General features: G+C 41.2%; 6 protein-coding genes across 7 annotated transcripts; all 6 read right to left on the bottom strand.

Annotated features, from left to right (window-relative positions):
- Positions 1-240: 240 nt before the first annotated feature.
- On the bottom strand, positions 241-20,207 carry LOC117525861 (sterile alpha motif domain-containing protein 9). Its single transcript, XM_034187794.1, has 4 exons — positions 20,203-20,207; positions 10,767-10,904; positions 7,010-7,064; positions 241-5,818 (listed from the first exon to the last, which is right to left on the bottom strand). The coding sequence occupies exons 2-4, from the start codon at positions 10,874-10,876 to the stop codon at positions 989-991; spliced, it is 4,995 nt and encodes a 1,664-aa protein (XP_034043685.1). The 5' UTR covers positions 10,877-10,904; positions 20,203-20,207; the 3' UTR covers positions 241-988.
- Positions 20,208-30,715: 10,508 nt separating this feature from the next.
- Positions 30,716-36,127, bottom strand: LOC117525894 (GTPase IMAP family member 9-like). Its single transcript, XM_034187838.1, has 2 exons — positions 36,061-36,127; positions 30,716-32,514 (listed from the first exon to the last, which is right to left on the bottom strand). Exons 1-2 carry the CDS (start codon positions 36,083-36,085, stop codon positions 31,526-31,528), a joined length of 1,014 nt encoding a protein of 337 aa, XP_034043729.1. The 5' UTR covers positions 36,086-36,127; the 3' UTR covers positions 30,716-31,525.
- Positions 36,128-48,436: 12,309 nt separating this feature from the next.
- Positions 48,437-57,965, bottom strand: LOC117526639 (GTPase IMAP family member 4-like). Its single transcript, XM_034188691.1, has 3 exons — positions 57,941-57,965; positions 50,355-51,060; positions 48,437-48,461 (listed from the first exon to the last, which is right to left on the bottom strand). The coding sequence occupies exons 1-3, from the start codon at positions 57,963-57,965 to the stop codon at positions 48,437-48,439; spliced, it is 756 nt and encodes a 251-aa protein (XP_034044582.1).
- Positions 57,966-59,760: 1,795 nt separating this feature from the next.
- LOC117525893 (GTPase IMAP family member 9-like) lies at positions 59,761-64,714 on the bottom strand. Of its 2 annotated transcripts, none has more exons than XM_034187837.1 (2): positions 64,672-64,714; positions 59,761-62,057 (listed from the first exon to the last, which is right to left on the bottom strand). In XM_034187837.1, the coding sequence occupies exons 1-2, from the start codon at positions 64,694-64,696 to the stop codon at positions 61,039-61,041; spliced, it is 1,044 nt and encodes a 347-aa protein (XP_034043728.1). In that variant the 5' UTR covers positions 64,697-64,714; the 3' UTR covers positions 59,761-61,038. The 2 variants fall into 2 exon arrangements, with proteins under 2 accessions (XP_034043728.1, XP_034043727.1); XM_034187836.1 differs by lacking the exon at positions 64,672-64,714 and adding an exon at positions 63,863-63,957.
- Positions 64,715-88,478: 23,764 nt separating this feature from the next.
- On the bottom strand, positions 88,479-103,397 carry LOC117526640 (GTPase IMAP family member 9-like). Its single transcript, XM_034188692.1, is given in 4 exon segments — positions 88,479-88,685; positions 88,688-89,343; positions 102,800-102,846; positions 102,933-103,397. Coding segments are annotated over 4 exon segments (1,356 nt in total). The 3' UTR covers positions 88,479-88,497.
- Positions 103,398-136,954: 33,557 nt separating this feature from the next.
- On the bottom strand, positions 136,955-138,138 carry LOC117526641 (GTPase IMAP family member 9-like; the record flags this gene model as incomplete). The annotated part of the gene is given in 2 exon segments (XM_034188696.1): positions 136,955-137,844; positions 137,847-138,138. Coding segments are annotated over 2 exon segments (1,026 nt in total), but the record flags the coding sequence as incomplete, so codon positions are not given.
- Positions 138,139-144,179: the final 6,041 nt, after the last annotated feature.

The following is a 144,179-nucleotide window of genomic DNA, read 5'->3' on the forward strand; positions in this document are numbered from 1 at the left end:
AGCAACAAACTCAATCAATCAACAGCAATAAAACTAGGGCAAAAAAACAGCGCAAAACAGATTAACTGGAAATGTGAAAAAAAAATGTAAAAGAGGATTAGCAATAGAATGACAAAAAATATAAACATCCATGACTAACATAAATGTTCAGATTTGTGTGTGTGTGTGTGTGTGTGTGTGTGTGTGTGTGTGTGTGTGTGTGTGTGTGTGTGTGTGTGTGCGCGCGCAGGCATGCGTGTGTATGCATGTGGAAAAGTACAAAAGATAGTGCAACATGCATATCATGAAAACATGTAAAAGGAACAATAATCTGTATCCAAATGTCTGATATATAAACTGCAAAAATAATATTCAAAATAAATTCAGTGATGCCCAACCAAACATTTAAACTCTTAAATGTAACAATGTACATAAAACATCAAATTTCACAGCACCGTAATTTCAGCAATAATTCCTAAATGAAACATACATTTTAAAAGTATGTAAATTGGTAAACCTTGAATATAAAGTTAGCATCTTAAGTATTTCAGGCATATAAATGTGTGTTCAAAAATAATGATGATGATAATAATAATAATAATAATAGTTTAATAAGCCAGACGTGGCTCAGAAATTGCTCCAAAGTTAAACATGGGAGTCTTAGATTTCCCTGTTTCAGTGAACATGACTTGCTCAACATAAACATTTCGTTGAGTGGTCTTACTTTCCATATATGATGTTTGGGAATTTCTATGTGTTTAAACAGATGGAAACATGCGTGACCATGGCACTCACATTGTCTGTGTTACCTTGAACACAGTGCAGACTTCAACACCAAGAGGCGCATTTTGAAGGATCTATGGTGAAAAATGTCTATGCCCCATAGATTCTTCTATGTCTTGGCCAATTACACTCATTTGCTTCTTAGAGCAATCACTCATATGGGAATTGTTTTAAAGACTAGTCACGGTCACCCAATTTGTTTTTTCTGTTGAACACTATTAAGTGTTCAGCAGACATTTTCATACTTAATATCATAGGCCACAGGACCTTCCATGGTGAAGCCAACGTAGAAGGATACAGCCTCTCTGCTGTACCCACTACGAATGTCACCCAAGTATGCTGGACGCAGCTGCAATTTAAGGTTGGCACCATAAATGACATAAATGTCACCATTTTCTGATGTCCCTTTAATTCGCAACAGCTTATTTTGAACCTCTGGCTTGTTCCATGCAGCACCACTCTGCCAGAGATGATGTGGCTTGCTTGGATGGCTGCTTTGGTCACTGCAATCAGCTTGCTGTTTTACAAGATCAAACAATATTTTATCAAGGGTCACTTTGGAAACAATTCGCTTCAGTCCATTGGATTTGCCAAGGTAGAAGTGGGTAATAGCTCTTCTAGCTGGAAACATATGAGAGAACCGTCGGTGAAAAGACTTTTTGGCTGATGTGATATTTGTACTGATGTTTTTGTACTTTGATAGGTTTTCCAGGCTTTGATCTTTTGTAGGCCACATGAGCAGCATGGAGAGGTAGTACAGCTCTGTTGAGTTTGACTGAGTTCCTTCCTTTTGAAGCGCCTCATTGAGAAGATGCAGCAACTCATCATATTTTTTCAGCAGTTTGGACGTGGGTTTGATGCTGTGAAGGACAATTTGTGCCAGGATGAAGTTGACTGTATCTGACACATGCCTGTTGGCTGAGTTGTTGAATATAAATTGCCATTTTTTGACAATGCGCTCCATTTCTACCTCACTTTTGTCACTCAAGCACTGCAGGAGCCCAGCAAATGAGTCTGCTTGTCTCATTTCCAGATAACATCTGTTATCCATTATTTCCTGATTGAGGCTAAGTTTGGGTTTGCTCACCTTTTCAGATGTTTTCTCCACCTCTGAAGTAATGAACATTTCTATGTACTTTTTGAAGTAATCAGACACCCTTCGTTTGTGTCTTTCATCCACTAGCTCCCTTTCCTGTGACCTAGGCCTTAGGTATGTGAAGTAGTTCTCAAAAAATACGAAAATTTCCTTCAACCTATGCTTGAAAGAGACAAGAAATCTCTCGTGGTCTTCCAGGACAGCAACCAACTGGTTGCTGAATGTGTCGTGGATGTCACGGAAACATTTCACTGAGCAGTGACCTTTGAGGAACTGCAGCATTTTATCCCTCTTATGTCTGTCACTTGAAAAAATGGGAAGGTCTTTAATGACATCAAGAAGGATCAACATGACTTCCATTTCTCCCACATATCCAGATGTATTGTAAGACTTATGTTTCTTTCGCTGGTGCAGATCAAATGAATCTGGATGTTCGTCTAATTTGGCTTGCTCTTGTGAAGTCTGAAATGCTTCCACAGCAAGGGATGCTAATCGTAGGCAGTTGCCAAGTGCTTCAGGACTGAGGCTCTTGGAATCTTCGATTTCCTGTTTGAGGTAGCTTTTATACACCTGTCCAACTGTATCTGCCATGTACGAATTTAAATGTTTGCTTTGTGCCTCTAAAGCCCACTTAAGGGCAGAGTCGAAGTCTTTCTCTTTCAAACAGTAATATCTTGCTAGTGCTTGTGGCAGTGTGGCGCTCTTGTCAAACCTCAATATTGCCTTTTCCAGGACTTTTTTCATTTTGTCAGGTCCCTCTTCATATACCGCTTCAATCAGTGGGGAAAACAAGGTGTCTTTATCGTCTCCTTGCTCTTTCCTTTGACGTGTGATCAGCATGCTTTGAATATTCTGAATCATGAAATCCTTTCCCATGGATGATTTGTAGAGTCTGTCGCAGTGCAAAAGGTTAATTGTTATCTCGGCCAGGGAGAGGTTGTGCTTCTGGGTAAGGACTTTAAGACAGTTAGTCGCAATCATTTGATGTAAGAATCGCACTGCCTGATAAGTCCCATGTTCGTCAACAGGGAAGGTGATCAGCAGCATGGAATATGGATTCATTTTGTCTTCAAGCCTTTCTTGCTTCCACAGAGGATTACAAATCCCCACTAACTCTTCACACAAAGACAGCGAGATGTAGGAGTCATTGACGTAGGTGTTTAGCAGAGCTAAGAAGGACAGTAGCCTTCCTTGTTGTGTGGTTGTGTCAAGATTTTTAATGTTGTTGTTCACCACGTTTGCGATGTACTCCTCGCTGAAATTGTTTGTCATGATCATGAAGGCATAAAAAGTCTCCGGCTTTTTGTGGTAATCCTTGAGGTTTTGAAGTTTCTCAGAGAACAGGTTCCTCTCTTTAGTTGACAGCTCATTGGTGATGAACACATTTGCAAAGTGACTATTTCTGGAGCTGTCTTTGGGGAACTGGGTTCTCTCACAATTCACGATGATTACCATCAGATTGCTGCCTCGCTTCCTATCACCGGCAACATTCAGAATGCGCTGCTTTAGATCCTCCACATCATCCCAGTTATCCACCAAGAGGAGGACGGGTGTGTAACCGGACTGCTCGTGTTTGCCAGTCATCAGCAGCTGTGTTACTTGGACAGCAAGGTCTGTATTGGTTGTCTGTTTATTCTTAACGACAGCACATCTAAATTTTCTCCTCAGGTTCCAAAGGACGTGCATCGCTAGAGCTGTTGCTCCACATCCTGGAAAATGGAAAAGATTGATAATCACACATGGAGATGTGTGACCTTCTACAGGAGTGATCAGGTCATATAGCTCATTGTATTTGTCTCGTTTGATGAACGGAAGGCAGCCTGGCATCTCAGAAAGGTAAAAGTTCCACCATGAAACTTGTCCACCTCTGTAAAAGTCCTCTTCTGTTTTAATCTTGAACTCCTTAAAAGCAGCCGTTGTTTCAATTTCTGTATTCTCACATTCATTTTCACACAAGATGTCCAAGTCAGGCATCAAGTCCTCAACTTTTTTTGTCAGGAGGACTGAGCTTGAGCCTGTGGATGGTAGGTATCGCTGAGACGACAGTGTTTGAGGCTGTTTCAGCTTTTTGATGGTGCTAGATATTTCACTGAAACTGAGTTCATAGATACATTTATTGGAGATGTCCTCTTTGCAGCGTGACTCGACGAGGTCCTTCCAGCACTTGAACACAGTGGAGTCTTTGCATATGCACAACATATTGTCTGTCCCTTCCAAAGTACGATAGATTGCACAGAAGGTCTCCAAAACTGGGCTTGAGATGTCACGAACTGTTGAGTGCAGGATAAAAACCACCAACAGTGTGTCACTAGAAAGAAAATCTGGGTTGCAAAGAAATGAAACCAAGCTGTTGATATCACCAGAGCGTTTCTTTAGCCATTCCCTCAGCATTAAGGGTTTGTCTTTTTCACTTTCCTCATTTGCGCTTCCATTGCAGAAAATCCAACTTGTTTGCTTAAATAAATTCAGCTTGTCAATGACAGCGCTCAAACTATCCTGTGTAGCATACATCCATGGGGAGTGCAGATTGGCTACACGATCCCGTCGGTAAAAACTGCACAATCCATCCACATCAGACTGTGGGTCGAAGTCCAGCACGGCAAGTAATGTCATCTCTTTCAGAAAATCCAAGTGCTCTAGTGTGCTTGGATGGCATTTGTCTGTAACAACAATGATTTTCAGAGAATTCTCAAGAGCATGTCTTCCACGAGTTATCAGTTGTTTGAGCCTTTGGCCTTGGTGGCCTTGAGAGGGCCTCTCCTCATTCCTTTCCTCTGCTGACTTGCGTGCTGATGCCAAACCCTTGATCTTGTCTGTCATTTGTTTAATTTTCTCCTGGGATACACGAGCATCAGGATCTGCTAAAATGTTGGTTGATCTCAGGCCATCCCTGACAAACAGACCTAGAGTTTTGCATTGTAGTTTGTTTTCTGTCGATGCATTTCTTGATACAGTATAGAAAAGATTCTCCTGTGTCTCTGCGTAGGTTGGAACCACATCAATCTCAATCACCCATTTGTCTGATGTTGTTCCATCTTGACAATAAACTTGGATGAATGTCGGGGGTCTGATGCACATTTTGGCAGTATTTATATGTGGTTCTTCAAAGTATTCAATCAGACCTGATTCAAATGCTTCATTATATTTACTGAAAGATGTGATCTTGTGTCCCATGACCTGACCATGTCCCTGTCCTGACTGTTCACTGACTCCAAAATGAAGAGTCCCATTGGTGCGTGAATTCATGCAGCTTGCAGCAAATCGAAATATTTCGTATGTGAATTCACAAAGGATTTCGCTTTCGCTACATTCCTCTGGGCTCCGCAAAAGTTGATATTCATGTATAGGTTCCAGGAGATTACTTGGACTAGCTACAGGTGGGAAAATGTCATTTATTTTGTAAAAGCTGCAGTGGTTGCGTTTGTCAAAAGGTCTGATCTCACATATTGGCCTCCTGAAGTGCAGAAATGTCTCATCACATGTGACATCTGTATTTAATTCCATGTCACTTGGTTCCTTTGGCTCTAATACAGATTTTATTTTGTCTCTTGCTGCTTGCAGTAGTACATTTGCAGAACTTAAACTTTGAATTCCAGAATCTGATGACACTGAGTCCACAGATTCATCCACATTTCCTGATATGTCTTGGGTTTCTCTACTTTTACACAGCTCACCGACTTTATTATAACCCTTTGGCATCCACAGGTTTGGATGAAATGTCTGTGAATGCGACTTGAGCTTCTGAACCTCACGTATTATTTGGATTGCCGGTGCTCGTGGCACCCCCAATTCTATCAGGTCTTCTTTGTCAAAGCTATTCAAACAAGCTCCTGTCAGATGTTCTTTACAGAGATTTTCTGCAATATTGGGTGAGACTTTAAGTCGAATGATCAGCCAGTCTCTCACTTGCTCTTTGGTCCAGTCTTCAATCCGCGGTGGCAAAGCAAGCTCATATTCTTCCTACAAACACAGAAGGAAATAAAAGAGTGAAATATGTTTTTACTTATGTATATTGTTAATACAATGACCACATTAATGCACACTAAAGGGGAACTCCGGGATGTTTACCAAAGAGGCCCTCGTCAACAACTGACCTGTATGGATTTAGTGGAAAGAGGTGTCACCAGACAGGAAGAAGTGAGTGAATCAAAACGACATGCACATCTAAAATATAAACGTGTGCTGGATCAAGGTGAGGCAAATATTAATATAGAGCAAAGATCCGCACAGCCTGAAAGCTCTCCTGCAAAAATCTTTATTGACACCAATTGTGATGTTTTGGCCTCAGCCCTTCTTCAGACATATTGTTGGTGCTACACACCTGTATATGTACTGAGACTGATTACAGTCATGTGACTTACAAACCATTAAAGGGTAAAAGGGTAAAGTGTAATGTTATACTAATGTTAACCATGAAAATTCAGTAAGGTATATCTTATACTGTATATTATATTCCATTTCTAAGGTGGAACTATGCTAGTATACTAAGGTATATTTAAATATCTAAAAAGGAAGAGTAAAACAGAAGAGTAGAAAAGAGTAGAGTAGAGCCACTTAGGTGCCTGGTCTTGAGAACCAGGGATGGTAGGTTTAAGTATGTATAAGTGTATCCTAGCCTACTTGGAGTAATGTGATAGGTGCCACAGCCAGAGATACCTACAAAGTCAAAAACACACAAGTGTAAAACTATAAATGTAAATATGAATATAAATATCTTCATTTAAACCTTTAGGGGAGAGTGTATTAAGTGTATAGATCCAAAAGGCTTCTCTTTTGAGAAGCAAATGATTGACATCACCACCTCGATTGTTAAGTTGAACATGTCCGATACCTAAATACCTGAGTGAACTAACATTATGTTGTTTAGCAGAAAACTGAACTACCACAGGGCTTCTCATGTCGTAGTTACGAATGTTTAGATTACTTCTTCTTATTCTTTCTATTGTACAGCTATTTAGTCCTTGGTGGGATTAGTATTCTAGCTCAAGACTGGGCCAGTTGATATCACTTTGTCTCAGAAGAAAATTTTAACCCAAAACCCTCTAAAAATAGGGTCCAGATGTAAAATCCTGGAGGGCCCCTTTGACAAGTTAGAGAATGTGTTGTCATGTGGACTGCCTGTAAAATGACAATGTAATCAAATTTTTATACCATTTTTGGTTGTGGTGCACCGACAGGTAGTTCTGCTGCATCTGACGTCACATTCCTGTACAAAGTAAGCATAAAATACATTTATTAATATGTTATTATGTAAAATTTTAAACATATTTATTCTACATTTTATATACAGATTTTTATGCTCCCTGTTTTACACACAAGTACTATAAAAGAGCAACTTTTCCAGGCTGCACCCAAAACCGGTGTGTAAAAGTCGAGTTGCATTATCTGTGTGGTTTTTTCTACCTCAACCAAGCAAGGTGATTTTGTTTGCCAAATTTTAAAGGATGATTCAAAAACACATGACCTCTCAAGTATTGAAACTTTACAAAGGACTGGAATAAAAATTATTGAAAAAGGAACTTAATATGCTCTCTCGTCTTATTACTTCACACCCACTGTATGTCACACTGTGAGCTCCTGCACAGCTTTAACGTGACAAATTTCCCATACTTGTAATCCCCGGCTCTGTTATCTACAGGTTGTAGTAATGAAAAATCTTAATGTCCTTGGCACAGAAAACCTACACAGTAAATTTTGCTGAGTAAAATATACTCTGCCAAGATAACATTTGGTCCCAGTCTAAATAGAGTAAAATACACTCTTTATATTTTATATTACTTTATGTATTTCTTTATATTATAAAGTGAAATCAGCTCTACCGTTGTCACAGACCGAACAGTCCCCCCTAAAAATTGGTCTGCCCTGCCTCCAATGCACATGTGTCATTTTTTGGAGCTCAGCAGCTCCAAACCTCTTAAATCATTCTAAAGCTTTTTTAAGCAGAAACAAGGCGATAATCTGTGACGCTTTAAAATGACCGACGCGCAGTGAATGCAGCAGCTAGCAGCTCGCCTGGCTGCTCCGCTCTGATCCATCAATTTATATTTAATCCACTCAATGGCAGATGCAGCCTGTGAGCTTTTGTCAGCAGCCACCATCTTGCTTGGCGTTATTCCGCATTGTAAGGCATTACATTAAATACAAATCTATGATTCGCAGACTTAAACTTGGGTTAAAGTGATGTGAAAATTCTGTTTTGTGCAATGTTCAGGTGCTGGAACATGCTGACAAAGGATTATGAGATGGTTAAATAAATAAAAAATAAATTGTGGAATGAGCTGTCATAAGTGTGTATTACATGTAATATACAGTGGTTTGCAAAAGTATTCAGCCCCTTGGAATTCACACATTTTAATTTGTTTATGACATTTCAAATACAAAAAGTAAACCAGGCTTCTCAGTATAAAAATTTCTAAAACTCTCTTCCTTAAACTCAAACTGAAAGTAAATCTCTACAACCTGACATAAATTAATTAAGAATATAAAAGCCAAGATGATGGGTTACATAAGTAATGGGCCCCTTTGGTATAATACCTGTAAATAATCAGTTTAATTGCCAGTTTTCTTCAGACAAGTCAGGGGATGGATACATGAACATTTCCAATTCAGTGAATATGTCTTGGACTTTATTTACATCAGTTATGAAGAAATACAAACAGTATGGCACTCTATGGTAAATCTGTGTGGAGGAGACAGTTCTGAAAAACTGAGTGACTGTGCAAGAAGGAGAAGAGTGAGGAAAGCCATCAAGACACCGAGACAACCCAGAAGAGGTTATAGGCTTCTGTGGCTGTGATTGAAGAAATTGTGCACAGTACAAGTTTTGGATTTTATATCCCCAGTTATACAGCTTCATGATGAAGTGGTATAGAGGAGGGCCCCACACCCCTATTAAATGTCACAGCACTCTCCTAACAAAACCAGACCTTCAGTGAAGACCAATATGTTTTTACTGCTACTACTGTGTTCTGTTTTCATTTTCGTTCGTTTTCTTCTAGCAAGTTTTATTTGTTTTGTTTTATTAACTTTTTTAGTGTTTCACTGATATGCACTGTAGATGTTTTCCATGATGCACTGTGGAATGAAGAATGCTTGCTGCTCTTAATCTACCAATGAAGAACTGCTTACACCATTTTTGCTACTGACGTAGATGGTGCTGCAAAGAAGTAATTGTTTAAACACCACCAGGGTGCAGGGTTGGGGGCTTAACTGAATGTGGGCCTTAGATCCTGTACAGATCCTGGTAATGATATGCATCTGATCCTCTCGCTGTTCAATTTTTCCTTTTAATTTTTATTTTATTATCATTGTTTATTTTCCAGCATTGATTGATCCAACAGATCTATTCTGAGATAAATTACGAGGGAGGTACTTCAATTCACTTTCAATGATCCTACAAAATGTAATGATCTGTGAAAATTTAAACTGTTTGGATACCTCAAATGGTTGCTGCCCCACCCCTTGGTACCCCTGCCCAGTTGGTATCCTGTCTCAGGCGAATTTGGAAGGCTGGATAGCTCATGACGGGTAAGATCCCATCTTATATCCCCCGGGACAACCTAAGGCAGGCAACAGTCACGATTACTCAACCTTGTCTCTGTGGGACTCTGACTCACTAAGACTTCCTATGAGGGTACGGTACAGGGGTACTGTGATGGGGTGAATTTATGCTTGCCCATATGCCTACATGTTTGGCAGTATATTGGTTTGATTGGAGTATTGGATCATTGTCGGAATTTAATTATCATATCAAATCAACCTGAATTGGAAACCATGCCTTAAAGTGTTGACCTCAGATAGTTGAGGTTAAAAGGGGGAATTGTTGCAGTCTTTATTGTTAGCATAATTAATGAATAATGTACTCATTGTATATTGATTTATTTCATAAAGAATTATTCATTCATTTTCTATAACCATTTACTCCAATCAAGGAGTAAATGGGTATTAAAGAGTGTCGGTTGAAGAAAAAGCAAAGAGTGTTTGTTGCATTGCTACTGTGTTGTGAGACACAGAGAGACGACGCAAACTGTTATTCCCCCTAATGCAGAGCTGCTGGATAAAACAGTGGACTAACAGCTCGCCACATCCAGTACTGATATACTGAAGATATGGGGATGGGATTAGCGGTATGCGTACAAACATCTGATCTGCTACAGACCCCTACTAGTTATCCATCTTCCAGTTTACAGGTTCTGGGTATGTGCGACAACTAGGTTACAGAGGTGATGAACAGGTCAGAACTAATCAACTCTCGACCTTCAGATTATGAAAATCATGATCTGATCGCCACCTCATCAAAGTCAACTGATGTGTGCTCTCAAACTGGCAAATACTCAAAGGTCCTCAGAATTTCCCATGAAGGGACGAGGAACTGCAGAGGTTTTAAAAATCCTTAATGGTTTTGGTGCCCAAGAACAAACAAAACAAGTTCTGTAACGTATATGAACCACCTATTCGTGTTAGTCTGGTCCAAGGCGTAGAACGAGGGGAAAGGTAAAAGTGCACGACGTGGTGCGATTCTGCTTCTCTTTTTATATTTATTGGTAAGGTTAGACCTTACTTGTGTGAAGTGCCTTGAGGCAATTTGGTTGTGATTTCGCGTTATATAAATGAAATAAAATGAAAAAATGTGTGAATCCAGACCCTGTTTTTTGAGGGCAGGGCTGGAAGCAGGGGCTCAGTGATTAAGACCATTTGTGGCTCAGCACCATAATTTCTTCAACATTACATTTTTGCCATAACTGTCAACAATGCTTCTGGCTTCATGTTTATGTTTAGTAATGGTTGTGAAGACAGCATCGCGACACCAACACGGAACAGTGCAGCACAATGAGCGCAAGGCTGCATTCATGTGAATACATCTTAAGAATGAAATATGATACACATGCAAACAAACAAAAGCTCTTGCCTCTCCTGTATATTTTCTGAACTGAAATCAGGTGGAAGGCTCTTTGACATATCGCTCTTCAGAGAAGGTGAAGTCGGGCATGGCGCATTCTCTTCGGGCAGTCCCTCCATTCTGTGCGTCTCACATGGGAAATTACCCCTAGAAGCAAAATATGAGAGGTGAGTCTGTTAAAAGGGTCAATAATGAATACAAGGACATAACTTAGAACATGCTGAAATTACTGACAATTAAATCAGCTCACTCTTTAAAATGTGCCATGGTGACTGAGCCACACTGAATAACTGCTCGACCGGTGCCTTAATTTTATTAATAATTACAGCACCTCTTTATATGCAGTTGAGTTGACAGGTTGTAACAGGTCATTACTGTTGTTGCTGCCAGATTGGGCAAGGAAAATTGTATTGGAAATCTGGGCTGTTATTTTCAACCTTAGGCAGGTTTTCTGATTGTACTTATCATATCAGTTAGTATCACTTCTTGGTACTTATTGATGTTTTAAGGAACACATTGCTCGACCAGTAGATGTGAACTGTGCACTGTTTATGATCGTGATCTTTAGCAGACACTGTCCTGCAAAGATACAAGTGTTTTTGCACAAACTTTTTAGTTAACTTTAATCAAAAAGTATGAAAACTTTTCTGCATTAGTTACATTTTTGATGTTATTTTTACTTCCTGTTTCTTGCTGACTCTGTCTTTCACTGGCAAGTAGAAACAAGCATGTCTGGAAAAAAAATGACAAATCTAAATAATGCAGAGGTGAAAAATCTGCAAGATTGAATATCGCACAGTCCTGGTCTCAACAAGTGACATTTAGTGAAGCAGATAACAGAATCACAATTCTTCAATTGACCCCTGCCCGAACGCCTGTTGAAAAGTCAAGCGGTCAATTGTTGTTGTTTTTTTCCAAAACAGTAATGTTTAAGGAGTATTTGTGCTGAATCTGGTGCTTGTATCACCTTTTGAAGGATTGTTTCAGTTATCTGCTGCACTAATTCATGTCTCTGAGTCCTCTGCCTTTATGATCGAGACACACCTGTGGAGAGGTTATGGAGTCATGATATTGGTGGACAGAGGTCTTTGGAGATGCTGATATCTTTGCTGGAGAACAAATTAGTGAATCCAGTGTTCCGTTTCTCTACCTTTGGAAACAACAAAAGCCTCTAAATGTTACTTGTGGTTATTGAGAAATTTCTTGCAACTGCCTGCCTGTTGTTTGTCTGACACTTCCACTGCTGTGTGTACAAGCTCCTTTAAAGGACATCTCGCATGGATTTTAACGTCCAGTTAGCAACACAGCATCAAAGTGCTTGTGATTGTAAGTCTCTCCGTGCACATGTGCTCATAATTAGTGGTCTCGGGTGTTTTTATTGCTCTCTCTGAGGGAGTTAATAGGTGCATTTCTGGACAACACCTCACTCAGCAAATTTCGGTGTGTGACGTACATATTAGCGAAACATAAACATCCCAATGGCCAACAGACAGAGCTAAACAAATGCAGTTATATCAGATAACGAAGTTTCAGAGCTTTCCTTTCAAAGCAACAGCTTGGATTTACAGAGGAGAGGACATACTTTGCCCCCAAACTCTTAACTTTTTCAGTCTGTCAGATATTGGAATCTAAAGTGTGGTGACGCACAATTAATGTCGAACAATGCTGTTTTACTGCCGCCGTGATCATGGACATGGACTGTCTCCACCATGCTGTTTTTACAGACTGCCTGGACACGCAGACAGATTTGCTACATTGGAAAAAGTGAGAAAATATTATTTTCAGGAGATAATGGACTTTCTATCTAATACTCCCATCACACATAGCTGGAATCACGCAGAATGGCTTCTGAATTATGAATCGGCACAAATCCGAAAAGTGTCGGATTTCAGTTCCAAAACGTTCTGACAGCCATCTGCAGAAGTCGACACAGTTGATCAAAATTGGCTGGCAGTCCCAAGTGTGATGCACATGTTCAAAACTCTCCGGGCGCAGTTGAGATGGGACACCTATCCGACAGTGGTCCATGTGTAGTCTGAGGACCATCTGACTGCAATTTACATATTCCGATGGTGGCAAAACGGGATCCAAAATGATTTGAGCACATACGACGGAACCTTGAGATGGATCTGGCATGGCAAAGCCTACCGGTATGACCTGCACGTGCCACGTATAATAATGTCCACCCTGTATCATAATGTCCAACTGTTGAAATGTATGTGGCATGCATACTTAATCACAATAATAATTATGAATTATTATCATGTACAGTGAATGTGAATAGCGGCTATCAAACCAAAAGCACCGTGCGCTACTGCGCGCACACCGCCGCCAATCTGAACAGGCTGTTATAGCCACAAGAGACCTTACAGTACAGATATTTGTCCATTCCTTCCCATGGGCGACGTAAATAATGTGAACTATCATAACACAGGCAGCTTACTCTCTGTGGTGCGCAGTAACCCGTCATTGCATGCATCAGGCTCAGTGCTGAACGGATCTCATGCTGTAATAAATGATCACCTTCTAACTCTGTAGGAGATATGACATGGAACTTGTGCCAGGCAGTTACACCATTAATAAATATGAATCTCACCTCCAACAGTGGTGCAGGAGTGTTTCACAGCGTGCACGTTGACGTGAAGCCGGGACAGCAGCCTGTGGTTAAAATCCTCTGACCCAAAACAAAAAATTAATCCCATGTGATAATCCAACCATCGCGGTGTCCAGAGTTGTGTTGCACTCCTGAAGTGGGCAAACAAGAAAAAAGAAAGTTCCCTGGAAAGGCTCCATCTGAGGGACTATATGGCCCAACTGCCAGCAAACTTTGGAGCAAAGCCATCCAGTGGCAGGCACGCGCATGTACGCCCTGCGCGCTTAGTGGCCTATGCAGCATTATGCAAATACACACACACACACACACACACACACACACACACACACACACACACACACACACTGAGTGATAATTGCAGCACCACGTGCATGGGCGGCATGCACACATGCAAGCTGCACATTCACGCACACATGCACATGAGGAACACAGCGCTCTGGTTCCGTGTTTGCCATCCAGACATTTGGAGATCGGGCAGTCTGCAGTGCGTTTTATGGCCGTCTGACAGCAGTCTATGTTGTTTACTTGCTCTGAATGCGATCTGACAGGTGTGGATGAGGCAGTCTGTCTGTGCTCCGACCATGCCTCTTTTCCTCCTGACTGCGTTGGATTATATCAATATTTGCCGTGTCGGGCCTGGTTCTGGCACATTCTTGCTATGTGTGACAGGGGGTTAACGTGCCACAATTGTGAGCGAACCTGAGCTGAAGGCAGCACTGCTGTGGGACATCTAGCCGGCTATCGTTCGCACGAATCATACCTGAGGACAAGTGGACCTGGACATTTTGCAGGTGCACTAAATCTTCTCACGACGGCTGCTCTTACCGTGACTGCATCAAAATGAACAGTTTTCACTTAAAAACGAGTCGTCATAATACATCACACTTATGTCAACTTTGTAATTAATCTGTGGCTCAGTTCTTAATGTTAGCAGATACATTCCATTCAAGTGCATGCTGGCATGCTTCTAATAGCTGCGACACCTCTCAGAAACACTGGAGTACTCACAGGTACTTTGTTTCCGGCAGTCTCCATAGCTGTTTGTTGCAAATGTTGTATACTTTGAAACCGGTCACAGAAGTGCACAAAGTAATCCCGGTGGATCATCAGATGATTTCAGTGCAATATGTCCTTTAGGTTTGAGGTGTCATTCATGTAACGGGAGGTTTCATATCTTGCCAAATGTTTGAATGGTATTTACCTCTGGCAATTTTAAAGGACATGTCTTGTATTGTTTGACGTGCCGAACTCAACATCAAAGTATTTGTGATTGTAAACCCATCTGTGCACATGTGATCACAATCAGTGGTCACTGATGGACTTTACAGCTACTTAAACATCTTGCTTGCTGAGTCAGGAAGTGTATTTCTGGGGAACATTGAATTTAGCATTCATCTGCATTTGTCAGCAGGTGACATCACTCTCAGCAAACACAAAAACAACACAATGGTGAACTGATGCTGCAACATCAGATCATGAAACTACTGGCCATTCAGTCAAAAGAGATGGCTCAGCATTCATTCAGATCAGCAGACCTTCTCAGAACATGTTTGGAAAAAATGGAGAATGTGTTGTTTTTTATTTTCTGGAGCTAAATCAAATCAGCTGTGCACATCGACACTTGGTTCAGTGAGCTCACTGAGAGCCGTACAGAGAAGAGACGATGGACATTTTACCCTCAACTCTCTTAATTTGAGCGAGTCTGTCAGATTTTGGATGCAAACGTGTTGAGTCTGCTGTCTGTAGCAGAGCATGATGCTGTTCTAACCCAGTTATAACTAGCACTGTAAACGTGCAGCTGGAACTCCCCACAAGGCTGTTTTTACAGGCTGCCTTAACACACAGATATATTTCTTAAATTCAACCTGTTACTGCATCAACAACAGACACTTTTACAGGTGCACCAAGCTGCCTCTCTAGCCATTTTTAAGAAGCTGCATTCTTGAATGATCATTGATCACGTACAGCAGCCCTTCTTCTCACTGTGAAGAGCTCTGTTACTGCAACTGCAGTGTAATTAACAGTTATTCCTTTTAAAAAATGAGTCATCATGACACAAAATCACACTTATGTAAACTTTACGATTAATCCACGGCTCCGTTACAATCATAATGGATAAGGGACAGTATATTATTATCAATATATAACATATAGCTCCTCTTTTGACAACATGGAATCACTGTAGCGACAATGCATCATTGTGTCATTAGAAATGTGTTTAAACTGATGTAAATGTTGGAAATGCACAACTGAAATTTTTGTTCATATGTTAGCAGTAGTTTGTCCACATTCCATTCGACAGCACATGCTGGAACATTTCCTCAAACTGACTAGAGATGGGTCACAGAAGGGCACAAATCAATGGCAGTTTATCGTCACATGGCATCTTTCATCTTTTCCTGTACAACCACATTTTGTGCTGTTGGGTGTGTGCTTTGAGGAATTGTCGTACTTAAAGACCTGCAACCTTCACCTCAAACCAAGTGTTCTAACACAGAGGAATGCATTTTGCTCTAAAATGCCTTGGTAATCTCATGATGACATCATTTCTTTGATACTTTGGATGCCTCCAATACTAGAGGAAGCAAACTGAGATAAACATGCACAGGTTTAGCTCAACGTTTAAAATTAGTTAATGAAACCGAGCACTTTTAGTTACGTTTAGTGGCAACAAGAAAACTTTTACTCTGAGTTCTTTTGGCCATTTTCTCTTTGTTAGCATGGTATTTCTATTCGAAATAAATAATTCAACTAATTTTTGTGCTGAGTGACAATATGACATCCAAATCATCTCAAAATAGTTCATTGGTTGCAATTTGTCCTTACGTCCCTGAGCCTTCTAAAGGGAACTGCTTGAATTTGTTTGTGGAAGTCAGGAAAAGACAAAGACATCACAATATTTGTTTACTGCATGCTAAATGGACTGCATTAGCTCTTTTCTATCTGCATCAGATGCTCAAAGCGCTAATACCTCAATACCTCACATTCACCCTGATGTGAGGGTGCTGCCATACAAGGCACTCACTACACACCGGGAACAACTATAGGGGATGAAGGACCTTGTCCAAGGGCCCTTAGTGATTTTCTGGTCAGGCTGGGATTTGAACCGAGGATCCTCTGGTCTCAAGCCCAACGCTTTAACCACTAAACCATCACTTCACCATGCTTCTACAGAGAACCTTTTTATTTAGTCATTAGTATTTCACCATGTATCTACGTTTGTTGGCATTTGTGGCCTTTCTGTGTGGAGTTTACATGTTCTCCCCGTGTTTGTGTGGGTTTCCTCCGGGTGCTCTGCTTTCCTCCCACATTTAAAGACATGAAGATTAGGTGAATTGGAAACTTTATAATTGTGCAGGTCTGCCTTGCAAAAACGGTTTTGATCTCAACGGGACTAACCTGGTTAAATAATGGTTAAATTTGTATTTATTTATTCATTAATTTATAGGGTGTCTCAAAAAATGTACACAAAAGTATTTTGACAGCATAGAAAAACTAATCAACGTTATCAGACATTTTCTGCTTGACCATGTGGTCAAAGCATGTAATTTTTCTCCCCAATGCACAGTTTTTAGTTCAGTCTTTCCTTTTTGATGTTTTAACCCTTTATCTTTTACACTACATGATCATTGTAACCTCCTCGTCTGATGTTTCCGAAGAAACAAATCATCCTTCTCCAGTTTTCTGGAAAAGCAAATTCAAGTCTCCTTGCCATTTGCTGGGGAGTTTGTTCACTCTGTGACTGAATTTTGTATGGCAAAAGATGCAAGTCAGCCCTTAGGATGTGTTGCACAGAACTTGAAGATTTTTGTTCTCTGAATTAGGGTCAACTGCGGCATTTTTCCTGGACTTTAATGTCTTGCAAACTTTAGGGTTCCTGAAATGAGAATGCCATTATTTCCCAGTAAACCCTTTCCTGGTATTCATATTTCAGAGTACTTTTGGGTACATTTTTTGAGACACCCTATATATATATATATATATATATATATATATATATATATATATATATATATATATATATATATATATATATATATATATATATATATATATATATATATATATATATATATATATATATATATATAGATGCAAAATGCAGTCAGTATTTTTTTTTTTTGAATGGAGAAAAATGCAATAGAAAATGGTGATTTAAAGAAAACCATATTGAGAAATGCACAGACTTTCATCAATAAAATGAAAACAGTTTGTTCAAATTCTTTCATATTTTGCACACTGATGGTCCCCTTGACAGCCAAGTACATGTTGGCCTCAACTAAAAATTTATGGTTTTGGAGATACTGGGTTTTCCATCTGAACTCATATATATATATATATATATATATATATATATACACGAGGGCTGTACGTAAAGTATAGGTCCTTTTTATTTTTTTCAAAAACTATATGGATTTCATTCATATGTTTTTACGTCAGACATGCTTGAACCCTTGTGCGCATGCGTGAGTTTTTCCACGCCTGTCGGTGACGTCATTCGCCTGTGAGCACTCCTTGTGGGAGGAGTCGTCCAGCCCCTCGTCGGAATTCCTTTGTCTGAGAAGTTGCTGAGAGACTGGTGCTTTGTTTGATCAAAATTTTTTCTAAACCTGTGAGACACATCGAAGTGGACATGGTTCGAAAAATTAAGCTGGTTTTCAGTGAAAATTTTAACAGCTGATGAGAGATTTTGAGGTGATTCTGTCGCTTTAAGGACTTTTCACAGTGCGAGACGTCGTGCAGCGCTCTCAGGCAGCGTCATCAGCCTGTTTCATGCTTAAAACCTCCACATTTCAGGCTCTATTGATCCAGGACGTCGTGAGAGAACAGAGAAGTTTCAGAAGAAGTCGGTTTCAGCATTTTATCCGGATATTCCACTGTTAAAGGAGATTTTTTTAATGAAAGACGTGCGGGCGGATTGTAGCGTCGGCTCGCAGCCGCCGCGATGCTCCGTCACAGGAAAAACACCTCTGCTGGAAGCCTTAAGGACAAGTTGGAACATCTCCAGCTGATAAACAATTTCTCATATACTCACTCCACTGAAAGCCATCAAAAGCCAACTGGATTTTAACAAATGGTTATCAACACGGAGGTGTTTTTCCTGTGCCGCCGCGCCGCATCGGCTGCGTCCCGACGCGCGGACCCGTCCGCACGTCTTTCATTAAAAAAAATCTCCTTTAACAGTGGAATATCCGGATAAAATGCTGAAACCGACTTCTTCTGAAACGTCTCTGTTCTCTCACGACGTCCTGGATCAATAGAGCCTGAAATGTGGAGGTTTTAAGCTTGAACAGGCTGATGACGCCGCCTGAGAGCGCTGCACGACGTCTCGCACCGTGAAAAGTCCTTAAAGCGACAGAATCACCTCAAAATCTCTCATCAGCTGTTAAAATTTTCACTGAAAACCAGCTTAATTTTTCGAACCATGTCCACTTCGATGTGTCTCACAGGTTTAGAAAAAATTTTGATCAAACAAAGCGCCAGTCTCTCAGCAACTTCTCAGACAAAGGAATTCCGACGAGGGGCTGGAGGACTCCTCCCACAAGGAGTGCTCACAGGCGAATGACGTCACCGACAGGCATGGAAAAACTCACGCATGCGCACAAGGGTTCAAGCATGTCTGACGTAAAAACATATGAATGAAATCCATATAGTTTTTGAAAAAAATAAAAAGGACCTATACTTTACGGACAGCCCTCGTATATCACCGGCCTCAGAGGATGTTCATTCAGTTGTTTAATTTTGAAGCAAAAAAGCAGATCACAGACATGACACAAAACTAAAGTCATTTCAAATGGCAACTTTCTGGCTTTAAGAAACACTATAAGAAATCAGTAAAAAAAATTGTGGCAGTCAGTAACGGTTACTTTTTTAGACCAAGCAGAGGAAAAAAATATGGAATCACTCAATTCTGAGGAAAAAATTATGGAATCATGAAAAACAAAAGAACGCTCCAACACATCACTAGTATTTTGTTGCACCACCTCTGGCTTTTATAACAGCTTGCAGTCTCTGAGGCATGGACTTAATGAGTGACAAACAGTACTCTTCATCAATCTGGCTCCAACTTTCTCTGATTGCTGTTGCCAGATCAGCTTTGCAGGTTGGAGCCTTGTCATGGACCATTTTCTTCAACTTCCACCAAAGATTTTCAATTGGATTAAGATCCGGACTATTTGCAGGCCATGACATTGACCCTATGTGTCTTTTTGCAAGGAATGTTTTCACAGTTTTCGCTCTATGGCAAGATGCATTATCATCTTGAAAAATGATTTCATCATCCCCAAACATCCTTTCAATTGATGGGATAAGAAAAGTGTCCAAAATATCAACGTAAACTTGTGCATTTATTGATGATGTAATGACAGCCATCTCCCCAGTGCCTGCCTGACATGCAGCCCCATATCATCAATGACTGTGGAAATTTACATGTTCTCTTCAGGCAGTCATCTTTATAAATCTCATTGGAACGGCACCAAACAAAAGTTCCAGCATCATCACCTTGCCCGATGCAGATTCGAGATTCATCACTGAATATGACTTTCATCCAGTCATCCACAGTCCACGACTGCTTTTCCTTAGCCCATTGTAACCTTGTTTTTTCTGTTTAGGTGTTAATGATGGCTTTCGTTTAGCTTTTCTGTATGTAAATCCCATTTCCTTTAGGCGGTTTCTTACAGTTCGGTCACAGACGTTGACTCCAGTTTCCTCCCATTCGTTCCTCATTTGTTTTGTTGTGCATTTTCGATTTTTGAGACATATTGCTTTAAGTTTTCTGTCTTGACGCTTTGATGTCTTCCTTGGTCTACCAGTATGTTTGCCTTTAACAACCTTCCCATGTTGTTTGTATGTGGTCCAGAGTTTAGACACAGCTGACTGAACAACCAACATCTTTTGCAACATTGCGTGATGATTTACCCTCTTTTAAGAGTTTGATAATCCTCTCCATTGTTTCAATTGACATCTCTCATGTTGGAGCCATGATTCATGTCAGTCCACTTGGTGCAACAGCTCTCCAAGGTGTGATCACTCCTTTTTAGATGCAGACTAACGAGCAGATCTGATTTGATGCAGGTGTTAGTTTTGGGGATGAAAATTTACAGGGTGATTCCATAATTTATTCCTCAGAATTGAGTGAGTCCATATTTGTTGTCCAAATCTATCTTTGTTAGTTGGCTATGTACCACAGGCTTTTAAGGTGGCAGTAATTAAACCATTACTTAAAAAGCCATCACTTGACCCAGCTATCTTAGCTAATTATAGGCCAATCTCCAACCTTCCTTTTCTCTCAAAGATTCTTGAAAGGGTAGTTGTAAAACAGCTAACTGATCATCTGCAGAGGAATGGTCTATTTGAAGAGTTTCAGTCAGGTTTTAGAATTCATCATAGTACAGAAACAGCATTAGTGAAGGTTACAAATGATCTTCTTATGACCTCGGACAGTGGACTCATCTCTGTGCTTGTTCTGTTAGACCTCAGTGCTGCTTTTGATACTGTTGACCATAAAATTTTATTACATCAATTAGAGCATGCCATAGGTATTAAAGGCACTGCGCTGCAGTGGTTTGAATCATATTTGTCTAATAGATTACAATTTGTTCATGTAAATGGGGAATCTTCTTCACAGACTAAAGTTAATTATGGAGTTCCACAAGGTTCTAGGACCAATTTTATTCACTTTATACATGCTTCCCTTAGGCAGTATTATTAGACGGTATTGCTTAAATTTTCATTGTTATGCAGATGATACCCAGCTTTATCTATCCATGAAGCCAGAGGACACACACCAATTAGCTAAACTGCAGGATTGTCTTACAGACATAAAGACATGGATGACCTCTAATTTCCTGCTTTTAAACTCAGATAAAACTGAAGTTATTGTACTTGGCCCCACAAATCTTAGAAACATGGTGTCTAACCAGATCCTTACTCTGGATGGCATTACCCTGACCTCTAGTAATACTGTGAGAAATCTTGGAGTCATTTTTGATCAGGATATGTCATTCAAAGCGCATATTAAACAAATATGTAGGACTGCTTTTTTGCATTTACACAATATCTCTAAAATCAGAAAGGTCTTGTCTCAGAGTGATGCTGAAAAACTAATTCATGCATTTATTTCCTCTAGGCTGGACTATTGTAATTCATTATTATCAGGTTGTCCTAAAAGTTCCCTAAAAAGCCTTCAGTTAATTCAAAATGCTGCAGCTAGAGTACTGACGGGGACTAGAAGGAGAGAGCATATCTCACCCATATTGGCCTCTCTTCATTGGCTTCCTGTTAATTCTAGAATAGAATTTAAAATTCTTCTTCTTACTTATAAGGTTTTGAATAATCAGGTCCCATCTTATCTTAGGGACCTCGTAGTACCATATCACCCCAATAGAGCGCTTCGCTCTCAGACTGCAGGCTTACTTGTAGTTCCTAGGGTTTGTAAGAGTAGAATGGGAGGCAGAGCCTTCAGCTTTCAGGCTCCTCTCCTGTGGAACCAGCTCCCAATTCAGATCAGGGAGACAGACACCCTCTCTACTTTTAAGATTAGGCTTAAAACTTTCCTTTTTGCTAAAGCTTATAGTTAGGGCTGGATCAGGTGACCCTGAACCATCCCTTAGTTATGCTGCTATAGACGTAGACTGCTGGGGGGTTCCCATGATGCATTGTTTCTTTCCTCTTTTTGCTCTGTATGCACCACTCTGCATTTAATCATTAGTGATCGATCTCTGCTCCCCTCCACAGCATGTCTTTTTCCTGGTTCTCTCCCTCAGCCCCAACCAGTCCCAGCAGAAGACTGCCCCTCCCTGAGCCTGGTTCTGCTGGAGGTTTCTTCCTGTTAAAAGGGAGTTTTTCCTTCCCACTGTAGCCAAGTGCTTGCTCACAGGGGGTCGTTTTGACCGTTGGGGTTTTACATAATTATTGTATGGCCTTGCCTTACAATATAAAGCGCCTTGGGGCAACTGTTTGTTGTGATTTGGCGCTATATAAAAAAATTGATTGATTGATTGATTGATATTTTTCCCTCTGCTTGGTCTAAAAAAGTAACCGTTACTGACTGCCACAATTTTTTTTTCCTGATTTCTTATAGTGTTTCTTTAAGCCAGAAAGTTGCCATTTGAAATGACTTTAGTTTTGTGTCATGTCTGTGATCTGCTTTTTTCTACAAAATTAAACAACTGAATGAACATCGTCCGAGGCCGGTGATTCCATAATTTTTGCCAGGGGTTGTATTAATAGCCATGTGGCCTTTGTGTGTGTGTGTGTATATGCATGCGTGTGTGTGTGTGTATGTGTATCCTCTGAGGCTGGTGATTCCATAATTATTGCCAGGGGTTGTATGTTCAAACTGCTTTTTTAGCAATCCTGTGAATCACTAAACTAGTATTTAGTTGTATAACCAGTTTTTCATGATTTCTTCACATCTGCAAGGCATTAATTTTGTTGGTTTGGAACCAAGATTTTGCTCATTTACTAGTGTGCTTGGGGTCATTGTCTTGTTGAAACACCCATTTCAAGAGCATGTCTTCTTCAGCATAAGGCAACATGACCCCTTTAAGTATTTTGACATATCCAAACTGATCCATGATACCTGGTATGCGATATATAGGCCCAACACCATAGTAGGAGAAACATGCCCATATCATGATGCTTGCACCACCATGCTTCACTGTGAACTGTGGCTTGAATTCAGAGTTTGAGGGTCGTCTCACAAACTGTCTGTGGCCTTTGGACCCAAACAGAACAATTTTACTCTCATCAGTCCACAAAATATTCCTCCATTTCTCTTTAGGCCAGTTGATGTGTTCTTTGGCAAATTGTAACCTCTACTACACATGTTTTTTATTTAACAGAGGGACTTTGTGGGGGATTCTTGCAAATAAATTAGCTTCACACAGGCGTCTTCTAATTGTCACAGCACTTACAGGTAACTCCAGACTGTCTTTGATCATCCCGGAGCTGATCAGTGGGTGAGCCTTTGCCATTCTGGTTATTCTTCTATCCATTTTGATGGTTGGTTTCCGTTTTCTTCTACGCGTCTCTGTTTTTTTTTGTCCATTTTAAAGCATTGGAGATCATTGTAGATGAACAGCCTATAATTTTTTGCACCTGCGTATAAGTTTTCCCCTCTCCAATCAACTTTTTAATCAAACTACGCTGTTCTTCTGAACAATGTCTTGAACGTCCCATTTTCCTCAGGCTTTCAAAGAGAAAAGCATGTTCAACAGGTGCTGGCTTCATCCTTACATAGGGGACACCTGATTCACACCTGTTTGTTCCACAAAATTGACAAACTCACTGACTGAATGCCACACTACTATTATTGTGAACACCCCCTTTTCTACTTTTTTTTACTAATAGCCCAATTTCATAGTCTTAAGAGTGTGCATATCATGAATGCTACTATAAAATTCGGCAGCGCATCCTCATCAAGCTGGCTGCTTTGGCTGCTGTTCACTGTCGTACTATCCATGAGAAAATCATCAACACACACTTCTCGCCTTTTTATCTTTTCCTCTGCGGACAGTTCTTGGGCTGTGCACGCTATGACGTCATTTGTTTGCGCAGACACTTTTTTGTTGTTGTTGTCCTATAACCTGCCTTATCGGTTGAGTTTTATTCCCTGTATGTTGTTAGGCGTGGCGTTTCTGAGCAACTCAGATCAAAATAGCAACTGCTACACAATGAACCAAAAAGCAAACTGAGACAGAGCAAAATAATTTTCATGCAGGAAACAAGCACAGTCGCTGAACATGACTGAAAACAAACCAGAGTCCAGTCACACGGGCCTGTACTACGAAGCGGGGTTAACTTACTCAGATGTAACCCAGGGTCAACCTCTTAAATCGGGGTTGACAAAACCTGGTTTTCTCAAGTGGTGTTAATCGGTACTATGACGCTGAATAAGATGTTGATTTGTTGAACCTGTGTTAACCTAAGTGGAATTTGTGCGCGTTCACATAAAAGGGGCAGGTTGCAGCGCACATCACCATTTTTCAATGATGGCGCGGTCACCTTACTTTACCTAAGAAGAATGCACGATTATTATGCGGAGCTACGAGGAATTTAAATTAATGTTAAGGGGGAAATCGAACACATCGTCTGCCAATAAAGCAAGACAGGCTTGTTGGCAACGTATTGCTGATCGGGTAAATGTGTACGTACAATTCAATTGTTCCCCAAATCTGTTACAGATGATTAACCTGTGGAATGTCTAATATGTGTAAAAAAAAATGACCTTCTTCCATTAATTACGCCCAGATGCAACACGATTCAGAAGTGGGCATAGGCCTACTAATAGATGTTAGGTTAATTTAATGTTTCCTAAATAGGCTACCTTGATTGTATGATTGCTGTTCCTAATCCTGTCAATATTTCAGATGCAATAGCAGTGCCAAACGCACCTGGCAGCAGGTGAAGATGAAATATAAAAACATCCTTCAGAACGGTAGGTTTATATTCATAGCTTGATAAGCCCCACACATGAATTCAAAGTCTCATTTGGGTACTTATATCCAATTATTATTAAATGCACTTATAGAGCACTTTTCCATCTGAATCAGAAGCTCAAAGCACTTTATAATGATGCCTCACATTTACCCACTCATAATAATAATAATAATAATAATATTAGGGGCAGCACGGTCGTTTACTGGTTAGTACTCTTGCCTCACAACAAGGAGGTCATGGGATCGCTTCCTGCTTGGGACTTTCTGTGGAGTATGCATGTTCTCCCTGTGCAGTGGCGGCGCCAAGGGGGGGGGCTTAAGCCCCCTCAATAATGAGCCAACCCCCCCCCCCCCCCCCCCAATAATTCTGCCAATAATGTGAATAGCAACTGACATATAAGGTTGGTAAGGTTAGTCCTTACTGGCGTAAAGTGCCTTGATTCGACTTTCTTATGATCTGGTACTATATAAATATAATTATAAGTGAATAGTATATTGATGTGTATGTCTGTGTGTCGACATGTAGTAGTAATAAAAAAACAAACACTTTCAGATTAATACAATAACATGCTTTTGGAGGGCGGTATGCATTTTCAGAGGCCCGACGTTCACGCCCAGTCGCTCAAAATGACAGCTATTATAGCTGTCATCTGTCAACTCCAGAGGTGTCAAGTAATGAAGTACAAATATTTCGTTACTGTACTTAAGTACACTTTTTAGGTATCTATACTTTACTCCATTACTTATTTTTCTGCCTACTTCTGACTTCTACTCATTACATTTTCACACAAGTATCTGTACTTTCTATTCCTTACATTTTTAAAACAAACAGCCTCGTTACTCTTGGCTTCAGTTTAATGTTTATATATATATTTCATGTCATGTGCGCCTGTAATCAACTTTTCTGCAGCACGGCTTTGCTTTGAACCGTGAACCAATCGAAGCAGTGGTTCGCAGATTGAAGCAATGTTTCGACCTATTGCTTCGTTTATTCTTTCTTTCGCTTAATTTTCCCCCGCTAAAACCCTAAAGAGCATACTTCTGTGAGTATTATTTACCTTTTCTATGTTAAACCGACCTGTTATGGTCTTCTGAAACAGTTGATAGATGTATTTTATAACTTAAAAACGGGAGCGACGCTAACGTGTTAGCATGTCTATGGCATTTTCAATGTTAAAACTTAGCATTAAGCAATTGCAGCTCTCATCACGTTCAGGTGCATTTGTTTTCAAATTGTAATATTTCTTAAATTTATTTTTGTTTATATATTAATAATGTAATGATTATTATATCCAATTTTAGAGAAGAGGCAAAAAGAACCTGAATAGAAACACAACAGAAAATATAAAAGCAACTAAGAATGAACATACATAAATAAATACATACATACATATACTCAACAAAAATATAAACGCAACACTTTTGGTTTTGCTCCCATTTTGTATGAGATGAACTCAAAGATCTAAAACTTTTTCCACATACACAATATCACCATCCTTCAAATATTGTTCACAAACCAGTCTAAATCTGTGATAGTGAGCACTTCTCCTTTGCTGAGATAATCCATCCCACCTCACAGGTGTGCCATATCAAGATGCTGATTAGACACCATGATTAGTGCACAGGTGTGCCTTAGACTGTCCACAATAAAAGGCCACTCTGAAAGGTGCAGTTTTATCACACAGCACAATGCCACAGATGTCGCAAGATTTGAGGGAGCGTGCAATTGGCATGTTGACAGCAGGAATGTCAACCAGAGCTGTTGCTCGTGTATTGAATGTTCATGTCTCTACCATAAGCCGTCTCCAAAGGCGTTTCAGAGAATTTGGCAGTACATCCAACCAGCCTCACAACCGCAGACCACGTGTAACCACACCAGCCCAGGACCTCCACATCCAGCATGTTCACCTCCAAGATCGTCTGAGACCAGCCACTCGGACAGCTGCTGAAACAATCGGTTTGCATAACCAAAGAATTTCTGCACAAACTGTCAGAAACCGTCTCAGGGAAGCTCATCTGCATGCTCGTCGTCCTCATCGGGGTCTCGACCTGACTCCAGTTTGTCGTCGTAACCAACTTGAGTGGGCAAATGCTCACATTCGCTGGTGTTTGGCACGTTGGAGAGGTGTTCTCTTCACGGATGATGCAAAGGAGATGTGTTGCACTGCATGAGGCAAATGGTGGTCACACCAGATACTGACTGGTATCCCCCCCCCCCATGAAACAAAACTGCACCTTTCAGAGTGGCCTTTTATTGTGGACAGTCTAAGGCACACCTGTGCACTAATCATGGTGTCTAATCAGCATCTTGATATGGCACACCTGTGAGGTGGGATGGATTATCTCAGCAAAGGAGAAGTTTAGACTGGTTTGTGAACAATATTTGAGGGAAATGGTGATATTGTGTATGTGGAAAAGGTTTTAGATCTTTGAGTTCATCTCATACAAAATGGGAGCAAAACCAAAAGTGTTGCGTTTATATTTTTGTTGAGTATACATAAGTGTTTCCTGTGAACACCTAGTGACTCTTACACCTCCACTTCATCCCTGTCTTATTTAATGACAGTTTGTTTCAGTCAAACCATATTTTCAGTTTGTTAATTTTTTCAGTGATTTCCTCCAGAACTATCTGCCAAACTAGAAAACTGCTGCATCCTAGTAAGTGCAGAATACTACTGGAATGAATTTGAATAAGGAAAGTTGTGTTTGTTTGTTTGTTTTCATTCACTAAATGGATGCTGCACTCACTGCAATTTATTGTCTGGAATAGTCCCAGATTGTATTTCAGACCTTCTACGTAGAATTGAAACATTTTCGTGCAGGTGGTGTTGGGGGGTAATTTTGGGTTTTGGGTCTTGGGCCACATGTAGAACGAATCAGTTTTTAAGTTAAGCTTTCCATTCATTTAGTGGCATCTACCCCTTTTTTTTTTAAAGGTTACTTTATACTTTTATACTTTAAGTAGGTTTTGGAGCACATACTTTTTCACTTTTACTTGAGTAAAGAGGTCAAGTTGATACTTCAACTTTTACCAGAGTGTTTTTAAACTGCAGTATCTATACTTCTACTTAAGTAACAAATGTGTGTACTTTTGACACCACTGGTCAACTCATTGATTTACAAATACAAGTGTTACTTCCATGGTGACATGAAAGTACACAACAGTATACACAGGACAACAGGGGTTTCCTCAACACCAGCTTATCCTGGAGTTATGACCTGAAATAACCATTGTGCATATATGTGTCAAGTGTTGATAGAAACTGCTGTGGGCAATCAGGGGGGCATGAGGCCATCTTGTTTTTCTTGTGGGCAATCAGGGGACGAGGTCAAGTTGTTTGCTGAGAGAAGCCACTGGCAGTCCATGCGGCTCGCTTGATCTTAACCTGAACACCGGACCTGCAGCCTCTTCTCACCCTCTTTGGATTACCTGGGACTCGTAGCAGCAACAGGTATTCTGGTTCTGCTATTATTCACAAGCGGTGGTGGAAATGCTTGTTTATAACTCTCCCAGTCACTGAAAAGACGTTCCATTGACTCTCTGAAAGAGAACCACGGTCATAGATCCGAACAGCATAGACACAGTCACTGAGCGCTAAGTCTGACATAACAACATAGGTTGTAATAAAAACTAGAAAAAGTCTGCATAGGTGCAGTCGAGCAGTGGCGAGGCCATACACAGGCGCCATTTTGAGATGTGGTGAATGTGCTTTGATTCAGAACCTCTTTGTAGTAGGTTGATTTAAAATAAACACTTTCATATTATAGTTTACCAAACCTTTATTTAAAGTTTTAATTGGCAATCATTTCTGTGGCGGCATTTGACAAATCATTTGATCTCCCCCGACGTCACGTGATACCGTCACAAAATGAACCAATAGATTCGTTAACTTTTTTGTGACGCTATCACCTAATGGCATGAGATTGGGTTGGCCATTCACACTCTGGTCAATTTAGCAGAAATCAAACAAACAAAGATTTAAAATAAACACTTTTATATCAGCGTATACCAAACCTTTATTTAAACTTTTAATTTTGACACATTTTCACATTTGCGTTTGTGAATTAAAATGTCAGAATAAAACAAAAATTAATTAGCAACAGCATGATAAGCTAAAATAATAATAAAAATCAAAAAAATTAAAAAATTCTAAAAATGTGGCACCATCAGCAGAAATATTAAAATCAGAAAATCCACAGTTTATGTGCTACAAAAGTGAGAAACCTTATGAATTGTGAATGCTCTCTATTCAAAAAAGCAATGTGACAAATACAATGTTCAAAACATGGACATGGCGACAAAATGAATGACAAACAAAAGTATTTTGAATGCAACCTGGGCAACAACGGGTTTTGCAAACCAAAACTTTATAAAGTGTGTTACTCCTAGATTTGTAATCATCTTACCAAGTGAATAACACAAAGCAATGAGGCAAATAAAATAAAATGTTTAACATATGTATAAATGTGAACAGTACATATATTTTTACATATAAATGCAAAATTAACTGTATGTACACTGAAAAAAGTGAAACAGTGCACTTCATTCAAAATACTTATTTGCATTGGTCTAATGGAAAATTGTGGTTTCCAGTTTAAATCTGCTGGAATCACTTTACAAAATCATAAATATACATTGTGAGAAACTAAAAAAAAAAAAAAAATAGCTGTAACAAATTACAATTTTTTTTAAGTTGATCTAAAGTATCATTTTTTTCAGTGTAACCAAAGTGTGGGACATGTTCACATTATATACACAAGCAAGGAAACAGTAAATATTTTATTCAATTACTGTACAAATACAAATTTGAGGTACTTGTACTTTCCATGATAATTTCTGGTTTCTACTTGTACTCCACTGTACATCTACTCAGTGTCAGAGGCAAACATTGTTTTTACTATGACACATTTTGTGACTTCAGGTTTACCGTATTTTCCGGACTATAAGTCGCACCGGAGTATAAGTCGCACCAGCCACTTTATCATTATAAAGAAAAATAAACCATAAATAAGTTGCACTGGACTATAAGTCCCATGGACATACAGGTATGTTAACTTAACATGAAAAGTTCAGATGATAATGTGACGGCTACCGTTTTCAGATGCATATTTCACCAGTCGTAACTTAATCTGCAGAGTATGATTTTCTTTTTGGTGGCATTTTTTCGGGCCTTCTCCGTTGTCTTGTTAAGTTATCAGTAACGTTGAAATTTTTATTTTTCTATGGTAGTCAGAAGTCGCAGGAACAGTCACACAAGCCTTGAGTGCCCTCTCGTGAGCTGCATTTTACCTACAGATATGTTTGTATTTTGCGGACCACATTGCGAGCCGAACCATGCAGCGCCTACCTGCGCAGCTCATGACCACCCAGCGTTGTCGATCCAGCTCCTTCCAAGTGCAGACGCTAATCCTCCGCCGTCGCTCAGTGCTCCCATGCAGCTCTCAGCGTCAACTCTGCTCACACTGATATCCAAGGGTTGAAGCTGTTTTGTTAGCCGTCCCGGAATAAACACCATGTTCGTCTGCTTCAAACGCTAGTCACAATCTTCGACGCCAGCTCCTTCCAAGTGCACACACTAATCCTCCGCCGTCGCTCACCCAGTGCTCCCACGCAGCTCTCAGCGTCAACTTAAACACTCTGCTCACACTGATATCCAAGGGTTGAAGCTGTTTTGTTCGCCATGCCGGAATAACAGCAAGCACCGTATTCGTCAGCTTCACACGCTGTGGGTGAGGTGAGGAATACGCGTCCAACGTTCTGTTCTCTGATTGGTTATCGCGACCAGTGTGACTTATAGGACGGCCGCCATACTACAGTGTCCATGATGCATTGCATTTCCTTTTCTGGTGGCCATTTTAAAACATAGATCGACTCTGTCACGTAAAATTGTTTTGTTACAGTAAATTAATTGAGATCCTACCGGTGTATTTTTCATTTATAAGTCGCACCGGAGTATAGGTCGCACCCCAGGCCTAAACATGTAAAAAAGTGCGACTTATAGTCCGGAAAATACGGTACTTTGTAATTTCAGATTAAGAATATAAATTATAATCAATAACTAAATTATATTTTTACATCAATAAATTCAGAGTTCCACATGAAGAAATTCATAGGATACTCAGCAGTAAAGTGATATACAAAATTTAGGAAATTCAAATTAGTTCCACATTTACCAGCTATAGCCTTAAAGGGGTGAATGCATGAATCAGTCAGGACCATAAGTATCGGGACAAGAACGTTGTTTATTTTTGTAATTTTCCCTCTGTACAACCAAGACATGTTCAGTGACTTGTTCCCTGACTTGTCTAAAGAAACCTGCTGTACAAGTGATGATTTTGTCCATATATTTAGAATGTTCATCTCGAATTATCGAAAATGGAAAAAAATGGGATGATTGTATGAAAATGACTAATTTCTGAATTGGTGATGTGATATATTTTTAAGCCCCTTTAACTGAAACTGAAAGTCTTTGTGTATATGTGCACAGGCAAAATTACTTTTAATTTTGGCATTTTGATGCTAATCCTTTTGTGCAATATTGTCAAAGTAGTACTTAGAGTATATTCTACAATGTGGTTTTACTACTTTTAGGTCCATAAAAGCTCTTAGTACTGATTCTGTTACAAACTGCTCGTCTGCACACTTGATTTGTTGCTTAAAACATCCACATGAACAAGACACAAGGTGGCGGTGTTGAGTAGCTCAGCTAACTTCATAAAATAGAACATTTGGAAGGACGAGTTTTGTTTCTCTCCTCAGCTTCTCGTCTCTTTTGTTGTTCAAATTGCATCTCCAACTGCTTCATTTTCTCTTGCAACTCCCTCTCCTGCTGCTCCCTCATTTTTTCCATCATTCTTTCCTTCTCTTCTCTATCTCTCTTTTTCTCTGCATCTCTCTCATCTCTCTCCATCTTCCTTTCGGTGTCCCTCTCTCTCCTCTCCCTCTCTCTCTCAGCCTGGAATTGCTCAGCCAGTTTCTTCATCTGTTCATCATACTTTGCCTGTATTTGGTTTGCCAGCTCCTCTTTCTCTTTGCGTATTTTCTCCTTATCCTCCTCCAGAAGCCGTTGCTTCTCCTCTTCAATTTTCCTCTCTGCCTCTTGGAACATCTCGTTGGTGTAGTGGCTTCCACCGTTCTTTGCAGCTATCTTCCTGATCTTCTTCAGCAGCTCAGTGACCTGAGTGTGATCTTGCTCCCTGTTCCTGAAGACGTGGTACTCTCCGTTGCATCTGGCCACCAGTTCCTGCAGTTCTGGACTTTCCTCCAGGAACTCCTCAATGGTGTTGTCGAGCTGGTCACCATGAGTGAAGAGAACCATGCTGTATTTGTCTGCATCCTCACCAAATATCTGCTGGATGTTCTGCACTGAATTTGTTTCCTCTTCCGTGTATCTGCCCAGCCTGATGATGATCAGGAACACGTGGGGCCCAGGACTAGCATAACCGATACACCGACTCAAGTCTTTAGTTGTTTTCTCCTGCACAAACCTGGTGTCAAAGAGGCCCGGGGTGTCAATCACAGCCACCTGCTGTCCATCCACAGTGGTTTTGCCCTTCGAGCAGTTGACCGTGAGGGACACTGCACTGAAGTTTGACTTAAAACACTTCCAGCCCAAGATGGTGTTTCCAGTGGCACTCTTACCATTTCCGGTCTTCCCAACCAACACAATCCTCAACTCCTCATCATTTCGAATAAAAGGTCCTGTGTGGACAAAATACAAACAGAGTAACATTTAACACCCAAGACATGCAAAATGCAGTGTTATCCAGCCACATCAGAGTCTTTTAGGTCAGTATGTGCAATAATTTAAGAATAACACTTCTTCGTGTATGCTTCCTCACTGTGCTTGTTGAAGGATTTAACTGAAGAATGTTAGTTTTAAATGTTTTCTTCATCAGATAAGTTCAGGTTTGAAGATGCCACAAATGGGTCAATTGTTCACATTTTGAAGAAAGCAAACTTCTCCCACTCAATCTTTAGGTTACAATTTACAATCTAAGGGGTGGACACCAGTGAAATATGCAAATTAAGTAGGCGTGGCAGGCAATTTTCAACATGGCCACCAAAAGAAACTGAATGAAAATACATACACATGACAAAACACACTTGATTTGCAAATCACACAGCTTGAACTTCCACAAATCAACATTTGTCACTAATTGCTATGATGTCCAAATAACACAAGTCCCAGTAACAGTAAAAAAACTGAACAAATTTTATATAATATGGCCATTACACAAATCATATACGAGGGCTGTCAATAAAGTATAGGTCCTTTTTATTTTTTTCAAAAACTATATGGATTTCATTCATATGTTTTTATGTCAGACATGCTTGAACCCTCGTGCGCATGCGTGAGTTTTTCCGCGCCTGTCAGTGATGTCATTCGCCTGTGAGCACTCCTTGTGGGAGGAGTCGTCCAGCCCCTCGTCGGAATTCCTTTGTCTGAGAAGTTGCTGAGAGACTGGCGCTTTGTTTGATCAAATTTTTTTCTAAACCTGTGAGACACTTCGAAGTGGACATGGTTCAAAAAATTAAGCTGGTTTTCGCTGAAAATTTTAACAGCTGATGAGAGATTTTGAGGTGATACTGTCGCTTTAAGGACTTCCAACACAGCGGGACGTCGCGCAGCGCTCCCAGGTGCCGTCGTCAGCCTGTTTCAAGCTGAAAACCTCCACATTTCAGGCTCTATTGATTCAGGACGTCGTGAGAGAAGAGAGAAGTTTCAGAAGAAGTCGGTTTCAGCATTTTATCCGGATATTCGACTGTTAAAGGAGATTTTTTTAATGAAAGACGTGCGGACGGGTCCGCGCGTCGGGATGCAGCCGGCGCGGTGCGGCGGCACAGGAAAAACACCTCCGTGTTGATAACCATTTGTAAAATCCAGGCGGCTTTTGATGGCTTTCAGTGGAGTGAGTATATGAGAAATTGTTTAACAGCTGGACATGTTCCAACTTGTCCTTAAGGCTTCCAACAGAGGTGTTTTTCCTGTGGCGGAGCGTCGCGGCGGCTGCGAGCCGACGCTGCAATCCGTCCGCACGTCTTTCATTAAAAAAATGTCCTTTAACAGTGGAATATCCGGATAAAATGCTGAAACCAACTTCTTCTGAAACTTCTGTTCTCTCACGACATCCTGGATCAATAGAGCCTGAAATGTGGAGGTTTTCAGCTTGAAACAGGCTGACGACGTCGCCTGAGAGCGCTGCGCGATGTCCCGCTGTGTTGGAAGTCCTTAAAGCGACAGTATCACCTCAAAATCTCTCATCAGCTGTTAAAATTTTCAGCGAAAACCAGCTTAATTTTTCGAACCGTGTCCACTTCGATGTGCCTCACAGGTTTAGAAAAAATTTTGATCAAACAAAGCGCCAGTCTCTCAGCAACTTCTCAGACAAAGGAATTCCGACGAGGGGCTGGACGACTCCTCCCACAAGGAGTGCTCACAGGCGAATGACGTCACCGACAGGCGTGGAAAAACTCACGCATGCGCACAAGGGTTCAAGCATGTCTGACATAAAAACATATGAATGAAATCCATATAGTTTTTGAAAAAAATAAAAAGGACCTATACTTTGACAGACCTCGTACAGTGGCATCAATAACCAAAATTTATGTTTTGTGTCTCGTTTGTCTCTGAAGAACTCTTCATAAAAGTAGTAATAAAAAGGTGTTCCTGCAAATAACATGTATGTTGGACTAGAATAGGCTCATCATCTGTGTGGTGATAAACAGAACTATCTCACAGAAAAAAAGAGGACTGTTGACATGAGTTCAGGAGCTCTACTTTACGCTCCATTCACAGCCTTATAGGGAGAAATGATCAACAGTTATGATAAATCTGACTTCAGAAATCGAATCTACGTACCTGAATTGACCAAAGCACAAGTTTTCACATCTTAAATGTAAATAACGGCAGAGAAGTCGACCAGAGAATTGACAGTGATTACAAGCACAGAGCATGCATTTTAAACTGACAGCAGCGGTTCAACCTTTCAAGATGACAGGGTCGCGATCCGCTCAGGGACGGGCTCGACCCGATCTAGTATATCTGTGGTTCATACAGATACAAGAGGAAACTTTCTCTTGGTAGGTGTTCAATACAGTATTTCTCAATATAAGTCTATAATCTCACAACAACAAAAATGTTTTATTCGGCCAGCATTTCTGTGGAGGCATTTGAGAAATCATTTAATTACACCCCCCCCCCCCCCCCCCCCCCCCCCCCCCACACACACACACACACACACACACACACACACACACACACACACACACACCACACGGCGTCACCCCGCATTTTGTGTTACAGTCACAAAATGAACAACCAGAGTGAAGATGGTTACGTTACTTATTCAGACACTTACTCTGCAATTTTTTTTTCTTTGAAAGAGATCCAGTGGATCCACAGAGATGCATAATGTAGGAAATCGAACTGAAATTCGGAATATCTGTCTGAATATCTGTCCAGACACTTATTCAGTTACCAGTTACTTATCCAGACACTATTTGACTATTTTTCTTTTCTTTTTTGTATGAATGACATCCAGTGGATCCACAGAGATGCATAATAGAGGAAATTGAACTGAAATTGCTAATATCTTTATATCTGTCCAGTCCAGTCACTTATTTGGCTGAATTTGTTTTTTTGTTTTTTGTTTTTTTTTGGGGGGGGGGGGGGGGTATGAATGGCATTGTTTCATCCAAGGAGATGATTAATATAGGTTTTGACTCAAAAAATGGGTTACAACTGAAAATCGGACTGAAGTTGCAAATATCTGTCTAAATATCTGTCCAGTCCAGACACTTATTCTCATGGAAAAAAAAAAAATCCTTTGTTTTTTGGTCAGAATGGCATTAATTTGGTCCAGTGATATTAGTTATATAGGTTTTACCTGAAAAGAATTGTGTCTGGACTGGACAGATATTTAGACATATTTGCAATTTCAGCCCAGTTTCCTCTATTATGCATTTCTGCGGATCTATTGGATGAAAAAAAAAAAAAAACCTCACAGAATAAGTGTCTATAAGTGAATAAGTAACTAGTAACCAACTTCACTTTGGTAAGTGAACGAATAGATTAATTTACTTTTCATGATGCCATCACCAAATGGTGTGAGATTGGGTTGGCCATAGACACTGTGGTCAGTTTATCAGAACTCAAACTCAAGCTGCAGGTTTTAGCAAAAGCACATTGCAGTTTAACACGTGCTGTTACAGACATGATGGTCTTTGTATGATGCAGTGACTTACCGTCATCAGACAGTTTGCTGGTCATGTTTGAATCTTGTTGGAGCAGATCAAGCAGCTGAACTGAACATTAACAGTTGCTGGACATATTTATGTGTTGAGGTGGGTTAAACCACACCCCTACACTACAGTGAAACACTTTCACTTTTGATTTCAAGTCTAATGAGGTTTTTCCATGTTAATCATTTGTGACGGTGCAAGTTTCACTTTTGATTTCAAGTCTAAGGGGTATTTCCATGTTAATCATTTCCACAGTTTTCAGCAGCCTCTCCGAGTAGAAAAACAGTTGTCATCTCTGAAAGCGTGGTGACAGCACATCTGCACTGAGCTTTACAAAGACATTTTTCCACTCTTTCCCCCCTTTATTTAAAACTTTTTGCTGAGCTGCTCAGTGTTTCCTCGTTAGAAACAGCTGATCCACGCCGCGTTAACAACTAAGACTTTTTTTAGACCCAAATGTACATAAATTCTTTCTGAGAAAGACATAAAAACACTGATATAACTTTCTTACCTGTCAGTCTGGTTGCGTTTTCTGAATAAACAAACGTTATCCATTCTTTCTGCTCAAACACCAAACCAGGGGCGAATCCAGATGGAAAGGGGGCATGGGGCGGGGCAGGAATGCCCCCCCCACAACACCCCAAGATCAAAGGTCCACTTTTTGAAGCCTTTAACTGCCAATACTACTCAATTTCAACAAGTAAAATGTTTTGAGAGAATTAAAATGTTAGAATTTAATAGTTACATTTATAAATATAGGTTACAAATTGCAACTTTTGCCATTACTGTGCCATCAATAATTAAATGAGGTCAAGAAAGATGTCTTATTTATAAGAAGTATTTATGTTCATTGAAGTCATTCATTGGATAATTTTTGATCCTACGTCGTCTTTTGAGCTCCACATCAGGGATGTTACTGGGACTGCTTTTTCCATCTGCGAAATATAGGGAGGACCTGACCCATCCTGTCTATGGCTGATGCTGAGACCCCGATTCATGCTTTTGTTTCTTTTAGACTAGATTATTGCAATGTTCTATTTTCAGGGCTACCACAGTCCAGCATCAGGGGTCTTCAGCTGGTTCAGAATGCTGCCACCAGACTTCTGACACGTAGCAGAAGGTCTGAACATATCACACCCATTTTGGCATCTTTGCACTGGCTCCCTGTCTCTGTAAGAGCAGATTTTAAGGTTTTGTTATTGACTTATAAGGTTGTTCATGGGCTTGCGTCATCTTATCTGGTTGATCTGGTGGAACTTTACATGCCGGCCCGGGCTTTGCAGTCGCAGGATGCGGGACTTCTCTGTGTTCCCAGTCATCAGGTCAAAGACCCTGTGGAACAGTCTTCCTGCGACTGTGAGGCAGGCGGAGTCCGTGGACATTTTTAAGTCAAGACTGAAACCCTATTTTTATTCTCTTTTTATTTTTATCCGTTTTATTCTTTACTTCTGTTTTTAATCATGCATTTGATTTTTTCTTTTTATTCATTTTTAATTATTTAAATTTTATGTTGAATTGTTTTATGTAAGGCGCCTTGAGATGGCTTTTGCTGTGATTTGGCGCATTAAATCAAGTCAAAAAAGGGTGAATATAAAGTATTAGCAAAATAGGTTATTTTCATGTTGAGGTGGTGGGGTTGTTGTCGCAGCTGCTGAAAGTAAATAATTTAATTTTGTTACTTTTGAAATTGAGTAATCAGTAAAGTAACCAAGTTTCTTTTTCAAGGAGTAATCACTAATTACTTTTCAAACTCTGGCAACACTGGTAATATGTGATGAGACAGATCACAGGTTGTAGAGTGCATGCTGAGGTCACTGACTAATTTGTCAGAAAATAAGAGCATCAAGATAGATGATCCTGACAAAAAAAAAAAAAAAATAGGCCCATAGATTTCCAATAGAATTCCTGTTGAATTTTCCTTTAGAACAGTAGAGATGGCCTTAGAAATTCTATTGAAATTTCTTTGTACAAGTCTTGTTCTGTAGCACTTCCTTCATAGAGAGAAAAAAAAAAAAAAAAAAAAAAATTCTATACAAATTCTTTACAAAACCCTTTATAGGAATTCTGGACCTATCAAGTTCTCTTCAAAAAGAAATACAGAAATTTCAATAGTTTTTGAAAGTACTGTACAGTATTCTTGTTCCCTCAGTGCTCTTATAGAAATCTTACATGGAACTTTATTTTGAAAAAAATAAACTTGAAAAAAACAGAAATCTTGTCCCATCACAAAAAAAACCTGACAACTTTCTATACGAGGTCTGTTAGAAAAGTAACGGACCTTTTTATTTTTTGCAAAAACTATATGGATTTGAATCATGTGTGATTGCATCAGCCAAGCTTGAACCTTCGTGCGCATGCCTGAGTTTTTTCACGCCTGTCGGTTGCGTCATTTGCCTGTGAGCACGCCTTGTGGGAGGAGTGGTCCAGCCCCCTCTGCGGATTTTCATTGTCAGGAAATTGGCTGATCGACTGCCGCTTTGCTTCATCAAAATTTTTTCAGAATGTGTGAGAGACAGCCAGGTGGAAACCATTTGGAAAATTCAGATGGCTTTCGGTGAAGATCTTATGGGGATCACACAGATTAAGGACAATTACAACTGGATTAAAGACGGCCCACAGTGGCGGATGGCGCACCGCACACCAAGCGGCGATCGACAGGCTCAAACGACCAGATCATTTCCAGTGAACGCTTTGTTGATCCGGGATGTCGTCTGACTACCAGAAAAATGGCAAGACAGCTGGACATAGCACTTTTTCGGCACATTCCACTGTTACAGGAGTTTTTGTAATGGAAAGAAGAGCGGAGAAATTCGCCACGGAGCTCATGGCGCGGAACGAACGCACCTCCGTGTTGGTCTCACAGGACATGTTCTAACATGCCCAGCTCTTGCACCATTCGGAAGATTCAGATGGCTTTCGGTGGCTTTTCAGTCGTGTGACTATCCGAGAAATTGTGGACGAGCTGGACATGCCACATGTCCTGTGAGGCTTCATCATGGCGTTGCTTTTTGTTCTGTGCCCTGCGCCTCCATCCCGATGCGCGAATTCCTCCGCACATCTTTTCATGACAAAAAGCTCCTGTAACAGTGGAATGTGCCGTTCATTTCCAAAGTAAATGCTTTGTTGATCCGGGACGTCATCCAATTACCACAGAAATGGCAGAAGAGTTTGACATCAGCACTTTTTCGGCATGAAAAGACGTGCGGAGGGATTCGTGCGTCGGGACGGAGGCGCAGGGCGCAGAACAAAAAGCAACGCCGTGATGAAGCCTCACAGGACATGTTGTGGCATGTCCAGCTCGTCCACAATTTCTCGGATAGTCACACGACTGAAAAGCCACCGAAAGCCGTCTGAATCTTCCGAATGGTGCAAGAGCTGGGCATGTCAGGGCTTGTCCTGTGAGACCAACACGGAGGTGCTTTCGTCCCGCGCCATGAGCGGCTCCGTGGCGAATTTCTCCGCTCCTCTTTCCATTACAAAAACTCCTGTAACAGTGGAATGTGACGAAAAGTGCTATGTCCACCTGTCTTGCCATTTCTCTGGTAGTCAGACGACGTCCCGGATCAACAAAGCGTTCACTTTGGAAATGATCTGGTTGTTTGAGCCTGTCGATCGCCACTCGGTGCGCGGCGCGCTCTCAGCCGCTGTGGGCCGTCTTTAATCCAGTTGTAATTGTCCTTAATCTGTGTGATCCCCATAAGATCTTCACCAAAAGGTTTCCACCAGGCTGTCTCTCACACTTTCTGAAAAAATTTTGATGAAGCAAAGCGGCAGCGGATCAGTCAATTTCCTGACAATGAAAATCTGCCGAGGGGGCTGGACCACTCCTCCCACAAGGCGTGCTCACAGGCGAATGACGCAACCGACAGGCGTGAAAAAACTCACGCATGCACACGAAGGTTCAAGCTTGGCTGATGCAATCACACGATTCAAATCCATATAGTTTTTGCAAAAAATAAAAAGGTCCGTTACTTTTCTAACGGACCTCGTAGATTCTGTTAAAGTGGAGGTGCTTCATGGTAGAGAGGAAAACCAGGAGTCATAAAAGTGTGAACAAACTTAACTCTGTTCTTCAAAAGGATGAACTGCAATTGAAGCCTCTTCAAAGGATGAGTATAAACTGAATCCTGAATGGAGAGTGCACTGAGAAGTCTCTTCATAACAGGTGAGTACACAACAGGTTTAGACTAAAACAAAGTGTCTTTGCTTCTTGGAAGTGTAACACACACACACACAACTAAACCCAGAATTCAACCAAAAGTCTTTTCTTCTTGATCAAAAACAGGATTTAACCAAACCTTGTCTTTTTACTCAACTAGATTTAACCAAGTCTTTTCTACTTCAAAGGGTAACCCAGTGACAGGAGTTAACTCAGAGAATGCATCTTTCATTCAAGAGTGAGTTCAACTCCAAGGTGCAACAAGCAACAGAACACTCACAATCCAGAAGTGGCCACAAGAAACACTGAAGCAATGAAGCTACAACATGCAAACATACAGAGAGAACAGCCAAACTGAAACCAAACTGGATTCACAATAAATAGCCAGACTAATCAGTTGCAGCTGCTGGCAAACCAAGGAGGGGACAATTAAAGACTAATGACATGTAGGAATAAACACGACCACCAGAGGGAGGTAAAACCGAGACAAACGACTAAAACCTGTGAGAATAAAAATTATCAGAGGGAGGAAATATGACTGTTTATGAACAGTTATAGCTTTAAATGAAGTCATCATTTGCTTTACTTTGTTGAAGACACATCATTTGTTATAATAAGAATAATACATTTTATTTATACTGCACTTTACATCTGATTCCAAATCTTAAAGTGCTACAGAAAAAAAACTATACACATCAGTTAAAACGTTAGCTGTAAGCTTTCCTAAAAAGATACATTTTTAGTCCTTTCTTAAAAGCGTCAACCGTCTGTGGGGCCCTGAGATGGTCTGGTAGAGCATTCCACAGATGGGGAGCAGCTGGAAGGGAAAGGGGAGAACGTAGTTTAGAAATATTACGGAGGTGAAAGAAGGATGTTTTGTAGATGTGGGTGACATGGTTGTCAAAAGAAAGGTGGGGGTCAAATTTGACCCCAAGGTTTGTAACAGAGAGAGAAAGGGGAATGCTGTGGCCAAAGAGAGATGGAGGTGATAGGAGAGGAGTGAAGTTGGTGAGAAGTACCAGTTTGAATGGCTTTGGTTTTTGAGCCATTCAGCTGCAGGAAGTTCTGACTCATCCATGCCCCTATCTTCTCCAGGCAGGAACTGAGGCGAGTGACAGTGGCAGAGGGGGAAGCAGAGGGGGTAACCTTGAGGTAAAGCTGTGTGTTGTCAGCATAGCAGCGGAAATTAATTCCATGCCTGCTGACGACACACCCGAGGGGAAGCATGTAAATGGAGAAGAGGGTGGGACTGAGCACGGAGCCCTGGGGGACCCCATAGGTGACAGTGTGGGGGTGGGATTTAGCGTCCCCCAGGACCATGCGCTCAGTCCTGTCAGTGAGGTAGGAGTGGAACCAGTGAAGGTCAGTGTTGGAGAGGCCAATGTGGTGTTGGAGACAGTGCAGGAAGATGTGGTGGTCGATGGTGTCAAACGCAGCAGAGAGGTTGAGAAGAATGAGGAGGGATGTAAACCATAGCCATCAGAGGCCATCAGCAGGTCGCTGGTGACTCTGATCAGAGCTGTTTCGGTGCTGTGGGAGGGGCAAAAACCAGATTGGAATTTTTCGTACGAACTGTTCAATTTGAGGATTTTGGAAATGAATGGAATGTTTGAAATAGGATGATAATTTGAAAGGGGTTCAGGGTTGAGAGTGGGTTTTTTTCAGAAGTGGTTTGATGAGAGCTGTTTTGACGGAGGTTGAGATGGTTCCAGTTTCAAGAGAGAGGTTAATGATTGGTGTCAAAGAGGCCCAGGGTGTGGATCACAGCCACCTACTGTCCATCCACAGTGGCTTTGCCCTTCGAGCAGTCGACCGTGAGGGATGCTGCAGCGAAGGTTGACTCAAAACACTGACAGCCCAAGATGGTGTTTCCAGTGGCACTCTTACCATTACCGGTAAATTAGCTGAGCTAAAGATTAACAGTCACTGCACATATTTAGATGGTGAGGTGGGTTAAGCCACACTACCAAAACACTTTAATTTTTTATTTCAAGTCTAAAGGGATTTTCCACATGATTTATTTGTGACGGTGCAACAACTGTCCCCATGTGAACTGTAAAACTTTATTTTCAGTCTGCTACAAGATTTTGATTGTTGTGATATACATTAATCTACTGGTTTGTCATATTGTCATGAAAAGTGCAATTTTCTTCATGGGAGCACAAATTCATTCCATGATGGCTGCACGTAATTAAAAGTATGTGTGTGTGTGTGGGGGGGGGGGTTATGGTTAGAGTTAGGGGAAGGAGTAGGGTTAATAATAGTGAGTTTAAAAAGAAAACCCCGGTCACGAAAATTTGAATAATTTTGTGACGGGAGGGCGCAAAAAAAAAAAACGTGAGACTGGGGTGCATATAACCTGGTGTGCTTAAATACAGCCTTGTTTGGGTGCAATGTGTGTACACAGTTCGTTCTTGAGTGTCTTTAAAAACGATTACCACAAGGCAGCAACAACTATTAGAAACACTTTTTTTCTCCTTGCTCATGTAGTGAAGTTTAACAGAGGGTCAGTTGTGAATCTTCCCTGATTGTCAACACCAAAATTCAAATAGCTTGATTGTGTCAATGACAAAAAGTCATGAAACAGTAGTGACACTTGCTGGTGTTTGCAAGATTAAACTGTGTGGTCCTGACGGCATCCATTGGACAGGTTATACTTGTTAGATGGGTGAGAAAGAGAAACACCTGCCGTACAGGTTAGAGACACTCAGTGGATGAGTGATAATAGTGACTTTGATTTATAGACACCCAAACGCTTTATAAGTTGCATTATTCATTCACTCACATTGGTGGTGATAAGCTACTAATGTAGCCACAGCTGCCATGGAACAAACTGACAGAAGCGTAGCTGCCATTCTGCACCTTGGGCCCCTCCAACCACCAACTCACTCATACACAGGCAAGGTGACTGACTAAAAATTCAAATAGAAAATAAAGGTATCAAGATAGATGATCCCTGCAAAAAATGTGCTGTATATCTCCTATAGAACTCAAGAGAAATCCTGTTGAATTTTCTTTAGAACAGCCTTTTCAATAGAACGCAGAGATAATTTCTGAGAAATTCTGTTGAAATTTCTTTATACAAATCTTGTTCTGTAGAATTTTCTTTAGGAAAAAAACATTCTATAGAAATTCTTTACAAAACCCTTTATAGGAATTTTTGGCCTGTCAAACTTTCTTCAAAGTAAAATACATGCAGCTTAGGATGAACTGATGACTTTAAATTGGCCCTAGGTGTGCATGCGGGTGTGAATGTGTTTGTTTGTCGACATGCAGCCCTGCGACAGACTGGCGTCCTGTCCATGGTGTACCCTGCCACACAACATGTGACTGCTGAGATAGACTCCAGCCCCTCCATGACCCTTGACTGGTAAGCAGGTATAGAAAATAATAATAATAATAATGAATTTTTATGATTATTATTTTCATTATTATTATTATTATTATTATTATTATTATTATTATTATATTCCACAATAATAATAATGATAATAATGCTTTCCTATTCATTTATTCATTCATTTTCTACACCCGCTCAGTCTTCCTATTTTTTCCATTTTCTACTTTTATAAACTTTGTACAATTAGTTTCCTGTGTATTTTGCTTTTATCTTAAGCACAGTGAGTCTGCTGTATGACGTGCAATATAAATACAGTTGGCATGAAACATTAATCAGTTTAAGTCCCAGCATTTAATTTTAGCTGTATAAACTATTCCACACTGTGTAGTTAAATGGTCAAACTGGAAATTTTGCAAGACTTAAACACTTTCATGTTACAGTTTACCAAACCTTTATTTAAACTTTTAATTGGCAATCATTGGCAGCATTTGACAAATCATTTGATCCCCCCCCCCCCCCCCCCCCCCCCCACGTCTCCCGGCATTTTGTGATTCTGTCACAAAATGAACAAATAGATTAATTTACTTTTCATGATGCCATCACCAAATGGCGTGGGATTGGATTGGCCATTCACACTGTGGTCAATTTAGCAGAAATCAAACAACAAACTCAAGCACAGCTTTTAGCAAAAGCACATTCCAGTTTAACACGTGCTTCGTAGCGATGCTGCGACTTAACCGTCAGACAAAAATGGTGGTGAGGTTTTAAACCACACCTCAAAACTACAGAAGGTGAAACACTAACTGATAGTTTCATTTTTGATTTCAAGTCTTATGGGACTTTCCACATGATTTATTTGTGACGGTGCAACAACTGTCCCCATGTGAGCTGCAAAGTTTTATTTTCAGTCTGCTACAAGTTTTTCTATGTTCTGTATTGTGCAAATCAGATAACCTGGCCTTGGTGGGTGCAATGTGTGCACAGTTCATTCTTGAGTGTCTTAAGAAACAGTTACTACAAAGCACTGTTAGAAAGATTGTTTTTTCCCCTACATACAACAGACATCAACATACAGACATACTTTTATAGCAAGGAACTGTTTTATCAAGCTATAAAAAACATTAAAAATAATTACCTTAAGCTGCTCAAAATACATCCCACATGGAGCAGGAAAGAGAGGGAAAAAAGTGTCCAGATGAAACAGTCCTCTGTGATGCCAGAAGTGATTAGAAGTGTTTTCAGCATCCAAGGTTTGGCAGAAAATGATTAATCCACTACAAAATATATAGAGTCCAGCGCACAGAGCAGGTGCAATTGTGTGCGCAAGAGGAGGAGCTGTTCCAAAAATAGCCTCTCAGGTCCTGCGAAGGTGACAGGTGCACGGATAATGGACTTTTTGCAGACTCGTAAGCACCACGCAAATGCCTCTAAGCCGTCGCAGTAACTCGAAAACAAACTGCGCCACGCTGTTGTTGCTAAATTTTGAACATCTTGTAATTAGCGCCACGCTCAGAGAGGAGCCTCGTTAACTGAAGATAATGCCTCTAAGAGCCACTCTGAGCCACTATACTGCCACTATAGCTCACGAAACAAAAAAAAAAAAAAACACAGGGTGCGTGGCTCCTTCTTCACTCCTTCACTCGGTGGGACCGAGGCTTTACTCGTGGTGAAGTTTGACAAAGAGTCAGTCATGAGTCTCCCCAGATTGTCAACACCACGATTCAAATGACTTGATTGTGTCAACAACAAAAAGAGTCAGGAAACAATAACTGACATTTGCTGGTATTTACAAGGTTAAACTGGTTCTGGCGGCATCAGCTGGACAGGTTATACTTGTTAGACGAGTTGGTCTGCTGTTGTGAGGCTGGTTGGATGTACTGCCAAATTCTCTGAAACGCCTTTGGAGACGGCTTATGGTAGAGAAATGAACATTCAGTACACGAGCAACAGCTCTGGTTGACATTCCTGCTGTCAGCATGCCAATTGCACTCTCCCTCAAATCTTGCGACATCTGTGGCATTGTACTGTGTGATAAAACTGCACCTTTCAGAGTGGCCTTTTATTGTGGGCAGTCTAAGGCACACCTGTGCACTAATCATGGTGTCTAATCAGCATCTTGATATGGCACACCTGTGAGGTGGGATGGATTATCTCAGCAAAGGAGAAGTGCTCACTATCACAGATTTAGACTGGTTTGTGAACAATATTTGAAGGATGGTGATATTGTGTATGTGGAAAAAGTTTTAGATCTTTGAGTTCATCTCATACAAAATGGGAGCAAAACCAAAAGTGTTGCGTTTTTATTTTTGTTGAGTGTACATTTTAACACTATAAGAAGCATTATGAAAAGTTCTCCCGAAATACAGTTACCATAGGCTTATCAAAAGTACGATCTATTGACAGTAGGTCACATTACTTTTTAGACATAATAAGCCGTCATTTCATTCAGCCTTGTTACTTAAATTTAGAAATAGAAATTATATAAAAACATTTGTTATAGAAATGCTGTAGGCTATACTATAAATAATATATCATTACTTGTGTGATACAATTCATCAGATAAAGCAAGAAATGACTGGATGACTGGACCAATGACTGGATACAAAGGTTGAACTTTTGGAACTGCAATACACAAAAAGGCCACAAGATGGAGATAGTTGTCTCTCTCACTACAAGCTACAAGTAACATCAAGGATTTCTTTTATTACCAATTTGTGTTGCTAATAAATTTAGAGAATGACTCTCAATTTAAAGTAAAATGTTAGGTATGTGAAATTATGCCAGGACTTGGGAAAATACATTTTAGACAGGGACACCGTCATACCATGCCACCGCACCGCAGACTGTGCAAAACAGCATACTTCATATGACCGACGCACAACCGTCACACAAATAGAATAAAGAATAAAGAAACAACCTGGCGGTGACAGCATGGTAGCTAGCCATGCACACCATTTGCACAGGTTACATTGCTAGGCTAGGTTATGTGACTGGCAGAGTTAGCACGAACGAAAATAATATCCAACCTTAATTCATATCTGAGTGACACAGTTAGACAGCACTTTACTTCGGACCAGAAGATCAGAATGTCTCTCTCACACACAGATGTCTGATTTATGAACAAGTTAGGTTGCTGTTCATCAATTAATAGCTGAAGTTAACCTTCACTTACCGTCATGGCTGTAGTGGTCCCCGCCTCACTTTATAGTCACCCTTTCTTGACTTCAATGAAAAAATATACTTGTTCTATAAAAAGTAAAATAAAGACCTCTTTCTTGGCCTCATATTTAACTGTTGACAGCACTGTAACAGTAAAATTTGTGATTTCTAACCTACATTGTTAATAAATGTAATTATTCAATTCTTTCTATCATTTTTCTAACATTTAAATTTTCTCTAAACATTTTACTTGTCGAAATTATTATTATTTTAAGTAGTATTAGTAGTTGTAGTAAAAAAAAAAAAGGCTTCAAAACTGGACCTTTAATCTAGGGGTGTTTGGGGGAGGCACATCCTTGCCCCATGCCCCCATTCCATCTGGATTCGCCCCTGCTTGGCGTTTGAGCACAAAGAATTTATTTATGCAGAAAACATGACCAGATTTACAGGTCAGAAAGTTTTATTGCGTTTTCACATCATGTGGTCCTCAGAAAGAGAGTTTAGGTGCATTTGAGTGGAAAATAGTGTTAGTTGTTGACGCGTCGCGGAGGATCAGCTGTTTTAACGTGCAGATACGGAGCGGCTCAGCTCAGCTCTAAATAAAGGAGGAAAAAAGCATAAAAATGTCTTTGTAAAGCTCAGTGCAGGTGTGCTGTTCTCACCGCGCTTTAAGAGGTGACGTAAGAGGAGTCGTAGCTGCTAAAAAAAAAAAAAAAAAATGAAAAGCTCACAGCTCGCTTTACTTCATAAAAAAAAAAAAAAAAAAAAAGTCCGCAGGCCAGTAGGTCATCAGGCCAGCGGGCAAATGCCCGGTGTGCAATACTATCAGTCCAGCGGTGGTTGGAGTGGGGGTTCCAAGGTTGTCCCTAAACAAACCATTGGTCTCACACTAATGACTGTGTCACAAGTGATTAGAGACAGACAGAGATCACAGGTTGGAGAGTGCATGCTGAGGTCACTAGCTAATCAAGATAGATGATCCCTGCAAAAAAAATGTGCTGTAGATTTCCAATAGAACTCAAGAGAACTCCTGTTGAATTTCCATTAGAACAGCCTTTTCAATAGAATGCAGTGATGGCTTCTTAGAAATTCTATTGAAATTTCTTTATACAAATCTTGTTCTGTCAAACTTTCTTCAGGAAAAACAAACAAACAAAAATTTCTTTAGAAATTCTTTACAAAACCCTTAATTCTTGACCTCTCAAACTTTCTTCAAATTAAAATACATAAATTTCAATAGTTCTTTTGAAAGTACTGTCCAGAATTCTTATTCTAGTGCTCTATAGAAGTCTTACATGAAACTTTATTAGGAAAAAATAACAACTTGAAAATACAGAAATCTTGTCCCATCACAAAAAAATCCCTTGAACTTTCTATGGATTCTGTAAAAGTGGCAAAACTAGCAAAAATAATGTTTCACATAGAAATATCTTAAGCATTCAGCTTGCAATATATCTGGACAATGTATGTGCCAATTCTTCTCCATAGGTTATAATTTAATTTTACAGAAACTAAAATTATATATATTTCAATTATAATTTTGAGGTCAGTAAATAATCTGTACCTTACAGTGTTTATGCTGACTAAAAATAACAGACAGTAGCGACGGCTACATGATGTCTTTGTTATGGTCAGTTCATCGAACTTTACTATGGAACCACAGTCAGACAGAAATTAAAAAACAATAGTTTCAGATTTCCTAATAGCTGATACATATTATTTCAAAATTTGTGAGGAGGCTCCATCCTACAACAGAAGAAAAATCAAATCAAATCAATTTTATTTGAGACAGACTCAAAGATGTTAAAAACATGCTCAATATTTGCCAAAAGCTTGAAAAATGAAAAGAACTAGGAATGGCCACAAGCTTACAATTTTGTGTGTATGTACAGTTATAGCTGTAAATAAAGTCATCATTTGCTTTACTTTGTTGAACACACATCATTTGTTAATTTTGTGTGTCATATAGTAAATAACATGTATGACGATTACCATTCAAAGAATATCATGTCAAATCAACATGCAGATCCACCCTGAGTGAAATGAGGGAGCAGATGCAGGGATTAAAATATTAGAAATATTCCTAAATAGTCCTAAAGTCCTTCGGAATTTCTATAGTAACTGTAGAGAATTTTTTAAATAGAAATTCAATAGAACATTTTTTGCAGTGATTACCCCATCTATCAAAGTTTGATGAACAGGTTCATTGGATGCCAAAAAAGCATTTGATAGAATGGATTGGGAATACCTTTTTGAGATCCTGAAGAAATTTGGTCTTGGTGACAGATTTATTTCTTGCTTTCGTCTCTTGTATACTTCCTCCCTTGCTTCTGTCTGTATTAATAATGTAAAATCTGACAATTTCACTCCATCACGTGGTACACGTCAAGGTTGTCCCCTCTCCCCTTCACTTTTTGCTTTAGCAGGAGAGCCACTATACGTATAGTCTAAGTATCAGATCCTCTTCCTTGTTCCAGGGTGTAAACATAGGGTTGCTCTGTATGCAGATGATTTGCTTTTATATATCACAAATACAACTAATCATTTAACATCCATTATGGCAATATTATAAGAAATAGGCCTTTTGTGTATATAAAAAAATTAGATCTTTGCGTTCAGCTCATGAAAAATGAGAGAAAAACCAAAAGTATTGCGATTATATTTTTGTTCAGTCTATGTAGTTTCCCATCTATTTTGCTTTTATCTTAATCACAGTGAGTCTGCTGTATGAAATGTGCTATATAAATAAAAATGGAATGAAACAATCAGTGTATGTTCCAGCATTTAATTTTAGCTGTATAAACTATTTGAGACTATGTGTAGTTAAATGGTCAAACTGGAAATTTTACAAGATTCAAAACAAACACTTTCCTATTAGAGTATAGCAAACCTTTTTTAAAATTTTTAATTTTGGCACATTATTTCACATTTGCTTTTGTGAATTAAAATGCCAGAATACAACAAAAAATTATTAGCAACAGCATGACACAAAATGTGGCACCATCACCAGAAACATTAAAACCAGAAAATCCACACATTCTATGTGGGGTAAAAGTGTGAGAAACCTTTTGAAATGTGAATGCTCTCTATTAAAAAAATGAATGTGACTTATACAATGTTCAAAACATGGACATGGCGATATAAAATTAAAGACATTAAACACTAAACTATTTTGAATGCAACCTGTGCAGCAACAGGTTTTTGCAAAAGCATGCATAATAAATGTGTATGAGATTTCGAGTGAATAACACAAAGCAGTTTTACATATAAATGAAAAAAATTGCTGTATGTAACCAAAGTCTATGTGTATGGCATGTTCATATTTTGTATGCCAGCAAGGAAACACAGTAAATACTTTTGTTCAAGTACTGTACATAAACAATTTTGAGGTTTGCACTATTTCAGATTAACAATATAAATTATAATCAATAACTAAATTTACATAAATAAATTCAGAGTTCCACATGAAGAAATCCACAGACTACTCGGCAGTAAAGTGATACATAAAATATAGGAAATTCAAATTAGATCCACATTTAACAGCTGTACCATTAAAGGGGTGAGTATAGATATATATATATATCCCTCTCTCTCTCAGCCTGGAATTGCTCAGCCAGTTTCTTCATCTGTTCATCATACTTCGCCCGTATTTGATTTTCCAGCTCCTCTTTCTCTTTGCGTATTTTCTCCTTGTCCTTCTCCAGAAGCCGTTGCTTCTCCTCTTCAATTTTCCTCTCTGCCTCTTGGAACATCTCGTTGGTGTAGTGGCTTCCACCGTTCTTTGCAGCTATCTTCCTGATCTTCTTCAGCAGCTCGGTGACCTGAGTGTGATCTTTCTCCCTGTTCCCAAAGACGTGGTACTCTCCATTGCATCTGGCCACCAGTTCCTGCAGTTCTGAACTTCTCTCCAGGAACTCCTCAATGGGGCCTTCGAGCTGGTCACCGTGAGTGAAGAGAACCATGCTGTATTTGTCTGCATCCTTACCAAATATCTGCTGGATCTTCTGCACTGAATTCTTTTCCTCTGCCGTGTATCTGCCCAGCTTGATGACGATCAGGAACACGTGGGGCCCAGGACTAGCATAAGTGATACACTGACTCAAGTCTTTAGCTGTTTTCTCCTGCCCAAACCTGGTGTCAAAGAGGCCCGGGGTGTCAATCACAGCCACCTGCTGTCCATCCACAGTGGCTTTGCCCTTCGAGCAGTTGACCGTGAGGGACGCTGCGCTGAAGGTTGACTTAAAACACTTCCAGCCCAAGATGGTGTTTCCAGTGGTACTCTTACCATTTCCGGTCTTCCCAACCAACACAATCCTCAACTCCTCATCATTTCGAATAAAAGGTCCTGTGTGGACAAAATACAAACAGAGTAACATTTAACACCCAAGACATGCAAAATGCAGTGTAATCCAGCCACATCAGAGTCTTTTAGGTCAGTATGTGCAATAATTTAAGAATAACAACACTTCTTCGTGTATGCTTCCTCATTGTGCTTGTTGAAGGATTTAACTGATGAATGTTAGTTTTAAATGTTTTCTTCAACAGATAAGTTCAGCTTCAAAGGTGCCACAAATGGGCCAATTGTTCACATTTTGAAGAAAGCAAACTTCTCCCACTCAATCTTTAGGTTACAATTTACAATCTAAGGGGTGGACACCAGTGAAATATGCAAATTAAGTAGGCGTGGCAGGCAATTTTCAACATGGCCACCAAAAGAAACTGAACGTAAATACATACAAATGACAAAACACACTTGATTTCCAAATCACACAGCTTGAACTTCCACAAATCAACATTTCTCACTAATTGCTATGATGTCCAAATAACACAAGTCCCAGTAACAGTAAAAAAAACTGAACAAATTTTATATAATGTGGCCATTATTCAAATCATATACAGTGGCATCAATAACCAAAATTTATGTTTTGTGTCTCATTTGTCTCTGAAGAACTCGTCATAAAAGAAGTAATAAAAAGGTGTTCCTGCAAATAACATGTATGTTGGACTAGAATAGGCTCATCATCTGTGTGGTGATAAACAGAACTATCTCACAGAAAAAAAAGACTGTTGACATGAGTTTTCTATTGACAGGAGCGCCACTTTACGCTCTATTCACAGCCTTATAGGGAGAACGATCAACAGTTATGATAAATCTGACTTCAGAAATCGAATCTAGGTACCTGAATTGACCAAAGCACAAGTTTTCACATCTTAAATGTAAATAATGGCAGAGAAGTCGACCAGAGAATTGACAGTGATTATAAGCGCAGAGCATGCATTTTAAACTGACAGCAGCGGTTCAACCTTTCAAGATGACAGGGTCGCGATCCGCTCAGGGACGGGCTCGACCCGATCTAGTATATCTGTGGTTCATACAGATACAAGAGGAAACTTTCTCTTGGTAGGTGTTCAATACAGTATTTCTCAATATAAGTCTATAATCTCACAACAACAAAAAATTGTATAAGGTAATCATTTCTGTGGAGGCATTTGAGAAATCATTTGATTCCACACACACCCCACATGCACACACACACACACACACCACGGCGTCGCACCACATTTTGTGATACAGTCACAAAATGAACGACCAGAGTGAAGTTGGTTACCAGTTACTAGTTACTTATTCAGACATTTATTCTGCAATTTTTTATTTTTTTTTTTTGAATGACATTCAGTTGAGCCAGAGAGATTCATAATGTAGGAAATCCAACTGAAATTCCGAATATCTGTCTGAATGTCTGTCCAGACACTTATTCAGTTACCAGTTACTTATTCAGACACTTATTCGACAATTTTTTTTTTTTGGATGAATGACATCCAGTGGATCCACAGAGATGCATAATAGAGGAAATGTTGTGTGTTGGGGGGGGTGTGGCTGGACATTTTGGTGTTCTTTTCTTTTCTTTGCTCTCCAGGTGGTATGAAAACTGATTTGTCTGTGGAGAAGGTGCTGGCTGAAGAGTCCTTCACCCTCATCAACGTTATGTGCAGCACCTGTGGATGGTGCTCACGTGCAACCTTAAAGACTTTCAGCTGAAGCAGATAATTAGATGGCGTTCTGCATTTAAGCCATGTGTGATTCAAGCAGAATTGCCGGGAACTCGACCTTGTGGTGTTCGTTTGTGAGATGCTGAGGACCGAGCCTGGGTTTGACATCGTGCCTGTGAAGGAAGAAGGGTGAGGGACACATGCTGTCAGCACACATCAGAGGTGAATAATTGTTTGACTAATTGTTGATACTAACTTGGTATTTTGTTACGCAGTATATTTGAATTGTGATGAGAATTGTGCAGCTCGCTTCTCACTGCCGTGGCGTGCGGACAAGTGATCCTCCACCTGTTGTGAGAAGCTGCTCATTTACATAAAGCTTAAATACAGACCTGAATGTGTTGCTGATAGTGTGTGCCTTTTGAAGGATATTGCTTGTAACTGCTGACTTACCTCACCTCTTCTATCCTTCGCAGAGAGTCGGTTTGTCGTGTCCACCTGGGGGGTGTTTGGCGGTAAAAGTGAGTCCAGAAGCGCCGGGCCTCGATCCTTTTGGGCGCTGGAGAGCGTGCCAGCCTTCACTCCACCAGACCAATGCTGTTTTAGTTTGTACACGTTGTTATGCACCAAAGGGTGGAAGAAATAAATTGTTTTGTTATTGGAACCGCTTTCTGGTTATTTTAGCGCTGGGTTCCATCAGACGCAGGTCCGCTCCTCAACCCGCGTCGACACATAACAGGAAATTGGACTGAAATTGCAAATATCTGTCCAGTCCAGACACTTATACGGCAGAAAATAAATAGTTGTTTTTTTTCTGGGGGGGGGTCAGAATGGCACTATTTCATCCGAGGAGATGATTAATGTAGGTTTTGACTGAAAAAAATTGGGGTGCAGCTGTAAATTGGGCTGTAATTGCAAATATCTGTCTGAATATCTGTCCAGACACTTATTTGACAATTTTTCTCTTTTTGTTTTGGTATGAATGACATCCAGTGGATCTACAGAGATGCATAATAGAGGAAATTGGACTGAAATGGAAAATATCTGAATATCGGGGGGGGGGGGGGGGGGGTCAGAATGGCATTGTTTTGTCCAAGGAGATGATTAATATAGGTTTTGACTTTAAAAAAAATGGGTTACAACTGCAAATCGGACTGAAGAGTCCGAAAAAGTCCAAAAAAATGAGGTGGGCTTCATAGATAATTGGCAAAGCTTCTGGGGAAAACCTGGTCTTGTTAGGAGAGACGGCATCCATCCCACTTTGGATGGAGCAGCTCTCATTTCTAGAAATCTGGCCAATTTTCTTAAATCCTCCAAACCGTGACTATCCAGGGTTGGGACCAGGAAGCAGAGTTGTAGTCTTACACACCTCTCTGCAGCTTCTCTCCCCCTGCCATCCCCTCATTACCCCATCCCCGTAGAGACGGTGCCTGCTCCCAGACTACCAATAACCAGCAAAAATCTATTTAAGCATAAAAATTCAAAAAGAAAAAATAATATAGCACCTTCAACTGCACCACAGACTAAAACAGCTAAATGTGGTCTATTAAACATTAGGTCTCTCTCTTCTAAGTCCCTGTTAGTAAATGATATAATAATTGATCAACATATTGATTTATTCTGCCTTACAGAAACCTGGTTACAGCAGGATGAATATGTTAGTTTAAATGAGTCAACACCCCCGAGTCACACTAACTGCCAGAACGCTCGTAGCACGGGCCGAGGCAGAGGATTAGCAGCAATCTTCCATTCCAGCTTATTAATTAATCAAAAACCCAGACAGAGCTTTAATTCATTTGAAAGCTTGACTCTTAGTCTTGTCCATCCAAATTGGAAGTCCCAAAAACCAGTTTTATTTGTTATTATCTATCATCCACCTGGTCGTTACTGTGAGTTTCTCTGTGAATTTTCAGACCTTTTGTCTGACTTAGTGCTTAGCTCAGATAAGATAATTATAGTGGGCGATTTTAACATCCACACATGCTGAGAATGACAGCCTCAACACTGCATTTAATCTATTATTAGACTCAATTGGCTTTGCTCAAAATGTAAATGAGTCCACCCACCACTTTAATCATATCTTAGATCTTGTTCTGACTTATGGTATGGAAATTGAAGACTTAACAGTATTCCCTGAAAACTCCTTTCTGTCTGATCATTTCCTAATAACATTTACATTTACTCTGATGGACTACCCAGCAGTGGGGAATAAGTTTCATTACACTAGAAGTCTTTCAGAAAGCGCTGTAACTAGGTTTAAGGATATGATTCCTTCTTTATGTTCTCTAATGCCATATACCAACACAGTGCAGAGTAGCTACCTAAACTCTGTAAGTGAGATAGAGTATCTCGTCAATAGTTTTACATCCTCATTGAAGACAACTTTGGATGCTGTAGCTCCTCTGAAAAAGAGAGCTTTAAATCTGAAGTGCCTGACTCCGTGGTATAGCTCACAAACTCGCAGCTTAAAGCAGATAACCCATAAGTTGGAGAGAAAATGGCGTCTCACTAATTTAGAAGATCTTCACTTAGCCTGGAAAAAGAGTCTGTTGCTCTATAAAAAAAAGCCCTCCGTAAAGCTAGGACATCTTACTACTCATCACTAATTGAAGAAAATAAGAACAACCCCAGGTTTCTTTTCAGCACTGTAGCCAGGCTGACAAAGAGTCAGAGCTCTATTGAGCCGAGTATTCCTTTAACTTTAACTAGTAATGACTTCATGACTTTCTTTGCTAATAAAATTTTAACTATTAGAGAAAAAATTACTCATAACCATCCCAAAGACGTATCGTTATCTTTGGCTGCTTTCAGTGATGCTGGTATTTGGTTAGACTCTTTCTCTCAGATTGTTCTGTCTGAGTTATGTTCATTAGTTACTTCCAAAAAACCATCAACATGTCTATTAGACCCCATTCCTACCTGGCTGCTCAAGGAAGCGCTACCATTAATTAATGCTTCGATCTTAAATATGATCAATCTATCTTTATTAGTTGGCTATGTACCACAGGCTTTTAAGGTGGCAGTAATTAAACCATTACTTAAAAAGCCATCACTTGACCCAGCTATCTTAGCTAATTATAGGCCAATCTCCAACCTTCCTTTTCTCTCAAAAATTCTTGAAAGGGTAGTTGTAAAACAGCTAACTGATTATCTGCAGAGGAATGGTCTATTTGAAGAGTTTAAGTCAGGTTTTAGAATTCATCATAGTACAGCAACAGCATTAGTGAAGGTTACAAATGATCTTCTTATGGCCTCAGACAGTGGACTCATCTCTGTGCTTGTTCTGTTAGACCTCAGTGCTGCTTTTGATACTGTTGACCATAAAATTTTATTACATCGATTAGAGCATGCCATAGCTATTAAAGGCACTGCGCTGCGGTGGTTTGAATCATATTTATCTAATAGATTACAATTTGTTCATATAAATGGGGAATCTTCTTCACAGACTAAGGTTAATTATGGAGTTCCACAAGGTTCTGTGCTAGGACCAATTTTATTCACTTTATACATGTTTCCCTTAGGCAGTATTATTAGACGGCATTGCTTAAATTTTCATTGTTACGCAGATGATACCCAGCTTTATCTATCCATGAAGCCAGAGGACACACACCAATTAGCTAAACTGCAGGATTGTCTTACAGACATAAAGACATGGATGACCTCTAATTTCCTGCTTTTAAACTCAGATAAAACTGAAGTTATTGTACTTGGCCCCACAAATCTTAGAAACATGGTGTCTAACCAGATCCTTACTCTGGATGGCATTACCCTGACCTCTAGTAATACTGTGAGAAATCTTGGAGTCATTTTTGATCAGGATATGTCATTCAATGTGCATATTAAACAAATATGTAGGACTGCTTTTTTGCATTTGCGCAATATCTCTAAAATTAGAAAGGTCTTGTCTCAGAGTGATGCTGAAAAACTAATTCATGCATTTATTTCCTCTAGGCTGGACTATTGTAATTCATTATTATCAGATTGTCCTAAAAGTTCCCTGAAAAGCCTTCAGTTAATTCAAAATGCTGCAGCTAGAGTACTAACAGGGACTGGAAGGAGAGAGCATATCTCACCCATATTGGCCTCTCTTCATTGGCTTCCTGTTAATTCTAGAATAGAATTTAAAATTCTTCTTCTTACTTATAAGGTTTTGAATAATCAGGTCCCATCTTATCTTAGGGACCTCATAGTACCATATCACCCCAATAGAGCGCTTCGTTCTCAGACTGCAGACTTACTTGTAGTTCCTAGGGTTTGTAAGAGTAGAATGGGAGGCAGAACCTTCAGCTTTCAGGCTCCTCTCCTGTGGAACCAGCTCCCAATTCAGATCAGGGAGACAGACACCCTCTCTACTTTTAAGACTAGGCTTAAAACTTTCCTTTTTGCTAAAGCTTATAGTTAGGGCTGGATCAGGTGACCCTGAACCATCCCTTAGTTATGCTGCTATAGACTTAGACTGCTGGGGGGTTCCCATGATGCACTGAGTGTTTCTTTCTCTTTTTGCTCTGTATGCACCACTCTGCATTTAATCATTAGTGATTGATCTCTGCTCCCCTCCACAGCATGTCTTTTTCCTGATTCTCTCCCCTGAGCCCCAACCAGTCCCAGCAGAAGACTGCCCCTCCCTGAGCCTGGTTCTGCTGGAGGTTTCTTCCTGTTAAAAGGGAGTTTTTCCTTCCCACTGTTGCCAAGTGCTTGCTCACAGGGGGTCGTTTTGACCGTTGGGGTTTTTCCATAATTATTGTATGGCTTTGCCTTACAATATAAAGCACCTTGGGGCAACAGTTTGTTGTGATTTGGCGCTATATAAATAAAATTGATTTGATTTTGATTTGATTTGAAGTTGCAAATATCTGTCTGTATATCTGTCCAGTCCAGACACTTATTCTCATGGAAAAAAAAATCCTTTGTTTTTTGGTCAGAATGGCATTAATTTGGTCCAATGATATTAGTTATATAGGTTTTACCTGAAAAGAATTGAGTCTGGACTGGACAGATATTTCGTGTCTGAATAAGTAACTAGTAACCAACTTCACTCTGGTAAATGAACGAATAGATTAATTTACTTTTCATGACGCCATCACCAAATGGTGTGAGATTGGGTTGGCCATAGACACTGTGGTCAATTTATCAGAACTCAAACAAACTCAAGCTGCAGGTTTTAGCAAAAGCACATTGCAGTTTAACACGTGCTGTTACAGACATGATGGTCTTTGTATGATGCAGTGACTTACCATCATCAGACAGTTTGCTGGTCATGTTTGAATCTTGTTGGAGCAGATCAAGCAGCTGAACTGAACATTAACAGTTGCTGCACATATTTATGTGTTGAGGTGGGTTAAACCACACCCCAACACTACAGTGAAACACTTTCACTTTTGATTTCAAGTCTAACGGGATTTTTCCATGTTAATCATTTGTGACGGTGCAAGTTTCACTTTTGATTTCAAGTCTAATGGGGTTTTTCCATGTTAATCATTTCCACAGTTTTCAGCAGCTTCTCTGAGTGGAAAAAAACAGTTGTCATCTCTCAAACACCTGCACTGAGCTTTACAAAGACATTTTTACACTCTTTTCCCCCCTTTATTTAAAACTTTTTGCTGAGCCACTCCGTGTTTCCTTGGTAAAAACAGCTGATCCACGCCTACAACAACTAAGACTTTTTTTAGACCCAAATGTACATAAATTCTTTCTGAGAAAGACATGAAAACGCTGATATAACTTTCTTACCTGTCAGTCCGGTTTTGTTTTCTGCATAAACAAACGTTATCCATTGTTCCTGCTCAAACACCAAAGCAGGGGCGAATCCAGATGGAAAGGGAGCATGGGGCTGGCATCCCTTGAACTTTCTATGGATTCTGTAAAAGTGGCAAAACTAGCAAAAATAGTGTTTCACATAGAAAAATCTTAAACATTCAGCTTGCAATATATCTGGACAATGTATGTGCCAATTCTTCTCTATAGGTTATAATTTAATTTTACAGAAACTAAAATTCTATATATTTCAATTATAATTTTGAGGTCAGTAAATAATCTGTACGTTGCAGTGTTTATGCTGACTAAAAATAACAGACAGCGACGACGGCTACATGACGTTTTTGTTATGGTCAGTTCATCGAACTTTACTATGGAACCACAGTCAGACAGGAATTAAAAACAATAGGTTCAGATTTCCTAATAGCTGATACATATTTCAAAATTTGTGAGGAGGCTCCATCCTACAACAGAAGAAAAAGATGTTAAAAACATGCTAAATATTTGCGAAAAGCTTGAAAAATGAAAAGAACTAGGAATGGCCACAAGCTTACAATTTTGTGTATATGTACAGTTATAGCTGTAAATAAAGTCATCATTTGCTTTACTTTGTTGAACACATCATTTGTTAATTTTGTGTGTCATATAGTAAGTAACATGTATGGCGATTACCATTCAAAGAATATGTCAAATCAACATGCAGATACACCCTTAGTGAAATGAGGGAGAAGATGCAGGGATTAAAATATTAGAAATATTCCAAAATAGTCCTAAAGACCTTCAGAATTTCTATAGTAACTGTAGAGAATTTTTAAATTAGAAATTCAGTAGAACATTTTTTGCAGGGATTACCCCATCTAGTTTCACTTTTTGCTTTAGCAGTAGAGCCACTATATAGTCTAAGTATCAGATCCTCTTCCTTGTTCCAGGGTGTAAACATAGGGTTGCTCTGTATGCAGATGATTTGCTTTTATATCACAAATGCAACTAGTCATTTAACATTCATTATGGCAATATTATGAGAAATAGGCCTTTTGTGTATATAAAAAAATGTTTTAGATCTTAAACCAAAACTATTGTGGTTATATTTTTGTTCAGTCTATGTAGTTTCCCATCTATTTTGCTTTTATCTTAATCACAGTGAGTCTGCTGTATGAAATGTGCTATATAAATAAAAATTGCATGAAGCAATCAGTGTAAGTTCCAGCATTTAATTTTAGCTGTATAAACTATTCGAGACTATGTGTAGTTAAATGGTCAAACTGGAAATTTTACAAGATTCAAATCAAACACTTTCATATGATAGTATACCAAACCTTTAATTTTGGCACATTATTTCACATTTGCTTTTGTGAATTAAAATTCCAGAATACAACAAAAAATTATTAGCAACAGCATGACACAAAATGTTGCACCATCACCAGAAACATTAAAACCAGAAAATCCACATGTTCTATGTGGGGCAAAAGTGTGAGAAACCTTTTGAATTGTGAATGCTCTCTATTCAAAAAATAAATGTGACAGATACAATGTTCAAAACATGGACATGGTGATATAAAATTAAAGACAAACTATTTTAAATGCAACCTGTGCAGCAACAGGTTTTGCAAAAGCAAGCATAATAAAGTGTACGAGATTTCATCTTGCCAAGTGAATAACACAAAGCAGTGAGACTAATAAAATGCTTAACATATGTATAAGTATGAATGCAAACATACATATGATATTTTTCAATATAAATGAAAAAATACCTGTATGTAACCTAAGTCTAAGTGTATGGCATGTTCATATTTTATATGCCAGCAAGGAAACACAGTAAATACTTTTGTTCAAGTACTGTACATAAACAATTTTGAGGTTTGCACTATTTCAGATTAACAATAGAAATTATAATCAATAACTAAATTTACATCAATAAATTCAGAGTTCCACATGAAGAAATCCACAGACTACTCGGCAGTAAAGTGATACATAAAATATAGGAAATTCAAATTAGATCCACATTTAACAGCTGTACCATTAAAGGGGTGAATATATGAATCAGTCAGGACCATAAGTATCTGGTCAACAACATTTATTTATGTTTGTTTTTGTAATTTTCCCTCTGGACAACCCAGGCATGTTCAGTGACTTGTAAATGTTCATGTGTGGACAAGTGATGATTTTGTCCAGATATTTAGAATGTTCATTTGTCCAATTTTCAAAAATGACAAAATAGTGACTGAATGAAAATGACTAATTTCTGAATTTATTTTTAAGCCCCTTTAACTGAATCTGAAAGTCTTCAATATAGGCACATTTTGATTGATTCACTTCATCGCCCTTGTGTATGTGTGCACAGGCAAAATTACATTTAATTTTGGCATTTTGAATATATTGTGAATACTAATCCTTTTGTGCAATATTGTCAAAGTAGTACTTAGAGTATATTCTAAAATGTGGTTTTACTACATTTAGGTCCATAAAAGCTCTTAGTACTGATTCTGTTACAAACTGCTTGTCTGCACACTTGATTTGTTGCTTCAAACATCCACATGAACAAGACACAAGGTGGCGGTGTTGAGTAGCACAGCTAACTTCATGAAATACAACATTTTCCAAATACGACATCTACAAATTTAGTTAACAAAGAAAGAAATGGATTTTTGTTCTCAGCTTCTGCTCTCTTTTCTTTTTCAATTTTTTCCTCCAACTGCTTCATTTTCTCTTTCAACTCCCTCTCCTGCTGCTCCCTCATTTTTTCCATCATTCTTTCCTTCTCTTCTCTATCTCTCTTTCTCTCTGCATCTCTCTCATCTCTCTCCATCTTCCTTTCGGTGTCCCTCTCTCTCCTCTCCCTCTCTCTCTCAGCCTGGAATTGCTCAGCCTGTTTCTTCATCTGTTCATCATACTTCGCCCGTATTTGATTTTCCAGCTCCTCTTTCTCTTTGCGGATTTTCTCCTTATCCTTCTCCAGAAGCCGTTGCTTCTCCTCTTCAATTTTCCTCTCTGCCTCTTGGAACATCTCGTTGGTGTAGTGGCTTCCACCGTTCTTTGCAGCTATCTTCCTGATCTTCTTCAGCAGCTCGGTGACCTGAGTGTGATCTTTCTCCCTGTTCCCAAAAACGTGGTACTCTCCGTTGCATCTGGCCACCAGTTCCTGCAGTTCTGGACTTTCCTCCAGGAACTCCTCAATGGTGTTGTCGAGCTGGTCACCATGAGTGAAGAGAACCATGCTGTATTTGTCTGCATCCTCACCAAATATCTGTTGGATCTTCTGCACTGAATTCTTTTCCTCTGCCGTGTATCTGCCCAGCTTGATGATGATCAGGAACACGTGGGGCCCAGGACTAGCATAAGTGATACACTGACTCAAGTCTTTAGTTGTTTTCTCCTGTACAAACCTGGTGTCAAAGAGGCCCGGGGTGTCAATCACAGCCACCTGCTGTCCATCCACAGTGGTTTTGCCCTTCGAGCAGTTGACCGTGAGGGATGCTGCAGCGAAGGTTGACTTAAAACACTTCCAGCCCAAGATGGTGTTTCCAGTGGCACTCTTACCATTTCCGGTCTTCCCAACCAACACAATCCTCAACTCCTCATCATTTCGAATAAAAGCTCCTGTGTGGACAAAATACAAACAGTAACATTTAACACCCAAGACATGCAAAATGCAGTGTAATCCAGCCACATCAGAGTCTTTTAAGTCAGTATGTGCAATAATTTAAGAATAACAACACTTCTTCGTGTATGCTTCCTCATTGTGCTTGTTAAAGGATTTAACAGAAGAATCTTAGTTTGAAATGTTTTCTTCAGCAGATAAGTTCAGGTTTGAAGGTGCCACAAATGGGTCAATTGTTCACATTTTGAAGAAAGCAAACTTCTCCCACTCAATCTTTAGGCTACAATTTACAATCTAAGGGGTGGACACCAGTGAAATATGCAAATTAAGTAGGCGTGGCAGGCAATTTTCAACATGGCCACCAAAAGAAACTGAACGTAAATACATACAAATGACAAAACACACTTGATTTCTCACTAATTGCTATGATGTCCAAATAACACAAGTCCCAGTAACAGTAAAAAAGCTGAACAAATTTTATATAATGTGGCCATTATTCAAATCATATACAGTGGCATCAATAACCAAAATTTATGTTTTGTGTCTCGTTTGTCTCTGAAAAACTCATCATAAAAGAAGTAATAAAAAGGTGTTCCTGCAAATAACATGTATGTTGGACTAGAATAGGCTCATCATCTGTGTGGTGATAAACAGAACTATCTCACAGAAAAAAAAGACTGTTGACAGGAGCGCCACTTTACGCTCTATTCACAGCCTTATAGGGAGAAACGATCAACAGTTATGATAAATCTGACTTCAGAAATCGAATCTACGTACCTGAATTGACCAAAACACAAGTTTTCACATCTTAAATGTAAATAATGGCAGAGAAGTCGACCAGAGAATTGACAGTGATTATAAGCACAGAGCATGCATTTTAAACTGACAGCAGCGGTTCAACCTTTCAAGATGACAGGGTCGCGATCCGCTCAGGGACGGGCTCGACCCGATCTAGTATATCTGTGGTTCATACAGATACAAGAGGAAACTTTCTCTTAGTAGGTGTTCAATACAGTATTTCTCAATAAGTCTATAATCTCACAACAACAAAAAATTGTATAAGGTAATCATTTCTGTGGAGGCATTTGAGAAATCATTTGATTCCACACACACCCCACATGCACACACACACACACACACCACGGCGTCGCACCACATTTTGTGATACAGTCACAAAATGAACGACCAGAGTGAAGTTGGTTACCAGTTACTTATTCAGACATTTATTCTGGACTGAAATTGCAAATATCTGAATATCTGTCCAGTTCAGTCACTTATTTGGTTGAATTTTTTTTTTTTTTTTTGGGGGGGGGGGGGGGGGGGGGGGGGGGTCAGAATGGCATTGTTTTGTCCAAGGAGATGATTAATATAGGTTTCGACTAAAAAAAAATGGGTTACAACTGCAAATCGGACTGAAGTTGCAAATATCTGTCTGTATATCTGTCCAGTCCAGACACTTATTCTCATGGAAAAAAAATCCTTTGTTTTTTGGTCAGAATGGCATTAATTTGGTCCAATGATATTAGTTATATAGGTTTTACCTGAAAAGAATTGAGTCTGGACTGGACAGATATTTCGTGTCTGAATAAGTAACTAGTAACCAACTTCACTCTGGTAAATGAACGAATAGATTAATTTACTTTTCATGATGCCATCACCAAATGGTGTGAGATTGGGTTGGCCATAGACACTGTGGTCAGTTTATCAGAACTCAAACTCAAGCTGCAGGTTTTAGCAAAAGCACATTGCAGTTTAACACGTGCTGTTACAGACATGATGGTCTTTGTATGATGCAGTGACTTACCGTCATCAGACAGTTTGCTGGTCATGTTTGAATCTTGTTGGAGCAGATCAAGCAGCTGAACTGAACATTAACAGTCGCTGCACATATTTATGTGGTGAGCTGGGTTAAACCACACCCCAACACTACAGTGAAACACTTTCACTGAAAAGAATTGTGTCTGGACTGGACAGATATTTAAGCCTGGTTCACACGACAGGATTTTAAAATGATCTTTAGGTTTCCAAAACCTGAGAGACCACACACGTGAAGATAAAATCATAGCTCGAACAGGTTTGGTCGTACAGTGTGTGGTGTTCAGCCACACGGCAAGAACAACAACACACGAACAGATTTCACGCACAGACATTCACAGCTCAGACAGGAAATCTCGCAAAATCTCTCGAGATTAAACGTGACCTCAGAGTAAACAAACGGAGGTACTTTGTGGACTATTTAAAACACAGGGGAAAAAACGATACACAAAGAAACAGAAAAGGCGCTCTTTAAAGGAGTAGAGACAGCGCGACTACCGGACTTTCTGGTAAGTCAGAACAGCTGTTTTAATTTTATTTTCCGCTCCGTGCGTACGTCACCTCGCTTTCTGATTGGCTGAACGTCACATTCAGCAGGCTGCGTGCTCGTTTTGGTCGGAGGACACAACACGCTGCAATATCGGGCCAAGAAAATCCAACATGTTGAATATCCCCGATTTGCGAGCGGAGGGCTCCTGACGCCGTTCTGAGCAGATCAGAGTCCTCTTAACACACCACACACGGTAGGAATATCTGATAAGATTATCTTTAACGACATCACGAGATGCAGTGACTTACCGTCATCAGACAGTTTGCTGGTCATGTTTGAATCTTGTTGGAGCAGATCAAGCAGCTGAACTGAACATTAACAGTCGCTGCACATATTTATGTGGTGAGCTGGGTTAAACCACACCCCAACACTACAGTGAAACACTTTCACTTTTGATTTCAAGTCTAATGGGGTTTTTCCATGTTAATCATTTCCACGGTTTTCAGCAGCCTCTCTTGAGTGGAAAAAAAAAAGTTATCTCTCAAACACCTGCACTGAGCTTTACAAAGACATTTTTACGCTCTTTTCCTCCCCCTTTATTTAAAACTTTTTGCTGAGCCGCTCCATGTTTTCCCGCTAAAAACAGCTGATCCACGCTGCTTTAAGAACTAAGACTTTTTTTTTAGACCCAAATGTACATAAATTCTTTCTGAGAAAGACATGAAAACGCTGATATAACTTTCTTACCTGTCAGTCTGGTTGTGTTTTCTGCATAAACAAACATCTATTCTTCCTGCTCAAACACCAAAGCAGGGGCGAATCCAGATGGAAAAGGGGGCATGGACGTCCACCCACCCCCCCAACACTACTAGATTAAAGGTCTACTTTTGAAGCCTTTTTTTTTTTTTACTACAATACTACTCAATTTCAACAACTAAAATGTTTTGAGAATTTAATAGTTACATTTATAAACTATAGGTTACAAATGGCAAGTTTTTCCATTACAGTGCCATCAGCAGTTAAATATGAGGTCAAGAAAGATGTTTTTTTTTTTTTTTTTTTTAAATAAAACAAGTATTTATGTTCATTGAAGTCAAGAAAGTACTGTACAGAATTCTTATTCCATCAGTGCTCTATAGAAATCTTACATGGAACTTTATTTAGAAAAAAAAATTAACTTGAAAATACAGAAATCTTGTCCAATCACAAAAAACAAAAAAAAAACTATAGAACTTTCTATACTGTCACTCCTGGCAATTAGCTTTCAGAGAACATGGCCTCTGGACAGGAACCAAATCATTGATGCTTTTGCTCTTAACCACAACAACAGGCGCATTGTACTGTTATGAAGACATCAGTGGTAGGTGAAAGATTTTCTCACTGCCTGCGGTTGGCATTTTTTCCTTGAGGCTACAGGCTACACGTGGAGGTCTGTGAATATTTGTATTGAACAGTAGCCTTGGTTTGTGTGATATTGGTCATTCTGTATGTCATTAGTGACTGTTGCAGATGAGAATGTGGCGCATGCCTATGAATGTGGCAGAGGTTTAGCAGAGAGAGCCGTCGCGTCACATGAGCCCATAGCACCCTCATAAAAATGCCAAGCTCCCCCACAGCACCTGCAGAAAAATATCTCTGGAGCTGCCACTCCTGTGGAACCACAGACAGACAGAAATAAAAAAACAATAGCTTCAGATTTCCTAATAGCTGATACATATCATTTCAGATTTGATGAGGAGGCTCCACCCTACAACAGAAGAAAAAGATGTCACAAACATGCTAAATATTTGCCAAAAGCTTGAAAAATGAAAAGAACTAGGAATGGCCACAAGCTAAGAGTTTTGTGTGTATGTACAGTACAGTTATAGCTGTAAATAAAGTCATCATTTGCTTTACTTTTCTGAACACACATCATTTGTTATTTTGTGTGTAATATAGTAAGTAGCATGTTTGGCAATTACCATTCAAAGAATATCATGGTAGGAATATGGGGAATGCACTATACATTTAAATTTTTTCTTTAGAAATAACATGGTTTTCCATGTATCGTTATTCTATGAAAAATGATTTCTACAGAATAATGTTCTACATAAACAGCTTTCCAACAGTTCTTTAGAACCGTTTTCTATAGAGCTGTTTTCTATAGAATTTCTGTAGTAATTGTAAAGAATTTTTTCAATAGAAATTCTACAGAACATTTTTTTTTTTTCAAGGATTACCCCACCTGTCAAACTTTGATGAACAGGTTCATTGGATGCCGAAAAACCATTTGATAGAATGGATTGGGAATACCTTTTTGAAGTCCTGAAGAAATTTGGTCTTGGCGATAGATTTATTTCTTGCATTCATCTCTTGTATACTTCCTCCCGGTCTTCTGTCTGTATCAACAATGTAAAATCCAACTGTCACGCCTGGTACACGTCAAGGTTGTCCCCTCTCCCCTTCACTTTTTGCTTTAGCAACAGAGCCACTATATACTCTATGTATCAGAACCTCTTCCTTATTCCAGAGTGTGAACATAGGGCTGCTCTGTATGCAGTTGATTTACTTTCATATATCACAAATCCAACTAGTCATTTAACATCTATTATGGCAGCGTTATGAGAAATAGGCCTTTTGTTGTGGTTCTGCCCATTTGACTGGGTTTTTGAGTTGTCTTTATTTTTTCTATTAATCGTCTGCAGGTTTGATCATTTGCGTTATTCTGATTTCATGTGGTTGATTTTTCTTTTGATGGTTATGTTTTTGGGGCTTTGCTATTTGTTTCCCTTGCATATTTGATTATCTACTATTGCGTGATCACCGTTCCATTTAGTTCTGTCTCTTTCGTCATTTAGTTTCCTTTCTAGGTGTTCTTGCCCTGAGTTGCCACTTGGTGTCACCCTGTGATCTTGTTTTATTTTTACTTCATTCAACAGTCACTTAACGTTATTAATTAATTTTCTGTCCATTATTTTTTGTATGTTTAATACTGTTATTATGGGGGTTTCTGTTGTGTTATTTTCTGAGAGTTTCTTTCTTGTTTCTGCTTAATGGCACCATTCCTGCCGACTGGAAGGAGGCCCTTGTCTTCCCAGTCTTTAAGGATGGCGACAAACAGGACACGTCCAATTACAGACCTATTTTGGTCATTCCACTTTGTATGAAGGTTTTTGAGAAATTGGTATATGACCAGCTTTATGCTCATATCTCAAAATACCACTTTCTTAACCCCTTTCAGTCTGGTTTCAGGCCTGGGCATTCTACTTCTACTGCTCTAATCGATGTAACAGAATATCTGTATGACCAAAGGCAGCACAGCTATACCACCGGTGCTATTTTCTTAGATTAAGCAATAGCATGACACAAATCTAAAAAAAAAAAAAAAAAAAAAAATACAAAATCAGGTGGCACCATCACCAGAAACATTAAAACCAGAAAATCCACACAGTATATGGGTGATTCTTTAACTATGGGCACTATTGGCCTTGTAAATGTAATTTTCACCACACCATTGCCTTACAATATAAAGCGCCTTGGGGCAACTGTTTGTTGTGATTTGGCGCTATATACATGTGCTCTGATGTCACTGTTTATCTCCATAGAAACTACCCAAACAATCTTTCATACAAACTGTTTAGTGACATTACAGTGTTGTGGTGGAAATTACGGCAATAGTGTGGGACAACTACATTTTGTTTAAAAAAAATTACAACAGTTGTATGACATTGAATACCCCAATTATGTTTTGATTATTTTACTGATATTTTATTCAGAGATATTTTAAAACATTAGAAAAAACATTTCTTTACCATTCATTTTTATCATTGAAGATCAAAAGTCTGGGTGTGGGACAAGCACAAAACGGCAATATTTGCATATAATGATGCTGAAAAAAGGTGAAAAAATCATCATAGACTACTAGAACAAATTTCTTAACACACTTTCATTGTAAAGATAACTATAAAAGTGTGAAATTTCCCCTTTTTTCTGTTTTTCATACAGTATGATCAAAGGACATAATAAGTGCCCGTAGTCTAAGAATCACCCTTATATGGTGGAAAAAGATGAGAAACCTTTTGAATTGTGAATGCTCTCTATTCAAAAAAGGAACGTGACAAATAAAATGTTCAAAACATGAGCATGTAAAATTAATTAAATTAAAGACAATAAACACAAAAGTATTTTGAATGCATCCTGGGCAACAACAGGTTTTGCAAAACAAAATATAATAAAGTGTACTAGATTTCTAATCATCTTGCCAAGTGAGTAACACAAAGCAGTGAGACGAATAAAATAAAATCTTTAACATACGTATAAATGCAAACAGTACATATATTTTTACATATAAATGCAAAAATAGCTGTACTGATGTAACCTAAGTGGACAGCATGTTCACATTTTATTTACCAGTAAGGAAGGATAGTAAATAGCCTAAGTGTATTTTTTTTGTTTTGTTTTTACGATAATACATTTTCGTGACTTCAGGCTTACTTTGTAATTTCAGATTAACAATATAAATTATAATCAATAACTAAATTATATTTTTACATCAATAAGTTTCATGTTCCACATGAAGAAATCCACAGGCTACTCAGCAGTAAAGTGATATATAAATTATATTAAATTCAAATTAGATCCCCATTTACCAGCCATTAAAGGGGTGGATACATTAATCAGTCAGGACCATAAGTATCTGGACAGCAACATTTAGTTTATTTTATGTTTTTATTTTATTTTATTTAAATTTTTTTGTAATTTTACCACTGTACAACTCAGACATGTTCACTGACTTGCTTATAACTTTTTAAAATAATAAGCTTTTGTTTATCTGTGGAGACTTTAATATAGATTTCCTTAAATTCTCATAGTCAGTCACATATAGATTAATTTATTAATTCTGTATTTTGTATGGGAATGTATTCAGTAATTACTCATCCAGCTAGGATTGTATCTTCAAAAACATGCTCCTTGGATCACAGCAAAACAATAAAACCAGTTCTGGATTCAATGTTCATTAAACGAATGGATGAAAAAGAAATTATTGACATAGTTCATAAACTTAAGGGGAAAAAAAATAAACTGATAGTGACAGTTTTGATACTTTTTTGGTTCAAAATATTATTGATTGCATTGTTAAGCCTTTAACATATATCTGTAATTTGTCATTAATGACCTGGAAATTAACTTTCAAAATGAAAATAGCTAAAGTGATGCCACTGTTCAAATCTGGTGACAAACATGTTTTTTTTTTTTTAATTATAGGCCAATCTCCCTCTTACCACAATTTTCTAAAATTTTGGAAAAGGTATTTGTAATGAGATTAAATGATTTCTAACTAAACATCATATCCTTAGCGAGCAGCAATACGGTTTTAGAAAGAATCGCACAACCTCATTGGCTGTTATGGATTTCGTTGAACAAATTTCCAATGCAATTGAAAATAAGCAATATACTGTAGGGTTTTTTTTTTTTTTTTACAGAAAGCATTTGATACTATAGATCATTCCTTGCTACTGGACAAATTACAGCAGTATCGTATCAGGGGATTGGCACATGACTGGATAGCGAGCTGCATACGCAATAGGTATCAGTGTGTCCACATTGGTGGGACAAATTCTGAGTTCTTGAAGATTACTTGTGGGGTGCCCTAGGGTTCAGTCCCTGGGCCATTGTTGTTTCTTTTGTATATTAATGATATTATACAGGGTGGGCCAATAAAATGTTACCACTTTTTGATTGTACACACGTATTTGAAATGAGAGCTTATTCAAAAATTTTATTTACAGACTTGTAACAGAAGCATCAAATTAACATTTAAACCAAAGGTTTCCCACTTTGTCTCTTGTTTTCCGCACAGTTCAATAATTGATTACATGTTCAATCCACGCTCCTCTTCTTTGGCTTACAGCTCAGCTGCAACATGCACATTGACGCTTGTGATGACATTGCCACTCATCTCAAGAGGGATTCTCCGAATTTCCTGACGGATGTTGGTCTTCAGGGCCTCAATGGTCTGTGGGTTGTTGTATTACACTCTCTAATTGTACGAATTTAAAAAGTGGTAACATTTTATTGGCCCACTCTGTATGTTTGGTTTCCAAGCCCGTAAGTTGTATTTTATTTGCTGATGATACAACTGTGTTTTGTAGTGGGGATCATTTGTGACAGCTCCTGGACACGATGGAGAATGAATAACAGAAATTAAACAATGGTTCAATTCAAACAAAGTATCGCTCAATTTTGGTAAAACTAAGTGTATCATATTTGGGAATAAGTCCAGGAACTTGTGCAGAAATCTATTATTACATGATAATGAAATTAAAATTGTAACAGATACAAAATTGCTTGGTAAATTAAGCTGGAAAACACATAACTGTTAAATCTAAAATGTCAAAAGCCATTGCAATTCTGCATAAAGTGCAAGACTTCCTCTCCCAACATTCATTAACCATTTTATATCATGTATTACTTGTTCCATATATGACATATTATGTCAAGGTTTGGGGAAATACGTATAGAACTAATACTAAACCATTTTTTTCTGTTGCAAAAGAAAGCTATAGGAATTATCAGTAATAAACCATATCATGTGCCAACAAATCTGTTATTTGCTTGTTTACAAATTTTAAAATTCTGGGACTTGGTTGATTATATTACAATACAAATTATGTATGAAGTCAAAAATAAACTTTTGCCCCAACATGCCAAGGATCTGTTTAAAATGAGGGATTCCAGCTACAGTTTGAGAGGAACATCATTATTTGAGAAACTGAAGATCCGAACTACAATAAAAAGTAATTTGTGTTTCAGTAAGGGGTGTTAATATTTGTAATAATTGTCCGGATAATATTAAAATACTTGGTACATTGGTTGGTGTTAAAAGGCTTTACAAAAAGAATATATTTACCCGTTATAGTTTGAAGGATTAGGTTAGCCTCTTTAACTGAAACTGAAAGTCTTCAATAGAGGCACATTTTGACTGATTCACTCCATTGCCCTTGTGTACATATGCACAGGCAAAATTCCTTTTAATTTTGGCATTTTGAATATATTTTGATGCTAATCCTTTTGTGCAGTATTGTCAAGGTAGTACAAGGTAGCACAGGTTTAGCTCAACATTTAAAATCAGTCAATGAAACCGGGCACTTCTAGTTACGTTTCTGTGTAGGCTCTCAGTTGTCCAGGTTGTTTCTATTGTAGAGAAGCTTGAATCTTCGACTGGACTGGGTTGCTTGACGCGAGGACGTTTCGCTTCAAATCGCAGAAGCTTCCTCAGCTAAAATTCTTGCTCTGGTAGTCTGACTTCTGTCTGACCTGTGTAGAGAAAACAAACAGAAGCCACACAAGCTGGAGTTTTAAACCTAACCAGACCCTTCCTACCGAGAGGTAGAGTGCTATTGGCTAGTGACTAAACAATTGCTTTAATTAGCACCTATTGTGCTCTTGTTAGCACCCTCCTTATGACAGGGTAGCTGTCCCTCCTAACGATGGGACTGACGCCTCTCCTGATGATGTGAATGACTCATTACCATGAACAAAAGACTGAAACTGCTTTGATCTGAGTACCCCATTGTAAACAGGGGAAAAGGCTGGGTTTCAACTCCTTCACCCCTCTCTCCAGGAGGCATTCTATGTGAAACAGTTGAAACCCAGCCTTAACCGTGGAGGGGGTCTGAGAGGGTTTTTTTTTTCATCCTCCCGTCATAAAATGATTCAAATTTTTTTTAACTCACTACTATTAACTCTACCCCCTACCCTAACCTTAACAATAACCTAACCCTACTCCTTCCCCTAACTATAACCACCCCGACCCCTGCCTGCTGCACCTTGAGTTACGTGCAGCCATCAGAGAATGAATTAGAATAAATCTGTGCTCCCATGATGAACATTTTGCAGTTTTCTTGACAGTATGATGAACCAATAGATTAATGTGCATTTTGTGCTGCTGACAGCACAAAAAGTTTTTTAAGCTTGCAGTTCAGAAATCTGTCCGGGCGGGGCTTCCAGTCCCGCACGTCAATCTATCTGGGCTGGGCGCCCAGTCCCACACGTCCTCAGTCTAAGTACAAAACATGTAACTCCATGGAATAAAGCAAGCATTGTTGTTAATCCTTAATCGTCCAATGTTGTGATGGGAACTGATTTGATAATTGCCCTGGGTGCAGATGTTTACCAGCACATACACCCCCACTTTCTGCCTTTCGTGGCAAAGTGTAACTAATTAATGTAGAATAGTGTTAAAGAATCACTGTTTTCTTGTTTTCAGCTCCATATGAGAACAGGTCCATGTGTTTAGTTTAGTGGTGTTATTGTGTCTCTACAGACACTTTCAAGGTTACCTCCCTGATAAGAAATAATCCAGTCCTGGCAAAGTTCTTTCACAGTCAAAAGTATGAAATCACATTTTACAGAATGCATAAGCAGCAATTAATTTTGAACAATACAGTCATTCAACTGTTCATTATTGATCAGCATAGTTCAAACATAAATGTACAAACCATTTGATTATAAACAGAGGCAACAACAATATTATTTGCAGTACACATCTTGATCTCATGACCTTTGAACATATGAAACATGTCAGGCATTAGTCATGACTTTATTAAAAATGCTCAATGTCTGACATGTTTTAAAACCAACATGTTACACCCTACTTAAGCATATGTTATTTATGAAAACCTTAAACCAAAACACTTTACTGATTTGAGAGTCAACACACCCTGTCAGCAGTTCAACATGTTCAATACAATTCATCATAAGCACATATTTCAATCATTAATCAAACCGTATAATATTGTATCATTTCAAAACAATCATAAATCAGTTGAACACCTATCAAAGCATAGGCATACACATTTTCATTCATTTGACATCATGATAAAACCCTTAAACACATTATGGCACAAGTATACACTCTATTCAATTTCATTCATTCAATACAATATCTAGTTCATTTAAACCTGCATGGTGTACATACTTCTAAACATTTGTTACTTTTTGAAAATAATAAACACAAAACCTTTATTCAGTTTGGTAAGTTTTAGCCCGGCTGGGCTGAGCCCGAAAGAGCGACGTGGGCCCGCCCTCCTGTGAGTTCACCACCTGCAGAGGGGGCCATAGGGGTCGGGTGCAGAGAGGATTGGGTGGCGGTTGAGGGCGGGTGGCCCGGCGGCCCGGTCCATGCTCACAGCCCCTGGCTGTTGGGACGTGGAATGTCACCTCGCTGGGGGGAAGGAGCCTGAGCTTGTGCGGGAGGTTGAGCAATACCGACTATAGATAGTCGGGCTCACCTCCACGCACAGCTTGGGCTCTGGTACCCAACTCCTGGAGAGGGGCTGGATGCTTCATTTTTCTGGCGTTGCCCATGGGGAGAGGCGGAGAGCTGGGGTCGCATTGCTTATTGCTCCCCAGCTCAGTCGCCATGTGTTGGAGTTCACTCCAGTGAATGAGAGGGTCGCGTCCCTACGCCTTCGGGTCGGGGACAGGTCTCTCACTGTTGTCTCAGTCTACGGGCGCCGAGCGGCAGTGCAGAGTACCCGACCTTCTTGGAGTCCCTGGGAGGGGTATTAGATAGCGCTCTGACTGGGGATTCCATTGTTCTTCTGGGGGTAGGGATGTGAATCTCATCACTGACAACGATTCGATATGCATCTCGATACACTACCAGCAATACAATACATCTTGTGATACATGACTATACATGGCGATACGATGCGATACGATTCACCCCAGTTCCCGATTCGATGCGATTTGATATGTATTGGTGGCGATTCAATTCCTCACAATGGATACGATGCGATTTGGTGCAGTACAATGCGATTCAACATGATGCAAAAAAATTATCTGAAAAATTAAATAGAAATAAGAAACTGCAATTCAGTATGGTTACTATGGTATTGTTCTTGTGATTCTACTAGAGGCAGAGGACTTGTTTTACTCCTTATAAGCAACAGATTTACCAGATTCAACATTAAGTAACAGGAATCGGTTTCCTTTCTTCATATTTGGAACCTCTTTAATCACGCTGTCAGAACTTAAACAGTACAGTAAACAATAAGACATCAATCTCAATGAGTAACTTAAAGTGACACTTTCAATAGTGCAATGTCCATATTCCTGTCTGCCAGACAGATACTAATATGAACTCTTCAGCAGGCAGACTAAAAACAAATAGAAATAAGATTTTTATGAAAATACAATAATAATAACCTTTCACAATTAGGTCTTTTACAATTGCTTGTGCAAAGATGCAAACTAATATTGGCAGTCATAGCTGCTGTAACGGACCACTCTCACTGAGTGTCTGACACTCACTGTCCATAAGACAAACAAAAGAATCAAATAAATATATTTATCTGTGCCATTCTCACTACTAACACCTAATTTGGTGGTTTATTTCATGTGGCTTTTTTTCAGTTTTTTTTTTCAGGAATATTAGTTGGTCGACATGTTCAGGAGAAGCAGACTGCTCTCCGCTGTCACAATATCACCTGCTGTGCTGAACACTCGTTCAGAGGGAACACTTGTTGCAGGATGGACAAGTGGCTCCTGGACAATTTTGAAAGCAGCGGAAGATCCACTTGTTCTTTCCACCACTGCAACACATTGCCATTCAGAACTAAACTATCCCTCCCCCTGTATTTTGCTATTACCTCCTTAGCTCTCTCCCTCATAGTCTTTTTCGGTGCTCTAGGACTGAGGAAACCTCCAAACATCTGGTCCAAGGCTGACTTCTTCTTGGGAGACTCTGGGTGACCTCCTAGGGTAGACACAACAAAACAAGACAAAAGAAGAGACATGAGTAACAATATATCTACAATAATATCACCACCATTGTCAAATCAACATGCTATTATAAAGTATAGTTACGTTACAATGTGTCTACAAAAATATCACATCCCGTTTTCAAATCAACACACTAGTTATGCTATAAGTCCCAACTCCCAAGCAAAACAAACCTGTCTCCTCTTCTTCCATCTCCTCCTCCACTTAATTTTCCTTCTCTCTCTGTGGCATCTCTCATCACCTTCTGGTTCAGCTGCTGGCTCTCAGTTAGTGTAGTGTCCTCCTCTGCCTGATGTATTATTGCTATATTAATAGTATTACTAATAATACTAAGTAATATTACTATTATTAGTATTTTAATAATACTTTACAATGTGAGTGTGATGTCTGTCAAATAAATATAACAGATTTCTACAACCTAAAACAAAAAGCGTTAAGTGAAAAAAAAATAGAGTGAGACACGAGACACTAATTACAATATACTGCGCATATTATATTTCTACCATATTCTCCAGTTCTGGAGTTATCCCAGGAATATCATGTCTCTCATAGTGTTGTCATCATCCAGGAATTCCAGGTCTTTGAAGCGGGATCAAGTGCTGAGGCAGTGTGAGGAGGTCCTTGGATATAGGTGTAACGGGATTCAAAGTCCTGTCTGAATTTCTCCTTCATCTCAACAATGACTGGTGGATCACTGTCATCTGGCTGAAAATCCACCCTCAGTTTGGCCCGTATTGGGGCAATGATGGAGATAGTGGGGTTTTTTTCCTCGCTGAGGAGCTTGGTTGCCAATTTCAAGGGGGTCCATCAGTTTAACAATTTCTAGAATCAGTGTCATCCTCTGTGAGGCAGGTGGGCCTTCTCCCGGGTTGGCTTGAACTTTCCTTGCTGCCAGTGCCACAGCAGGCTGCTGTTCCCAAAAATGCTCCAACATTTCCATGGAGCTATTCCATCTTGTGGAAACATCATGCACTCATTTGTGGCGTTTCAGGTTCAAGCTGGTCTGCTGGTCATAGAGGCATCACATGCTTTGGAGCTTTTGTGAAAAAACGTGACCACCTTCCTTATTGTCATTCAGGAGATTTGAACACTGTGCTCACCTTCAGATGCTTTTTGCGAGGACAGATTGTGTGTGCAATGCATCGCACATGCGGCTTCATTTCTGCACCTGTCCAGCCAGTATCATATTTAGAGCATTGTCCGTGACCAACGCAGGATTCTTAACGTTAATATTCCACTCGCGGCAAACATTCACGCAGTAGTTTCTGCCAGATTCTATTCCGGTGTGGACCTCGTGGAACACTCTGGTCTGATAGAACAGCATTTTGCATTTCCCACTCATCATTAATATGGTGTGCTGTCACTGTGATGTATGAGTCAGTGGCACAAGATGTCTAGCCATCCACTGTGAGTGCAACTCTGTTGGGCAGTGCTCAGCGACTCAATAATCTCACTTTTTACTCTGTTGTATAGAACAGGGATGTGTTTTTCAGTAAAGATCGACCTGTCTGGTATTTTGTACCTGGGTTAATTGTGTAGAGGAGTTGTCTGAAGCCCTTGTTTTCTACAACACATAAGGCTGGATGTCTTACAATGACGTAGGAGATGGCGTCAGTTATGGCTTTAGCACGGGTAGAGGTTGCTGCCAGAGTACCGCCTTGGCAAACGTAATTTGAGATATTTTCTCACCAGTGCTGCTGGAGCTTGGTTTACAATCTGTCTCAGAGGAATCCGAGTTAGGGAGACCAGCGGAGGCCGTATCAACGCCGTGCTTTCTCTTCAAGTGAGTCCCTAAATTTGTCGTACTGCCAGTGTATGGTTTAACAGCCTTCTTTACAAATGACCTGCGACTTGTCGAGTTTTCCATCTTTTTTAAAAAGCCAAAGTATTTCCAAACGCTTGATTTAAATGTTCTTGGTGCATCGAAAATTTCCTCCGAGAGCTTGCTACTGTTGTCGCGGGGCTCCATGTTTGTTAGAACTGTACTTTCAGGTTTCCGTCCATGATGCATTCAAGGTGCATCGGAAAAAAAATCGACGCAAGCAGGTAGCGAGCGATCCAGCCGCGATTCAACCCATCAAATGAATCGATGCACACTGAGTTTTTGACCGTTGGGGTTTTTCCGTAATTATTGTATGGCTTTGCCTTACAATATAAAGCGCCTTGGGGCAACTGTTTGTTATGATTTGGCGCTATATAAATAAAATTGATTTGATTTGATTTTGAATGAATCGATGCACTCGCATCACGCATGTTTGTATCTAGATACCGATTCATATCGATTAATCTCCACATCCCTATCTGGGGATTTCAACGCCCACGTGGGCGACGACAGTGAGACCTGGAGGGGGGTGATTGGGAAGCACGGCCTCCCCGATCTGAACCCGAGTGGTGTTCAGTTGTTGGACTTCTGTGCTAGTTACAGTTTGTAAATCACGAACACCATGTTTGAGCACAAGGGTGTCCATAAATGCACCCTGAGCCGGACGTCGATGATCGATTTTGTACTCATATCATCTGACCTTCGGCCACGTGTCTCGGACACTCGAGTGAACAGAGGGGCAGAGCTGTCGACCGATCACCACCTGGTCGTGAGTTGGATCCGTTGGGAGGGGAGGAAGCCAGTCAGACCTGGCAGGCCCAAACGTATCGTGAGGGTCTGCTGGGAATGACTGGTGGAACCCTCTGTCAGCGAGGTCTTCAACTCCCACCTCTGGGAGAGCTTCTCCCAAATCCCAGGGCAGGTTGGAGACATGGAGTCAGAGTGGACCATGTTCTCCACCTCCATTGTCGATGCGGCCGCTCGTTCATGTGGTCACAAGGTCTCTGGTGCCTGTCGCGGCTGCAATCCCCGAACCTGGTGGTGGACAGCCGGAAGTAAGGGATGCCGTCAAGCTGAAGAAGGAGTCCTACTTATCTTTTTTGGTAAGTGGGACCCCGGGGGCAGCTGACAGGTCGCAAGCGTGCCGCAAAAACTCGGGTCTGGGAGGAGTTCGGGGAGGCCATGGAGGAGGACTATCGGTCGGCCTAGAAGAAATTCTGGCAAACCGTCCGATGCCTCAGGAGGCGGAAGCAGCTCTCCACCACCACTGTCTACGATGCGGGTGGGGAGCTGTTGACCCTGACTGGGGATGTTGTCGGGCGGTGGAAGGAATACTGTTGGGTATTTTCTCCTCCAAACATTCTTAAAACCTTTGATAAGACAAACAGAGTCAAGAAACACCAGTGAGACAGAAAGTCAAATTTATCTCGCGCGGAGTGCGGTCAGGCTGTACACCAAGGCTACACTAAAGTCTGGCCTGCGCTCCCGCTCTTTTTATTAGAGAAGCCCTCACCACATCATAAAACTTGTCCTAAGGGTGGGGGGGACGACGCAAGACAGTTTCTTCCCGTAACATAAACACATACGTCAATAAGTGCAGCTGTAAGGAAAAACAGTTTCTTTCTTTTAATCTTATCGTCGAAGGTCAGCACATCCCGTTCGTCTGTTGCAGTTATCAGCTGTTCTGCATCTGCCTGGAGTGTCCTGTTCTTCACACTAAGCATCACATCACAACAGTCAAAACAACCTCCAGTTCTTTTACTCCCAGTTCAGCCTGACCCCATCATGCTTCACTCCCAGTCGTTAGCGGCTACAAAAACAAAGTTGTATAATAATAATAAGTACATCCAGCTCTTCATTCCCAGTTCAGATTGACCCCAGCATGCTAAAACAAGGTTGAATAACAAGTACATTCTCAGGGTTACGTTAAGACAGGTGCTAAACAGCACAACAACGTTTTCATGAGAAAGAAGACAAAGGTACAAATGTTTAACAGTGATAACATATATACAAAATCTTTAACATTCCCCTCCTGTTTATCGCCTGTTAACCATATAGTAGGCATCACCCAGCTTAGCACTTCTTTTTGAGATTTTCACTAAGAGGTTCATCATGGTATGTTCTATAGGCTTACACCCCAGAGGTGATGTCACCATTGTCATCATCATCGGTGTCTGGGTCATCATACTTCCATTGGTCTGGGTACAGGTCATGAGAGTCATCTTCCTCCTCGTTGTCGTCTTGCCCCAGGAGTGGATATGATGCTGGTCCCCCTCCTGGTCCTGGACTTATTGCTGTGGTTATCATTCTATTTACAAGGCCTCGGAGACATGGAATTCAACAACATCCACACAATGTTAGAATTGCAGCAAATACTGCTATAGACACTAATAGTGAAGAAATCAAAGACCTCCATTTTCCCATCCCTTCCAGCCACCAATCCCAGCCTTCGGTGTTTACTCCACTGTGCTCTTTCATCTTCCTGTTCAACGTCCTCAGCCCGTCGATGGCTTGAGTGAGACTGCCATCTGCAGCTGTGTTGTTGGGAATGAATGTGCAGCATTGTTCTCCGAACATGGCACAAACACCTCCTTTCTCTGCCAACAACATATCCAGAGCAATACGATTCTGGAAGGCCATAAGGGACGTGGCTTCTAACTGTGAATGGACAGCCTTAAATCCTTCCTCAGTCCAATTTCCTAATTTCTGTACATTGTAGTGGATGTAGTTTATTCTGTCCACGTTTTATTAATTGAACACCACCAACAGATGGAAGATTCGAATCCAGCTGCTATTTGATCAACCAGTTTATACTCGTCAGGCACTCCTCTGGGGACTCCTATTGCATCAATATATGTTGGATTCCCACTCCTTTCCAATCTCTTTTTACTCTATGTCTGGCTATGCCTTTCTGCCAATCTTCAGGAATAAGAGAGGCTGCATATGTCGTAACGTCTTCAGGGGTCATGGGTATAGCTTTAACTGGTAACAATAATGATATTAATGCACAATAACCTGACACATTTGTGGCAGTCTGTCAAAGATTCTGTTATCACCACACCACCACCATACGTCACTCCTACCCGACAGGTTTGAATGTGGGATGTACTATGGACCACCTCCTTAACCAGGCAGTGTGGTTTAAGCTACCAAAGTCTACTTGTCCCTGTCAAGTTTACACATGAATGGTTAGCATGCCCAACTTTGCTTGAAAATAAAGGGTTAATCTTAGTCAATTTGGTCAATGGATAGATCTTGTCCCACTGTAGAACAATTGTTGTTTGCTGCAATGCATGTCTGTGTCATTACAGTCAGCAGACAGTCTTGGGTAATGCTGCCGGTATTACCTGTAATATAGGTATGGGTCCCATACATACAACACAGTCCTTCTTTGCAGCTAGTCCTGCATTGTTCTGCCATTAAAAGCCAATTGTTATTTTGTCCACTAATTCCTGTAGTTACTAGGAACCAGTCATCTGCCTTCATGTCTTTGTGCCTTGTACGGACATCCCCTTTGCTTGTATGGCCACCCCCTTTGCTTGAATGGACACCCCCTTTGACGTACTTAATTCTGTCAATATTGGTTGCTGTACTCTATCTGTCTCACAGAGGAAAAAATGGAAATACGGATCTTTTCCTGGTTTGTATACCCAAAGGAGGAACAACCAACAGTCTCCCTTTATATCAGGTGGGAATATGGTTCCTTTTTCTGTGGTATTCACCACTATAAACAGCTTATCATCTGTTTGATACATTTTGAGAATTTGACTCTGGTACTTAGCCCACTCGGTTTGTGCCCATCTTGGTGTCCATCTACTCCATTCATCGGCTACCAACGTTTCCCATCTCTTATCTTGTTGATCATTGGTCATATACCATGAGAAACTATTTCCGTAATTAGTCCCTCTGTCACCATCCCATGTTCCATGGGTAAGAGCACTATATGGTACAGAGATGACCACAGAAGCATTTCTAGGAATGCAGGCTTGTACACCAAATCGGTACGCATTGTTCCTATCACACCTATGTACTGTGGCATTTATTATCGGACTGGGGTCTTCGTTACTTCTTTTTGGTCTCTGCAATCTGCGGATGTGATCCTTATTATCATGTCCCGTGCTTATGGCTTTTAATAATAAGCCCAATCCAAAAAAGAAAAGTAGCATAACAAGGACTGTCCATGGGGTCCAGAAACCCTCGTTCTTTTTGTTTTTTTCTTTCGCCATTTCTGCACACTACAGCACACCTATGTTCAGAACAGTGGCTTCTTAATGTCTTCTGCTAGCTTTCGTGTCTAACCTGGATCTTAACACCAAGCTCACACTATTACTAGTCTTGTCCTACTGTTCTTACTGTTTGTCTGTGTCTGCAGAAATGACTTTCTTACAGTGAGTTAAATGAATCCATGTACTTCTTTCCCCAATTTTCAAGGCTGTGGGTGTTGTGAGTAGTACTTGATGGGGCCCTTCCCATTTAGGTGAATGCCAGTGTTTTCTCTTGATGCTTCTTATCAACACCCAGTCTCCAGGTACCACTTTAGGGTCATCCTGTGGAGAAATGGGATCATCAGTGTTTGAAACTCTCCCATGTTGTCTTTCTAACATCTTTCTCATGTAATCTGCCAAACTGGCTTCCTCAGGTACATTCCAAATTTGCCCATAATATGGCAATCGATATTTTCTGCCAAACAATGTTTCATACGGTGTCAACCCCATGGTACTAGTTATGTTTATATACATTTTTACCAAATCTACACAATGTGTCCATGGTCTGCCTGTTTCCTCCATTGTCTTTCTAAGTCTGTTTTTTACTGTTCCATTCATCCTTTCCACTAATCCGGCACTTTGTGGGATAAGCACAATGATTTTTGAGATTAACCTGTAGTGCTTCTCCTACGTATTGCACTATTGTATTAACAAAATGCGCTCCATTATCTGAATAGACTGTTTCTGGTATTCCAAATCATGGAATGATGTCTTTGCACAATGCCTTAGCCACTGTAAGTGCATCTGCATGTTTTGTAGGGAACAATTCTACCCATTTTGAGAAGGCATCAATTATGACTAAACAAATTCCTTCCCTTCATGTTTACTCAACTGTATATAATCCATATGAATCACTTGAAAGGGATATTGTGGTGTTGGAAATTTGCCTCTTTGGGGTCTCAAATTGCCTTGTGAGTTGTGTTTTGCACATGTCATGCATGCTCTACAATGCTGTTTTGCTATGCATCGAACCCATAAAGACAAAAATAGATTGCAATTGCGATATCTACCCTGAAGAGACATGCGTAACGCCACGGCTCATAATAGCTGCCCATTTAAACATATTTTTGGCAATATGGGTTTATATCTTTAACAAATACTTCGAAGATCTCCTCAATCCCATCGTCACATCTTCTGAAGAGGAAGCGAGAGTGGGGACCCAGAGGCGGACTCATCCATTACCCAGGCAGAAGTCACTAAGGTGGTTAGAAAGCTCCTCGGTGGCAAGGCTCCTGGGGTGGATGAAATCCGTCCTGAGTACCTTAAGTCTCTGGATATGTGGGACTGTCTTGGCTGACATGCCCTGCAACATCGCGTGGTGGTCGGGGACAGTGCCTCTGGCTTGGCAGACCGGGGTGGTGGTCCCTCTGTTTAGAAGGGGGACTGGAGGGTGTGTTCCAACTATAGGGGGATCACACTCCTCAGCCTCCCGATAAGGTCTATTCCAGAGTACTGGAGGGACAGTTTGACCGATGGTCGAACCTCTGATTCAGGAGGAGCAGTGTGGTTTTCGTCCTGGTCGCGGTACACTGGACCAGCTCTACACGCTCCATCGGGTGCTCGAGGGTTCATGGGAGTTCGCCCAACCAGTCCACATGTGTTTTGTGGATCTGGAGAAGGCGTTCGACCGTGTCCTTCGGGGCACCCTGTGGGGGTGCTCCGGGAGTACGGGGTCCGGGGTCCTTTGCTAAGGGCTATCCGGTCCATGTATGACCACAGCAGGAGCTTGGTTCGCATTGCCGGTAGTAAGTCAAACCTGTTTCCAGTGCACGTTGGCCTCCACCAGGGCTGCCCTTTGTCACCGGTTCTGTTCATTATTTTTATGGACAGAATTTCTAGGCGCAGCCAGGGTGTAGAGGGGGTCTGGTTTGGGAACCACAGAATCTCGTCTCTGCTGTTTGTGGACGATGTGGTTCTGTTGGCTTCATCAAATCAGGACCTTCAGCGTGCACTGTGGCAGTTTGCAGCCGAGTGTGAAGCGTCCGGTTTTAGAATTCATCATAGTACAGCAACAGCATTAGTGAAGGTTACAAATGATCTTCTTATGGCCTCAGACAGTGGACTCATCTCTGTGCTTGTTCTGTTAGACCTCAGTGCTGCTTTTGATACTGTTGACCATAAAATTTTATTACATCGATTAGAGCATGCCATAGCTATTAAAGGCACTGCGCTGCGGTGGTTTGAATCATATTTATCTAATAGATTACAATTTGTTCATATAAATGGGGAATCTTCTTCACAGACTAAGGTTAATTATGGAGTTCCACAAGGTTCTGTGCTAGGACCAATTTTATTCACTTTATACATGTTTCCCTTAGGCAGTATTATTAGACGGCATTGCTTAAATTTTCATTGTTACGCAGATGATACCCAGCTTTATCTATCCATGAAGCCAGAGGACACACACCAATTAGCTAAACTGCAGGATTGTCTTACAGACATAAAGACATGGATGACCTCTAATTTCCTGCTTTTAAACTCAGATAAAACTGAAGTTATTGTACTTGGCCCCACAAATCTTAGAAACATGGTGTCTAACCAGATCCTTACTCTGGATGGCATTACCCTGACCTCTAGTAATACTGTGAGAAATCTTGGAGTCATTTTTGATCAGGATATGTCATTCAATGTGCATATTAAACAAATATGTAGGACTGCTTTTTTGCATTTGCGCAATATCTCTAAAATTAGAAAGGTCTTGTCTCAGAGTGATGCTGAAAAACTAATTCATGCATTTATTTCCTCTAGGCTGGACTATTGTAATTCATTATTATCAGATTGTCCTAAAAGTTCCCTGAAAAGCCTTCAGTTAATTCAAAATGCTGCAGCTAGAGTACTAACAGGGACTGGAAGGAGAGAGCATATCTCACCCATATTGGCCTCTCTTCATTGGCTTCCTGTTAATTCTAGAATAGAATTTAAAATTCTTCTTACTTATAAGGTTTTGAATAATCAGGTCCCATCTTATCTTAGGGACCTCATAGTACCATATCACCCCAATAGAGCGCTTCGTTCTCAGACTGCAGACTTACTTGTAGTTCCTAGGGTTTGTAAGAGTAGAATGGGAGGCAGAACCTTCAGCTTTCAGGCTCCTCTCCTGTGGAACCAGCTCCCAATTCAGATCAGGGAGACAGACACCCTCTACTTTTAAGACTAGGCTTAAAACTTTCCTTTTTGCTAAAGCTTATAGTTAGGGCTGGATCAGGTGACCCTGACATCCCTTAGTTATGCTGCTATAGACTTAGACTGCTGGGGGGTTCCCATGATGCACTGAGTGTTTCTTTCTCTTTTTGCTCTGTATGCACTCTGCATTTAATCATTAGTGATTGATCTCTGCTCCCCTCCACAGCATGTCTTTTTCCTGATTCTCTCCCCTGAGCCCCAACCAGTCCCAGCAGAAGACTGCCCCTCCCTGAGCCTGGTTCTGCTGGAGGTTTCTTCCTGTTAAAAGGGAGTTTTTCCTTCCCACTGTTGCCAAGTGCTTGCTCACAGGGGGTCGTTTTGACCGTTGGGGTTTTTCCATAATTATTGTATGGCTTTGCCTTACAATATAAAGCACCTTGGGGCAACAGTTTGTTGTGATTTGGCGCTATATAAATAAAATTGATTTGATTTTGATTTGATTTGAAGTTGCAAATATCTGTCTGTATATCTGTCCAGTCCAGACACTTATTCTCATGGAAAAAAAAATCCTTTGTTTTTTGGTCAGAATGGCATTAATTTGGTCCAATGATATTAGTTATATAGGTTTTACCTGAAAAGAATTGAGTCTGGACTGGACAGATATTTCGTGTCTGAATAAGTAACTAGTAACCAACTTCACTCTGGTAAATGAACGAATAGATTAATTTACTTTTCATGACGCCATCACCAAATGGTGTGAGATTGGGTTGGCCATAGACACTGTGGTCAATTTATCAGAACTCAAACAAACTCAAGCTGCAGGTTTTAGCAAAAGCACATTGCAGTTTAACACGTGCTGTTACAGACATGATGGTCTTTGTATGATGCAGTGACTTACCATCATCAGACAGTTTGCTGGTCATGTTTGAATCTTGTTGGAGCAGATCAAGCAGCTGAACTGAACATTAACAGTCGCTGCACATATTTATGTGTTGAGGTGGGTTAAACCACACCCCAACACTACAGTGAAACACTTTCACTTTTGATTTCAAGTCTAACGGGATTTTTCCATGTTAATCATTTGTGACGGTGCAAGTTTCACTTTTGATTTCAAGTCTAATGGGGTTTTTCCATGTTAATCATTTCCACAGTTTTCAGCAGCTTCTCTGAGTGGAAAAAAACAGTTGTCATCTCTCAAACACCTGCACTGAGCTTTACAAAGACATTTTTACACTCTTTTCCCCCCTTTATTTAAAACTTTTTGCTGAGCCACTCCGTGTTTCCTTGGTAAAAACAGCTGATCCACGCCTACAACAACTAAGACTTTTTTTAGACCCAAATGTACATAAATTCTTTCTGAGAAAGACATGAAAACGCTGATATAACTTTCTTACCTGTCAGTCCGGTTTTGTTTTCTGCATAAACAAACGTTATCCATTGTTCCTGCTCAAACACCAAAGCAGGGGCGAATCCAGATGGAAAGGGAGCATGGGGCTGGCATCCCTTGAACTTTCTATGGATTCTGTAAAAGTGGCAAAACTAGCAAAAATAGTGTTTCACATAGAAAAATCTTAAACATTCAGCTTGCAATATCTGGACAATGTATGTGCCAATTCTTCTCTATAGGTTATAATTTAATTTTACAGAAACTAAAATTCTATATATTTCAATTATAATTTTGAGGTCAGTAAATAATCTGTACGTTGCAGTGTTTATGCTGACTAAAAATAACAGACAGCGACGACGGCTACATGACGTTTTTGTTATGGTCAGTTCATCGAACTTTACTATGGAACCACAGTCAGACAGGAATTAAAAACAATAGGTTCAGATTTCCTAATAGCTGATACATATTTCAAAATTTGTGAGGAGGCTCCATCCTACAACAGAAGAAAAAGATGTTAAAAACATGCTAAATATTTGCGAAAAGCTTGAAAAATGAAAAGAACTAGGAATGGCCACAAGCTTACAATTTTGTGTATATGTACAGTTATAGCTGTAAATAAAGTCATCATTTGCTTTACTTTGTTGAACACATCATTTGTTAATTTTGTGTGTCATATAGTAAGTAACATGTATGGCGATTACCATTCAAAGAATATGTCAAATCAACATGCAGATACACCCTTAGTGAAATGAGGGAGAAGATGCAGGGATTAAAATATTAGAAATATTCCAAAATAGTCCTAAAGACCTTCAGAATTTCTATAGTAACTGTAGAGAATTTTTAAATTAGAAATTCAGTAGAACATTTTTTGCAGGGATTACCCCATCTAGTTTCACTTTTTGCTTTAGCAGTAGAGCCACTATATAGTCTAAGTATCAGATCCTCTTCCTTGTTCCAGGGTGTAAACATAGGGTTGCTCTGTATGCAGATGATTTGCTTTTATATCACAAATGCAACTAGTCATTTAACATTCATTATGGCAATATTATGAGAAATAGGCCTTTTGTGTATATAAAAAAATGTTTTAGATCTTAAACCAAAACTATTGTGGTTATATTTTTGTTCAGTCTATGTAGTTTCCCATCTATTTTGCTTTTATCTTAATCACAGTGAGTCTGCTGTATGAAATGTGCTATATAAATAAAAATTGCATGAAGCAATCAGTGTAAGTTCCAGCATTTAATTTTAGCTGTATAAACTATTCGAGACTATGTGTAGTTAAATGGTCAAACTGGAAATTTTACAAGATTCAAATCAAACACTTTCATATGATAGTATACCAAACCTTTAATTTTGGCACATTATTTCACATTTGCTTTTGTGAATTAAAATTCCAGAATACAACAAAAAATTATTAGCAACAGCATGACACAAAATGTTGCACCATCACCAGAAACATTAAAACCAGAAAATCCACATGTTCTATGTGGGGCAAAAGTGTGAGAAACCTTTTGAATTGTGAATGCTCTCTATTCAAAAAATAAATGTGACAGATACAATGTTCAAAACATGGACATGGTGATATAAAATTAAAGACAAACTATTTTAAATGCAACCTGTGCAGCAACAGGTTTTGCAAAAGCAAGCATAATAAAGTGTACGAGATTTCATCTTGCCAAGTGAATAACACAAAGCAGTGAGACTAATAAAATGCTTAACATATGTATAAGTATGAATGCAAACATACATATGATATTTTTCAATATAAATGAAAAAATACCTGTATGTAACCTAAGTCTAAGTGTATGGCATGTTCATATTTATATGCCAGCAAGGAAACACAGTAAATACTTTTGTTCAAGTACTGTACATAAACAATTTTGAGGTTTGCACTATTTCAGATTAACAATAGAAATTATAATCAATAACTAAATTTACATCAATAAATTCAGAGTTCCACATGAAGAAATCCACAGACTACTCGGCAGTAAAGTGATACATAAAATATAGGAAATTCAAATTAGATCCACATTTAACAGCTGTACCATTAAAGGGGTGAATATATGAATCAGTCAGGACCATAAGTATCTGGTCAACAACATTTATTTATGTTTGTTTTTGTAATTTTCCCTCTGGACAACCCAGGCATGTTCAGTGACTTGTAAATGTTCATGTGTGGACAAGTGATGATTTTGTCCAGATATTTAGAATGTTCATTTGTCCAATTTTCAAAAATGACAAAATAGTGACTGAATGAAAATGACTAATTTCTGAATTTATTTTTAAGCCCCTTTAACTGAATCTGAAAGTCTTCAATATAGGCACATTTTGATTGATTCACTTCATCGCCCTTGTGTATGTGTGCACAGGCAAAATTACATTTAATTTTGGCATTTTGAATATATTGTGAATACTAATCCTTTTGTGCAATATTGTCAAAGTAGTACTTAGAGTATATTCTAAAATGTGGTTTTACTACATTTAGGTCCATAAAAGCTCTTAGTACTGATTCTGTTACAAACTGCTTGTCTGCACACTTGATTTGTTGCTTCAAACATCCACATGAACAAGACACAAGGTGGCGGGTTGAGTAGCACAGCTAACTTCATGAAATACAACATTTTCCAAATACGACATCTACAAATTTAGTTAACAAAGAAAGAAATGGATTTTTGTTCTCAGCTTCTGCTCTTTTCTTTTTCAATTTTTTCCTCCAACTGCTTCATTTTCTCTTTCAACTCCCTCTCCTGCTGCTCCCTCATTTTTTCCATCATCTTTCCTTCTCTTCTCTATCTCTCTTTCTCTCTGCATCTCTCTCATCTCTCCCATCTTCCTTTCGGTGTCCCTTCTCTCCTCTCCCTCTTCTCTCAGCCTGGAATTGCTCAGCCTGTTTCTTCATCTGTTCATCATACTTCGCCCGTATTTGATTTTCCAGCTCCTCTTTCTCTTTGCGGATTTCTCCTTATCCTTCTCCAGAAGCCGTTGCTTCTCCTCTTCAATTTTCCTCTCTGCCTCTTGGAACATCTCGTTGGTGTAGTGGCTTCCACCGTTCTTTGCAGCTATCTTCCTGATCTTCTTCAGCAGCTCGGTGACCTGAGTGTGATCTTTCTCCCTGTTCCCAAAAACGTGGTACTCTCCGTTGCATCTGGCCACCAGTTCCTGCAGTTCTGGACTTTCCTCCAGGAACTCCTCAATGGTGTTGTCGAGCTGGTCACCATGAGTGAAGAGAACCATGCTGTATTTGTCTGCATCCTCACCAAATATCTGTTGGATCTTCTGCACTGAATTCTTTTCCTCTGCCGTGTATCTGCCCAGCTTGATGATGATCAGGAACACGTGGGGCCCAGGACTAGCATAAGTGATACACTGACTCAAGTCTTTAGTTGTTTTTCCCTGTACAAACCTGGTGTCAAAGAGGCCCGGGGTGTCAATCACAGCCACCTGCTGTCCATCCACAGTGGTTTTGCCCTTCGAGCAGTTGACCGTGAGGGATGCTGCAGCGAAGGTTGACTTAAAACACTTCCAGCCCAAGATGGTGTTTCCAGTGGCACTCTTACCATTTCCGGTCTTCCCAACCAACACAATCCTCAACTCCTCATCATTTCGAATAAAGCTCCTGTGTGGACAAAATACAAACAGTAACATTTAACACCCAAGACATGCAAAATGCAGTGTAATCCAGCCACATCAGAGTCTTTTAAGTCAGTATGTGCAATAATTTAAGAATAACAACACTTCTTCGTGTATGCTTCCTCCATTGTGCTTGTTAAAGGATTTAACAGAAGAATCTTAGTTTGAATGTTTTCTTCAGCAGATAAGTTCAGGTTTTGAAGGTGCCACAAATGGGTCAATTGTTCACATTTTGAAGAAAGCAAACTTCTCCCACTCAATCTTTAGGCTACAATTTATAATCTAAGGGGTGGACACCAGTGAAATATGCAAATTAAGTAGGCGTGGCAGGCAATTTCAACATGGCCACCAAAGAAACTGAACGTAAATACATACAAATGACAAAAACACACTTGATTTCTCACTAATTGCTATGATGTCCAAATAACACAAGTCCCAGAACAGTAAAAAAGCTGAACAATTTTATATAATGTGGCCATTATTCAAATCATATACCGTGGCATCAATAACCAAAATTTATGTTTTGTGTCTCGTTTGTCTCTGAAAAACTCATCATAAAAGAAGTAATAAAAAGGGGTTCTGCAATAACATGTATGTTGGACTAGAATAGGCTCATCATCTGTGTGGTGATAAACAGAACTATCTCACAGAAAAAGAAGACTGTTGACAGGAGCGCCACTTTCGCTCTATTCACAAGCTTATAGGGAGAAACGATCAACAGTTATGATAAATCTGACTTCAGAAATCGAATCTACGTACCTGAATTGACCAAAACACAAGTTTTCACATCTTAAATGTAAATAATGGCAGAGAAGTCGACCAGAGAATTGACAGTGATTATAAGCACAGAGCATGCATTTTAAAACTGACCAGCAGCGGTTCAACCTTTCAAGATGACAGGGTCGCGATCGCTCAGGGACGGGCTCGACCGATCTAGTATATCTGTGGTTCATACAGATACAAGAGGAACTTTCTCTTAGTAGGTGTTCAATACAGTATTTCTCAATAAGTCTATAATCTCACAACAACAAAAAATTGTATAAGGTAATCATTTCTGTGGAGGCATTTGAGAAATCATTTGATTCCACACACACCCCACATGCACACACACACACACACACCACGGCGTCGCACCACATTTTGTGATACAGTCACAAAATGAAACGACCAGAGTGAAGTTGGTTACCAGTACTTATTCAGACATTTATTCTGGACTGAAATTGCAAATATCTGAATATCTGTCCAGTTCAGTCACTTATTTGGTTGAATTTTTTTTTTTTTTTTGGGGGGGGGGGGGGGGGGGGGGGGGGGGGGGGGGGGGGGAGGGGGTCAGAATGGCATTGTTTTGTCCAAGGAGATGATTAATATAGGTTTCGACTAAAAAAAAATGGGTTACAACTGCAAATCGGACTGAAGTTGCAAATATCTGTCTGTATATCTGTCCAGTCCAGACACTTATTCTCATGGAAAAAAAATCCTTTGTTTTTTGGTCAGAATGGCATTAATTTGGTCCAATGATATTAGTTATATAGGTTTTACCTGAAAAGAATTGAGTCTGGACTGGACAGATATTTCGTGTCTGAATAAGTAACTAGTAACCAACTTCACTCTGGTAAATGAACGAATAGATTAATTTACTTTTCATGATGCCATCACCAAATGGTGTGAGATTGGGTGGCCATAGACACTGTGGTCAGTTTATCAGAACTCAAACTCAAGCTGAGGTTTTAGCAAAAGCACATTGCAGTTTAACACGTGCTGTTACAGACATGATGGTCTTTGTATGAGGCAGTGACTTACCGTCATCAGACAGTTTGCTGGTCATGTTTGAATCTTGTTGGAGCAGATCAAGCAGCTGAACTGAACATTAACAGTCGCTGCACATATTATGTGGTGAGCTGGGTTAAACCACACCCCAACACTACAGTGAAACACTTTCACTGAAAAGAATTGTGTCTGGACCTGGACAGATATTTAAGCCTGGTTCACACGACAGGATTTTAAAATGATCTTTAGGTTTCCAAAACCTGAGAGACCACACACGTGAAGATAAAATCATAGCTCGAACAGGTTTGGTCGTTACAGTGTGTGGTGTTCAGCCACACGGCAAGAACAACAACACACGAACAGATTTCACGCACAGACATTCACAGCTCAGACAGGAAATCTCGCAAAATCTCTCGAGATTAAACGTGACCTCAGAGTAAACAAACGGAGGTACTTTGTGGACTATTTAAAACACAGGGGAAAAACGATACACAAAGAAACAGAAAAGGCGCTCTTTAAAGGAGTAGAGACAGCGCGACTACCGGACTTTCTGGTAAGTCAGAACAGCTGTTTTAATTTTATTTTCCGCTCCGTGCGTACGTCACCTCGCTTTCTGATTGGCTGAACGTCACATTCAGCAGGCTGCGTGCTCGTTTTGGTCGGAGGACACAACACGCTGAAATATCGGGCCAAGAAAATCCAACATGTTGAATATCCCCGATTTGCGAGCGGAGGGCTCCTGACGCCGTTCTGAGCAGATCAGAGTCCTCTTAACACACCACACACGGTAGGAATATCTGATAAGATTATCTTTAACGACATCACGAGATGCAGTGACTTAACCGTCATCAGACAGTTTTGCTGGTCATGTTTGAATCTTGTTGGAGCAGATCAAGCAGCTGAACTGAACATTAACAGTCGCTGCACATATTTATGTGGTGAGCTGGGTTAAACCACACCCCAACACTACAGTGAAACACTTTCACTTTTGATTTCAAGTCTAATGGGGTTTTTCCATGTTAATCATTTCCACGGTTTTCAGCAGCCTCTCTTGAGTGGAAAAAAAAAAGTTATCTCTCAAACACCTGCACTGAGCTTTACAAAGACATTTTACGCTCTTTTCCTCCCCCTTTATTTAAAACTTTTTGCTGAGCCGCTCCATGTTTTCCCGCTAAAAACAGCTGATCCACGCTGCTTAAGAACTAGACTTTTTTTAGACCCAAATGTACATAAATTCTTTCTGAGAAGACATGAAAACGCTGATATAACTTTCTACCTGTCAGTCCTGGTTGTGTTTTCTGCATAAACAACATCTATTCTTCCTGCTCAAACACCAAAGCAGGGGCGAATCCAGATGGAAAGGGGGCATGGACTGTCCCACCCACCCCCCCAACACTACTAGATTAAAGGTCTACTTTTGAAGCCTTTTTTTTTTTTTACTACAATACTACTCAATTTCAACAACTAAAATGTTTTGAGAATTTAATAGTTACATTTATAAACTATAGGTTACAAATGGCAAGTTTTTCCATTACAGTGCCATCAGCAGTTAAATATGAGGTCAAGAAAGATGTTTTTTTTTTTTTTTTTAAATAAAACAAGTATTTATGTTCATTGAAGTCAAGAAAGTACTGTACAGAATTCTTATTCCATCAGTGCTCTATAGAAATCTTACATGGAACTTTATTTAGAAAAAAAAATTAACTTGAAAATACAGAAATCTTGTCCAATCACAAAAAAAAAAAAAAACAAAAAAAAAACTATAGAACTTTCTATACTGTCACTCCTGGCAATTAGCTTTCAGAGAACATGGCCTCTGGACAGGAACCAATCATTGATGCTTTTGCTCTTAACCACAACAACAGGCGCATTGTACTGTTATGAAGACATCAGTGGTAGGGTGAAAGATTTTCTCACTGCCTGCGGTTTGCATTTTTTCCTTGAGGCTACAGGCTACACGTGGAGGTCCTGTGAATATTTGTATTGAACAGTAGCCTTGGTTTGTGTGATATTGGTCATTCTGTATGTCATTAGTGACTGTTGCAGATGAGAATGTGGCGCATGCCTATGAATGTGGCAGAGGTTTAGCAGAGAGAGCCGTCGCGTCACATGAGCCCATAGCACCCTCATAAAAATGCCAAGCTCCCCCACAGCACCTGCAGAAAAATATCTCTGGAGCTGCCACTCCTGTGGAACCACAGACAGACAGAAATAAAAAAACAATAGCTTCAGATTTCCTAATAGCTGATACATATCATTTCAGATTTGATGAGGAGGCTCCACCCTACAACAGAAGAAAAAGATGTCACAAACATGCTAAATATTTGCCAAAAGCTTGAAAAATGAAAAGAACTAGGAATGGCCACAAGCTAAGAGTTTGTGTGTATGTACAGTACAGTTATAGCTGTAAATAAAGTCATCATTTGCTTTACTTTTCTGAACACACATCATTTGTTATTTTGTGTGTAATATAGTAAGTAGCATGTTTGGCAATTACCATTCAAAGAATATCATGGTAGGAATATGGGGAATGCACTATACATTTAAATTTTTTCTTTAGAAATAACAGGGTTTTCCATGTATCGTTATTCTATGAAAAATGATTTCTACAGAATAATGTTCTACATAAACAGCTTTCCAACAGTTCTTTAGAACCGTTTCTATAGAGCTGTTTTTCTATAGAATTTCTGTAGTAATTGTAAAGAATTTTTTCAATAGAATTCTACAGAACATTTTTTTTTTTCAAGGATTACCCCACCTTCAAACTTTGATGAACAGGTTCATTGGATGCCGAAAAACCATTTGATAGAATGGATTGGGAATACCTTTTTGAAGTCCTGAAGAAATTTGGGTCTTGGCGATAGATTTATTTCTTGCATTCATCTCTTGTATACTTCCTCCCGGTCTTCTGTCTGTATCAACAATGTAAAATCCAACTGTCACGCCTGGTACACGTCAAGGTTGTCCCCTCTCCCCTTCACTTTTTGCTTTAGCAACAGAGCCACTATATACTCTATGTATCAGAACCTCTTCCTTATTCCAGAGTGTGAACATAGGGCTGCTCTGTATGCAGTTGATTTACTTTCATATATCACAAATCCAACTAGTCATTTAACATCTATTATGGCAGCGTTATGAGAAATAGGCCTTTTGTTGTGGTTCTGCCCATTTGACTGGGTTTTTGAGTTGTCTTTATTTTTTCTATTAATCGTCTGCAGGTTTGATCATTTGCGTTATTCTGATTTCATGTGGTTGATTTTTCTTTTGATGGTTATGTTTTTGGGGCTTTGCTATTTGTTTCCCTTGCATATTTGATTATCTACTATTGCGTGATCACACGTTCCATTTAGTTCTGTCTCTTTCGTCATTTAGTTTCCTTTCTAGGTGTTCTTGCCCTGAGTTGCCACTTGGTGTCACCCTGTGATCTTGTTTTATTTTTACTTCATTCAACAGTCACTTAACGTATTAATTAATTTTCTGTCCATTATTTTTTGTATGTTTAATACTGTTATTATGGGGGTTTCTGTTGTGTTATTTTCTGAGAGTTTCTTTCTTGTTTCTGCTTAATGGCACCATTCCTGCCGACTGGAAGGAGGCCCTTGTCTTCCCAGTCTTTAAGGATGGCGACAAACAGGACACGTCCAATTACAGACCTATTTTGGTCATTCCACTTTGTATGAAGGTTTTTGAGAAATTGGTATATGACCAGCTTTATGCTCATATCTCAAAATACCACTTTCTTAACCCCTTTCAGTCTGGTTTCAGGCCTGGGCATTCTACTTCTACTGCTCTAATCGATGTAACAGAATATCTGTATGACCAAAGGCAGCACAGCTATACCACCGGTGCTATTTTCTTAGATTAAGCAATAGCATGACACAAATCTAAAAAAAAAAAAAAAAAAAAAAATACAAAATCAGGTGGCACCATCACCAGAAACATTAAAACCAGAAAATCCACACAGTATATGGGTGATTCTTTAACTATGGGCACTATTGGCCTTGTAAATGTAATTTTCACCACACCATTGCCTTACAATATAAAGCGCCTTGGGGCAACTGTTTGTTGTGATTTGGCGCTATATACATGTGCTCTGATGTCACTGTTTATCTCCATAGAAACTACCCAAACAATCTTTCATACAAACTGTTTAGTGACATTACAGTGTTGTGGTGGAAATTACGGCAATAGTGTGGGACAACTACATTTTGTTTAAAAAAAATTACAACAGTTGTATGACATTGAATACCCCAATTATGTTTTGATTATTTACTGATATTTTATTCAGAGATATTTTAAAACATTAGAAAAAACATTTCTTTACCATTCATTTTTATCATTGAAGATCAAAAGTCTGGGTGTGGGACAAGCACAAAACGGCAATATTTGCATATAATGATGCTGAAAAAAGGTGAAAAAATCATCATAGACTACTAGAACAAATTTCTTAACACACTTCATTGTAAAGATAACTATAAAAGTGTGAAATTTCCCCTTTTTTCTGTTTTTCATACAGTATGATCAAAGGACATAATAAGTGCCCGTAGTCTAAGAATCACCCTTATATGGTGGAAAAAGATGAGAAACCTTTTGAATTGTGAATGCTCTCTATTCAAAAAAGGACGTGACAAATAAAATGTTCAAACATGAGCATGTAAAATTAATTAAATTAAAGACAATAAACACAAAAGTATTTTGAATGCATCCTGGGCAACAACAGGTTTTGCAAAACAAAATATAATAAAGTGTACTAGATTTCTAATCATCTTGCCAAGTGAGTAACACAAAGCAGTGAGACGAATAAAATAAAATCTTTAACATACGTATAAATGCAAACAGTACATATATTTTACATATAAATGCAAAAATAGCTGTACTGATGTAACCTAAGTGGACAGCATGTTCACATTTTATTTACCAGTAAGGAAGGATAGTAAATAGCCTAAGTGTATTTTTTTTGTTTTGTTTTTACGATAATACATTTTCGTGACTTCAGGCTTACTTTGTAATTTCAGATTAACAATATAAATTATAATCAATAACTAAATTATATTTTTACATCAATAAGTTTCATGTTCCACATGAAGAAATCCACAGGCTACTCAGCAGTAAAGTGATATATAAATTATATTAAATTCAAATTAGATCCCCATTTACCAGCCATTAAAGGGGTGGATACATTAATCAGTCAGGACCATAAGTATCTGGACAGCAACATTTAGTTTATTTTATGTTTTTATTTTATTTTATTTAAATTTTTTTGTAATTTTACCACTGTACAACTCAGACATGTTCACTGACTTGCTTATAACTTTTTAAAATAATAAGCTTTTGTTTATCTGTGGAGACTTTAATATAGATTTCCTTAAATTCTCATAGTCAGTCACATATAGATTAATTTATTAATTCTGTATTTTGTATGGGAATGTATTCAGTAATTACTCATCCAGCTAGGATTGTATCTTCAAAAACATGCTCCTTGGATCACAGCAAAACAATAAAACCAGTTCTGGATTCAATGTTCATTAAACGAATGGATGAAAAAGAAATTATTGACATAGTTCATAAACTTAAGGGGAAAAAAAAATAAACTGATAGTGACAGTTTTGATACTTTTTTGGTTCAAAATATTATTGATTGCATTGTTAAGCCTTTAACATATATCTGTAATTTGTCATTAATGACCTGGAAATTAACTTTCAAAATGAAAATAGCTAAAGTGATGCCACTGTTCAAATCTGGTGACAAACATGTTTTTTTTTTTTTAATTATAGGCCAATCTCCCTCTTACCACAATTTTCTAAAATTTTGGAAAAGGTATTTGTAATGAGATTAAATGATTTCTTAACTAAACATCATATCCTTAGCGAGCAGCAATACGGTTTTAGAAAGAATCGCACAACCTCATTGGCTGTTATGGATTTCGTTGAACAAATTTCCAATGCAATTGAAAATAAGCAATATACTGTAGGGTTTTTTTTTTTTTTTACAGAAAGCATTTGATACTATAGATCATTCCTTGCTACTGGACAAATTACAGCAGTATCGTATCAGGGGATTGGCACATGACTGGATAGCGAGCTGCATACGCAATAGGTATCAGTGTGTCCACATTGGTGGGACAAATTCTGAGTTCTTGAAGATTACTTGTGGGGTGCCCTAGGGTTCAGTCCCTGGGCCATTGTTGTTTCTTTTGTATATTAATGATATTATACAGGGTGGGCCAATAAAATGTTACCACTTTTTGATTGTACACACGTATTTGAAATGAGAGCTTATTCAAAAATTTTATTTACAGACTTGTAACAGAAGCATCAAATTAACATTTAAACCAAAGGTTTCCCACTTTGTCTCTTGTTTTCCGCACAGTTCAATAATTGATTACATGTTCAATCCACGCTCCTCTTCTTTGGCTTACAGCTCAGCTGCAACATGCACATTGACGCTTGTGATGACATTGCCACTCATCTCAAGAGGGATTCTCCGAATTTCCTGACGGATGTTGGTCTTCAGGGCCTCAATGGTCTGTGGGTTGTTGTATTACACTCTCTAATTGTACGAATTTAAAAAGTGGTAACATTTTATTGGCCCACTCTGTATGTTTGGTTTCCAAGCCCGTAAGTTGTATTTTATTTGCTGATGATACAACTGTGTTTTGTAGTGGGGATCATTTGTGACAGCTCCTGGACACGATGGAGAATGAATAACAGAAATTAAACAATGGTTCAATTCAAACAAAGTATCGCTCAATTTTGGTAAAACTAAGTGTATCATATTTGGGAATAAGTCCAGGAACTTGTGCAGAAATCTATTATTACATGATAATGAAATTAAAATTGTAACAGATACAAATTGCTTGGTAAATTAAGCTGGAAAACACATAACTGTTAAATCTAAAATGTCAAAAGCCATTGCAATTCTGCATAAAGTGCAAGACTTCCTCTCCCAACATTCATTAACCATTTTATATCATGTATTACTTGTTCCATATATGACATATTATGTCAAGGTTTGGGGAAATACGTATAGAACTAATACTAAACCATTTTTTTCTGTTGCAAAAGAAAGCTATAGGAATTATCAGTAATAAACCATATCATGTGCCAACAAATCTGTTATTTGCTTGTTTACAAATTTTAAAATTCTGGGACTTGGTTGATTATATTACAATACAAATTATGTATGAAGTCAAAAATAAACTTTTGCCCCAACATGCCAAGGATCTGTTTAAAATGAGGGATTCCAGCTACAGTTTGAGAGGAACATCATTATTTGAGAAACTGAAGATCCGAACTACAATAAAAAGTAATTTGTGTTTCAGTAAGGGGTGTTAATATTTGTAATAATTGTCCGGATAATATTAAATACTTGGTACATTGGTTGGTGTTAAAAGGCTTTACAAAAAGAATATATTTACCCGTTATAGTTTGAAGGATTAGGTTAGCCTCTTTAACTGAAACTGAAAGTCTTCAATAGAGGCACATTTTGACTGATTCACTCCATTGCCCTTGTGTACATATGCACAGGCAAAATTCCTTTTAATTTTGGCATTTTGAATATATTTTGATGCTAATCCTTTTGTGCAGTATTGTCAAGGTAGTACAAGGTAGCACAGGTTTAGCTCAACATTTAAAATCAGTCAATGAAACCGGGCACTTCTAGTTACGTTTCTGTGTAGGCTCTCAGTTGTCCAGGTTGTTTCTATTGTAGAGAAGCTTGAATCTTCGACTGGACTGGGTTGCTTGACGCGAGGACGTTTCGCTTCAAATCGCAGAAGCTTCCTCAGCTAAAATTCTTGCTCTGGTAGTCTGACTTCTGTCTGACCTGTGTAGAGAAAACAAACAGAAGCCACACAAGCTGGAGTTTTAAACCTAACCAGACCCTTCCTACCGAGAGGTAGAGTGCTATTGGCTAGTGACTAAACAATTGCTTTAATTAGCACCTATTGTGCTCTTGTTAGCACCCTCCTTATGACAGGGTAGCTGTCCCTCCTAACGATGGGACTGACGCCTCTCCTGATGATGTGAATGACTCATTACCATGAACAAAAGACTGAAACTGCTTTGATCTGAGTACCCCATTGTAAACAGGGGAAAAGGCTGGGTTTCAACTCCTTCACCCCTCTCTCCAGGAGGCATTCTATGTGAAACAGTTGAAACCCAGCCTTAACCGTGGAGGGGGTCTGAGAGGGTTTTTTTTTTCATCCTCCCGTCATAAAATGATTCAAATTTTTTTTAACTCACTACTATTAACTCTACCCCTACCCTAACCTTAACAATAACCTAACCCTACTCCTTCCCCTAACTATAACCACCCCGACCCCTGCCTGCTGCACCTTGAGTTACGTGCAGCCATCAGAGAATGAATTAGAATAAATCTGTGCTCCCATGATGAACATTTTGCAGTTTTCTTGACAGTATGATGAACCAATAGATTAATGTGCATTTTGTGCTGCTGACAGCACAAAAAGTTTTTTAAGCTTGCAGTTCAGAAATCTGTCCGGGCGGGGCTTCCAGTCCCGCACGTCAATCTATCTGGGCTGGGCGCCCAGTCCCACACGTCCTCAGTCTAAGTACAAAACATGTAACTCCATGGAATAAAGCAAGCATTGTTGTTAATCCTTAATCGTCCAATGTTGTGATGGGAACTGATTTGATAATTGCCCTGGGTGCAGATGTTTACCAGCACATACACCCCCACTTTCTGCCTTTCGTGGCAAAGTGTAACTAATTAATGTAGAATAGTGTTAAAGAATCACTGTTTTCTTGTTTTCAGCTCCATATGAGAACAGGTCCATGTGTTTAGTTTAGTGGTGTTATTGTGTCTCTACAGACACTTTCAAGGTTACCTCCCTGATAAGAAATAATCCAGTCCTGGCAAAGTTCTTTCACAGTCAAAAGTATGAAATCACATTTTACAGAATGCATAAGCAGCAATTAATTTTGAACAATACAGTCATTCAACTGTTCATTATTGATCAGCATAGTTCAAACATAAATGTACAAACCATTTGATTATAAACAGAGGCAACAACAATATTATTTGCAGTACACATCTTGATCTCATGACCTTTGAACATATGAAACATGTCAGGCATTAGTCATGACTTTATTAAAAATGCTCAATGTCTGACATGTTTTAAAACCAACATGTTACACCCTACTTAAGCATATGTTATTTATGAAAACCTTAAACCAAAACACTTTACTGATTTGAGAGTCAACACACCTGTCAGCAGTTCAACATGTTCAATACAATTCATCATAAGCACATATTTCAATCATTAATCAAACCGTATAATATTGTATCATTTCAAAACAATCATAAATCAGTTGAACACCTATCAAAGCATAGGCATACACATTTTCATTCATTTGACATCATGATAAAACCCTTAAACACATTATGGCACAAGTATACACTCTATTCAATTTCATTCATTCAATACAATATCTAGTTCATTTAAACCTGCATGGTGTACATACTTCTAAACATTTGTTACTTTTTGAAAATAATAAACACAAAACCTTTTATTCAGTTTGGTAAGTTTTAGCCCGGCTGGGCTGAGCCCGAAAGAGCGACGTGGGCCCGCCCTCCTGTGAGTTCACCACCTGCAGAGGGGGCCATAGGGGTCGGGTGCAGAGAGGATTGGGTGGCGGTTGAGGGCGGGTGGCCCGGCGGCCCGGTCCATGCTCACAGCCCCTGGCTGTTGGGACGTGGAATGTCACCTCGCTGGGGGGAAGGAGCCTGAGCTTGTGCGGGAGGTTGAGCAATACCGACTATAGATAGTCGGGCTCACCTCCACGCACAGCTTGGGCTCTGGTACCCAACTCCTGGAGAGGGGCTGGATGCTTCATTTTTCTGGCGTTGCCCATGGGGAGAGGCGGAGAGCTGGGGTCGCATTGCTTATTGCTCCCCAGCTCAGTCGCCATGTGTTGGAGTTCACTCCAGTGAATGAGAGGGTCGCGTCCCTACGCCTTCGGGTCGGGGACAGGTCTCTCACTGTTGTCTCAGTCTACGGGCCGAGCGGCAGTGCAGAGTACCCGACCTTCTTGGAGTCCCTGGGAGGGGTATTAGATAGCGCTCTGACTGGGGATTCCATTGTTCTTCTGGGGGTAGGGATGTGAATCTCATCACTGACAACGATTCGATATGCATCTCGATACACTACCAGCAATACAATACATCTTGTGATACATGACTATACATGGCGATACGATGCGATACGATTCACCCCAGTTCCCGATTCGATGCGATTTGATATGTATTTGGTGGCGATTCAATTCCTCACAATGGATACGATGCGATTTGGTGCAGTACAATGCGATTCAACATGATGCAAAAAAATTATCTGAAAAATTTAAATAGAAAATAAGAAACTGCAATTCAGTATGGTACTATGGTATTGTTCTTGTGATTCTACTAGAGGCAGAGGACTTGTTTTACTCCTTATAAGCAACAGATTTACCAGATTCAACATTAAGTAACAGGAATCGGTTTCCTTTCTTCATATTTGGAACCTCTTTAATCACGCTGTCAGAACTTAAACAGTACAGTAAACAATAAGACATCAATCTCAATGAGTAACTTAAAGTGACACTTTCAATAGTGCAATGTCCATATTCCTGTCTGCCAGACAGATACTAATATGAACTCTTCAGCAGGCAGACTAAAAACAAATAGAAATAAGATTTTTATGAAAAATACAAATAATAATAACCTTTCACAATTAGGTCTTTTACAATTGCTTGTGCAAAGATGCAAACTAATATTTGGCAGTCATAGCTGCTGTAAACGGACCACTCTCACTGAGTGTCTGACACTCACTGTCCATAAGACAAACAAAAGAATCAAATAAAATATATTTATCTGTGCCATTCTCACTACTAACACCTAATTTGGTGGTTTATTTCATGTGGCTTTTTTTCAGTTTTTTTTTTCAGGAATATTAGTTGGTCGACATGTTCAGGAAGAAGCAGACTGCTCTCCGCTGTCACAATATCACCTGCTGTGCTGAACACTCGTTCAGAGGGAACACTTGTTGCAGGGATGGACAAGTGGCTCCTGGACAATTTTGAAAGCAGCGGAAGATCCACTTGTTCTTTCCACCACTGCAACACATTGCCATTCAGAACTAAACTATCCCTCCCCCTGTATTTTGCTATTACCTCCTTAGCTCTCTCCCTCATAGTCTTTTTCGGTGCTCTAGGACTGAGGAAACCTCCAAACATCTGGTCCAAGGCTGACTTCTTCTTGGGAGACTCTGGGTGACCTCCTAGGGTAGACACAACAAAACAAGACAAAAGAAGAGACATGAGTAACAATATATCTACAATAATATCACACCCATTGTCAAATCAACATGCTATTATAAAGTATAGTTACGTTACAATGTGTCTACAAAAATATCACATCCCGTTTTCAAATCAACACACTAGTTATGCTATAAGTCCCAACTCCCAAGCAAAACAAACCTGTCTCCTCTTCTTCCATCTCCTCCTCCACTTAATTTTCCTTCTCCTCTCTGTGGCATCTCTCATCACCTTCTGGTTCAGCTGCTTGGCTCTCAGTTAGTGTAGTGTCCTCCTCTGCCTGATGTTATTATTGCTATATTAATAGTATTACTAATAATACTAAGTAATATTACTATTATTAGTATTTTAATAATACTTTACAATGTGAGTGTGATGTCTGTCAAATAAATATAACAGATTTCTACAACCTAAAACAAAAAGCGTTAAGTGAAAAAAAAAATAGAGTGAGACAGAGACACTAATTACAATATACTGCGCATATTATATTTCTTACCATATTCTCCAGTTCTGGAGTTATCCCCAGGAATATCATGTCTCTCATAGTGTTGTCATCATCCAGGAATTCCAGGTCTTTGAAGCGGGGATCAAGTGCTGAGGCAGTGTTGAGGAGGTCTTGGATATAGGTGTAACGGGATTCAAAGTCCTGTCTGAATTTCTCCTTCATCTCAACAATGACTGGTGGATCACTGTCATCTGGCTGAAAATCCACCCTCAGTTTGGCCAGTATTGGGGCAATGATGGAGATAGTGGGGTTTTTTTCCTCGCTGAGGAGCTTGGTTGCCAATTTCAAGGGGGTCATCAGTTTAACAATTTCTAGAATCAGTGTCATCCTCTGTGAGGCAAGGTGGGCCTTCTCCCCGGGTTGGCTTGACTTTCCTTGCTGCCAGTGCCACAGCAGGCTGCTGTTCCCAAAAATGCTCCAACATTTCCATGGAGCTATTCCATCTTGTGGAAACATCATGCACTCACTTGTGGCGTTTCAGGTTCAAGCTGGTCTGCTGGTCATAGAGAGCATCACATGCTTTGGAGCTTTTGTGAAAAAACGTGACCACCTTCCTTATTTTCATCAGGAGATTTGACACTGTGCTCACCTTCAGAGCTTTTTGCGAGGACAGATTGTGTGTGCAATGCATCGCACATGCGGCTTCATTTCTGCACCTGTTCCAGCCAGTATCATATTTCGAGCATTGTCCGTGACCAACGCAGGATTCTTAACGTTAATATTCCACTCGCGGCAAACATCACGCAGTAGTTCTGCCAGATTTATTCCGGTGTGGACCTCGTGGAACACTCTGGTCTGTAGAACAGCATTTTGCATTTCCCACTCATCATTAATATGGTGTGCTGTCACTGTGATGTATGAGTCAGTGGCACAAGATGTCTAGCCATCCACTGTGAGTGCAACTCTTTGGGCAGTGCTCAGCGACTCAATAATCTCACTTTTTACTCTGTTGTATAGAACAGGGATGTGTTTTTCAGTAAAGATCGACCTGTCTGGTATTTTGTACCTGGGTTCTATTGTGTAGAGGAGTTGTCTGAAGCCCTTGTTTTCTACAACACTATAAGGCTGGATGTCTTTACAAATGAAGTAGGAGATGGCGTCAGTTATGGCTTTAGCACGGGTAGAGGTTGCTGCCAGAGTACCGCCTTGGCAAAAGTAATTTGAGATACTTTTCTCACCAGTGCTGCTGGAGCTTGGTTTACAATCTGTCTCAGAGGAATCCGAGTTAGGGAGACCAGCGGAGGCCGTATCAACGCCGTGCTTTCTCTTCAAGTGAGTCCCTAAATTTGTCGTACTGCCAGTGTATGGTTTAACAGCATTCTTTACAAATGACCTGCGACTTGTCGAGTTTTCCATCTTTTTTAAAAAAGCCAAAGTATTTCCAAACGCTTGATTTAAATGTTCTTGGTGCATCGAAAATTTCCTCCGAGAGCTTGCTACTGTTGTCGCGGGGCTCCATGTTTGTTAGAACTGTACTTTCAGGTTTCCGTCCATGATGCATTCAAGGTGCATCGGAAAAAAATCGACGCAAGCAGGTAGCGAGCGATCCAGCCGCGATTCAACCCATCAAATGAATCGATGCACACTGAGTTTTTTGACCGTTGGGGTTTTTCCGTAATTATTGTATGGCTTTGCCTTACAATATAAAGCGCCTTGGGGCAACTGTTTGTTATGATTTGGCGCTATATAAATAAAATTGATTTGATTTGATTTTGAATGAATCGATGCACTCGCATCACGCATGTTTGTATCTAGATACCGATTCATATCGATTAATCTCCACATCCCTATCTGGGGGATTTCAACGCCCACGTGGGCGACGACAGTGAGACCTGGAGGGGGGTGATTGGGAAGCACGGCCTCCCCGATCTGAACCCGAGTGGTGTTCAGTTGTTGGACTTCTGTGCTAGTTACAGTTTGTAAATCACGAACACCATGTTTGAGCACAAGGGTGTCCATAAATGCACCCTGAGCCGGACGTCGATGATCGATTTTGTACTCATATCATCTGACCTTCGGCCACGTGTCTCGGACACTCGAGTGAACAGAGGGGCAGAGCTGTCGACCGATCACCACCTGGTCGTGAGTTGGATCCGTTGGGAGGGGAGGAAGCCAGTCAGACCTGGCAGGCCCAAACGTATCGTGAGGGTCTGCTGGGAATGACTGGTGGAACCCTCTGTCAGCGAGGTCTTCAACTCCCACCTCTGGGAGAGCTTCTCCCAAATCCCAGGGCAGGTTGGAGACATGGAGTCAGAGTGGACCATGTTCTCCACCTCCATTGTCGATGCGGCCGCTCGTTCATGTGGTCACAAGGTCTCTGGTGCCTGTCGCGGCTGCAATCCCCGAACCTGGTGGTGGACGCCGGAAGTAAGGGATGCCGTCAAGCTGAAGAAGGAGTCCTACTTATCTTTTTTGGTAAGTGGGACCCCGGGGGCAGCTGACAGGTCGCAAGCGTGCCGCAAAAACTCGGGTCTGGGAGGAGTTCGGGGAGGCCATGGAGGAGGACTATCGGTCGGCCTAGAAGAAATTCTGGCAAACCGTCCGATGCCTCAGGAGGCGGAAGCAGCTCTCCACCACCACTGTCTACGGTGCGGGTGGGGAGCTGTTGACCCTGACTGGGGATGTTGTCGGGCGGTGGAAGGAATACTGTTGGGTATTTTCTCCTCCAAACATTCTTAAAACCTTTGATAAGACAAACAGAGTCAAGAAACACCAGTGAGACAGAAAGTCAAATTTATCTCGCGCGGAGTGCGGTCAGGCTGTACACCAAGGCTACACTAAAGTCTGGCCTGCGCTCCCGCTCTTTTTATTAGAGAAGCCCTCACCACATCATAAAACTTGTCCTAAGGGTGGGGGGGACGACGCAAGACAAGTTTCTTCCCGTAACATAAACACATACGTCAATAAGTGCAGCTGTAAGGAAAAACAGTTTCTTTCTTTTAATCTTATCGTCGAAGGTCAGCACATCCCGTTCGTCTGTTGCAGTTATCAGCTGTTCTGCATCTGCCTGGAGTGTCCTGTTCTTCACACTAAGCATCACATCACAACAGTCAAAACAACCTCCAGTTCTTTTACTCCCAGTTCAGCCTGACCCCATCATGCTTCACTCCCAGTCGTTAGCGGCTACAAAAACAAAGTTGTATAATAATAATAAGTACATCCAGCTCTTCATTCCCAGTTCAGATTGACCCCAGCATGCTAAAACAAGGTTGAATAACAAGTACATTCTCAGGGTTACGTTAAGACAGGTGCTAAACAGCACAACAACGTTTTCATGAGAAAGAAGACAAAGGTACAAATGTTTAACAGTGATAACATATATACAAAATCTTTAACATTCCCCTCCTGTTTATCGCCTGTTAAACATATAGTAGGCATCACCCAGCTTAGCACTTCTTTTTGAGATTTTCACTAAGAGGTTCATCATGGTATGTTCTATAGGCTTACACCCCAGAGGTGATGTCACCATTGTCATCATCATCGGTGTCTGGGTCATCATACTTCCATTGGTCTGGGTACAGGTCATGAGAGTCATCTTCCTCCTCGTTGTCGTCTTGCCCCAGGAGTGGATATGATGCTGGTCCCCCTCCTGGTCCTGGACTTATTGCTGTGGTTATCATTCTATTTACAAGGCCTCGGAGACATGGAATTCAACAACATCCACACAATGTTAGAATTGCAGCAAATACTGCTATAGACACTAATAGTGAAGAAATCAAAGACCTCCATTTTCCCATCCCTTCCAGCCACCAATCCCAGCCTTCGGTGTTTACTCCACTGTGCTCTTTCATCTTCCTGTTCAACGTCCTCAGCCCGTCGATGGCTTGAGTGAGACTGCCATCTGCAGCTGTGTTGTTGGGAATGAATGTGCAGCATTGTTCTCCGAACATGGCACAAACACCTCCTTTCTCTGCCAACAACATATCCAGAGCAATACGATTCTGGAAGGCCATAAGGGACGTGGCTTCTAACTGTGAATGGACAGCCTTAAATCCTTCCTCAGTCCAATTTCCTAATTTCTGTACATTGTAGTGGATGTAGTTTATTCTGTCCACGTTTTTATTAATTGAACACCACCAACAGATGGAAGATTCGAATCCAGCTGCTATTTGATCAACCAGTTTATACTCGTCAGGCACTCCTCTGGGGACTCCTATTGCATCAATATATGTTGGATTTCCCACTCCTTTCCAATCTCTTTTTACTCTATGTCTGGCTATGCCTTTCTGCCAATCTTCAGGAATAAGAGAGGCTGCATATGTCGTAACGTCTTCAGGGGTCATGGGTATAGCTTTAACTGGTAACAATAATGATATTAATGCACAATAACCTGACACATTTTGTGGCAGTCTGTCAAAGATTCTGTTATCACCACACCACCACCATACGTCACTCCTACCGACAGGTTTGAATGTGGGAGTACTATGGACCACATCCTTACACCAGGCAGTGTGGTTTAAGCTACCCAAAGTCTTACTTGTCCCTGTCAAGTTTACACATGAATGGTTAGCATGCCCAACTTTGCTTGAAAATAAAGGTTTAATCTTAGTCAATTTGGTCAATGGATAGATCTTGTCCCACTTAGAACAATTGTTGTTTGCTGCAATGCATGTCTGTGTCATTACAGTCAGCAGACAGTCTTTGGGTAATGCTGCCGGTATTACCTGTAATATAGGTCTGGGTCCCATACATACAACACAGTCCTTCTTTGCAGCTAGTCCTGCTTGTTCTGCCATTAAAAGCCAATTGTTATTTTGTCCACTAATTCCTGTAGTTACTAGGAACCAGTCATCTGCCTTCATGTCTTTTGTGCCTTGTACGGACATCCCCTTTGCTTGTATGGACACCCCCTTTGCTTGAATGGACACCCCCTTTGACGTACTTAATTCTGTCAATATTGGTTGCTGTACTCTATCTGTCTCACAGAGGAAAAAATGGAAATACGGATCTTTTCCTGGTTTGTATACCCAAAGGAGGAACAACCAACAGTCTCCCTTTATATCAGGTGGGAATATGGTTCCTTTTTCTGTGGTATTCACCACTATAAACAGCTTATCATCTGTTTGATACATTTTGAGAATTTGACTCTGGTACTTAGCCCACTCGGTTTGTGCCCATCTTGGTGTCCATCTACTCCATTCATCGGCTACCAACGTTTCCCATCTCTTATCTTGTTGATCATTGGTCATATACCATGAGAAACTATTTCCGTAATTAGTCCCTCTGTCACCATCCCATGTTCCATGGGTAAGAGCACTATATGGTACAGAGATGACCACAGAAGCATTTCTAGGAATGCAGGCTTGTACACCAAATCGGTACGCATTGTTCCTATCACACCTATGTACTGTGGCATTTATTATCGGACTGGGGTCTTCGTTACTTCTTTTTGGTCTCTGCAATCTGCGGATGTGATCCTTATTATCATGTCCCGTGCTTATGGCTTTTAATAATAAGCCCAATCCAAAAAAGAAAAGTAGCATAACAAGGACTGTCCATGGGGTCCAGAAACCCTCGTTCTTTTTGTTTTTTTCTTTCGCCATTTCTGCACACTACAGCACACCTATGTTCAGAACAGTGGCTTCTTAATGTCTTCTGCTAGCTTTCGTGTCTAACCTGGATCTTAACACCAAGCTCACACACTATTACTAGTCTTATCCTACTGTTCTTACTGTTTGTCTGTGTCTGCAGAAATGACTTTCTTACAGTGAGTTAAATGAATCCATGTACTTCTTTCCCCAATTTTCAAGGCTGTGGGTGTTGTGAGTAGTACTTGATGGGGCCCTTCCCATTTAGGTGAATGCCAGTGTTTTCTCTTGATGCTTCTTATCAACACCCAGTCTCCAGGTACCACTTTAGGGTCATCCTGTGGAGAAATGGGATCATCAGTGTTTGAAACTCTCCCATGTTGTCTTTCTAACATCTTTCTCATGTAATCTGCCAAACTGGCTTCCTCAGGTACATTCCAAATTTGCCCATAATATGGCAATCGATATTTTCTGCCAAACAATGTTTCATACGGTGTCAACCCCATGGTACTAGTTATGTTTATATACATTTTTACCAAATCTACACAATGTGTCCATGGTCTGCCTGTTTCCTCCATTGTCTTTCTAAGTCTGTTTTTTACTGTTCCATTCATCCTTTCCACTAATCCGGCACTTTGTGGATGATAAGCACAATGATTTTTGAGATTAACCTGTAGTGCTTCTCCTACGTATTGCACTATTGTATTAACAAAATGCGCTCCATTATCTGAATAGACTGTTTCTGGTATTCCAAATCATGGAATGATGTCTTTGCACAATGCCTTAGCCACTGTAAGTGCATCTGCATGTTTTGTAGGGAACAATTCTACCCATTTTGAGAAGGCATCAATTATGACTAAACAAAATTCCTTCCCTTCATGTTTACTCAACTGTATATAATCCATATGAATCACTTGAAAGGGATATTGTGGTGTTGGAAATTTGCCTCTTTGGGGTCTCAAATTGCCTTGTGAGTTGTGTTTTGCACATGTCATGCATGCTCTACAATGCTGTTTTGCATATGCATCGAACCCATAAAGACAAAAAATAGATTGCAATTGCGATATCATACCCCCTGAAGAGACATGCGTAACGCCACGGCTCATAATAGCTGCCCATTTAAACATATTTTTTGGCAATATGGGTTTATATCTTTAACAAATACTTCGAAGATCTCCTCAATCCCATCGTCACATCTTCTGAAGAGGAAGCAGAGAGTGGGGACCCAGAGGCGGACTCATCCATTACCCAGGCAGAAGTCACTAAGGTGGTTAGAAAGCTCCTCGGTGGCAAGGCTCCTGGGGTGGATGAAATCCGTCCTGAGTACCTTAAGTCTCTGGATATTGTGGGACTGTCTTGGCTGACATGCCTCTGCAACATCGCGTGGTGGTCGGGGACAGTGCCTCTGGCTTGGCAGACCGGGGTGGTGGTCCCTCTGTTTAAGAAGGGGGACTGGAGGGTGTGTTCCAACTATAGGGGGATCACACTCCTCAGCCTCCCCGATAAGGTCTATTCCAGAGTACTGGAGAGGACAGTTTGACCGATGGTCGAACCTCTGATTCAGGAGGAGCAGTGTGGTTTTCGTCCTGGTCGCGGTACACTGGACCAGCTCTACACGCTCCATCGGGTGCTCGAGGGTTCATGGGAGTTCGCCCAACCAGTCCACATGTGTTTTGTGGATCTGGAGAAGGCGTTCGACCGTGTCCTTCGGGGCACCCTGTGGGGGGTGCTCCGGGAGTACGGGGTCCGGGGTCCTTTGCTAAGGGCTATCCGGTCCATGTATGACCACAGCAGGAGCTTGGTTCGCATTGCCGGTAGTAAGTCAAACCTGTTTCCAGTGCACGTTGGCCTCCACCAGGGCTGCCCTTTGTCACCGGTTCTGTTCATTATTTTTATGGACAGAATTTCTAGGCGCAGCCAGGGTGTAGAGGGGGTCTGGTTTGGGAACCACAGAATCTCGTCTCTGCTGTTTGTGGACGATGTGGTTCTGTTGGCTTCATCAAATCAGGACCTTCAGCGTGCACTGTGGCAGTTTGCAGCCGAGTGTGAAGCGTCCGGGATGAAAATCAGCACCTCCAAATCCGAGGCCATGGTTCTCGACCGGAAAAAGGTGCTTTGCCCTCTTCAGGTCGGTGGAGTGTCCTTGCCTCAAGTGGAGGAGTTTAAGTATCTCAGGGTCTTGTTCACGAGTGAGGGACGGATGGAGCGTGAGATCGATAGACGGATCGGTGCAGCGTCTGCAGTGATGCGGTCCCTGTATCGGACCATCGTGGTGAAGAGAAAGCTGAGTAGGGGGGCAAAGCTCTCGATTTACCGATCGATCTACGTTCCGATCCTCACCTATGGTCATGAGATTTGGCTCATGACCGAAAGAACGAGATCGCGAGTACAAGCGGCCAAGATGAGTTTCCTCCGCAGGGTGGCTGGGCGCTCCCTTAGAGATAGGGTGAGGAGCTCGGTCACTCGGTAGGAGCTCGGAGCCACTGCTCTTTCACATCGAAAGGAGCCAGTTGAGGTGGCTCGGGCATCTTTTCCGGATGCCCCTGGACGCCTCGCTGGAGAGGTGCTCTGGGCACGTCCCATTGGGAGGAGGCCCCGGGGAAGACCCAGGACACGCTGAAGGGACTACATCTCTCGGCTGGCTTGGGAACACCTTGGGGTTCCCCCGGAGGAGCTGGAGGAGGTGTGTGTGGGCGGCTTTGCTTCAGCTGCTGCCCCGCGACCCAACTCCGGATAAAGCAGAAGAAAATGGATGGATGGAAGTTTTAGCATTGTTAGCATGCAAAGCTAATTATGAGTAAAATAGCATATATTTTCATTTATTCTTTACAATTCCCCCTTTTGTCCACAGTTAAACTGTGGACAACATGTTACAGACATTCATCAACTTCTAAAAGTTCTACTTCCCCAGGATTAATTCCCAACACAAGTAGCTTACTAGCAACAGTACTATCAATGAACTTGGTGATCAGAGTTCTAAGGCATGGAACAACACAACATGCAATCAGTGTCACTACTAAGAACACAAACAAAAATATCATAGCCATCTTGATCATCCATTGTCTCCAACCTCCTGAAAATAACCAGTTTAAAAAAAAATCCCCCTTCATCTTGCACATATCCCTTTTCAATTGCATCCCGAATTTGAGTCAAATTAGCTGTGGTTTGAGCAATGACACCACTGTCACCTGAATTGTCTGGAATGAATGTACAGTAGTCAGGTCCCACAATTACCTTCAACCAGATCCAATCTCCTGGATCTACTTTATTCCCCACAGGTCCCTGTGGAGGATTGTCTTCTCATTGCTGCACCTGGAACGAGAGCAAGGCTACCAATGCAGTTAGTCGCAAATAATAGGTAGTGTGTTGTATTTGGTTGACATCTAGGGGCATCCCCCTTATGCCAGTGGCACATGGATTGGGAAAAGTCCTTCCTATGCAAAGTTCATGCGGGGCGAATCCTGTTGATGAGTTAACAGAAGCCCTGATAGCCATCAAGGCAATTGGTAATGCCTGTCACCAGGTCAGTTTTGAGTCAGCACAAATTTTAGCCAGCTTCTCCTTTAGTGTCTGATTTGCTCTCTCCACCAGTCCTTGGGACTGTGGGTGATAAACAGAGCCAAATCTGTGTTTAATGCCCATACTTTTCTCTCTAGCCAAATCTTCAATTTTGAAATGTGAACCATTGTCTGATCTGATTGATCTTGAAAACCCATGTCTAGGTATGAACTGATTGATCAGATATTTGCACACTGATGCAGCATCTTCCTTTTTGGTGAGGATGGCCTCTACCCACTTTGTATAGCAATCAACAATGACCAACAAGTACCTGTAACCTTGAGTTCGGTTTTCTGGGCCCATGTCTGTGTAATCAGTTACTATGTCCTGAAACGGAGCAGTTGGCACCAGATATGACCCCATTGTGGGGGTCATGCCTGGACCCACATTGTACTCCAGACATACCTTGCAGTTTTCCAATCAATGTTTAATCAGTTCAGTTAGTCTGGGATGCCACCAGTGTTCTGACACAATTTTTTCTGTCTGCCTTCTTGACAAATGATCCATACCATGTGCTCCATCAATTATGATATGTGCCAATGCTGATGGTAAGCAGATTGTCCCATCAATAAATCTCCAAAGTCTGTCCTTTTCTATTGCTCCATATTGTTTCCACATTGATTTTTCATATGCTCCTGCATCATCTTGCATCTCACACACATCCCACTTTGTTAATGTATGTCCTTGCAACTCTGCTTCTTCCTCTTCTGAGTACATAATCAACTCTCCTTGGTAGCCTGCAGCTGCCTTTGCTGCCAGGTCTGCCTGATTGTTTCCTTCATAGACATTTACTGCTTGGTCTTTTGAATGTCCTCTGCATTTTACTACAGCCAGTTTGTTAGGTCCCATCATGGCTTATGCCAGGTGAGTCACTATATCATAATGTTTTACAGGTTGTCCTGCTGCTGTCAGAAAGTCAATCCTGTACCATCTTGCCAACTCATAGTGAACTACACCATAGGCAGAGTCAGTGTAGATTGTCACATTTTCACCATTTGAATGTTTTAGTGCTTCAGCTAATGCATGTAATTCTGCTCTCTGCACGGATGCTTGTTGAGGATCTGTACTGATGCTACTGTCCTGAATGTCCCTGAGTTTGGGTAGAGTTCATCTACAGCGAATCCTGCCTTTAGCCCTTCCATTGGGCTTCTCCAACAGCATCCATCTGTGAACAGAATCCTTGTCGCTCCCAACAGTGGTTCTGCTTGTAAATCCTGCCTTAATTTCACATCTGCTTCCACCTTTTCTTCACTTCTGTGTACAGGTAGAGGATCCATATTGTCGGCCATATTTACACCTTCAGTGCTGTTGGTGATGTGTGGCTGCAACAAAATGGCTTCCAGTCTGGTTTGTCTTAGGCTAGTCATGGTGAAAGCCTTGGATGAGACTAATGATGCGACCGTATGTGACGTCAATATTGTCAGTGGGTGAGACGTCACTATGTGTGTTGTTTTTGTAATTGCTTTAGCCACTACTGCTGCATGTTTTGTGCACAGAGGTTGTCCTTGTTCCACTGAGTCAAGTTTTGAACTGTAGTACATTAGTACCTTTCTCTCACCCCCTTTTTTCTGATATTGGGCAGCATTAACAACTCCGCCTTTTTCAGAAACATCCAAGAAGAAGGGATCATCATAATTGGGTACAGCCAACAAGGCTGCTTTTGCTAAATGATGTTTCACCTGAATAAACTGTTGCTCTGCTTCTGTAGTCCAGTTCAGAGCTGCTTTCAGGTTTCTGTGCCCTTTTTCTTTTACCAGTCCCCTCAGGAGTGCAGTGTTGTCCACATAGGATGGTACATAATTTCTGCTGTATCCAGTCAGTCCCAAAAATGACAGCATTTCTTTCACTGTTTCAGGTTGTTTGTGATGCAGAATAGTTTCCAGCTGTCCTGAGGAAACTGATTTACCAGCAGCAGAGATTACTCTGCCCAGGAATGAAACCTGAGGTCTTGCCACTTGTAGTTTGGCCTTACTGACCATGAAACCTTTGTCTGCTAATGTTTGCAGGACGATGTGTATAGCTTCCAAACAGGAGCTGCCTGATTCAGCTGCAATAAGGATGTCATCCACATACTGGACAAGGAACACTCCAGAGGGCAGCTGTACATCTTTAATCAGCTTTGTTTCTGTGTAGGCTCTCAGTTGTCCAGGTGGTTTCCATAGTAGAGAAGCTTGAATCTTCGACTGGACTGGGTTGCTTGACGCGAGGACGTTTCGCTTCAAATCGCAGAAGCTTCCTCAGCTAAAATTCTTGCTCTGGTGGTCTGACTTCTGTCTTGACTCTTGTAGAGAAGAATAATCAAGAAGTCACAAAAGCTGGAGTTTTAAACCTAACCAGACCCCTCCTACCGAGAGGCAGACTGCTATAGGCTGGTGACTAAACAATAGCTCTAATTAGCACCTATTGTGCTCTAGTTAGCACCCTCCTAATGACAGGGCAGCTGTCCCTATCAAGATGGCTCTCTTGGCGACTCTGCTGATGACGTGAATGACTCATTACCATGAACAAAAGACTGAAACCGCTTTGACCTGAGTACCCCATTGTAAACGGGATAAAGCGTGTCTCAGACCCCCTCCCCGGTTAAGGCTGGGTTTCAAACGTTTCACAAAGAATGCCTCCTTGACCCCTCTCTCAAACCATTTCTTCTCTCTGGCTAATATTTTAACTTCCTTGTCCTCAAATGTGTGGTTAGTGTCTTTAAGGTGGAGATGAACTGCAGACTGAGGTCCACTGGCGCCCTCTCTGCGGTGCTGGTATAGCCTTTTGTGTAAAGGTTGCTTAGTCTCACCTATGTAGTGGTCGTTACAGTTTTCCTGACATCTGATAGAATACACTACATTGCTCTGTTTGTAACTAGGGATCCTGTCCTTAGGGTGAACTAATTTCTGTCTCAAGGTGTTAACCGGTTTAAAGTAAACTGGGATTTTGTGCTGTCTGAAGATCCTCTGTAGTTTTTCCCCTACTCCTGCTAAATAAGGGAGAGACACTCCTTTTCTTTTTGTCTCCGTCTCCTGTCTATCTGGTCTCTTTGTTCTCTGGGACTTCTGCACTTTGTCCAGGGACCATCGTGGGTACCCACATACTGTGAGGGCTTTCCGGACAAGTTGTTGTTCTTTAGCCCTTCCCTCTGCAGTTGTGGGCACCTGTAGGGCTCTGTGTTGAAGCATCCTGATCACCCCGAGCTTGTGTTCAAGGGGGTGGTTTGAGCCAAAGAGCAGATATTGGTCAGTGTGAGTTGGTTTTCTGTAAACCCCTGTCTGGAGCTTCCTGTTCTCTCCAATCGTAACATCACAGTCCAAGAAGGCTAAATGGTTGTTTCTGGCATCCTCACGTGTGAACTTGATATTGGCGTCCACCGAGTTGATGTGTTCTGTAAAGTCTTCAACTTCCTGTTGCTTGATTTTAACCCATGTGTCATCAACATATCTGAACCAGTGACTGGGAGAGATGCCCGTGAAAGATGTCAAGGCTGTCTTCTCCACTTGCTCCATGTACAGATTGGCCACAATGGGAGATACCGGAGACCCCATTGCACAGCCATGAATCTGCCTGTAGTAATTCCCCCTAAACAGGAAATACGTGGTGTTAAGACAGATCTCCAAGAGCTGGTAGATGTGGTCTGGTGTGAGTTTGGTCCTTTCAAGTAGAGACACATCCTCCAGCAGTTTCTGCCTCACAGCTGAGACAGCCTCAGCGGTGGGGATGCAGGTGAACAACGAAGTCATATCAAAAGACACAATTGTTTCATCTGCCTCCAGCTGCAGGTCCTTGATCTTGTTCACAAAATTTTAATCAGCTGTTTGAGAGCATGATTAAATAAACCTGGAGAAAATACAAATCCCTGTGGCAGAGAAGTGTATGTGTATTGCTTTCACAAATATGTGAATGCAAAAAATCTTTTGAGTTGAACCGACAGAGAAACACTAAAGAACGCATTTGCCAGATCAGTTAAGAACTGTGAAGAACTTGTGTTTTGGTGTTAGCAATGACAAAGCTGTGTACGGATTAGGAACAGGGAGGCACTTTGTCTGAATGATGTCATTAATACATCTCAAATCGTGCACCATGCGGTATTTGTCTGTGTTTGGTTTTGGAACAGGTAAAATAGGAGTGTTGTAGTCATATTCGGTCTCGATCAAAACACCAGAGTCAATTAGCCCTTCAGTGGTGATCTTTATGCCTTGTGCAGCCACGTCTGAAATGGGATACTGTGGAATCCAAGCAGGTGAACCAGGTTTGACCTCAAACATAACGGGTGGCACATCAATACGTCCAACATTTGTTGGAGAGTTGGCCCACAATTTCTGGGGCATGCTGTCCAACAGAGGTATGGTATTCTCATGGTCAGTTTGTTCGGCACCATGATGTCATTCCAAAAACTGTTTCTCCAAAAATACACTATCACGTAAGGACCAAGGAATGTAGTAGGCTTTCTGGGACGGTGAGTACTTGACTTGGGACAACTGAGAGTTCTGCCAGTCCGTAGTTTCTTTTAGCCTCTTAGTCATGGGACCCAATTCTTTTGCTTCAGGACCGACAAACAACCCATCAGAGACAATGAACCAACATGTCTGGTCAAGCTGCTCTTGAAATGCTTCATCATACACAAGGTCAGTTTGCCTGGTGTAATTTAGGGTGACATGAAAAAGGTCTGGTGGAGGAACATAAGGTTGGAGAGACTTGATCCAGGGCTCCCACTTACGATAGAAAGTCAATATGCCTGTGGCTGTGGCAGATTCTGAACAAAGCACTCCCCAATAGATCTCAGCATGTTTGTTGGGTATAGTGGGTGCAGTGCCAGGTTGCAGCAACATCATCCCTCCATTGAGCTGGGAGTGGTAGGGCAAAACGTTGCCATCTCTCAGAGTCACTATAGTCCCAGTCTTTGAACAGGACACTTCCAACCACACTTTACCATGATGTCTCTTCCCAAAAGATTGACAGGACAGGCTGTTGATGCCAGAAACTGATACATGAATCTCTGGTTCCCCATAGTCACTTGAACTGGCACAGTTCTTGGTATAGCCGCAGATTTCCTAGAGAACCCCTTGACCCTCACAGCAGTAGAGGATAGTGGAATATTGGAGTCAGCCTTGGACAGCGTGGAGTAGGTCTCACCAGTGTCCACCATGAAATCCACTTCCCTGTTGTTCACAGACACGGTCAGCATGGGAGGGGCTAAGGCTCCCTGCGTAGGGTTCTCTACGCCTCCCTATTGAGGAAACTGGCCTCCTAGTGGTGACCAGAAGGGATTGCCAGCTGATGGCGCCATGTCCTATTGGGGTTGCTGTACATAATCCTGGGCAGCTTGTGAGCAGTTCTTAGCCCAGTGTTCTGGTTGACCACAGTTGTAACACATGCCTGGCTGTGGTCCACCCTGACCTGTCCCTCTTCCCCTCATAGAACCTCCTCGACCTCCACGTCCTGTTCGTGGGTGGAAACAACCTCTACCTTTTCCACCCCTATTTTGATTCATGCCTGATGGCCATTGCTGTTGGCCAGGCCATGGAGGTGGTGGTACATAAGGTGGATATGGCCAGTTCTGTCCAAAAGCCCCAGCCACAGGTTGTGGCACTTGAGCCATCTGGAGTTGATCTGAGCCATTTTTATTCTTTTTGCTGATTTTGGCTTCAGCTTCTTTGAGTTGCATTTTGAGCAACTTCAGTTTCATTTTTGTTTTCTCACTCTGGTCTTCTGCTTGTCTTACATTGAAATTTTTCAGGAAGTGTATCACATGTAACTTCCATCTATCCATCGGCATGACAGAAATCTCAGGTGTGTCGTCCAGTTTAGCCTTTACAGGAGCAGGGAGACCAGAAAACACAGCCTGTTTAAACAGGATCTGTGCACCAGCGTCTCCTGTACCCGGATGTCAGCCAGTTAAGTCAATCCAGTGATTTACAGCTCCTTGTATGAATCCTTCAGGGGACTCATCTTCTTTTGGTGAGTAAGAGGCTGTGCCAGATGTTATATTGTAAGGGTATTTATCTCTGAGTGCAGCATAATACTCGCGCTTTACATTATCAAATGGCATATCATCAGGAAATGCGGTAATTTTAGCTGCTTCTTCCAGTACCACACTTTCATTTCTGGATGCACAGGCTGCCACCAGAGCGCGCACACCACCCAATGCTAAATACATACCTCCTGTGAGGTCTTCCAGTTGCCTGATCCAGGGGCCTGCACCCCCAGACAGGGGCAGTAGCCTATCTTTGATTGCAAACATGTCACATGTTTTCTAGGCTTGATAGACCTGGCGTCCTCCTACTCCTTCAAACAATGGTGCATTCAGAGGAGTTTGTAAATCAAATCCACTTACGTAATGCAGTGTTTTTAGTCTTTTGTCTAGTCACCATGGGATGGCTTACAGCTGTCAGGTTGTGATGAAAACGTTTACTGGACTCTAATGTCTCATGGGTGTGTTTATCACTATTTACCACTAGGGAGCAGCAGTCGGCCATTTGAGATCTAGCATCAATGATTTGAGACTCATTTTGATCAGCTTCCTTCCCCTCACTGTCCTCATCTGTTAGATGTATGAGATTTAACTTTTCCTCTTGTCTCCCCCTGTCTCTTGCTTTCTTCTGGAGATATTTTTCTTCTTCAGTATCTCTGAGTATCTCTTTCTTGTCCTCCAGACACAGCTCGACTCTTTTAGATAGTTTTTCTAAACCTCTTTGTGGTTTGTATAATCTGTACACCTTTGGACCCTTTATTTTAACCACTCCAGAAACAGGGGGTGGACTTACACATTGGTCGACGTCCTCACTGTCTGAGTCAATTTTGTATTGTTTCATGTGTTTGAGACGTTGTTTTTCTAATTTCTGATACATTTTTTCATGTACTTTCTCCTCACGTTTGTTTGTTGTGTTGTCTTACTTGTCTGACAAATTTATGCGAGTCAGGGTCAAGTAAGTCTTCCCCATAAGTTCCACCTTCCCATCCTGTCAAATCATATCTGTCATCATCACTTTCTGAATTCTCCTTCCTGCTTCTTTTTTTCTTTCTGTTACCCTTGGGCTGATGGACCCTGTGGAGTAGACAGGGTTTGCCTTTTAGAATAAATAGTTGTGTGCCTTAAGGGCACCAAAATCTGAAAGGTTTGGTGCCCCTCAGAAAAGTTCGGTACCAAACCTACCACTACGCAGCATAGCAGCAAAGCAACTAGGGGGGTCTGGGGGCAGATTTGGGGTGAAATTATGGAAGAACAAAAAACGAAAGCGATCCGCACAGCCAGTTAGCTCCCAAACAAGCCTTTAATAACACACCAAAGGTGACGTTTCGGGCCTCGCCCTTCGTCAGACAGGATGAAATTATGGAAGGGAATTTTTGTGTTTTTGGAGTAATATTTTCTGAAATTTCGAAATGTTCTAACCTTGTCAGAAGCTGAGATGACCCCATGCCAATATGCACAGGCAGATTGGCATGGGGTCATCTCAGCTGCCGATGTTTTATTAAACATCCAGCCAATTAACAATCATGGCTGCCATGAGTGTTGATTACACTTGTTGTGATTACAGAAAATCTATTAGCTGTCATCATGGTCATCTGCCATTCTCTGCAGCACTTCAAGGTGTTCTTCCTCAGAATCAGAATTAAGCTCAGAATCTAAGGCAGCGCTTCCCTCAAAAACTCTGTCATAATTGTATTTATAAACCAGTCACCCTTTGCTTTTATTATACATCTGTGTAGTTAATAAATAAAATAATCTTCAGGGATGATTTGCTCGCTCGTGCACGTAGAGAAATAAAAAAAAAAAACTCTCCAGTGGCTGCTGTTCGCTCTTCCCTCAAAAACGCTCCATTTGATCTGTGTATAATAAAGCGCGGCATTACAAACAGAGGAGAAGAACATTTTTTGATGACGTTTTGTGTATGTGTCGGTCTCAGAAAGTCAAATTCTGCGCAAATTTTGTCCAAATTTGATAGATTTCTGTACAGTTATGAAATAAAAAAGGTGGATTCCAGTCGGGAATGCAAGTCTAAAGAGTTGTGTGCCCGCCCCCAAAGTAGGGTGCCACGGGTTCCCGGGTAACCGCTAAAATCGAACCCTGGGAGTAGAGGATATTATTGAGCCTCTAATAGAACCCGAGGCGCCCCTCAGGCCACCACCAGTATCTCTCTGGGGAGACGGTGGAGGACCCAGAAGACCCTCACTGCTGACCAATCCTGGAGTCTCCTCACAGTCCATCAGTCCAGACTTAATCACTAGAACTGGAGCTTGGACAGGCTGTGGACTTGTTGGCAGTGTGCCATTTTGAATCACCATAACATTATTATAAGGTGGTGAGTCGATGTCTGTAAATGTAGGATAAATTCTCTGTACCACAGGTGCTACTTCACCCTTTAGAGGTAATGGTATTTTCTCAGATTTTGTTGTCAGATTTAGCCAGTTAGCAATAGGATTTAGCCATATTATAATTGAAAGTAACTAGAAGCAGGATCAACCTGTTGTAAACACAGATGAGACATTGATTGCTTGCTTAAATGAATTATATGACAGTTATTAACATGATTAAGATAGTTTTGGAATGTGCTTATTATGCTGAGCAAGATGATTTGGGATGCTTCGATGGAGGGACCAAAAGTATTTGGAGAAAAGTGGCACTTATTGATGTGAAATGATGCATTGTTGGTATCATGTGAAGGTCTGATGATGATAATGCTGTATTTACTTTCAAGGATTCATGGACTGGAGATGCTTTATGCTCATTTTAAGAATTCTCTGTGATGGTCATTTTTCTCTGATCCACAGTTTCTTCCCAGGATTTACAGGCACGAAGCTGTATTACAGCATTGTGATAATGAATATGATTTTTTTCAGCTGTTTTGCACAATTTTTTTTTGTCTTGATTTTAAACAGGTCTTTATTTTCTGCTTTCAATTTTTGTGCTTCTAATTTTTTTTTCTCAGAACTACTCTGTGGCTACTCTAGCTACTCTATGGCTTCCAATGCAGTCAGCATTTTTTTGTTTGTTTTTTGACGAGTACTGAGAGCATTTTTCACTTCAGGCCATTTTAACTCTTCTCCTCCCTGCATGTCACTGAGAATTGTCTCTAATTTTTTTTCTTCTGGTTTACGATTTTTCTGTTCTACAAATTTCAAATAGAATGTCTTGAAAGTGGACCAAAGGTCCATAAATGATCTGGGTTCAGACATTGTCAGTTTTAGTGTTATATCACTGATACGGAGACACACAAACTACTCTCGGAAACACACGAAAAATTTAACAGTTGCCGGTAATGTCCCGCTTGTGCTCACGTGGCCTCAGATCAAGATCAGTGATCAAGCTTCTACTACAATCGTGCAATGGGGAGAACCTCTGATTGCAGCGGATCAATTCTGGGTGTTACTTCACAATCTTGATCTGGTTTTAACAAAGGGAACAGTCCGACAATTCAACCACCCACACTAAATACCCACAGAAACTCCTCGGTGCGCCCTTTATTGTTTCAGGAATCTTCAGTCGTGGAGGAATGTTGAATTCTTCTCTGGTACCTCTCAACACGACACTCTTTGGTACCTAGGGGACTTATCACTGAGGAGCGAACCAGCCCAGCACAAAGTACCACCAGAAAATACAACCCCCAAAAAATAGCAATTATAATGTAACACAGAATCAAAGGATCAACAGATACTTGTTCTCTTTTAGTTTTTCTGAACCTAATTATAATTACTTAAATATATGAATCATCATATCATCATCATGTCATCCCCCCTGAGGTCCTTACCCTGGGTCTCCTGAACATCAGATCACTGTCCTCGAAATCATTGTTGATTAATGATTTAATCATGGATCATCATTTAGATATGATTGGCTTGTGTGAAACCTGGCTCAAACCCACAACTCTCCTTCCTCTGAATGAGGCCTGCCCACCAGCATACACATTTAGTCACGTGTCTCGTGGTGTGAAGCAAGGCGGGGGTGTGGCTTTTATTTACAAATCTAGGTTTTCTTTATTAGCTGTTGGGGGTCACAAATATAATTCCTTTGAGCATCTGACTCTCCGTTACGCCCATGATGCTAAGTACTGTCAGGGTCATAAAACTGGAGCTCAGCTATGTTATTTTGTCACTGTTTAAAGGCCCCCTGGCCCATATGCTGACTTCTTAGATGAATTTGGTGCATTCATCTCTAGTTTGTCAACTAGTGCAGACAACATTTTGATTATTGGTGACTTTAACATTCATATAAATAAGCCCTCTGATCCCCTTAGCAAATCATTTATGCAAATTGTGGATGCTTTAGGATTCCAGCAATGCATTCAGGACCCGACACACATTAGTGGAAATACCCTGGATCTGGTTCTTGTATGTGGGTTTGCTGTCACAAATATTGACATTTTGCCTTTTGCATCTGTAGTCTCTGACCATTCACTTATCAGGTTTACATTTACGCTGCCATGTTTAGTGGAACAATAACCTTGTCTACTACTGCAGCGTCGTATTAAATCCTCAACTATGACTGAACTTGAGGCCAGACTACCTGATATTTTAGCTTTGAATCTGGAGAATGCTAAATCAGTGGACAGCCTCGCGGATAGTCTAAATTTAACGCTTAAAACTACCCTTGATAAGATTGCGCCTCCTCTTTTAAGGTCACACCCTCCTAAGGCACAGTCACCTTGGTTCAATGATTATTTGCGTGACCTCAGGCAGAAGGCTAGAGGTTTGGAACGGAAATGGCGTTATTCCAAATTAGAGGTGTTCCGCCTTGTGTGGCGGGATGCTATTTTAGATTATAAGCATGCACTACTGGCCACGAAGTGGACCTATTACTCTGATTTGATCAGTAAAAACAAACATTACTCAAAGTTTTTGTTTGACACGGTCGCATTTCTTATTCACGGGCAGCCACCTGTTAGTCGTTCTCCCTTTTCAGCACAGGATTTCTTGGATTATTTTGAGAAGAAAATAGAAGATATTAGGCTGAGCATATCTCAGCACGCCTCGGCCCAGCCATTAAAACCTGCTATGGAGGTGGGCGCTACCATTGAGGTGTTACCTAGATTGACAGAATTTAATAGTATTTCATTGGGCGTGCTGACGAAACTTGTGGCATCTACAAAAAGCACAACCTGTTTATTTGATCCCATACCAACAAAATTGTTTAAGGACCTGTGGCCCACTCTTGGGCCGACTGTGCTGGAAATTATTAATCTGTCATTAACCTCTGGATCTGTTCCGAAATGTTTTAAATCAGCAGTGATTAAACCATTACTTAAGAAATCTAATCTTGACCCTAGTGTATTGAAAAATTGCAGGCCGATATCAAATCTATCATTCTGTTCCAAAATTTTAGAAAAGGTGGTTTCACGGCAGCTCATAGACCACCTCACTGAGAATGATCTTTTTGAGCCGCTGCAGTCTGCTTTTAGGAAATATCATTCCACAGAGACAGCGCTCGCTGAAGTAGTGAATGATCTTCTGCGAGCAATGGACTCAGACACCACTACAGTTTTGGTGTTGTTAGATCTCAGTGCTGCGTTTGATACTGTGGATCATCATATTTTGCTCAATAGGTTGGAGAATTTTTTTGGGATTACTGGAAGTGCCCTTGCCTGGTTGACGTCATATCTGTCCAGTCGTTCTCAGTGTGTCTTGTATAATGGCACTACCTCTGACCTTGCTGACATGAGATTTGGGGTTCCACAGGGATCTGTTTTAGGCCCCTTGCTTTTCTCCCTGTATGTGACACCCCTTGGGCATATACTGCGGAGTTTTGGGATTGCCTTTCATTGTTATGCTGATGATACTCAGTTGTACATGCCGATAACTGCGGGAAATCTCACTCCCATAAAATCCCTGGAGGACTGTCTTCTATCAGTGAGAAGTTGGATGTCTAGTAACTTCCTACTTTTAAACTTTGATAAGACTGAAATGATGGTTCTTGGTCCAGCAAGACATGGGCATCAGTTTGACCAGCTGACGCTCAGCCTGGGTTCCTGTGTCATACATCATACGGACAAAATGAGGAACCTTGGGGTAATTTTTGATCTCACGTTGTCTTTTGACCTCCACATCAGGGATGTTATTAGGACTGCTTTTTTCCATCTGAGAAATATAGCGAGGATCCGCCCCATCCTGTCCATGGCTGATGATGAGACCCTGATTCATGCTTTTGTTTCTTCTAGACTAGATTATTGTAATGTTCTATTTACAGGGTTACCACAGTCCAGCATTAGGGGTCTTCAGCTGGTTCAGAACGCTGCCGCCAGACGTCTGACACGTAGCAGAAGGTCTGAACATATCACACCCATTTTGGCATCTTTGCACTGGCTCCCTGTCTCTGTGAGAGCAGATTTTAAGGTTTTGTTATTGACTTATAAGGTTGTTCATGGACTGGCGCCATCTTATCTGGCTGATCTGGTGGAACTCTGCGTGCCGGCCTGGGCTTTGCGGTCACAGGATGCGGGACTTCTCTGTGTTCCCAGGCTGAAGAAGAAGTCAGCAGGTCAAAGAACCTTTTCATATCGTGCACCCACCCTGTGGAACAGTCTTCCTGCGACCGTGAGGCAGTCTGAGTCTGTGGACATTTTTAAGTCAAGACTCAAAACCTATTTTTATTCTCTTTCTTATGGATAGTTTTTATTTTTTATTTGTTTTATTCTTTTACTTCTGTTTTATTTATGTATTTGAATTTTTTATTCATTTTTAATTATTTATTCAATTTTATGTTGACTTGTTTTATGTAAGGCGCCTTGAGACGGCTTTTGCTGTGATTTGGCACATTATAAGCTAATTAAATTACATTAATTAAATTAAATATGAATAAATTAAATATATGAAACTAATTATATATAACAATTAAATCTGTTATAATGAATTAATGTGCACCTTATTACTCTATTCCAGAATTGTTTTTGAGACATACAAACATTTAAGACAGACGCGTCAGAGATCACACACTCAGCTTTGTGACGAAACCAGATAGGCACCTTTAATGAGGGATCAAACACCCTCCTTCCAGGATCGAACACCTGGGTATCAGGGATCACACACCCTGTTCCTCTGGAGGGATCAAACACCCTCCTTCCAGGATCAAACACCTGGGTATTAGGGATCACACACCCTGTTGAGGGATCAAACACCCTCCTTCCAGGATCAAACACCTGGGTATTAGGGATCACACACCCTGTTGAGGGATCAAACATCCTCCTTCCAGGATCAAACACCTGGGTATCAGGGATCACACACCCTGTTGAGGGATCAAACACCCTCCTTCCAGGATCAAACACCTGGGTATCAGGGATCACACACCCTGTTCCTAATGAGGGATCAAACACCCTCCTTCCAGGATCGAACACCTGGGTATCAGGGATCACACACCCTGTTCCTAATGAGGGATCAAACACCCTCCTTCCAGGATCGAACACCTGGGTATCAGGGATCACACACCCTGTTCCTAATGAGGGATCAAACACCCTCCTTCCTAAAAATAACCTTTTGTGATTTGATTTGATCTGCTGTAAAACATTCTTTAAGCATGAGCGAGACGTCTGCTTTTCTTCAAACACCACAATTTTTGGAAATGGCCAATAGGACAATTTTGTTAAAAAAGGTTTGTCCTTACCTTTGTGTCGGGTGCCCTTTAAAGTGGTGTTTAGAGAAATTAGGACGCCTTTAAGTCCGGGAGAAGTCTCCGTCGATGTTCCTTAAAAGTTTTGACAAACAGAGATAAAAGCATGTTAAATCAGAGAATACTGTAAAATTGTATAATAAATTCTACTTGCCACTGCTCCACATTAGGCGCCAATTTTGTTGGTCGAAAAAAACCTACAAAAATAACCTTTACTCAAAACATAGAAAATCTCAGGTTTCCCCTCATGAGTCCATGGGCAGTGCAAATAGAATACACAGACAACAATAATTTGAATTCAGGTTAATCCTACCAGGTTTATTAAAACAGCAGAGCAGATCAGTCGTCAAAAATCATTCATCTTTGCGCAAAAATGGGTTCAGAATGCATACAAATCTTTAATAATGCCACAAAAACGATATCCACAGCATGTGCAGCAAAAAAGAACCCTCTTCTTTTCCAAAACAGAGTTTTTTAAGCTTGCAGTTCAGAAATCTGTCTGGGCGGGGCTCCTAGTCCCACACGTCCTCAGTCTAAGTACAAAACATGTAACTTCATGGAATAAAGAAGGCATTGTTGTTAATCCTTAATCGTCCAATGTTGTGATGGGAACTGATTTGATAATTGCCCTGGGTGCTGAGGTTTACCAGCACATACACCCCCACTTCCTGCCTTTCGCGGCAAAGTGTAACTAATTAATGTAGAATAGTGTTAAAGAATAACTGTTTTCTTGTTTTCAGCTCCATATGAGAACAGGTCCATGTGTTTAGTTTAGTGGTGTTATTGTGTCTCTACAGACACTTTCAAGGTTACCTCCCTGATAAGAAATAATCCAGTCCTGGCAAAGTTCTTTCACAGTCAAAGTATGAAATCACTCACATTTTACAGAATGCAGAAGCAGCAATTAACTTTGAATAATACAGTCATTCAACTGTTCATTATTGATCAGCATAGTTCAAACATAAATGTACAAACCATTTGATTATAAACAGAGGCAATAACTATTATTTGCAGTACACATCTTGACCTCATGACCTTTGAACATATCATGAAACATCATGTCAGGCATTAGTCATGACTTTATTAAAAATGCTCAATGTCTGACATGTTTTAAAACCAACATGTTACACCCTACTTAAGCATATGTTATTTATGAAAACCTTAAAACAAAACACTTTACTGATTTGAGAGTCAACACACCTGTCAGCAGTTCAACATGTTCAATACAATTCATCATAAGCACATATTTCAATCATTAATCAAACAGTATAATATTGTATCATTTCAAAACAATCATAAATCAGTTGAACACCTATCAAAGCATAGGCATACACATTTTCATTCATTTGACATCATGATAAAACCCTTAAACACATTATGGCACAAGTATACACTCTATTCAACTTAATTCATTCAATACAATATCTAGTTCATTTAAACCTGCATGGTGTACATACTTCTAAACATTTGTTACTTTTTGTAAATAATGAACACAAAACCTTTTATTGCGTTTGGTAACTTTTAGCATTGTTAGCATGCAAAGCTAATTATGAGTAAAATAGCATGTATTTTCATTTATTCTTTACAAACGCTTCTTCTTTGTCTTTGGGTCGCCACAGCAGATCAATCATTTCCATCTCACCCTGTCCTCTGTATCTTCCTCTGTCACACCAACCACCTGCATGTCCTCCCTCAGCACATCCATGAACCTCCTCTTTGGCCTCCCTCGTCTCCTCCTGCCTGGTGGCTCCATCCTCAGCATCCTTCTCCCTATATACCTTGGGTCCCTCCTCTGCACATGTCCAAACCATCTCAATCTCGCCTCTCTGACTTTGTCTCCAAACCGTCCCACCTGAGCTGTCCCTCTGATATGTTCATTCCTAATCTTGTCCATTCTTGTCACTCCCAAAGAGGATCTCAACATCTTCAGCTCTGCCACCTCCAGCTCCGCCTCCTGTATTTTTGTTAGTATCACCGTCTCTAAACCATACAGCATAGCTGGTCTCACTGCTGTTTTGTAAACTTTCCCCTTCACTCTTGCTGATATTCTTTGGTCACAAATCACTCCTGCCACCTTTCTCCACCCACTCCACCCTGCCTGCACTCTCTTCTCCACCTCTCTACCACACTCTCCATTACTTTGAAAAGTTGACCCCAAATATTTAAACTCATCTACTTTCACCACTTCTACTCCTTGTAACTGCACTATTCCACTGGGCTCCCTCCCATTCACACACATGTACTCAGTCTTGCTTCTACTGACTTTCATTCCCCTTCTCTCCAAAGCATATCTCCACTTCTCCAGACTAGACTCAACTTGCTCTCTACTCTCACTACAGATCACAATGTCATCTGTAAACATCATAGTCCATGGGGACTCCTGTCTGATCTCATCTGTCAACCTGTCCATCACCACTGCAAACAAGGAAGGACTCAGAGCTGATCCTTGGTGTAATCCCACCTCCACCTTGAATGAGTCTGTCATTCAACTGCGCATCTCACCGCTGTCACACTATTCTTGTACATGTCCTGCACTACCCTAACATACTTCTCTGCCACTCCAGACTTCCTCATACAATACCACAGCTCTTCTCTTGGCACCCTATCATAAGCGTTTTCTAAATCCACAAACACACAATGTAACTCTTTCTGTCCTTCTCTGTACTTCTCCAACAGTATTCTCAGAGCAAACATTGCATCTGTAGTGCTCTTTCTCGGCATGAAACCATATTGCTGCTCACAGATCTTAACCTGTTTTCTAAGCCTAGCTTCTACTACTCTTTCCCATAACTTCATGCTGTGGCTGATCAGCTTTATGCCTCTGTAGTTACTGCAGCTCTGCACGTCACCCTTGTTCTTGAAAATAGGAACCAGCACACTTCGTCTCCACTCCTCAGACATCCTCTCACTTTCCAGGATTTTATTAAACAATGTGGTTAGAAACTCTACTGCCATCTCTCCTAGACATTTCCATGCCTCCACTGGAATGTCATCTGGGCCAACTGCCTTTCCACTCTTCATCCTCTTCATAGCAGCCCTCACTTCTTCCTTTCTAATCTCTTGTACTTCCTGATTTACTCTCACCACATCATCCAGCCTTTTCTCTCGCTCATTTTCTTTATTCATCAGCTCTTCAAAATATTCCCTCCACTTTTTCAGCACACACTCCTCACTTGTCAGCACATTACCATGTGCATCTTTTACCACCCTAACCTGCTGCACATCCTTTCCAGCTCTGTCCCTTTGTCTGGCAAATCGGTACAAGTCCTTCTCTCCTTCCTTACTATTCAACTTCTTGTACAGCTCGCAATATGCCTTTTCTGTTGTGTGGGCCGCTGAAGAGGAGGTACTGCTGGCCCACCACCACCAGAGGGCGCCCTGCTTGGAGTGCGGGCTCCAAGCACAAGAGGGCGCCAGACCCAGAGGAGGTGACAGCTGTCACCCATTACTCCAGCTGTCACTCATCTACACCACCATATAAGCCGGACTGCAACTCCACCTCCCCGCCGAGAAATCGACTACCAGTACTAAGGTAATTTCTCTGCTGACTGACACATTGTGTAACCAACTGAACTTCTATTGCAGCCGTTTTCCTGAAGTGTTGCCTTGTCTGGAGGATTGGCGTTTGGTGTGACAGTGACGGCTTCACCTCGCACCCCGTCCCAGATAAGTGGTTGATCAGGAGCTGCACGAGTGTGTGTGATGTTGGAGGTGGAGGTGCTCCCTCCTAACGGTGTCTGGACTGTTAATCACTGAGTGTGCGGACTCACACTCACACATCATCTTTCTGTTTTCTGCCAGCAGTACCAGGGTCGACAGCCGAAGACAGAGGCCACCTGGGGACTCGGGACTTGGCGGCTCCGGTGTTCTTCAGGCCGTTGGTGGTGGAAGCCGTGTGGGACGCGGCTTCTCTCTCGTCGGGCGTCTTCTATCTTCGAGCCTGCCCACACGTCACCTGGTGTTTATTGACTGTGAACATTAAGACACGTTTCGTTGTGTAATATCACAACATTAAATTGTTACCTTTTGGCTTACTCATTGTCCGTTCATTTGCGCCCCCTGTTGTGGGTCCGTGCTACGACACCTTCACAACAGGATTTCTCGGCCATCGTCATGGACTCCGAGGGGCGTCAACTCCAGCTTGAACGGCCAATGGAAGAGCCAGGAGCGCAGGCGTCAGCGGGAGGCGGGTTGAGTGAGCTGCAGCAGATCTTAACCGCCTTCAAGGCCCGGTTAGTGTTTGTGACCGAGCAGAGTGTCCTCCTTAATCGGAGGGTGGAGGCTCTCACCGCCAGGGTGGAAGCGCGCGATCAGGGCGCTGCTGCAGCCACTCCTCTGGCTGGTCCTGGGCCTGTATCAAACGTTCCACTGGTCGTTCAACGAACCCCCCCACCGTCCCCTGAAGCATACATAAGCCCTCCGGAACCGTACGGGGGCTGTGTCGAGACGTGCGCGGACTTCCTCATGCAGTGTTCGCTCGTCTTTTCACAGCGCCCCGTCTTGTACGCATCAGACGCTAGCCGGGTGGCTTATGTTATTAATTTGCTTCGAGGAAAGGCACGCGCATGGGCTACGGCGCTTTGGGAGCAGAATTCACGGCTCCTGACGTCTTATACTGGGTTCGTACGGGAATTCAAACAAGTGTTTGATCATCCCAACAGAGGCGAGACCGCTTCGAACGTGCTGCTGTCGATGAGACAGGGGCGCCGTAGCGCAGCCGAGTATGCAGTCGACTTCCGCATCGCGGCAGCGAGGTCCGGCTGGAATAACGTTGCGCTCCGCGCCGCCTTTGTAAATGGACTGTCCCCGGTCCTTAAGGAGCACCTACTGGCCAAGGATGAACCACAGGAATTTGACGGGCTGATCGATTTGGTTATACGTTTAGACAACCGTTTAAATGAGCATCGTCGGGAGCAGGCCGGGGGGCGTGACCGGGCACGAGCCGTCCCTCCCCCTTCCGTTTCCGACAAGGTGACGTCGTCCCCACGCTTCACTGCCAGAGAGCTCCGTGTGGCTACGGCTCCCCCTGCTGAGGAGGCTAGGGACACGAGCAGGGCCAAATTAAGATCAAAAATCAGACAAAGGAGGCTGGCCCGCGGGGAGTGTTTTGTCTGCGGCTCTTGCGAGCACATGCAGAAGGACTGCCCTAAAACGGTCAAACTACAACGCCCGTCCTTAGAAACTGGGCTAAGGGTGGGAAAACCCCGCAAATCTGCACGAATCCCAGTAACAATCCTTTGTGGGGATTTAACCCTTCATGCCCCAGCACTGATAGACACAGGGTCTGAAGGGAATCTGCTGGACAGCAGATGGGTAAAGGAAGTAGGGCTCCCTCTGGTGGCTCTGCCGGCACCATTGCAGGTGCGAGCACTAGATGGCACCCTGCTTCCATTAATCTTTGCTGACGTTTTCAGCAAAGATCTGGCACTCACTCTTCCCCCGCACCGACCGTATGATTGTGCCATCGATTTGGTCCCGGGCGCTGAGTACCCGTCCAGTAGGTTGTACAACCTCTCACGTCCGGAACGCGAATCAATGGAGACCTACATCCGGGACTCCTTAGCTGCCGGGCTGATCCGGAACTCCACCTCCCCGATGGGTGCTGGTTTCTTTTTTGTGGGCAAGAAAGACGGCGGACTCCGTCCATGCATTGATTACCGAGGGCTGAACGAGATCACGGTTCGCAACCGATACCCGTTACCTCTGTTGGATTCAGTGTTCACGCCCCTGCATGGAGCCCAAATTTTCACAAAATTGGATCTTAGAAACGCGTACCACCTGGTTCGGGTCCGGAAGGGAGACGAATGGAAGACGGCATTCAACACCCCGTTAGGTCATTTTGAGTACCTGGTCATGCCGTTCGGCCTCACTAACGCCCCTGCGACGTTCCAAGCTTTGGTAAATGACGTCTTGCGGGACTTCCTGCATCGGTTTGTCTTCGTATATCTGGACGATATACTCATCTTTTCCCCGGACCCTGAGACCCATGTCCAGCATGTACGTCAGGTCCTACAGCGGTTGTTGGAGAACCGGCTGTTTGTGAAGGGCGAGAAGTGCGAGTTCCACCGCACTTCTTTGTCCTTCCTGGGGTTCATCATCTCCTCCAACTCCGTCGCCCCTGATCCGGCTAAGGTTGCAGCGGTGAGAGATTGGCCCCAACCGATAAGCCGCAGGAAACTACAGCAGTTCCTAGGCTTTGCAAATTTCTACAGGAGGTTCATTAAAGGTTACAGTCAGGTAGTTAGCCCCCTGACTGCCCTGACCTCCACCAAGGTCCCCTTCGCCTGGTCGGATCGGTGCGAAGCCGCGTTCCAGGAGTTGAAACGCCGGTTCTCGACTGCACCAGTTCTGGTGCAGCCTGATCCTGATCGCCAGTACATAGTAGAAGTGGACGCCTCTGACTCAGGGATAGGAGCCGTGCTGTCCCAGAGCGTGGAGGCTGATAAAGTCCTCCATCCTTGTACCTTTTATTCCCGCAGGTTGACCCCAGCTGAACGGAACTATGACGTCGGCAATCGGGAACTTCTTGCGGTGAAGGAGGCTCTTGAAGAGTGGAGACACCTGCTGGAGGGGGCATCGTTGCCCTTCACGGTTTTCACGGACCATCGGAACCTGGAGTACATCCGGCCCGCCAAGCGGCTGAACCCCAGGCAAGCCCGCTGGTCTCTGTTCTTCGGGCGCTTTGACTTCCAGATCACGTATCGCCCCGGGACCAAGAACCAAAAACCAGATGCATTGTCCCGGGTGCACGAAGAAGAAGCCAAAGCGGGGCTGTCGAACCCCACCGAGACCATCATCCCCGAGTCCACTGTCGTGGCCACCCTCACCTGGGACGTGGAGAAGACCGTCCGGGAGGCCCTGACAACGAGCCCGGACCCGGGGACTGGCCCCAAGAACAGACTGTACGTCCCACCAGAGGCAAGAGCTGCCGTATTGGACTTCTGTCACGGGTCCAAGCTCTCCTGTCATCCCGGAGTGCGTAGGACCGTGGCAGTAGTCCAGCAGCGCTTCTGGTGGGCGTCCCTGGAAACCGACGTCCGGGACTACGTCCAGGCCTGTACCATCTGCGCCAGGGGCAAGGCAGACCATCGGAGGACGACGGGACTCCTCCAACCCCTGCCAGTGCCTCATCGTCCCTGGTCTCACATCGGCCTGGACTTCATCACGGGCCTCCCGCCGTCCCAGGGCAACACCATTATTCTCACGATAGTGGACCGGTTCTCCAAGGCGGCCCACTTCGTGGCCCTCCCGAAGCTCCCGACGGCCCAGGATACGGCGGACCTCCTGGTCCACCACGTCATGCGGCTGCATGGGATACCATCGGACATCGTTTCAGATCGTGGTCCCCAGTTCTCTTCACAGGTGTGGAAGAGTTTCTGTAAGGAGCTGGGGGCCACCGTGAGTCTCTCGTCCGGGTACCACCCCCAGACCAACGGCCAGGCAGAGCGGGCTAACCAGGAGTTGGAACAGGCCCTTCGCTGCGTCACCTCCGCGCACCCGGCAGCCTGGAGTCACCATCTGGCCTGGATCGAGTATGCCCATAACAGCCAAATCTCGTCTGCTACCGGCCTCTCCCCTTTTGAGGCATGTTTGGGGTTCCAGCCCCCATTGTTCCCGCTGGTGGAGGGAGAGGTCGGTGTGCCCTCGGTCCAGGCCCACCTCAGGAGGTGCCGCCGGGTGTGACGGACCGCCCGCTCTGCCCTATTAAAGGCCCGGACGAGGGCCAAAACCCATGCGGACCGCCGACGTTCCCCGGCCCCCACATACCAGCCCGGGCAGGAGGTGTGGCTGTCAACAAAGGACATCCCCCTCTGTGTGGACTCACCCAAATTAAAGGACAGATACATCGGCCCATTCCCCATCCTCAAGATCATCAACCCGGCCGCAGTGAAGCTCCGACTCCCAGCTTCACTGCGGATCCACCCTGTTTTCCACGTGTCCCGTATCAAGCCACACCACACCTCGCCCCTCTGTGCACCTGGCCCTACGCCGCCTCCTGCCCGGCTCATCGACGGGGAGCCTGCTTGGACGGTCCGCAGGCTCCTGGACGTCCGTCGTAAGGGCCGGGGGTTCCAATATCTAATGGACTGGGAGGGGTATGGACCCGAGGAACGCTCCTGGGTGAAGAGGAGCTTCATCCTGGACCCGGCCCTCCTGGCCGATTTCTACAGACGTCACCCGGACAAGCCTGGTCGGGCGCCAGGAGGCGCCCGTTGAGGGGGGGGTCCTGTTGTGTGGGCCGCTGAAGAGGAGGTACTGCTGGCCCACCACCACCAGAGGGCGCCCTGCTTGGAGTGCGGGCTCCAAGCACAAGAGGGCGCCAGACCCAGAGGAGGTGACAGCTGTCACCCATTACTCCAGCTGTCACTCATCTACACCACCATATAAGCCGGACTGCAACTCCACCTCCCCGCCGAGAAATCGACTACCAGTACTAAGGTAATTTCTCTGCTGACTGACACATTGTGTAACCAACTGAACTTCTATTGCAGCCGTTTTCCTGAAGTGTTGCCTTGTCTGGAGGATTGGCGTTTGGTGTGACAGTGACGGCTTCACCTCGCACCCCGTCCCAGATAAGTGGTTGATCAGGAGCTGCACGAGTGTGTGTGATGTTGGAGGTGGAGGTGCTCCCTCCTAACGGTGTCTGGACTGTTAATCACTGAGTGTGCGGACTCACACTCACACATCATCTTTCTGTTTTCTGCCAGCAGTACCAGGGTCGACAGCCGAAGACAGAGGCCACCTGGGGACTCGGGACTTGGCGGCTCCGGTGTTCTTCAGGCCGTTGGTGGTGGAAGCCGTGTGGGACGCGGCTTCTCTCTCGTTGCGCGTCTTCTATCTTCGAGCCTGCCCACACGTCACCTGGTGTTTATTGACTGTGAACATTAAGACACGTTTCGTTGTGTAATATCACAACATTAAATTGTTACCTTTTGGCTTACTCATTGTCCGTTCATTTGCGCCCCCTGTTGTGGGTCCGTGCTACGACACCTTCACAACATTTTCCTTCGCTTTTGCCACTTCTCTTTTCGCCTTACGCCGCATCTCCTTGTACTCCTGTCTACTTTCTTCATCTCTCCGACTATCCCAAAACTTTTTCGCCAACCTCTTTCTCCTTATGCTTTCCTGGACCTCTTCATTCCACTACCAAGTCTCCTTGTCTTCCTTCCACTGTCCAGATGTCATACCCAGTACTGTCCGAGCTGTCTCCCTCACAACATCTGCAGTACTTTTCCACTTGTCCAAAATTGCTTCCCCTCCAACCAGTGCTTCTCTCACCTGCTCGCTAAATTTCACACAACAGTCTTCCTCCTTCAGCTTCCACCATCTGATCCTTTGTTGAGCTCTCACTCTCTTCTTCTTCTTTACCTCTAAAGTAATTCTACAAACAACCATCCTATGCTGTCTAGCGACACTCTCTCCTGCCACCACCTTACAGTCGCTGATTTCTTTTAGCTTGCATCTCCTATAAAGAATGTAGTCCACCTGTGTGCACCTTCCTCCACTCTTATATATTACCCTGTGCTCCCCCCTTTTCTTAAAGTAGGTATTCACCACAGCCATTTCCATCCTTTTTGCAAAATCAACTACCATCGGTCCTTCCCCATTCCTATCCTTGATACCATATCTACCCATTACTTCCTCATCACCTCTGTTCCCTTCACCAACATGCCCATTGAAGTCTGCTCCTATCACCACTCTTTCATGCTTGGGCACACTCTCCACCACCTCATCTAACACACTCCAGAAATCTTCTTTCTCCTTCATCTCACAACCTACCTGTGGGGCATATGCACTGATGATATTCATCATCACCTCTTCAATTTCCAACTTCACACTCATCACCCTGTCAGACACTCGCTTAACCTCCAACACACTTTTAACATACTCTTCCTTTAAAATGACCCCAACACCATTTCTCCACCTCACCATGGTACAACAACTTCTACCCACCGCCGATGCTCCTGCTCTTACTTCCCTTCCACTTGGTCTCTTGCACACACAATATATCTACCTTTCTCCTCTCCATCATATCAGCCAGCTCTCTCCCTTTACCAGTCATACTACCAACATTCAAAGTCCCCACTCTCATTTCCACCCTTCTAGTTTTCTTCTTCTCTCGCTGTTCGTGGCAACATTTTCCTCCTCTTCTTCGTCATCTTCACCCAGCAGTAGCCCAATTTCCACCAGCACCCTGTTGGGCAATAGCACCGGTGGCGGACATTGTTAACCCGGGCCGCGACCGATCCGGTATGGGAATACGATTCTGAGTCTGCATAGTTCGGTTGGCTTGTTTTATGCCGGATGCCCTTCCTGACGCAACCCTCCTCATTTATCTGGGCTTGGGACTGGCACTCAGAATGTACTGGCTGCACACCCCATGTATAATCAATAACTATATTATATTTTTACATCAATAAATTCAGAGTTCCACATGAAGAAATCTACAGGATACTCAGCAGTAAAGTGAAATATAAAATATGGGAAATTCACATTACATCCACATTTACCAGCTATTTCATTAAAGAGGTGAATGCATGAATCAGTCAGAAACATAAGTATCGGGACAAGAACGTTGTTTATTTTTGTAATTTTTCCTCTGTACAACCAAGACATGTTCAGTGACTTGTACGTTGTAAATGTTCATGTGTTCACCCCCTGACTTGTCTAAAGAACACTGACTGTACAAGTGATGATTTTGTCCATATATTTAGAATGTTCATTTGTCCAATTACTCATTCATTCATCTTCTACCGCTTAGTCCAATTAAGGGTCGCGGGGGGCTGGAGCCTATCCCAGCAGCCATAGAGCGCGAGGCATGGTACACCCAGGACAGGACGCCAGTCTGTCGCAGGCCCACAAACAGACAAACAAACACAGACACACACACACACCTACGGACAATTTAAAGACACCAATCCACCTAACCCGCATGTCTTTGGATGTGGGAGAAAACCGGAGCACCCGGAGGAAACCCACGCAAACACGGGGAGAACATGCAAACTCCACATAGAAAGGCCACGGGAATTGAACCCACGACCTTCTCGCTGCAAGGCAACAGTGCTAACCACTAAGCCACCATGTTGCCCTGTCCAATTATCGAAAATGGAAAAAAATGGGGTGACTGTGTATGAAAATTACTAATTTCTGAATTGGTGATGTGAGATATTTTTAAGCCCCTTTAACTGAAACTGAAAGTCTTCAATAGAGGCACATTTTGATTGATTCACTTCATTGCCCTTGTGTATGTGTGTACAGGCAAAATTTCTTTTAATTTTGGCATTTTGAATATATTGTGATGCTAATCCTTTTGTGCGATATTGTCAAGGTAGTACTTTGTAGAGTATTTTCTACAATGTGGTTTTACTACTTTTAGGTCCATAAAAGCTCTTAGTACTGATTCTGTTGTTGTTACAAACTGCTCATCTGCACACTTGATTTGTTGCTTGAAACATCCACATGAACAAGACACAAGGTGGCGGTGTTGAGTAGCTCAGCTAACTTCAGAAAATAGAACATGGGGGAGGACGAAAAAGATTTCTGTTCTCAGCTTGTTGTCTCTTTTCGTATTCAAATTGTATCTCCAACTGCTTCATTTTGTCTTTCAACTCCTCCTGCTGCTCCCTCATTTTTTCCATCATTCTTTCCTTCTCTTCTCTATCTCTCTTTCTCTCTGCATCTCTCTCATCTCTCTCCTTCTTCCTTTCGGTGTCCCTCTCTCTCCTCTCCCTCTCTCTCTCAGCCTGGAATTGCTCAGCCAGTTTCTTCATCTGTTCATCATACTTCGCCCGTATTTGATTTTCCAGCTCCTCTTTCTCTTTACGTATTTTCTCCTTGTCCTCCTCCAGAAGCCGTTGCTTCTCCTCTTCAATTTTCCTCTCTGACTCTTGGAACATCTTGTTGGTGTAGTGGCTTCCACCGTTCTTTGCAGCTATCTTCCTGATCTTCTTCAGCAGCTCAGTGACCTGAGTGTGATCTTTCTCCCTGTTCCTGAAGACGTGGTACTCTCCGTTGCATCTGGCCACCAGTTCCTGCAGTTCTGGACTTTCCTTCAGGAACTCCTCAATGGTGTTGTCGAGCTGGTCACCATGAGTGAAGAGAACCATGCTGTATTTGTCTGCATCCTCACCAAATATCTCCTGGATCTTCTGCACTGAATTTGTTTCCTCTTCCGTGTATCTGCCCAGCTTGATGATGATCAGGAACACGTGGGGCCCAGGACTAGCATAACTGATACACGGCCCGGGGTGTCAATCACAGCCACCTGCTGTCCATCCACAGTGGTTTTGCCCTTCGAGCAGTTGACCGTGAGGGACACTGCACTGAAGGTTGACTTAAAACACTTCCAGCCCAAGATGGTGTTTCCAGTGGCACTCTTACCATTTCCGGTCTTCCCAACCAACACAATCCTCAACTCCTCATCATTTCGAATAAAAGGTCCTGTGTGGACAAAATACAAACAGTAACATTTAACACCCAAGACATGCAAAATGCAGTGTAATCCAGCCACATCAGAGTCTTTTAGGTCAGTATGTGCAATAATTTAAGAATAACAACACTTCTTCTTCGTGTATGCTTCCTCATTGTGCTTGTAGAAGGATTTAACTGATGAATGTTAGTTTGAAATGTTTTCTTCATCAGATAAGTTCAGGTTCAAAGGTGCCACAAATGGGTCAATTGTTCACAATCTGAAGAAAGCAAACTTCTCACACTCAATCTTTAGGTTACAATTTACAATCTAAGGGGTGGACACCAGTGAAATATGCAAATTAAGTAGGCGTGGCAGGCAATTTTCAACATGGCCACCAAAAGAAACTGAATGAAAATACATACACATGACAAAATGCACTTTATTTGCAAATCACACAGCTTGAACTTGTAAAAATCAACATTTCTCACTAATTGCTATGATGTCCAAATAACACAAGTCCCAGTAACAGTAAAAAAAAACTGAACAAATTTTATATAACGTGGCCATTACACAAATCATATACAGTGGCATCAATAACCAAAATTTATGCTTTCTGTCTAGTTTCTCTCTAAAGCACTCTTCATAAAAGAAGTAATAAAAAGGTGTTCCTGCAAATAATATGTATGTTGGACTAGAATAGGCTCATCATCTGTGTGGTGATAAACAGAACTATCTCACAGAAAAAAGAGGACTGTTGACATGAGTTTTCTATTGAGAGGAGCTCAATAGCCTGCTTTGCAGTTGTAACCCAATTTTTCAGTCAAAACCTATGTTAATCATCTCCTTTGAAGAAAAAAAAAAAGCCTTTTTGACCAAAAAATAAAACATTTTTTCATCCGAATAAGTGTCTGGACTGACATTCAGACAGATATTTGCAATTTCAGGCTGATTTCCTATATTATGTATTTCTGTGGATCTACTGGATGTCATTCATACCAAAAAATAGAAATTGCAGAATAAGTGTCTGAATAAGTTACTAGCAACTGGTAACCAACTTCACTCTGGTAAATGACCGAATAAATGAATATACTTTTCTTAATGCCATCACCAAATGGCGTGAATTGGATTGGCCATTCATACTGTGGTCAAATTATCAAAAATCAAACAACAAATGATCTTATGGCCTCAGACAGTGGACTCATCTCTGTGCTTGTCCTGTTAGACCTCAGTGCTGCTTTTGATACTGTTGACCATAAAATTTTATTACAGAGATTAGCGCATGCCATAGGTATTAAAGGCACTGCGCTGCAGTGGTTTGAATCATATTTATCTAATAGGTTACAATTTGTTCATGTAAATGGGGTGTCTTCTTCACAGACTAAGGTTAATTATGGAGTTCCACAAGGTTCTGTGCTAGGAACAATTTTATTCACTTTATACATGCTTCCCTTAGGCAGTATTATTAGAAAGCATTACTTAAATTTTCATTGTTATGCAGATGATACCCAGCTTTATCTATCCATGAAGCCAGAGGACACACACCAATTAGTTAAACTGCAGGAATATCTTACAGACATAAAGACATGGATGACCTCTAACTTCCTGCTTTTAAATTCAGATAAAACTGAAGTTATTGTACTTGGCCCCACAAATCCAGATCCTTACTCTGGATGGCATTACCCTGTTCTATGCATTTAATCATTAGTGATTGACCTCTGCTCTCTTCCACAGCATGTCTTTTTCCTGATTCTCTCCCCTCAGCCCCAACCAGTCCCAGCAGAAGACTGCCCCTCCCTGAGCCTGGTTCTGCTGGAGGTTTCTTCCTGTTAAAAGGGAGTTTTTCCTTCCCACTGTCACCAAGTGCTTGCTCACAGGGGGTCGTTTTGACCGGTATTTATAGTACATCTGTTACTTTATTTATTCATTTTCCCACCAATTTCCACATAGTATATCTGTTTATCAGTATATTTGTTATTTTATTTTTAGTCATCTTTGTTTTTGCAAGGAGACAGTGGCAACAAAATTTTGTTCTGCTTTGTACCTTCACAAGGTGGAATGACAATAAAGAAATCTTGAATCCTGACTGGACTAACTTTGAGATATTTTTTCCTCACAATGTATTCAGTGATGTAAAGTCAGTAGTAAATAATTGTAAAATTCTGAGGTCAACGGATGGAATGCTCATTGAGCAGAATAGAGGGTGAATAAAGTAGCGGCATCAGTTCATTGTTTGAGAGTAGTCCTTTGTAGTTAAAAACAGGCGAAATAGTAAGACCTAGCTTTGAATAATCTGTATAAACATATACAGTGAGGAAAATAAGTATTTGAACACCCTGCGATTTTGCAAGTTCTTCCACTTAGAAATTATGGAGGGGTCTGAAATTTTCATCTTCGGTGCATGTCCACTGCGAGAGAGATAATCTAAAAAAAAAATATCTGGAAATCACGATGTATGATTTTTTTTAATCATTTATTTGTATGTTACTGCTGCAAATAAGTATTTGAACACCTGTGAAAATCAGTGTTAATATTTGGTACAGTAGCCTTTGTTTGCAATTACAGAGGTCACATGTTTCCTGTAGTTTTTCACCAGATTTTCACACACTGCAGCAGGGATTTTGGTCCACTCATCCATACAGATCTTCTCTAGATCTTTCAGGTTTGGAGTTTCAGCTCCCTCCAAAGATTTTCTATTGAGTTCAGGTCTGGAGACTGGCCAGGCCACTCCAGGACCTTGAAATGCTTCTTACGGAGCCCCTCCTTAGTTGCCCTGGCTGTGTGTTTGGGGTCATTGTCGTGCTGGAAGACCCAGCCATGACCTATCTTCAATGCTTTTACTGAGGGAAGGAGGTTGTTTGCCAAAATCTCACAGTACATGACCCCATCCATCCTCCCTTTAATACGGTGCAGTCGTCCTGTCCCCTTTGCAGAAGAGCACCCCCAGAGTATGATGTTTCTACCCCCATGCTTCACGGTTGGAGTGGAGTTGATTCCAAAAACCTCTATTTTGGTCTCATCTGACCACATGACCTTCTCCCATGCCTCCTCTGGATCATCCAGATGGTCACTGGTGAACTTCAAATGGGCCTGGACATGTGCTGGCTTGAGCAGGGGGACCTTGCTGCCCTGCAGGATTTTAAACCATGACAGCATCACGTGTTACTAATGTAATCTTTGTGACTGTGGTCCCAGCTGTCTTCAGGTCATTGACCAGATCCTCCTGTGTAGTTCTGAGCTTTCTCAGAATCATCCCTTAGCCCACAAAGTGAGATCTTGCATGGAATCCCAGACCGAGGGAGATTGACAGTCATCTTGTGTTTCTTCCACTTTCTAATAAATAATCATAACAGTTGTTGTCTTCTACCAAGCTGCTTGCCTGTTGTCCTGTAGTCCATCCCAGCCTTGTGCAGGTCTACAGTTTTGTCCCTGGTGTCCTTAGACAGATCTTTGGTCTTGGCTATGGTGGACAGGTTGGAGTGTGATTGATTGAGTGTGTGAACAGGTGTCTTTTATACAGGTAACAAGTTCAAACAGGTGCAATTAATACAGGTAAAGAGTGCAGAATAAGAGGGCTTCTTAAAGAAAACTTAACAGGTCTGTGAGAGCCAGAATTCTTAGTAGTTAGTAGGTGTTCAAATACTTATTTGCAGCAGTAACATACAAATAAATTATTAAAAAATAATACATTGTGATTTCTGGATTTTTTTTAGATTGTCTCTCACAGTGGACATGCACCTAAGATGAAAATTTCAGACCCATCCATGATTTCTAAGTGGGAGAACTTGCAAAATCGCAGGGTGTTCAAATACTTATTTTCCGCACTGTATGTCTCTCTATTTATAGCCTCATAATGACTGCTGATAAAAGGCAACTGTCATCAAGCTGCCACAGTGGAGTTTGTGGCAGGTCACGCAAACTGCCACAGGACAGTTATTCACTTGTAGTTAGGTGAAATAATAATAATAAAATGTAAAATAATGAAGATTTCATAATGTGCAGATATATAAAGATAAACTTTATTTATCCCGAAGCAAATTATTTCGCCAGAGTACAGAAACAATAAACAAAGATAACTTAAAGGGTCCCTGCCACGCCATGGCGTTTTTACACATTCTTGAAGAATAAAAAAAAAGCTTTTTCCACATGTTGTCTTTGTTTTTGTTTTTTGTTTTTTTACCATTAATTACACTGAGCAAGGATTTAGATGTTTTGTTACCCATATGTGAATTTGCATTTACCTCCTCTGAGCTTGACCTCCTTTATCGCTGTGACGGCATATATGGCATCGGCTGACTGTGTTCACATGAGCACCTGAAAAAAAAAACAGAACATTGACATTTTTGTGTTTTTCATATATACATATGCATGTAAACTGAACAGACTTTTTATTCAGACATGTTCATTCAAAGTAGATTAGATGTGATCTAATTTGATTACAGATGTTCTGTATGTGTATTTTAGACAGGAAAGTCTCCATTTAGCATAAACTTTTTTTCTACAATATTATGCCTGATAAAATTTGACAACAGATTATTTAGAAATCTTTTTTCCCCATCCAATGTGGGTCTACAGCTTTTCAGATAAAGATTTGCAATCATTTGTATTGAATAAAATGTGAAGAATTAGCAATCACAAGAAACTGACTTATAAATGATTAAATATATACATAATGTACAGAAACTTTATTTTCATTGATTTTAGAACAAATTCCTGAATTTAAGCATGCTGTGCTGCTGAAATATTTTTTTTTTTCATACACATACAAACACCACAGTCCAGGTCCAAAGTGATCAAAATGCAGGTGGAACTGCCAGGAATAAATGATCATTTATAAGAAAAGGTGGTGTGCGAACAAACCATTCTGTGTTTTGTAAGCGGCGTATATCCTCCTCGACAGCACCTTCATTGTTGTTGTCATCCCCTGACACCTCCACTTCATCCTCGTCTTCTGTCGCATACGGTTTGAACATATACGGCTGGAGCCCCTCATTACTTTCACCGTTGCTTCGTTCATCAGAAACTTCCTCCTCTTCTTCAAAAACAATCAATATGTAATTTAAATCTTTGCTATAATCGCTCACTATGCCTTCACTGTCCGTGTCTGCCGTATTGGTAAACAGAGCCTCACCTCGACAAGTTTACTCGCATGGCGTCACAATCCGTCACAGCGATAAAGTAGGTCAAGCTCGGAGGCGGTAAATACAAATTGTCATATGGGTAATGAAACGTCTAAATCCTTGTTCAGTGTAATTTTATTGTAAAAAAAAAACAAAGACAACATGTGGAAAAGTGTTGTTTTTTTTTTATTCACGAATATGGAAAAACGTCATGGCGTGGCAGAGACACTTTACACAATTACAGAAAGTGTTAGCAGTTAATATGTGTGTGTGTGTGTGTGTGTGTTATGGGGGAGAGTAATTGTTTGTTCCAGCCTGCAGAGTCCTGGAGCATATGAAAGCCCGCCTCACACTCCACCTGGCAGCAAGACAGCAGCAGCTTGAATCTTTTTCTTCTTTTTATTTTTACCATCGTTTGTTGTTAATTCCCCTCGATGTTTGCGGCAATAAATTTGTTTAACTTTCTGGTTATTCTGATCAGGATGCTTCAACACAGAGCCCTACAGGTGCCCACAACTGCAGAGGGAAGGGCTAAAGAACAACAACGTGTCCGTAAAGCCCTCACAGTATGTGGGTACCCACGATGGTCCCTGGACAAAGTGCAGAAGTCCCAGAGAACAAAAAGACCAGATAGACAGGAGACGGAGACAAGAAGAAGAGTTTCTCTCCCTTATTTAGCAGGAGTAGGGGAAAAACTACAGAGGATCTTCAGACAGCACAAAATCCCAGTTTACTTTAAACCGGTTAACACCTTGAGATAGAAATTAGTTCACCCTAAGGACATAATCCCTAGTTACAAACAGAGCAATGTAGTGTATTCTGTCAGATGTCAGGAAAACTGTAACGAACACTACATAGGTGAAACTAAGCAACCTTTACACAAAAGGCTATACCAGCACCGCAGAGAGGGCGCCAGTGGACCTCAGTCTGCAGTTCATCTCCACCTTAAAGACACTAACCACATGTTTGAGGACAAGGAAGTTAAAATATTAGCCAGAGAGAAGAAATGGTTTGAGAGAGGGGTCAAGGAGGCATTCTTTGTGA

This window comes from Thalassophryne amazonica, chromosome 15 (genome assembly GCF_902500255.1).
Source record: "Thalassophryne amazonica chromosome 15, fThaAma1.1, whole genome shotgun sequence".
NCBI lineage: Eukaryota > Metazoa > Chordata > Actinopteri > Batrachoidiformes > Batrachoididae > Thalassophryne > Thalassophryne amazonica.

Coding starts and splice junctions, on each gene's coding strand:
- LOC117525861 (XM_034187794.1), bottom strand. CDS start 10,876: ATGGAGGGACTGCCCGAAGAGAATGCGCCATGCCCGACTTCACCTTCT. Junction 7,065..10,766: donor TCAGAAAATATACAGGAGAG/GCAAGAGCTTTT, acceptor TACTTTGTACAG/GAATGTGACGTCAGATGCAG. Junction 5,819..7,009: donor GTGCACCACAACCAAAAATG/GTATAAAAATTT, acceptor CTGTGTTTGTAG/GAAGAATATGAGCTTGCTTT.
- LOC117525894 (XM_034187838.1), bottom strand. CDS start 36,085: ATGACCAGCAAACTGTCTGATGACG. Junction 32,515..36,060: donor CAGCAAACTGTCTGATGACG/GTAAGTCACTGC, acceptor TTGTCCACACAG/GACCTTTTATTCGAAATGAT.
- LOC117526639 (XM_034188691.1), bottom strand. CDS start 57,965: ATGACCAGCAAACTGTCTGATGATG. Junction 51,061..57,940: donor CAGCAAACTGTCTGATGATG/GTAAGTCACTGC, acceptor TTGTCCACACAG/GACCTTTTATTCGAAATGAT. Junction 48,462..50,354: donor GAAAATCAAATACGGGCGAA/GTATGATGAACA, acceptor CTTCTGTTGTAG/GATGGAGCCTCCTCACAAAT.
- LOC117525893 (XM_034187837.1), bottom strand. CDS start 64,696: ATGACCAGCAAACTGTCTGATGACG. Junction 62,058..64,671: donor CAGCAAACTGTCTGATGACG/GTAAGTCACTGC, acceptor TTGTCCACACAG/GAGCTTTTATTCGAAATGAT.